The sequence below is a fragment of the Balaenoptera musculus genome, chromosome 4 (assembly GCF_009873245.2).
Source record: "Balaenoptera musculus isolate JJ_BM4_2016_0621 chromosome 4, mBalMus1.pri.v3, whole genome shotgun sequence".
Lineage (NCBI taxonomy): Eukaryota > Metazoa > Chordata > Mammalia > Artiodactyla > Balaenopteridae > Balaenoptera > Balaenoptera musculus.
Genome location: NC_045788.1, coordinates 33,623,408 through 33,767,586, shown reverse-complemented (window position 1 = coordinate 33,767,586; position 144,179 = coordinate 33,623,408).

Sequence of the window (144,179 nt, the reverse complement as noted above, 5' to 3'; positions counted from 1 at the left end):
TGTGCATAGTCAACACTTAGCACATTTGTTGAAAGACAATTTTATGAATTTGAGGTTGCAAGGTGACCGTTGCCTAAAGGCCAAAGCACAGGAGCAGAGTTCCCTCCTTGTTTATATTTGACCTTGAGTCCCTTTACACAAGTTGAAGACATTTCTTAGCAGACTTAAAAGGGACTTTTGGCTTTAAGAATTTGAAATGATGTGAAGAAATGTAGCTTCTTCAGTATTACAATTTATATCCGTAAGAAAAGATTACACACATTTTCAGCCTAGTATGGTTCATTTTATCTAAGTTCTTGCTCTCTTTCAGACAATTTCTTCTTTCCTTTAAGGCATCTTTGCCAAGGACACATCCACACTTAGGAAGCTTTTGTCAAAGAATTACCACTTCTTTTTAAGAAATGTGTCCACATTAGAAAGAGATTTGTCATAAAACGGGTGGCAATTATTCCATGTTTAGAATTAGTATTGCCTTTGGAAGAAGTAATGGCATGTTATTTCGTGCTTTCCCTATGTCAGTTCAGTCTTTACTATGCACCAAATGGCTTGAGTCCGTTTTGACAGCTTTTGCCACTTCTGATGGAAACTTGATAAGCAATTTGACAATATCAATTTTTATCAGTGCTAAGGTAAGCAACTCAACTTTCAATTCTGAAGTAAATATTCTTGTATCACCACACATTCTGGTGGTATTATTTAGGCTTCTCTTTCAATGCTTATATTTTATTTGGGAATTGAGATTAGCATAATCTTTTAGTAATTTTGATAATGATTTAATAACTTTGGATTCACAGAGAGAAAACTTCCTTAAATTATCCCAGGAGCATATATAGGAATACATCTGACATCTTGATTAATTCCTGCATTCTTCCTATTCCTTTGTCCAGCTTGATTGTGTCCCTTCTTTCCAATAGTAATTGAGAACCATTCTTTGACAATATGTTTATAAATGATAACACTTTATTTTCCAGATTGCAGTATTAGAAAATAATTTTTAAAGTATTTCATATTTTAAAAGGTGATGTTAGTTCATTCCACAGAACTAGGAAATTCTCAAAAAGATGTAACATACTATCAATGATAAAATACTCTGAGTATGACTGTCAAATCTATTTAATTATGAGAATCATGTTAGTAGCCTCATAATAGCTTTTATTTGGTAGTTTAGAAAAATGCTATTCATCATCTGGAATCATCAGCTTTTAGAACTTTTTTTCAATGCAGTTTGTTTTCTGCAAGGAATAACTTGTACATGAAATGCATTCCAGAAGAGAGCTTAATTCCCCCCTGAATGGCTTGGTTATGAGTGACTCATTATGGGCTAAGTGACAATTAATTCATTTTCATCATTCATCTATTCATTTCAACTTTGATTAGGCAAATTAACCACCTGAGGTACACCTGTTTGAATGCATGTCTTAGGTCTGCATATAAAGTAACTACAGAAAAAACAAAAAACAAAAAAACCTGTTTCTACATCCTCAGGGACAAGCACAGTGCACTGCAAGTGTTAAATGCTTGATAAACAGTTACTGAAAAAATTAAGATTTGCTCAAATTCTCACTATTACTCATTTTAGGTGAAGTGCATATCTCTACTGTATAGTTTTTAAATTTACTTTTATGCTATCAAAAGATCCACTGACATCACAACAACTACTGCTGAGATATTCTTCCATTAAGCGTCTGTTGTGTATTTAGAGTAGGCATAATATTCAAGTATTTCACCTAACTGCAAGAAATGTGGAACCTATAGCTACAGAGAAAACAGTTTTAAAATTCCAGTGACGTTAGAGCCTAAGACCTTCTTTGATCTGTCCTCAAATTGCTGTGTCTCCCAACGGGCAGAACAGAACAGAGGCCTTGAATCACCTTTATAAAAGATCATCAAAGTAGTTATTGTAGATGCTCCATAGATACAGGATGGGCTCCATCCAGAATTTGGCTTGATGTCAAGACTGATGATGCCACACACACACATGCAATGTATATGAAAAATATATTACTAAGCTCCCAGGCAGGTCTGAAATGACTCAGAGAGCAGGGAAAAGAGTCCTGGAGTCTTTATGGCAGTTAGGAGGTGGGGTCAGGATGAGGGTTCCTGCGTGGTTTGAATCGTCCCACTGGTGCCAAAGGAATGAATATGTGGGCTTTCTTAACTTGCCCAGATTGGGGGCAGAAGGGATGAGGGATGGAGTGAAACTTAAAAGATGTCTGTAATCAAGCATCAAAAATAGAGTCAGGTTCTTTAATACAGAAGCCTTCATGGGAAAAATCAGAATTTTGAGGGGAAAAGTGTAAATTTTCATCTTTGTATTGTTATTTATTTATTTATGGCTGTGTTGGGTCTTCGTTGCTGCGCGTGGGCTTTCTCAAGTTACGGCGAGCAGGGCCTACTCTTCGTTGCAGTGCTCGGGCGTCTCATTGCGGTGGCTTCTCTTGTTGCGGAGCATAGTCTGTAGAAGCACGGACTTCAGTAGTTGTGGCTCATGGGCTCTAGAGCACAGGCTCAGTAGTTGTGGCGCACGGGCTTAGTTGCTCCACGGCCTGTGGGATCTTCCCGGACCAGGGCTCGAACCCGTGTCCCCCTGCATTGGCAGGTGGATTCTTAACCACTGCACCACCAGGGAAGTCCCTTTGTATTGTTTTAAATGATCTGTTTCATGGAGGGTGGAGAATATTTCCTTTTGAGTCTTTAAGGCCTCAAAAGTGGTGTTTGGCCCTGGACCACCACTTACCTTTCTTTTTTTCTACTATTTTCTTTCTTGGAACCAACTGCTGGCCACGTGGAATCATGGGTCAGCTCTCTAACCCTGCATCTTTGCTCACGCTCTTCTGTTCTCCTGGAAGCCTTTCCCACCTCATTAGAAGGTGTGAGTCTTATCCATTCTTCAAGCCCAGTTTAAAAGCTTGAACCTTTTTCTGGTTCTGCCTCTTGGAAGAAATCAATGCTTCTTCTGCAGTCTCAAAGCATATTTTGTTTGCTCTGATAGCACCTGCCGTTTTCTAGCTGGTCTCTGAAAGTGCCTGACAACCGGAATCTAAGAGACTGATTGATTTTTGTATCTTCCACACTGTCTTTCTCAAAGGATGTCAGTTCTAAGAGGGCAGGAATTTTGTTTTGCTCACTGTTTTTCCTTTAACACTTGGAACAGTGCCTGGCACAGAAGAGATGCTCACTCTATACTATTTTGTAAATAAATAATAGACAAATATTTATCAAATAAATAAAAACTAAATTCATAAAGGCTCTCTGACTCAAACTTCTATTAGATTCTTTTTTTTTTCCTTTTATTTATTTTATTATTTATTTTTGGCTGTGTTGGGTCTTCGTTTCTGTGCGAGGGCTTTCTTCAGTTGCGGCGAGCGGGGGTCACTCTTCATCGCGGTGTGCGGGCCTCTCACTATCGCGGCCTCTCTTGTTGGGGAGCACAGGCTCCAGACGCGCAGGTTCAGCAGTTGTGGCTCACGGGCCCAGTTGCTCCGCGGCATGTGGGATCTTCCCAGACCAGGGCTCGAACCTGCGTCCCCTGCATTAGCAGGCAGATTCTCAACCACTGCGCCACCAGGGAAGCCCAAACTTCTATTAGATTCTTAAATTGCTTCTTTATGCATTGCTTAAATAAAAGGAAAATGCATATCTTATTGAGCGTTTAGCGTTTCAACTGGTTGAGTTGGCAGTTGAACGAATTTAAAGGGAAAAATCAATATCGCACCAGACATCCACAACTGGGCATCTCTGATATGATTCTGTAACAGAGAATCTAGCATTTTCAGAAACTGAGACAGACTTGGATTGAAACGGATTGTTAAATAACCTGTGATCACTGTGAAGGTACTTGGCAAGCATAGACGTTTTGCTTTTGCCCTGTTCTCAGAGGCTGATGCTGCATCTGTTCTTTCTGTCACAGCTGTAGGCAAAATTAGCATATGCTGAGAGGCTGGCGTCATCAGGCCGTGCAGAAACTTTCCTTGCCGGTATTTGTAGGTGCAGCATTTATTGGAGGCCAACCTAAGACAGGCTAAAAGACAAGACGTGAGCTCAGTTACTGATCTTGTGGACATTTAACAGTATCAGGTGGGTCATTCTGAGTGAGGGAGGTCTAACGAGGAAGGAGAAATCAGGAGTGAATACTTCCATCTATACTAGTTTTTTAGATTCCACACATATGCGTTAATACATGATATTTGTTTTTCTCCTTCTGGCTTACTTCACTCTATATGACAGTCTCTAGGTCCATCCACATCTCTACAAATGACCCAGTTTTGTTCCTTTTTATGGCTGAATAATATTCCATTGTATATATGTACCACATCTTCTTCATCTATTCCTCTGTTGATGGACATTTAGGTTGCTTCCAAGTCCTGGCTATTATAAATAGTGCTGCAATGAACATTGGGGTGCATGTGTCTTTTTGAATTCTGGTTTTCTCTGGGTATATGCCCAGTAGTGGGATTGCTGGGTCATATGGTAGTTCTATTTTTAGTTTTATAAGGAACCTCCATCCTGTTCTCCACAGTGGTTGTATCAATTTACATTCCCACCAACACTGCAAGAGGGTTCCCTTTTCCCCACACCCTCTCCAGCATTTATGATCTTATTTGCAAAGCAGAAATAGAGACACAGACATAGAAAACAAATGTATGGATACCAAGGGAGAAGGGGGGGGTGGGATGAATTGGGAGATGAGAATTGACATATATATATATATATATATATATATATATATATACTCTTGATACTACGTATAAAATAGATAACTAATGAGAACCTACTGTATAGCACAGGGAAATCTACTCAGTGCTCTGAGGTGACCTAAATGGGAAAGAAATCTAAAAAAGAGGGGATATATGTATATGTATATACATATATACAGATGTAATATATGCTGATTCACTTTGCTGTACAGCAGAAACTAACACAACATTGTAAAGCAACTCTACTCCAATAACAATTTAAAAAATAAATAAATAAGTAAAATGTAAATACACACAAAAAAATAAATAGAAAAACTTTTAAAAGGAGTGAATACTTCCAAAGAAGTTTGGCCTCAGGGCTCAAGGCCTAACTCTTCTCCAGGTGAATATAAACCAAACACAGTTCGCAGAAGGTTACAGTATCTGAACTCAGATATGTACTCCCCAAATTAAGGGTGTCAAATTTCCAACATCCAAAATTCCTTGCTAAACTGAATTTCAACTGATGGTTGTTTGTTTGTTTTAAAGAAGTTTCCTTGCCTTTCTACTTCTCTGTATCTGTTCATATTCAAGAACTTCATGTTCAAGAACATACTCAATGCTCTTCATTCTTAGATTATAGATGCCACAGTGGAAAGGACAAAAGGAAAAAGGGAGGGATACCTGATTACAAAGGGGAGGAGCAAGGGGCTTCCCTGGTGGCGCAGTGGTTGAGGGTCTGCCTGCCAATGCAGGGGACGCGGGTTCGGACCCTGGTCTGGGAGGATCCCACATGCCACGGAGCAACTGGGCCCGTGAGCCACAATTGCTGAGCCTGTGTGTCTGGAGCCTGTGCTCCACAACAAGAGAGGTGGCGATAATGAGAGGCCCGCGCACCGCGATGAAGAGTGGCCCCCACTTGCCGCAACTAGAGAAAGCCCTCGCACAGAAACGAAGACCCAACACAGCCATAAAAAAAAAAAAAAAAAAAAGACAAAACTGTAGTTCCCAGAGGCTCTAAAAAAAAAAAAAGGGGAGGAGCAATAGGACTAGGAGGGCTGGTAAGTTAATTACTAAGGAGCCTGGGGTAGACTGTATTTTCCACTCCTTGAATCTGTGCTTGTGATTTACTTTGAGGAAAGTGGCATTGTATGTAATTCAGAGACCAGGCTTCAAGAGGTCTTGCAACTTCTGCCTTTGCCCTCCTAGGTGCTACCCTGAAATTTCCATGTAAGAAGCCAGTCTAGCTTACTGGAAGGTGAGAGGCCACATGGAGAAGAATTGAGGCACCACAACCAAGAGTCAACCAATCCCTAGAAATTTAGAGAAGTCATCTTAGACCTTTTATTTAAACTGAATCCCCAGCTGAATGCAGCTGTGTGAGTGAGTCCAGGTGAAACCAGCAGAAGAACCACCCAGCCAACTCACAGATTAGTGAGAAATAATAATTCATGCTGTTTTGAGCCACTAAACTTTGCGATGATTTTGTTACATGGCTAAAGATAACTGATGCACAGCCTGTTTGTGAATTTTACATTTATTTAGTCTACATGGCAAGTCTTAATTATTTCTTTCCACTTTCCAACTTCTTAGGTTTTTCAGCATCTTTAAAATGTCGTATATCTCTGAAGGGTCATTAATTTGTTCATTCATTCATTCATTCACTCAGCTTGGTGTTGCTCAAGTATCATATATGTGTTAGGAAGTAGCAAAATGAGACTTTAGAGGTAGGCTGACACTAGAGCCATGCTTTTCAATTCAATATGGGCTGACAATTAAAAATGAAATAGAACAGATAACATCACACACAGTAAAGGCAAGTATGGTTTCAGTTATGAGAACGTATGTGTGTACTGAGTCATAGTATAAATGTTTCTCTTACCTTACTAAAAGAAAAGTTTGAGGGGCTTCCCTGGTGGTGCAGTAGTTAAGAATCCGCCTGCCAATTCAGGGGACACGGGTTCAAGCCCTGGTCTGGGAAGATCCCACATGCCGGGGAGCAATGACACCTGTGTGCCACAACTACTGAGCCCACGCGCCACAACTACTGAAGCCTGCACGCCTACAGCCCATGCTCCACAACAAGAGAAGCCACTGCAATGAGAAGACTGCACACCACAATGAAGAGTAGCCCCTGCTCGCTGCACCTAGAGAAAGCCCGTGCACAGCAATGAAGACCCAATGAGCCAAAAATAAATAAATAAATAAATAAATAAATAAATAAATAAATAAAATTAAAAAAACGTTTGAAAGCCACTGGACAAGATCATGGAAAGCATCACACAGTATCCTAAAAAACTTGGATTTTTTTCCCCATAGTTTGATGCCGCAGACCGGCTGCAGAAAGCTAGAAGTTCCTGGCGGTGAGGGGTAAGGAACTGAAAAGCACCAGTACGGGGTCAGAAGGGCCAAGACAACTGATGGTTGCAAGGCAAGTTTATTCAAAGAGCATGAATGTATATATAGGTTTAGTACGGAACGAATATTAGACAATAAATCAGTAAACCTTGTATTTCCACATAATTCTGTCGCCACTATCTATGCGCCACTATCTATGCGTCAGCATGCCTTATGGGCCATTCTTTGGAGATACAGACTTCCCCCTCAGGGCAGCACGTCCTTCTTCTGGGGAACAACCAGGGGCTCTTAGATCCAGAGCAGGCACCTGGAACGAAACTGGCCGCAAGCCATTTTCCTTTTTTACGCTCAATACCGCAGCGTCAGGAGTACATACCAAGAAAGAGACAAGCAGTTCTCCGGAAAGCAGAAAGTTGAATAAGCTTACAGCTTGGGGGCCACCACAGTTTGAATTGTCACAGAAAGAGTTTTAGGCGGGGTTATATATATGTTTTAGACTGTGCTGGAGGCTGTGTGATAGATCTATTTGAAGGAGGAATGACAGAAGCAGAGAGTGGAGTTAGAAGTCTAGGCTGAAACAGAGATAAGCAGAGAGGCTTTCTTTTAACAAGGGTTTGCTAGGTTTGGAGAGAGAGGAATAGACTTGAGAAATGTTTAGGAATTTAGATCAGAAACACTCTGAGGTCGATTGGATATGGGGGTGCAGGGAAGGAAGGAATCAAGGAAATGATTGATATTAGCAGGTTCTTTTTTTAAAATTAATTAATTTATTTGTGTGTTTTGTTTTTTTTTTTTTGGCTGTGTTGGGTCGTCGTCGTTGCTGTGCGTGGGCTTTCTCTAGTTGCGGCAAGCGGGGGCTACTCTTCGTTGCAGTGCACGGGCTTCTCCTTGTTGTGGCTTCTCTTGTTATGGAACACGGGCTCTAGGCACGCAGGCTTCAGTAGTTGTGGCATATGGGCTCAGTAGTTGTGGCTTGTGGGCTCTTGAGGGCAGGCTCAGTAGTTGTGGCACATGGGCTTTGTTGCTCCGCGGCATAGGGGATGTTCCAGGGCCAGGGCTCGAACCCGTGTCCCCTGCATTGGCAGGTGGATTCTTAACCACTGCACCACCAGGGAAGCCCTGCAGGTTCTGACAGATATGTGGGAAATAACGTTAAGGAAGGCATCAAGGATGACACGAAGTTCTATCTAGTATGAACGGCATGGCCATGAACAGGGATAAATAATGTAGGGATAAGAGCAGCATTTGTATTGGGGGCTTTACTGATTAACTTAGTTTGGGGCATGGTAAGACTGTGCTGTTTGCAGGAAATTCAAATAGCAGGAAGCTAGATGTATGAGTTTGAAGCTGGAGAAACAGATGTGAGCATCATTCAATGGTGATTGAAATCAAGATGGTAGATATGTAAAGACACTATAAAGGGAGAAAAATGGGCCCAAGAAAAGAACTTTTAAATACTGGGGAAACCCTTAAGTGGTGAATGTAAAAGGAGGCCAGAATGATGGCAGAGGAGGAAAGCCAGAATTCGCAGTGTACCAGAAATCAAGGGAAGGGACATTGTCAAGGAAGCTGGGTTTAATAGTGTCAAATGAAGTAGAGAGATCTAGGAGGGTAAAAACTAAAAAGGCAAGTAGGAGGTCATTTGTAAGCATATCAGTGGAGGGGTGGGGGAAGTAGCCAGGTGACAGTTAAATTAGTAGAAAGAGAAAGGATGTTTGGATGAGATTAAAAGGTGAGCGTCTTCCCCAACCTCCCTTGCATGAGTTCCTTCTATTTGTTGCTTCTTCATTAGCATAATTCAGGCCTCCATTGCATTTTGCCTGGACTACTAGCTCCACACTGTTTACTGTACAGACCCTGAGATTTAAAGAATTGTGGCAAGTAGAAAAAACCCAATATATGAGTTGTCCTTACAGCACTGGGTGACAAGAACTCCGCCCACTGTAATACACAACCGATGGTAGCATGGTAGCAGGAGCATTTAACCTTTCCTGGGAGGTTTAGAAAACTTCCCAGAGAATGTGGCATTTGAACTGAATCTTGAAGAATGAGTGGGTTTTTCCCAGAGGATCAGGACATTTGAAGTAGAGGGATGGCGTGTACAGGAGGAACAACAAAGCACACGGCCAGAAGGTAGGTGGGTGTCTTAGTCTACTTGGGCTGCCACAACAAGCACTACAGACTGGGTGGCTCACACAGGAAAAATCTATCTTTCACAGCGCTGGAGGATGGAAGTCTCAGGTCAGGGTGCCAGCACATCAGACTCTGGTGAGTTCTCTTTTCCTGCCTTACAGATGGCTGCCCTCTTGCTGTGCCCTCACTTGGTGGAGAGAAAAACCCTCTCTTCTTATTAGAGCATGAATCCCATCATGAGGGCACTGCCCGCATGACATCTTCCAAACCCAGTTATCTCCCAAAGGCCCCGTCTCCAAATATCATCACATTAGGGCTTCAATACATGACTCCTGGAGGGATGTAATTTAGTCTACAACACTCTGTTTCTAGTCCCCGAAAGTTCATATCCTTGAATGCAAAGTACATTCATTCCATCGCAACAGCCCCCAAAGTCCTAGCTCATTCCAGCTTCAACTCTAAAGTCTAAGGTCTGAAGTCTTATTTAAATATCATCGAAAGCAGGCATGAGTGAGGCTCAAGGCATGATTCAGCCTGAGGCAAAATTTCTCTCCAGCTGTGAACCTGGGTAAACAGGTGTTCTGAGATCCAATTTCCAAAGTGTGTGTGTGTGTGTGTGTGTGTGTGTAGGGGGATAGTTTAAGGGTTCAATCCCCCACCCCGCTTCAGACGCCAGTCACAAGCCCAGGTTGTTACCTGTGATTTTGACTGACTGGCTACAGGTTGGAGGTTCCCATGACCCCCTCCTTGGACTTCAGATGCAGTTGGAAAGTTCAGGTTGTTACCTGTATTTATGACTGACTGGCTATAAATCAGAGGTTCCCACAATTCCCTCTTCTTTGGTTTAATTAATTTGTTATAGGGGCTCACAATACTCAGAAAAAACATTGTACTTACTAGATTACTAGTTTATTATAAAAGGATATAATTTAGGAATAGCCAGATAGGAGTTGTGTAGGGCAAGGTATGTGAGAAAGGGCATCAAAGCTCCAGATGTGTCACTTTCCCCAAGTCTCCACGTGTTCACCAATCCAGGAGCTCTCTGAACTCTGTCCTTTTGGGTTTTTATGGCTTCACTGCATAGGCATGCTTGATTAAATCACTGGCCATTCACAATTGATTTAACTTCTAGCCCCTCTTTCCTCCCTGAAAATCAGGGGAGTGGGACTGAAAGTTCTAACCCTCTACCCCAGGTTGGTTCCCCTGGCAACCAGCCTCAATTCTTAGGTGTGGTCCAAAAGTCACCTCATTAATGTAGCAGGAGACATCTGTCACTCTCATCACAGACAGTTCCAAGGATTTTAGTGGCTCTGTGCCAGAAACAGGGATGAAGACTGCATATATATTTCTTAGTATGAATCACAGTATCACACTGTGGAACTAGACAAGCTTTGTGTTTCCAAAGTATGATGGTGGGACAGGCATAGGGTAAACATTTCCAGTCTGAAAGGGAGAAATCAGAAGGAAGAAAGGGGGATGGGTCCCAAGCAAGTTGAGTACCCAGGAAGCGAATCTCCATCAGATCCCAAGACTAAAGATTTAAGCCCCTTTGGTTCAATTACCAAGTCCACTGGGGCAGCAGTCCCGCTCCCATGGCTCTGCTGGCCAAGGCTTGTGCCCCTAAAGGCTCTGCTGGGCAGGAATATTATCCCTAAAGCTATCCAGGTAGCTCAGCCCTTGGCTCTGGATGACCCCACCCGCATAGTATTGATTAGAAGTCCCTGTCTCTATCCCCTTCAATCCAATCTGGCAATGTCCCTCCTCATATAATCCCTTAATCTCTTGATTGCATGATAATCCAGCCCCTGGTGTTCTTGTCTGAACATGCTTTCTCATTTTTTTGCAATATGGGCAGGATGAAAACTATCTAAATCTTAAAGTTTTGGTTCCTTTTTGCTGAACAGCTCCTTCTTTGTTTCATCTCTCTCTTCCTGCACTTTACAACAATCAGTCAGGAGGAAGCAATGTTAATACTTTGCTTAGAAATCTCCTCAGCTAAATATCCAATTTCAATCATTTGCAAGTTCTGCCTTCCTCACAACACTGTAACATGAACACAATTCAGCCAAGTTCTTTGCCATTTTATAACAAGAATTGTTCTCCCTCCAATTTCCAATAACATGTTTCCATCTGAGACCTTGTTACCAAGTCCAAGCTCGCACTGCTTACTGTACCACAGGACAGTAAATCTAGAGATGAGTTGCTGGGGCAAGGGCTAGCGACTTTATTCAGAAAGTCAGCAGACCGAGAAGATGGTAGACTGGTGTCCCAAAGAACCATCTTCCCCAAGTTAGATTTCAGACTTCTTTTATACTAAAAGGGGAAGGAGTAAAGCCCTGGTTCTGGCCAGACTCTGGAGGGGATGTGCTAATTTCTTCCTGCCTGCACCCATTCACAGGTGGGTCTGGTTGGGATGTTTCCTGTGTGCTAAACAAAGGTATGTTAGCTTAAGGCTCATCACCTGGGAGGCAGGGTTCCCAGAGATGGGCCATTATGTATAATTTAAGCTTATAGGCAACATCCCTTTAGTGATTCACTTGTAATAGAACACAGTTTCTTTCCTATAACAACCTCACCAGAAATGGCCCCTAATGTCCATATTTCTATACCATTCTGTTAATAATTATTTATATATTCTCTAAGAAGATGGAAACTTTCCCTCCAGGTCTCTTCTCTTCTTATGAGCCCTCAAAAAATTACCTTTAAAAGTCCCTTTGAGGCAATGCTGGCTTTTTCTAGCATGCACCCCAAAGCTCTTCCAGGCTGTATTCATTACCCAGTTCCAAAGCCACTACCACATTTGTAGGCATTTCTTATAGCAGCACCCCACTTCTCAGTACCAAAATCTGTCTGAGTCTGGGAACCAATAATATATGAAGAGATTTACTATAAGGAATGGACTCACGCAGTTATCGAGGCTGAGGAGTCCCAGGATCTGCAGTCAGCAAGCTGAAGACCAAGGAGAGCCAATGGTATGGTTCTAGTCCGACTCCAAAGCCTGAGAACAAGGAGAGTCAATGACTTAATTCCAGTCTGAGTCCGAACCCAAAGGCAGGAGGAGAAAGCCGATGTCCCAGCTCAAGGATATTCAAGAAGAGAGAGCACATTCTCTTTTCGTTCTATGCAAGCCTTCAGTGGATTGGCTGCAGCCCACCAAAAAGAGCAATCTGCTTTACTCAGTCTACTGATTCAAATGTTAATCTCATCCAGAAATACCCTCACAAACACACCCAGAATAATGTTTAACCAGATATCTGGGCACCCCATGACCCAGTCAAGCTGACATAAAATTAATCATCACAGTGTGTATGGAGGGGCTTGTGTGGCTGGAGGTTGGATGGGCAGGGCTGGAGCCATTTAAGAGCACACATGGTTAAGCCTTCTGAAGCTTTTTGTTCCCTCTTAGCTAATAAGGAAGCATTTAAAAGTCTTTTAGCAGCAAGGACACAGGATCAGAATTGTGTTTTCATTTCTCATTAACATTAATGGTGGTGATTGAAATTTCTTCAGAAATTCACCCAAAAGACCCAGAAGTCTGGTTAAGACACAACAATATTTAGAGGCACTCCAGTCTAGATTCACATCCCGACTTCAGCACATATTATTTATGTGAATTCGTCAAGTTACTTAACCTCTTTCTAGGTCTCAGTTCTTCCATTAGCAATAGAGAAATTGCAGAGAGTCATGTGGATCAAATGCTATCGTCCCTAAAGTAACTGGAAAAAAGTACCTTTCCCCAAATGTTAGCTCTCTTTCCCTCTCTGTGGACACAGTCAGCCTAGATATGCTGCCTACATCAGCATATTTTCACCAGTATAGGGACCACAGGGTTAAGAAATCATATTTCTGTATTTGGAATTTCATTTTATTATTTATAAAAAAGGGAGTTGATTGATAGAAGCAAGTGGATTGTTTTATGTTTTATTATAAAAAATTTCAAACATGCACGAGAGTATAATTAATGAACTTTCATATACACATCACCCATTATCAAGATTTTGCACACGTGCTTTATTGATGGCTTTCTGTGAAGTATTTTAAAGCACCCAGACATCTCACGCACCCTAGTGTACCCTAAAAATATGGGTATATTGCTATATAACTAAAATGCATTATCACACTTAACAACACTAAGTAAATATTCATGTGTTCTCAACAGTAATGATAGTTCTGTGTGCTCTTAGAACTATTCATATTATAGGGGCTTTGTTAATAAATGCATAGAAATTGATGGATAAAAAATAATTTATCATTTCTAAATATATGCATACTCTTAACAGTCCCCCCAAATGTGTTGTTCAGTTAGGTTGGCATATGATTTGAAATACAGAGTTTAGTGTGAGTTAATAATATTCCCACAAAGACGTGTGCCATTGATGATGACGACAGTTTAAACTTGGCAGATCAATACTAATGCAAAAATAGAAGCCACAAGGGAAGGCTTCAGAACATTACCAACAGGCTAGCTTTCCTTGTATTCTCTGTAAAAACTTGTGTTTTATCTGAATTAAAGAGCCATTGACATTCAATTCAGGGATGTGTGTGACAGAAAAAAGAGAGAATATATATATATATATATATATATATATATATATATATATATATACTTTCTCTGTTTTTAAGTGAAGTTATTGGAAAGCAATGACTTTCTTCATAAAGTAGACACAATAACAAAGCCGTATTGTTGAAATTGTTTTTACACAACTACTCAAGTCAAAAATGTCTTCATCCTTGAAACTGACCTTATCCTAGTCACGGATTGTTGGTGTTTAATATTCAAGCTTCCTAATTCTTTTTTGAAAGGCTGTCGCAGGAGAATTGCATGCAGAATATATAATGATTTATTTAGTCTCACAGTCCCTCATATGTGGGGACCAAAGAAAAGAAAAAGAAGACAAGCTGATTCTCTCATATTAGTAGAAACAATTGTCTATGAATTAATTTAAGCAATTGATAATACAAAATTAAAAATAGTAACATAAGAATCTGATTTTTTTAAAGTGTTTTTGCTATTCATACCATCCATCCATATTTGAAACATCTGTATTTTAAGTGCTTCAAGATAAGATATTTTAGCCTTGTACTGTTTCCATGAAATTCGATTCACCCAATCAGAATACTAAATTCATAAAGTTCATTCATCTCCACAGTGAATTTCCATGAGTTTATTTCAAGAAACAAATATTCACAAACCCAGACGATTGTTGTGAAATAGAAGGATAATGATGACACAGAGCTTGTAGATCATTTTTTCCCATATAAGTCTAACAAAACAAAACAAAACAAAACAGGCTGCATCAGCACATTTAAATGTTTGAAAAAATTTAGCCAGACAACTGATTATCTTTAAAAAAAAAGAAAAACAAAAAAACGTTTAATTCAAGTAGGTTATTAGCTAAATTCTATCTCATTTTCTCCCAATGTTTTGTGTTTGTGGTTAAATAGGCAGTGTATAGGATTGCTCTCTGGTATGGATGGTATAAGCAAAATAGTTGAAAAATGAAGGTCAGCCATATTGCCTTATTTCTGAGTACAAACTTGGTGCCTTGGAAGTACTTTTTGAACTTCTGGGGGTTACATGTAAGCCAGTAATTTGGCAGCAGTGTCCATCAGAAATTTCAGCTACAAGGAGCCAGGCCTGGCTTTAATATGGGTGCAAGATGATTTTGGCTTCAAAAAGACAAGAAGCCACTTGGTATCTCCATTAGGATTTTAATGCTTGTCTCATAGTCAACCAGCCCGAAACTCATCTCCTGTCAAGACTTCCCCTGCCTCAATTGCTCAGGCTAAGAAGCTCTGCTTAGAGTAGTGCTTGACTCTTCTTTCTCTCACAGCCCATTTCCAGTGTTCAGAGAATCCTGCAGGCTCTGCCTTTAAAATATATTCGGAACCCAACCACTTCATCATCACCATCTGGGTCCAGGCCACCCCATGTCTCTCCTGGATTACCGTAGTAGCTGCCTAACTGGTGCCCATTTTCACTCTGGTCTCTCTACAGTTTTGTCTCAACACAGCAGCCAGGATGATTTGTTTTCATTTTTAGAATTCCCTGCTTGAAACTCTCCAAAGACTTCCATCTCTGAGTAAAATGCAAAGTCTGCATTATGGCCTATCAGTTTCTACTTGACCTGATTTACAGGTTACCGTGCTCCCCCTCGTTCATTTATCCTTCAATACACCAGACGCACCCATGTCCCGGGGATTTTGCACTTGTTACTTCCTCTGCCTAGAATATTTTCCCCCCAGATATCCACACAGCTAGCTCTCTCATCTCCTTCAAACTTTGCTTAAATATCTTCTTGGTGAGGCCTTCCTTGGCCTCCTCATTTAAACTTGCAATCACCCCCAATGTTCATTATTCTTTTCCCCAGCTTTCTTTGCCTCTGTAGCATTTATCACCACCTAAGCCATGACTAATTTTATTTATTTATTTACTTTTTATTGTCTGTCTCCTCAACTAGAATATAAGCTCTCTGAGGGCAGAGGGCTTTTTTAATTGCTATATCCCTTGTGATTAGAAGAGTATCTGGCACACAGTAGGTGATAAATACGTGTTGAATAAATGAACAAAGGTACCCACGGAACTATTTAGCAATATTTTACATTATGTGTTTTTAAAACATGCTACCATACTGTATATATAACACTTTCTTTTTACATCCAACAATTTGGCCTAGAATTCTTCCGATGTTAGTATGTGGCTCAACCTCATTTGTTGGAATTGCAGTATGCCTTATATGGATGTAGCTCAGGTATTAAGGGACCTTTAAATTTTTCCAATTTTTAATAAAGACAATGTAACGTGTATATTCTGCACCTGCTTCCTTGGGTGCATGAGAGTGTATTTCTTTGGGGTAAGTAGATTTGTGGTTTTTCACCTTTGCTAAGCTGGAACTATGTTCCTGGCATTCCTTCTCTTACATAGTTCCTACATAGTGTAGCTCGAAGAAGCATTTTTCATGAGATTTGGAAGGTGGAAGTTAGCAGGAGCCATACTGTTTTTATACTTGGAAGGTCGGTCTGGGCACCAGGTGCTGCCTCCGCTCATGGACCTATCGCTTATCTACTGGCTCCCGCGACTGCTCTGGGGTAGCAGCTGGGCCTCGCTTGGCCAGCCAGACCGTGTCTCCTGCTTCAGCTTCTCTGCCTCCCGGGCACGGCGCATGTTTAGTCCATGATGGCACGAGCGGGGTCCTCCTGTTGGACCCCCCCATCACCCAAGTGAGAGGTTTGGTGGTGCTGAGAGTCTAATGCAGATTCCCAACCTTCCTCGGGGCTTCAGCCTCAGCCTCCCAGGTTCCAGTTTATTCTTTCTTCTCCCATTACGTCCTGTTACTTCCATCTTCCCTTCCTGACTGCCTGCTCTGTGGATTTCATGCTCAGCACCAGATACAGAAAGGACAGCCACATATTGACTGTGCAACCATCTCCCACAATTGCTTAAGGTCAAACCAAATATGTGTATTTATATCCTAGTGGTTCTGCTTCTCTGTTGAAATGCTGACTGATGCAGGTAGATATCGAAAAACAAATTTGCCAGGCCATAGGATTTGTGCATTTTTTTCATTTTCATAGACTAAAAGATGGATCTCTCGTCTATGAAACATTGGAAACATTTCCCCCCAGGGATCTATAAATTATGAATCAGTTTCATTTGTTTGCACCTTAACAATCTGAGCAGATAGTAGAGTGTGTTTTCATGCGGAGAGAGTGGCTATGGAGGAAACCAGGGAAGGGAAACAAGAGTAACATGAGACCAAATGATGTCTCATCCTCCTCTGCACAGCTGGCCTCAGTTAACAGGACCACAGTGAATCAATTTACATTTTAAATACTCCCTTTGTAATGCCAGAAATCAGAAACATAATTTCAACATAATAAAAGCTTAGATTTTTTTTTTTTTTTGTCGAACGTCGTTTGAAGGTTTGTTGTTCATGAACAAAAGCAATTTTCCTCAGTGTGTGCATTCTTACCCTTGGCAGATGTTGGACAGATGTTTTTACTATAGACGCATGGGGACTTACAGGAAAAACACCCTTCTAATTACTGAAAGCAGCCAAAAACTGTGTTCCATAACTTAGTGATGGAATTAAAAACCCATCTCATGGCTTAAAACATTCATATTAAGATGCCATAATAGTTTGTTGTTCCTTTGATCACATCTATGTCCTAAGAGTAAGTTCCTTAGGCCTCTGTCTTTACAGAGGCCCAGTGAGACGTTTTAAACTCTTGCCCCCCTTGTTACTACTGATTGAACTAGATTTTTGGAAGACAGAATCCTCTTTAGATTTTCTAGTTTCCCTCTACTATAAAGAGTTTCTGTCAAGCAGTAGTCCCTAAAGATGTCAATAACAAAAGGCCATTTTAAAAAGTGAAGGAGCTTTCCTCTTTGGAAGAATGTGTGGGTGGAGGGATGTGCTTTACAGAGCAGGGCCTGCCTGCCTCAGATATTGTGCCTCATGGGCTTCTGTGGTCGGCCTTGGCAAACCAAGCTTCACCATAGAAAGTGACTGTGGCTCACCCGTAGAGTCCCAGAGGGTCCACATGTGCCTTTAACAGAATCAACATTCCTGGATGACATTAGGTTTGCAACTAGGAAAAGCAAATTCTTGGATGATTTATATTTTATTTTGCAAAACTTAGATGAGCTCAGACACTAAGCCGAAGGTTAATAGTTATCTCTTTCCTGAAAGCTGAACTCCCATTCAGCAAAGACCCACAGCGACTCTGTGGGTCTCTGGGGAGCTCTGCCTCTTATCTCTGGTGGCAGCCAAGGGCCTGGCACAGCTGGGAAAGAGCAAAGAGTTGAAGCTGCTCTGCAATGAGATACTTCACTAACAGTCCTGTTTGTATTCCAGAGGCATCTATTATGTACTCTTAAGTCACTCTCCAGGGAATCTTAAAATGTGTTCTAGCCTCCTCAGGTGAAGGTTAGGGATGTGTTCAAGCTTTGGAACAGCTTTACTGATAATGTATAAAATTTGAACAGAGATGTGGGAGTTCTGCCCCGCTCTGGTGCCTAATAATCAAGTTCTTGGAAATAGGTGTCTTCCCTTCTTAGAAATTCTTTTTTATTTTTAAAACACCATTAAGGTTCATTGAGAAATGCACTTTTTCAGAGCATTTCTGGCCTAGGGTTCTGTGTTTGGTCCTTCTCGTCATCTAAATTTCCTGTGAGCAGGGCACATTCCACACAGTCGTTCCTGGTTGGCCTAGAACACTCTCTGCCTTTGCAGCCCCAGTGGTTTAGTTTTTCTATTCCTGAGGAGAAAATAACTCACTTCCTAACCCTGACTCTGATGTCATTTCCTTTCCTCTTCGTGCCACAGAGGGCTCCCATTCTGGGAAGAAGCATTTAGGCTTCTGGGAGGAGTTCTATGGTAAGGTATGGTGTACACCTTTCATATGTAACTTTGGGCCCAGGGTAGATGATTGGCACATCCGTAACCTCAAATGCCATCTGATACCAACCAGCTCATTCTCACTCATCTCCCCCCTCTACCAGAGAGCACCTCCAACCCTGACAGGCATACCCTGATACACAGAGTTCCATACCCATCTTCCCCCCACCTGCCTAGCTTTCTCCTCTCATTGTTCTAAGAGACACAGCCCCAAGCATGGGTCTCCACAGACCTCATTTCATGCAGTGGTGGTGAAGAGCAGAGATCTCAGAGCCAGGGTGTGTGGGTTCCAGACCGGGCTTTTCATTTACTAGTGGTGTAAACTCAGGCAAATTACTTGATCTCTTTGTGTCTCAGTTTCCTTAGCTGTAAAATGTGGGATTAAAATAGTATATTTACCACATAGTATTGTCAATATTTATTGAATTAATATATGTCTGTTTTCTTGAATAGTGCTGGCCAATAGTAAGTACTATGTAAGGGTTAGCTATTATTTTCTGACATATTTGAAATACTGCAGCTATTTCCAAAGTATGTCTGTTTTTTGTAAAGGATGGTTCTGGATTATTGATCTCTTTTAAGTTGAAAGTATTACCAGATTCTTCAACTCTCTCTTTTCCTTCTCCTTTTTACTTTCCTTTTCATTTTCTCTCTGTACCTGCATAGGGAGGTAAAGCACAAAATGAGTCCACCTTGCTGACTCTAGGTGCAAAGGGTTCCTTGGGTAGCACTTTGGAATCTTTGATGGGCCTAATGGTATGTCTCTTAATGCATCCCAATGTTTGTAACATGACATCAATGGCTTTCTTCATCTAACAGCAACCATACGGAAGTAGTAGTAGCTATTTACCGTGGACTGGATCTTGTGATAGGTACATAAACCTACAGGCTGTCTCTTTACAAACTTAATCTTAACTTTTAGAAACATGGTGGTAAATACCAGATGAAACAGCTAAAAGAGTGGACGTGATTTCCTCTGGGAAGGGGACATGGGGGAAGGAATGGGTAGGCAGGGGATTGCAGTTGTCTTCTTGTACTCACAGAATGATTTGACTTTTACCTATTTCTTCTGGTATTTGTCATCCTTATCAACAAACATGCTTACACTTTCATTTCCTGATTTTTTTTTCAGTATTACATATTATCTCATGGTTTCCTGTTATTGGGAGGTAAGGATTGAGCTCTCTTACAGCCCTTCTCCCAACATCTCAATATATTTTGGTTAGCTCAATACTGTATTTAGACAGTATACTGACTGTAAATATTATTCACAACTGAGCCATGTAGTATATATTTCATTTCTTTTCTCTTATTGTACAATGTTGAGTATCCTCGGAGTTAATAGCTATTTTTTCTATGTGTCAATCACTTATTCAAGCCCTCTTGATATCTTCAAACATAGCAGGTAATTACCAGATTTGGTTTTGTTTGTGCTATCTTTCCTCCAGCCCTCCATCTTTCTTCTCTAACCCAGTAGTTAGCCTGGGTCTCTCCTTACCATCACCAGAAGATAGGGGTGTGATTTCTTCTACTTCTCTCTTTTGTTGGATTCTTGTTTCTTGAATGGCATGTCTTCCTTTTCTTGGTCAAGTGGAGCACATCCTCCACTAGTCTCCTGAGAAAAGGAACAAAGGAGATACATTTGTTGAGGCTTTTCACATGTGCATATCTATTATCACCTATACTCACAACAATCTGCAAGATAGTTTTTATTATACTTATTTTATTGATAAGAAAACTGAAGTTTAAAGAGGCTTAAAACATCTGCCCAAGCACACATACCTATAACGAAGTAGAACTGAGAAAGAAATTGGCAGAGTTGTATACATGCATGCACACACACACACACACACACAATATAGAATTGGCTAGTACCATTTATCATTAATTCATTTCATTTTTACAGAAACAAATTTTAAAGAATTAATTTGAAGAGTATAAATTTTTCTTTCCTTCATTTAATTTTTTCCCTTTTGAGTTTTGCCTAGACAATTAATTCATCACTCTTTTTGAATGATAATCCTAGAAAAAAATTTCATTTTCTGTAATTAGAATATCAGCTTGAATATTAAAAGACAACAATCAATGGAGAAATGTTACAGATATAGCAAATTGAGTTTGACTATATTATATCGTATAAATGTTAGTTTGGACACAATATTTTTTTCATGGACATAATATAAATAGCAATAGGACTACAAGGATTTAAACTGCTGAGTAATTAGAAACTTATAAATTCTGGCTACAGTTTTTATTAGAGAAACAATTCTTCACTCCCAGTTCTTTATTGAATTATGTGACTATGGAACTTGAAGTCTAGGCAATGGCCTAGATGACCTTGAGTTCTCTCCTTTAGCACTAACATGTTAAAATCACTTCATATAAAAAATGAGGAACGAATGTAAAATGATACCAACGTTTAATAACATTGATACCAATGTTTACCTCCACAGCTGTTATGAACTGAAAGTTTGTGTCCCCTCAAAATTCATATGTTGAAGCCCCAACCCTTAATGTGATGGAATTTGGAGATAGGGCCTTTGGGAGGTAACCGGGTTTAGATGAGATCAGGGGGGTGGGGCCCCCATGGTGGAATAGTGTCCATATGAAAAGAGTAAGAGAAACTAGAGTACACTCTTTTTTCCACCATGTGAGGACATTGAGAGAAGACTGATGTTTACAAGCCAGGAAGAGTGTTCTCACCAGGAATCAAATTGGCTAGCACATTGATTTTGGACTTTCCAGCCTGAAGAACTGTGAGAAATAAATGTTTGTTGTTTAAACCACCCAGTCTATGGTATTTTGTTATAGCTGCCAAAGCATATCAAAATAATAGTTCATTTATTAAAATTTGGGATATTTTAAGACCTAGAATATTATAATATGACGAGGAACACTTTCTATTTAGAATGAACACTTTATATATTAGTTTAAGATATCATGTAATTTGGAGGGCTGTAGAGTGTTTTTTTCAAAATCAGAACTCTACAGTTGGAAACACTAGGGTTCAAGTTTCACCCCTGCCACCATTGGCTGTTGGAATCTGAACAACTTTCTGCATTTGTGACATAGCATTAATAAGGCACACCTTGTAGGGTATTGTGAGAGTCAAAAGACTAACGTCAGGTACTTAGCATCATGCCCTGTATGTACTAAGTACACAATATACATTAGATTGCTTTTTTTTAAAATGACTTACATTTATTTTCTCTCTCTCCACCCACTCCCCCCTTCTCCTTCCCTCTCTCTCCCTCTCTGAGGTGGTAAAGAAAGACTCAAAATCAAGAGTAGTTTCCTGACTAAGAGGTCTATATTAGTCAGGATCAAGTCACAAGCCAGAAAGTACAAAGTCTTTTGAACAAGGAAAGTTAAATATAAAGAATTATTAATAGCAGAATGAAGAACAGAGACTTAACTTGTGGGAGGTAAAGAGAGTTGGAAAGGATACAGGGTGAGCAGATATAGGGCGCAGCCACCACCCCTAGCGGGAGATACAGTGTCCGAGGAAGCACCCTCGCCCCACCCAAGCTGAGATCCAGACCTCCTTGCAGGAGCTAGGATGACTACTAGATGGCAGGAGAGTCACTGTGGAGGTGTACTGGTAGGACTTGCCAGAGATCTTCCCTCCGGGTTGTCAGCGAATGCAGTCCACAGAGAATTATCAAGCCTCAGAACTTGCGAGGTGCTGGGGATACCTGCTGACCACTGGACGCTGATGCACCTGGGAGCTGGGGAGGCTGCCCTCTGCAGAAGTCTAGTCCACTGCCCTGTGTGGCTTGGACCAGGGCACTTCCAGGTCATCTGTACAAAATAAAGGTCAGCCCCCCTGGGTTGATAGATGACCAAACTTGCAGGATCCTGGGCATATGTATACACGAAGCTGGGAACAGTTCCCAGGCTGGAGCACTACCTTGTACTGCATGGGGCCCCTGGCTATGCAACTGCTGCTTGAGTTGGAAGCTAAAAAGAGTGTGCTGCAGCCAGATATTAGAGAAAGGTGCATCCTTCTGGAACTCAGCACAAGAGGGCAAGCAATGGAGAAAAAGCATACTCTTCCGGAGCCTGGAAAGAGATCTACCCAACTCTTTTCTCCCCAAGTCTCCCTCTAGCACCCTCTATAGACAAGGCTTAATGTCTTGCTGGGTGGCAAAAGAGAAATATTTGCAAGGTCCAATTCTGTTATCACGAAGCATGCAAAAAGGATGAATTTGCAGCTGACATGTAATACTTCAATAACCTGTACCATGTCACAGTCAGAATCATAATACAGATAAATCATCATATCAGGACAACATTTATAGTATGCCTGACACTGTGTACCCTAGAGAGATCAAGAATATTAATCCTTAATGGGGTGATAAATGTCACATATACCGTTCCAGGTGTCTGACATCCAAGAAAGAAATTTTAAATCTCATCCTCAAAGAACTTAAGGAGGAAGCACAAAACAATTAGAAACAAACAATAATATACTGTCAAGAGTTAAGTAGGGTTATACAAACTTTTTTGCCAAGCAATTATAGAGATGATGGATTTTATTTTTACTATGTTTTTGTGTATTTATGTCTTTTTAATCTTCCACAGACGCACTCAAACTGCTTTCTATTTAAGTATTTATTAAATTCCACAATAAAGTATATTTCTCTACAAGCTTTATAAACCACAAATAAACATTACTTTAAAATCACACAAAATTATATCACAATATTCTGCATGCGCCAGTTCTGAATTTCCCGAAGTCTGAAGATCATTACTTTGTAGATTAGCCAGAACCGTTTTTTTTTTTTTTTTTTGGTTAAATAAATATTCTTTGTCCCACCCCAGTGACGTCTTATTTGTTGCCAATTTGTCACATTTGTTTTTCTTGCTGTTGCTTCCCTTAAGAAATGCATCTTGATAGTTAAAAGAACATGTTGGAATCCAATAGACCTGGTTTAAATCCCAGCTCTTTCACTTTTTAACTTAAACAGTTATATAACTTACATGAAGACATACTTATGTATCTATGGTACTTAGCAGACTGTTGATAACACTGTAAATATTAGTTATCTTTTAAAGTTTAACTAGCCTAAGAAAGGGGGGAACAAAAACTAATTAGTCTATTTTCTGCTTGTTAATATCAGTGATAATGGAAGTAAAGGGAGGAAATTTTGAAACTCATGGATAAATACAGTTCAGCTGTCATCCATCAGTGGACATCAGTTCGATGAACAGTCTCTATAGTGACAGAGGCACAGCACTGGTCCAATCAACCAGAAAGTCTTAACAAATCAAGTTGTGAGTTTGGGGTGATGACAAGTCCATTTATTCATCTCTTTCTTTCTCCTAGGACTATGGCTGCTTTGGTGCCCTCAGGAAATGAAATAACATCAGAGTTAGATTAGATATTCTCTGTAGACTTGGTTCCCGGATATTAACATCCAGAGAGCACACAGAATGTTTACATGTGCTGGATTCATCTGGCTTCCTCATGATGAGCCAAGGCCAACTGGAATAGCCCATGTAGCCGAGATGTTATCATGATAAGCTCACAGTCACCAGATGTTCTATTTTCTACTCTCTCCCACATGGCAAAAAGTGAAACTGTCTGCCAGCCTCTTGATTAAACCAGTCTTCATCTTCTGTCCCATCCAAAATGCCAACTTCATAAATTATCTGTTCCACCCATTCTTTACCCTACAATCCCCTGACTGCATCACATACCTTACACTCCACAAAATACCAGAAAACAAATGTTAAGAAATTCCTAAGAGAAAGCAGAGCTTCTTGAAGAAAACAGAATTCCTTCTGCTTTCATTTTCCTTATTAATTAAAATAATTTAAAAGCTGTACATCATAGGAAAAACAGAACCCATAGAAATGGATTGAGGCCCAAGATGTATAAGGAGAGAGAAATCAAGCAAGTATCTGTGTAGAACAGATATTTCAGATCTCAGCCACAAATCAATTTTTTTTAATGGAAAGCAGGAAGAAGTTAATGGAGGGTCACAAAATTATTTTGAAAAATTATGGAAAACAGTGACTAATGACCCAATTTTTGAAGCAATGAAGAAGTTGGATACCACAAACTTTAGAACAGAAGCTTCACCATGACCATGGGAAAGATGATGCAATGGATTATTAAATAGCAGTTTGTGAGCTCTTAGAAAGGAAGCAAAGCTCGCTGGAGATCAGCATAGTTTTATATGATCAAATAATGTCAGACATCACATTTCCTTTACTGACAAGGGTTTTGAATGGGATAGAGCAACAAAATCCTTTAGAAATGGTATATATTAATTTCAGAAAGACATTTACCAAAATATCCCTTGATGTGCTTTGGGCAATTCATTAATTTATTTAAGACATATTTATTAAACCCATATTATATGCCAAAGGTTATACTAGCAGTATGCAACATAGAAGAATATAGGCTGGATGATGGTAACTGTGGGTAGATTGAATACTTTCTAAAATCTCTACTCCCAAAGTATGTACTATCACGTGAAAGAAGGCTAACAGTGGTAGTCAGCAAGACTATAAGAGTCCTAGCTGTCCTACATTTTTATGAAGATTGTTAACTACCCAGAATTGCTTAAGTTTAAGTGACATATTTGAAAACAGAATCAAGGCTGAGAGATAACTTGATAGGCTAAAGTAATGGGCCAAAAACGACAAGGCAAAATTAATTGGAAATGACACAATATCTTGCACTTCGTTTCAAGAAATCAACTGCACAGGTAAAAAACAGCCTTCATTAAAACAGTTACTCATATGAAAACATCTTAGCCATTGCATTTCACTGGAAGGTGATTTATTAAGTGTGACCTCTCTACCGAAAATTTAATAGAATTTGAGCTACCTGTCAGAGGCTTAGAGTCAGAATAAGAGTCCATCATAAGGACACTACCCCATACTTGTCAGACTATTTCTACCATGTTATGCTCAGCCTTGGGTACTGAATTGTAAGAGGGGCAGTCTATGTCGACCAGCATGCCAAGTTGAAGGCAAGCAGTATTGTGTATATTTTGGCAATCTTGTCATAGAAAGTCAACTGAACTAATCGAAGGATGTCTGCACAGAGAAACGAAAACTCCAGAGGGAGATACAATAATTATCTTCAAATGTTGAAGGGTTTCAATGTGGAAGAGGGATTTAACCAGGTTTGTGAGTTTATGACCTTAGAGCCCTGGGATACACAAGGGACTGAGAGGTCTTATTTGCTGTGCAGGGTATTGGGGATTTGAAGAGAACGGAGAAGAGAGAGTAGAAGGGGTTTGAAAACCAGTATAATAAAGAAGAGGAGTAGAGACTGTCTGGTGAGTAGAGCAAAGCCTTTGAGATCAGATATACCTGGATTCAAGTCCTGGCTTTGAACTAACCGTGTGATCTTGGGAAAGTTGTCTAACCTCTCTAAATTCAGTTTTATCACCTGTGAATTTGGAATAATGATGGTACTTAATTCAGAGGATTGATATGAGAGTGAAAATATGTGATGCATATAAAGAGAGATGTGCACAGCATGTGATCAATTAATATTAGCTTGTCTGCTTTTTCTGTAATGCAATGGAGTAAAGCTAGGATTAGCATCTGGAGGTTAAATTGAGTCAGTTTTTGGCTTTCTAATATAAGAAACTTCTGATCTCTTAGAACTTCCCAATAATACATTTTGAGTAATAATGAGCTCTCCTTCACTGGAATGTTCAAACAGGTTAGGGGAGGAGTTTTACATCATATAAGACATTGTTCTAGAATGACCCTATTAGTTCCTAGCTTTTATAAGTATGAGGATCTGTATTTAGCATCAAATATTTCTCATAATTTTTCATATGATAGTATTTGTATTTTAATTATTCAGTTGAAATAAGCACAACAGAAACTCCTGTAGAAAATATGAGTGGCGGCTACAACATTGAGTTTTTACTGTGTGGTAGGCACTTCACAATAACTCTACAATAAACTTTACAATAAACTCTACAATAAACTCTTTGCAATAAACTCTATGACACAGATGAACAAACTGAGGCTTCTAAGACTTAAAACATCAGACCTAGGCTACAGAATTTATGGAGGACAGTAAAAACTTTAAAATATTTTTAAAAACCCTAATTATCATACAAACAAATAGTAAACATGTGCCAAAATGTTATTTAACTTATCACTGAGAAAATCAAAAAATGACAAAGTTGGTTCAATGGAAGATATCAGAAACTGATTATATTATATAGAGTCCATGAAAGAAAGAATGCTGGGATAAAATTGCTAAATCAGATACAAAAATTTTATTGCCTTAATTCTATGAGGACAATAAAAACATAATCTTTGGAGTTATTTTCTCTCCTGGACAGAAGTGTCTTTTATCATTATTAGACAAAGTCACTGTTAAGTTGTGCAGGGAACAGCCTCCAATACCAAGTTTGATGTGGAGAGTATCTACTGGGAAATGCTCATGGGATCAACACCTAATGAAGAGAGCATAAGAAAGCACGATTGGGCAGAAGGAGAAGCTGCGCTGTGATCCTGCCCCAGGGAGGGCTCAGCTGATCCAGCTCTGTTTTCTTGAGCTGGGAGGAGGGAGTTAGCCTTTTATATCCCTTTCTTTACATGACTTCACCAGTCATGGGAAGTTGGTTACTCTTGGGAGGAGGTGTGACCGTAGGAAAGCCAGTTTTCTTCAATGAGGCAGTTCCCAAAGAGGACTGGTAACTGAAGACTGTCTTTTGGAAGTATTTCCAGTAGCTGGGGAATAAGACCTTCATTTCTGGAGGTAGATCTGGGGAACACCTTATGGGCTCTATCACAAATAAAAATGTTTTGTAACTTATCAGTTTTCTACATATAGAAATCTAACTTTAAAGTATTGTTAAATGTCTGGGCCATAATCGGTAGTAAACAGTAAGTCCAACAAACTTACACTTCCCTAGGTCCTACAGAGTCATAATGGGTTTGCTAGATAATCATTAGCATAATAACCAAGGCTGTGCAGCCATCTTTTGCATCATTTAAAATTTTCCTTAACAATAGTAAGGGGATATGACTCCAAAGAAACTCTCAACAATTAAGACAATATCATGAAGTAGCTAAGAATTTAACATCTTGAAATGGACTCATAATTTTTAAAATATTAGCACAAATGAACTCAAGATGTGTTATTGCTTCAAAATATGGACATTTCTTGGTAAAATATGAATATGAGACACTCCTCCCAGGGATTTGCAACCCACAGATTGCAAATAAAAGCATTAGATAAATTTAGGGCAATTTCTACCTCACAGATTCTGAAGTGCTTGTCTTCCTCAGAGAAAGAACACACCATGGATGTTTACTTTTAAAGAACATCAGGCAAAGTCTCTTTCTTAAACGTGCTTTTTCCTCCTTCCTCACTAGTGACTGAAATTCTTTTAACAGGAACAAAATCTTGCATTTCATCACTAGTGTTATTGCCTAAATTTAAATGACTTTATGAGCAGCAACATTATGCAGTGGACATTATTATTGCTGACCATGATTTTTAGAATTTCTTTCCTTGCAGGCATACTTTGAAGTCAGATGTGGCTTGTGACTTGATTTAGTCAATGAAATATGAGTGTAATTATCATTTCCAGGCAGAAGCATTTATGAGCTGGTGCATGATTTTCTCTGGTCTCTTTTGCTGTTGCAGCAATTGTAGAAGCATGCATTGATGTGGAGGTGCCAACAGTTTGAAGAGGCCTGGAATGCAGAATCACCACATGGAGGCTGGTTGCTATGGAGAGCTGCCCATACTCTCCAGCAGACTTTGTGGGACTGAGAAAGAAACTATGTCAAGCCACTGAGATTTTGTCTTTATTATCTTAGCATAACTGAGGTTAACTTACTAATAGAAATGAAGACTTATGTGTATGCTAAGGTATAACTGACTCAGATTATCTACTTTCCTTTTGGCAGGTTTTAGCAGAAAGGAATGGCAAAGAGAAGTCAGGAAGGCATTTTTAGGACACTCAGTCAGGGGAAAGGAAACCAGTAGGTGGGACAAGGAAATATTTATAACCTTTTCAAGTTTGTCCTGTGACAAACTTTCACTGATGTAGTTTATTAAAAGTATTTTTGTAGTTTATTGAAAATATTAAAAATACTTTTGTAAAAGTATTTTTGTAATATTAAAGGTTTCTTTCCCTCCTTCCCTCTCTTCTTTCCTTCCTTCCTGAGTTGATACCAGAGAAACTGGAGCAGAGAAACCTTGAAGATTTAGTTGAAAGTCTTAAAAAATTATATAAAGACTTTCTTACAGTTTACAGAATATTATGGGATTTCTAATATACATATCATTGTTCAACTTGCAACTATTGAAGTGGTTCACAATTCAGAAGTCCTTCCAAGTACAAATAGCACATATCTAGGCCACTTAAAGGTTTATTTGTTACTAACTCTACTACTGGGAGAGCACACTTAAAATGTGAGTTAAAATCTACATAGCTTCTAAAAATGTAAACCTCATTTTTATTGGAGTCATACAGGCTCATAACAACAAGAACAAAACCATAGTCCTATATTCACTCTACCCTTCCCATCACTATCTTCTACTTTCAAGAGTCAAATACATTTAACTCTCTTAACAGTTCTCTACAATAGTTACCTTCAAATTTCCTTTTAATTGCTTATAGTTCTCTTTCTCCATTTCTGTTTTAGATATTATATATTGACTTACTACTAAGAAGGATGAAGATTTACCTCCATTAAATTGGTAATTACCCCAATTACCATCCTCTTATACACACCACCCTCCCCTAATTTTAAATATTATACTTTGAGTGAAATCAATATTCACTGACAATACTATGACTATACATATTCACAACTGAGCCATGTAGTATATTATGAGACATTTTATTTAATTTATAATTTTTATTTTCTCTTGATGTGATAATTACCATTTTTTAAAGTTTATTTTTCTAATTACTTAACTCTAATTCAGACAGAACTATAATACTATAAACTCCCAGTGATACATTCAAACACATTTTCTGGTTTCATTTTTTTTTTTTTTTTTGACATATTCCTCCTGGAGTCCTCTATCCTCCTGAAATTATTAGGATTGTTTGCTCTCTAGGCCTGCTGCCTAGGTGTCAAAATGGACTCTCCCTTTACCATGAATTTGTGTGCCTTCTGCAATCATGAACACGCTTGAAATGAATGAAAATTGGAAAGCCTCAGCAAAGAAATAGAAACTCTCAACAAAGAAATAGAAGATATAAAGAAGAAATCAATGGAAATTTTGGACTGGAAAAGTGTAGTAACCAAAATAAAAAACTCAGTAGATGGACTGAAGAGCAGAATGGATGGGACAGAGGAAGGAATCAGTGAACCAGAAGATAAAACAATAGAAATTACCCAATTTAAATAATAGAGGAAAAAATGACTGAAAAAAAATATGAACAGAGTCTGCCTTGGGCACCTGTGGAATGATAATAAAGGATCTAACATTCATAGCATCAAATTCCCAGTAGAGAAAAAACAAGGAGGCCCCAAAAGAGTATTCAAAGAAATAATGGCTGAAAACGTCTTAAATTTAGCAAGAGACAAAACCCCACAGATTCAAGAAACTGAGTGACCCTCAAAAAGGATAAATCCAAATTAATCTATGCCAATACACATCACAATTAAACATCTAAAAATTAAAGACAAAAAAAATTGAAAAAATTGCTAAAAGGCAAAAGCAATTCCAGTGACAGTGGATTCTCATCAGAAATCATGGAAGCCAGAGGAACTACTGGCAAAATATTTTTCCATTGCTGAAAGGAATTAACTATCAACCAGAATCCTCTACTCAGTGAACATATTTGTCAGTAATGAAGGGGAAATCAAGACATTCTCAGATGAAAGAAAACTAAGGAATCTGTTATCAGCAGACCTAACCTAAAAGACTGTCTAAAGGAAATTTTTTAAACAGAAATCAATAAAATTGAAAACAGAAAACAATAGCCAAAATCAATGAGACAAAGAGCTGGTCCTTTGAAAAGATCAATAAAATTGACAAACCTCCAGGAAGACTGACAAAGAAAACAATTGAGGACACAAATTACCAATGTCAGGAATGAAACAAGATCAGTGTGGAGACTCTGCAGACATCAAAAGGAAAATAATGAAATGCTACAAACAACTTTATACACATAAATTTGACAATTTAGACAAAATGGGCCAATTCTTTGAAAAACCCAAACTATGACCACTTACTCATTATAAAATAGACAATTTTAATAGTCCTATAAATATTAAGTAAATTGAATTCGTAACAAACGCTTCTCACAGAAATCTCCAAACCTACATCGTTACGCTAGAGAATTTTATCAAATATTTAAAGAATAACTGACAACAATTCCACACAATCTGGGACAGAATATGCCCCAATTCGTTTTGTGAAGCTTTCTATAGAGCTACAGCAACCAAAATTGTGTAATTATAGCATTGGGATAAACATATAGATCAATGGAACAGAATAGAGAACCCAGAAATAGAACTAACATACCCAACTGATTTTTTACAAAGGTACAAAAGCAATTAATTGGAGGAAAGGACCTTTTCAACAAATGCTGCTGGAACAGTTAGACATCCAGAGAGGAAAAAAAACACAAAAACGGAAACTCAACCTAGTTCTCACGACTTATATGAAAATTTAACTGAAAATGGGTCACAGACTTAACTGCAAAGTGTAAAATTATAAAACTTTAAGAAAAAACCGTAAAAGAAACTCTTTCAGATTTAGGGCTAAGTGAATGTTCTTAGACTTAACACCAAAAGAATAATCCATGAAAAGTAATGTTGATAAATTGGACTTCATTAAAGAAAAAAAGCTCTTTGAAAGACCCTGATAAGAGATTGAGAAAAGAAGCTATTGACTGGAAGAAAATATTTATAAACAATCTCTCTGAGAAAGAATTGGTATCTCCACTACATAAAAAACTCTCAAAACTTAAGTGTAAAAGCTTTTAAGTTTCATTAGGTCCCATTTGTTTATTTTTTATTTCCATTACTCTAGGCGGTGGGTCAAAAAAGATCTGCTGTGACTTATGTCAAAGAGTGTTCTGCCTATGTTTTCCTCTAAGAGTTTTATAGCGTCTGGCATTACATTTAGGTCTTTAATCCATTTTGAGTTTATTTTTGTGTATGGTGTTAGGTGGTGTTCTAGTTTCATTCTTTTACATGTAGCTGTCCAGTTTTCCCAGCTCCACTTATTGAAGAGGCTGTCTTTTCTCCATTGTATATTCTTGCCTCCTTTGTCAAAGATAAGGTGGCTCTCTTTCCTGTTCCATTGATCTATATTTCCGTTTTTGTGCCAGTACCATACTGTCTTGATTACTGTAACTTTGTAGTATAGTCTGAAGTCTGGGAGCCTGATTCCTCCAGCTCCGTTTCTCTTTCTCAAGATTGCTTTGGCTATTCAGGGTCTTTTTTGTTACAGATTGCCAACAAACACATGAAAGGATGCTCAATATCACTAATCATTAGAGAAATGCAAATCAAAACCACAATGATGTATCATGTCACACCAGTCAGAATGGCCATCATCAAAAAATCTACAAACAATAAATGCTGGAGAGGGTGTGGAGAAAAGGGAACCCTCCTGCACTGTTGGTAGGAATGTAAATTGGTACAGCCACCATGAAGAACAGTATGGAGTTTCCTTAAAAAACTAAAAATAGAACTACCATATGACCCAGCAATCCCACTACTGGGCATATACCCTGAGAAAACCATAATTCAAAAAGATACATGTACCACAATGTTCATTGCAACACTATTTACAATAAGCAGGACATGGAAGCAACCTAAATGTCCACTGACAGATGAATGGATAAAGAAGATGTGGTACATATATACAGTGGAATATTACTCAGCCATAAAAGGGAAGGAAATTGAGCTATTTGAAATGAGGTGGATGGACCTAGAGTCTGTCATGCAGAGTGAAGTAAGTCAGAAAGAGAAAAACAAATACTGTATGCTAACGCACATATATGGAATCTAAAAAAAAACGGTACTGATGAACCTAGCGGCAGGGCAAGAATAAAGACGCAGACGTAGAGAATGGCCTTGAGGACATGGGGGGGAAGGGGAAACTGGGACGTAGTGAGAGAGTAGCATTGACATATATACACTACCAAATGTAAAATGGATGGCTAGTGGGAAGCTGCTGCATAGCACAGGGAGATCAGCTCAATCCTTTGTGACGACCTAGAGGCGTGGGCTATGGAGGGTGGGAGGGAGGCTCAAGAGGGAGGGGATATGGGGATATATGTATACTTATAGCTGATTTACTTTGTTATACAGCAGAAACTAACACAACATTGTAAAGCAATTATACTCCAATAAAGGTATTTAAAAAAGAAAAAATACTTAAGTGTAAAAATAGATACAATCCAATAGAAAATGAGCAAAGGGATGAACAGACATTCGACTGTAGAAAACATACAGATGCCAAATAAGCACATAAAAAGATATTCAACATCATTAGCCAATGAAGTAGCACCACACACCTAACAGAATGGTTAAAATAAAAAGTAATAACATCACCAAATGCTGGTGAGGATATGGGAACACTGGGTCACTCATACATTGTTGGTCGGATTGTAAAATGTTACAGTCATTCTGGAAATATTTTGGCAGTTTCTTAAAAATTAAACTTGCAATTTTTGATCCAGCAGTTACACTCATGGGTATTTATCATAGAGAAATTATGATTTATATTTATATAAAAACCTAAACATGAATATTTATAGCCCCCAAAAGGAAACAACCCATATGTCTTTCAATGGATGATTAAACAAACAGCCATACATCCATACCATGGAATATTGCTCAACAATAAAATGTAATAAACTATTGATACATGCAATAACCTGTATGGATCTCCAGAAAATTATGGTGAATTAGAAAAGCAAATCCCCAAAGTTTACACGGTATATAATTCCATTTATATAAGATTCTTGAAATAACAAGACCATGGAAATGGAGAACAGATTAGTGCTCACCAGAGATTAAGCAGGTGTTGTGGGTGACAGGGAAGTATGTTCAGCTTTCAAAGTGAAATATGAAGGAGATTTTGGGGATAGAAATTGTTCTCTATCTTGATTGCATCAATGTCAGTATTCTGGTTGTGGTATTGTACTATAGTTTTGCATGATGTTACCACTGGATAAAACTGAGTAAATGGTACAGGGAACACTCCAAATTATTTTTTTACAACTGCATGTGAATCTACAATTATCTCAAAATACAACATTTAACTTAAAACACTATGCCATGAGAAAATAGAATTTTGAAATATTTGGAAATTGACAGATAAACCAATAAATATATATTATACTTGTGTATATATATGTGGTATACATATGTATACATATTGCAGTGTACATATATTTGTGTGTATATGAATAAACCTATGATATTTACTATTTGGCCATTTACAAAAAGCATTTGCCAACCCATGATATACACACGCACACACACACACACACACACAAAATTGATATTAGCAGATTCAACGTTCACAGTTTCCACTAGGACTTAAGAATTCTAGGGCATATAGGAATTTATAATTTTGCTAATTCATGGATTTTATTGGCACATTGTAATTCTGGTGTTTGTTAGCAAGCTGTTTAGCTAACCGGGGAGCAATCACAACACAGTTTTATGCTTTACTTGTCATTCCCTAGTCTTTACATTGTCCTACATGATATAAACATTTTTTTTTCTGAAAACTAGCCATTGATAAGATGCTAATAAAAATGTAGTTAATTTTTAGTGTTAGATATGCAGGGGAAAGACAAAGTGCTAATAAAGGAACACATCAGTTATAACATACTTTTGTGTTTTTAGAATGTGAGGAATTCATCAAGGTATTGACATACATCCCTTGAGAATGTCAATGGTTCAGAAATACATATAAAATACATATTACCATTTTATTGAAGAAATTTAAGTAGAAAGTAAAATAATTTTAATAGCAGAACATAGTACATGAGGATTTTTGGTAAATTCATACGGCTTCTTACAACATAACTAAGGATGAGCCAATGATATTGAAATCATATGAACATAGAGTCAATATTGTTTTAAATACTACATTGCTTGGGAAGATCTGAAATATTATTTCCGTACAGTTTTTTAGCATTTTCTCCTCTCTTCTTACTCCTTTGTGTAGTTTTTGTTTGTTTTTTAGGGTTATAGTTGCTAGTACAGATCAAAGAATTTCTCTTTCAATTGGATCCAAACATCACAATTTTAAACATGTATTTGCTGTTGGAAGCCCTGCCTTCCCTCAGTTCATAGTGAACATTGTTCTAATGCTGTGGTTGCAGTTTGAGGAGGTAGTGTTGATGTATCAATAAATAACACTAGTAAAAATAGTATGCTTTTTTAAAAAATATTATTTTATTTTATTTTTGGCTGCGGCATGTGGGAGATCCCGCTGTGGAGCACGGGGCTCAGTTGCTCCATGGCATGTGGGATCTTAGTTCCCCGACCAGGGGTCGAACCCACGTCCCCTGCATTGGAAGGTGGATTCTTACCCATCGGACCGCCAAGGAAGTCCTCAACATGCTTTTCTGTCCTTCAGGCCCAGACATATATACAGTGTATACAGTGCTTTAAACAATCATACAAATGATAAACGAAGAATACTATACACTATTATATTTTTTTACTTTTTGCTGTATTTTGTACCATTTCCCTCTTCTATAGCTTCCAGTTTCACTGATGTTTGCTATTATAAATAAACGATTTGGAAAATAATTTTTTCAGAATGATTCTTTTTTCTTGCATGGAAGTTTTATACAGTTTTTATTTAAAGTTTAGTCTGCTTTTATCACCTCACAAGAAACTTACAGTTCAATAATTTTGTTTCACATGCGTTTTTTTTTTTTTTAACATCTTTATTGGAGTATAACTGCTTTACAATCGTGTGTTAGTTTCTGCTTTATAACAAAGTGAACCAGCTATACATATACATATATCCCCATATCTCCTCCCTCCTGTGTCTCCCTCCCACCCTCCCTATCCCACCCCTCTAGGTGGTCACAAAGCACTGAGCTGATCTCCCTGTGCTATGTGGCTGCTTCTTACTAGCTATCTATTTTACGTTTGGTAGTATATATAAGTCCATGCCACATGCGTTTTTAATAGCTTACCGTGTTGCTTGAGTGAATGCTGACATCAGCTATAAAATGTTTGTGGGCATAACAACATAGTCTTACAGTCATATATAAATCATGTAAAATGTGTACTTAACCCTGACAGAACTTTGGCATAACTTTTAAATTCTCATTATCTGAGGACATATGAAATTGGGAAAAGCATAAGAATGGTTTCTGGAACTTTACAGTTCCCTCAGGAAGCAATTGAGTGTTGATTTACTTAGGATTCCAGAGTAAATTTCCCGACCACAATCAACTTTTTACAATCTCTATAAGTGGTAATTCCCTTTTCCTCAAAGTTTCTTTATAATTAAGCAGGCAAGGATTACAGTTTTTGAGGAGAGTTAGAGAGAGAAGGGGGGATTAGTTATACAGCCTACAGCATTTTTTTTACATACATTGTTTATGTCTCAGAAAACTGGGCTGAAAATTTTAATCATTCATTTTTGCAGAAACATAGAGATCTTACAAAAACCTTTAAAGTGATACATTTGTGTGCCTTTCTAATATAGACCATATAGTAGAATGGAAAAACTACTGTATTTGGAGTTAAAACACATAGACGCACACACATCCTACATTTAAGTTTTGGCTCTCGTCAGTGTTCTTATGCTCAGACAAAAATGGAAAATCTTGTTAGTTGCAAAGCAGAAAGACACTAATCTTTCCTATATAGCCAAGGGACATGCATGTTTATAAATATTTAATATTGCTGTTATATCAATATAGCTAGGAGATAGCCTTAGTTTCATTCTTTTCTCTTTATAGATGGTCAAAATTTTTAAGTATATTATCCCCAGTTTTACTCTTTTTATCTGCTAAATTTATCAGTTCTTGTGAAAACTATTTGATACTTTTTTCTTTATATATTGGGTTTATATTGTTAGTTGCACATAGGTTCACAATTGTTATATCATCAAGTAATGTACATTTTTATACATAATACTGCTTTTAACACTGAATTCTATTTGCTTTAATGGTACAATTTTTGCTATATATATTTTTTTATTATTTATTTTGGGGGGGCTACTCTATGTTGCAGTGTGTGGGCTTCTCACTGCAGTGGCTTCTCTTGTTGCAGAGCACAGGCTTCAGTAGTTGTAGCACACGGGCTCAGTAGTTGTGGCACACGGGCCCTAGAGCGCATGGGCTTCAGTAGTTGTGGCACGTGGGCTCAGTAGTTGTGGCGCACAGGCTAAGTTGCTCTGCAGCATGTGGGATCTTCCCAGACCAGGGATCGAACCCATGTCCCCTGCATTGGCAGATGGATTCTTAACCACTGTGCCACCAGGGAAGTCCCTACTTTTGCTATATTATCTTTCTCTTGGTTAGTACCATTTTCCATTCCTCCATTTTAAAACTTCCTATGCCATTAAGTTCTAAACATGAATTTGTAAATAGCTGAATTTTCTTTCTTTTTATTCAAGTTGAGAATATCTGCCTTTTAAATAAGTTTATTTTGCTTATATTCATAATGATTACATTTCTATCATTTTATTTCTTTATCATATAAGTCCTTCACTTCTTTGATCTCATTCCTTCTTTACATAACATCCTTATTTTGCTTTTTCTGCTACTGGTTTCAAAGTTATACTTTCTGTTCTATTCATTTGAGTCAGAGTTTCTCAGCAACAGTACAAATGACTTTTGGGGCTGGATAATTCTTTGCTGTGAGAGCCTGTTCTGTGCATTGTAGGATGCTTCTTGACAGCATGCCTGACCTCTACCCTCTCCTAGAGTTATGGCAACCAAAAATGTCTCCAGCCATTGCCAAATATCCCTTGGGGGAAAACTCACTCCCGTTTGAGAACCACTGTTTTAAAGGTTATCTGTAAATTGTTATGTGCACATAAGTTTTAAAAAGCTTAATATCACACTGTATCTTCTGCCCAGAGAAGATGGGGACCTTAAAATACTGTGTTTGAACTCCTTCCTTGTAGATTTAATTTCCTTTCTGGTAAAGTACTTTCTTCTGAAATGGTACTTTCTGTAAGTATAAAGTCTCTTCCTGGGTTTGTATCTGAAAATGTGTTTATTTTATCCTTATTTTTAAATGACAGTTGAGATTGGGTTAGAAGGATGATGTTATTTTTCCTCAGCAATTAGGAGATATTACTCCATTTGGGTTTGGCATGTATCATTGCTCATGAGAAGTCTGCTGATCATTACTTGGAAGTGATTTGTGTTCTCTAAGTTTTTATTATTTTCTCATCATCTTTGATGTTCTGTAGTTTCCTTATGATATGTTATTCTATATGTGGGTTTGTTTTTAAATTAGCCTACTTAGGACTTGAGAAGTGTTTTTAATCTGAGTATTCATGCTTTCTTCAACTCTGGAAAATTCTCCAACATCATCTCTTCAAATATTGCTTTCCTCTCATTTTCTGGATCCTCTCCTAGAACTGCAGTAGAAATAAGCAGGAATATCTCATTCTTTGTTTGTATCTCAACTTTCACGATTCCATCCCTTTATCTGTCTGTGTTTCAGTCTCAGTGATTTCTTTATATTTATCTATCATTTTATCAATTTTCTCTTTAATATTGTCCAAAATAACTGCTTACAAATCTGAGGGGTTTTTTTTTTAATATTTTAATGAGATTCTTGTCTGCTTACATTCTTTTTATTTATGTATGTATCTATGTATGTATGGCTGTGTTGGGTCTTCATTTCTGTGCGAGGGCTTTCTCCAGTTGCGGCAAGTGGGGGCCACTCTTCATCGCGGTGCACGGGCCTCTCACTACCGCGGCCTCTCGTTGAGGAGCACAGGCTCCAGACGCGCAGGCTCAGCAATTGTGGCTCACGGGCCGAGTTGCTCTGTGGCACGTGGGATCTTCCCAGACCAGGGCTCGAACCCGCGTCCCCTGCATTGGCAGGCAGATTCTCAACGACTGCGCCACCAGGGAAGCCCCCATATCTGAGTTTTTAATGTTAATAAACTACATTATTTAATTCTATAATTTACATTTTATTCTTTTTATCTGACTCCTCTATTTTCCCCACAAAGTTTATTCTTGAATTTTGGTTATATTATTTTCATCTCTGAATATTTTAAACCTATTTTATAATATCTCTTTTAGAGTTGTCTAAGGGGATTGATGAGATGTGAATTTTCCCATGTTCATAGCTGCCATTTCTAATTTTGCCAATCTATTTCCTTTATGTATGCTGAAATTTCTACAAATGGGCTCCTTGTCAGTGGGAGTTATTTTTCTTTTGGAGGATTGAGTGACCTAAGTTGTGGGAATGTCCTTTCAGTTATTAAGGAAGTACCTTGGCTCTGTGCTTCCCTCTGCACTGAGTAAATGTGCAAATTCAGAAATCACATCCACAAGTTCATGTTTTCTCTTTCTTTCAGGTTATAATTATTCTTCCAGTGATCCATGGAGATTAGATGACCTCTGCCATATCCTAAGGCCACTGGGTATCCTCTCTGGTCCTTTAGAATAGATAAGACAACTCATGCAGATTCTTCTCTTTACTTAGGAAGCTCAGTTCCATCTCTCAGACACCAAGACCATGGCCATCACAAGCATCTTGGTGAAGCTGTGTTAAAAATCCAGTCATTTAGACAGATGTTCAATCCAGATACTCTGTGGGACACTTTAGTTCTCAGTCACTCTTTGTTTAAGTTTCCTCTTATTTTCTGGCATCAGGGATTGCTCATTTTTACTTTTAAGCTTGGGTTTGAATTTAAATTTTATTGGTTATATTTATCAATGTAATGTTAATATATAATTTCTATGTTGGAAGTTTTCTACTTCAGTTGAGTTTTCTGTATTGACTAGAACTCATTTGATTTTCTAATGTATCAATATTTCTTATTACTGCTTTTGCTTCTGTATCTTTATTTTTTTTTTAAATAAATCATTATTTTATCCAGTTTTACTCAGATCTTAATCTGTTCTCTCCTTTAAGCCTTCTGCATCTGTTTCATAGAGATTGCCTCTTTTCATATCCTACTGAGAACACCAAACCTATTTTTAAAAAACTATGCTAGTTCATAGTTTCATGTAGTTCATACACTTTTCAGATGTCTGCACTTCATTTTTGCTTTAGGATGAAGTTCTTTCCCCCTTCATCTACAGTAAATTTTTCATAAGTTCTACGCTAGGGTCTTTTTCTCATTAAACCTCTAAATCCACCCTCCACTCTCCTTCACCTTCTGGGCACTCACTGTGAAGCTAATATTTATGGACTCCATCAATAGATGGGAGAATCTTCTGGCTTCCCGTTGAGTCCAACCAGTGGGAGCACCTGCAGGAGATTGGAGGACAGAAAGAGAATGAGATTGAAATATTTAGTTCCCTATCTTCATTCCTTCCAGGCTGTTGAGACTTGGCATAGCACCTGTGAGGGACCCTGTCCTTGTAGCTTCCTCTCTAGATTCCAAGATCTGTTCCCTGACTTTGCCCCTTCAGACTTGGGGTAGAAATGGCTCCCTGTGGTTGCTAACCCTGGGGATCTGCACCAGCCTTCCTTGTATTTCTACACCCTGCCCACACTTTGGTAAAACAATCCCTTTATTAAATTCTTTTCTTGTATTAGTTTTTGGTTGTTTGTTTGTTCTTTTCCAAGTCTTGATTAATAAAGGTTTCACTTCAGATTTTATTTTTTGCTATTTTTTCTCATTCTTTATAGGGAGATGATCTATCTAGAGCAGCCAAAGGATATGTGGAGTTTCCTTGGCCATAGTCTTAAAATGTGCTAGTCAGTTCTGTTTTCCTTGTTTATAGCTTGAATTTATTGCTTTCATGTTGTATGGCTTTGTTAGAATCAAATAGGAATATCTCTGGTCCCATTGCCTAGCTCTCCAATATTCTCTGCAATACTCCATGCTAGCTGTGACACACATATTTAGCTAGCCAAGTTGCTTTTTGTGTAGGAAAGGAAGAGAGTATCACTTTCCTGCATACATAGATTAAGAAAAGGCTCTCTCTCTATATATATATAAATTTGTCATGAAAATGATTACTCGAAGGGGTACTTCATCTGACAGAGAGGTTAAAACAAAGAGAAAGACTCAATGCTGAAAAAGTTAGACTATAAAAAGACTTGCAGAAACATTCTTCTTCCACTGGGCCAAGTAGCTCTTATCAGACTAGCCCACTTGGGATTGATAAAAACTATCAACTCTTGAAAAACATATATAAAACAACTACTTGATGGCACTGAAGAATAAATAGAAACAGGTAGAAATTGGAGGAGAGATGATACTTGGAAGAAGGGAAAGGAATCTTGTGAGTTTCCTGTTTATAAAACATTTAGCCTCCACCTCCAGGGATAGCTAAAACTGATGGAAAACCCACAATTTTAGTTGTTTGAAGAGCCAGAAGACAGGGTTCAGTGGGCAACTGCAGCCACTGGAATATGAGGAGGAAAAATACCAGAAAAGGAGAAAGCTAGAAAGAGGGAGCCCCAGATTCTGTGTATAACTCTGCCCAAATCTCTGGCAGTTCAGCTAAGGCTGAAAGAACTGAACTGAGATTTGAGATGCTGCCCACAGCAGGGAAACAGAGTTTGGTACTTTGTCTTCAACTGAACTCAAACTAACTGCTTGCATAAAAAAACAAAAAAACAAAAAAAAAGAGAAAAAAGACACGCAGATATTTCTTTATTGAACTTATCAGTCCGGGGCAAAGCTTATTTGTGTAGGGAGGGTTTCCTTCCCTTCAGTTCTGTTTCTTTTCCATTTTTGTCTCCCCCCTCCCCACACCCCTGCCCTCTGCCAATTCCTTGAGATGTTTTCTTGAACCTCCATTCATCTTTCTACAAACCAGATAGAATCTCTTATCCCTTTTCCTACCTTGTCATTCAGTCATTACTTGCAAGGAACAAAAACACACTGAAAATAGCTCAACAACAAAAAAGAAATGAATGTTATTCAAAGCATAGCAATTCAATACAGGGAAAAGAGGTAGACTTCATAGACAGGAGACTGGGCCTAGTAACAGAAAGTGATCAGATCTAGAAAAAGGAAGATATTTCTCTTTCTAAGGCTACATTACTCTTTTGTCATTGCTTGTTTCTGCATGTAGTCCAATATTGAAACCCTAAGAAGAGACCTCCGCCCTTAAGTCTACACGACTACTTGGCCTCCACTCCCGATGTGACTCATTCTTTGAGTCCAATTTCCAGGAAAAAAACAAAAAACAAAACCAAGAAAGCCACTTTACGTATTGGCCAACTTTGAGTTCTGGTGCTAATGACTGGTCCCATTAGCAGTAGCTGGTGAGATGTATGTGTGGTACATATGTTGAAGGGGAACGGGTAGATGGGTTACATGATCCCCACAGAAGTCCTCTGGGATGCAGAAGGTTTTCTAAGAAGGCATGCAAATTATCTTGTCAAATATACTGCAACCTCTGAAATCAATAATTTGCGATATCTTGGTATAGCACTTAATAACAATAGATAATTATTTTCATGATGGGGACACTGCTAGGACACTTGTTAAGCCACAAGTATTTCTTTTCCTGTCTTCCAAAGCAGAGTTGTACAGATCAAGGAAATGGTCATTGTCAAGGACCTTAGACCATATATTTATTCATCTTCAAAATTCATATAGCATGATTTGATGTGTTATCTAATTTTCTAATGGTGGCAACAGACTGATAGTGGTAGATATTATAGGCGAATACATTCTCTCTTTGTATTATTTTCTATCCAGGACCTCTAAATATTCTTTTGTTAATTATCATATATATAATCCTTTTTCTACTGAAAGGGTAGAGTGTTAACACCCAGCAAAAGACTCTAAGGGAATATAGGGACTACATCAAAATGTTAACAATTGTTATCTTTGGGAGCAAGATTTGTGAGTGATTTTCTTTCATTTAAAATATATGTTAAAATATTCTACAATTAATTGTATTGCTTTAATAATAAAAAAATTAACTTCATAAAAATAATGCATTCTAAGTGCACAGAGGAAAATGTTTTTGTAAATGAGAAGAACTGTGGGTAGAAATACGTGATTAAAGTTTTGTAAGCATCTAAGTATGGCTGAGAAAAGCACAGAAGTAAAAACCAGGACAACTTAGAGAAAAGAGAATGCTAGAAGATAACAAATAAATTTAGAGTTACAATAAAAAAGAAAAAGTAAGAAATAATGGTCAACATAAGAGACAACAAAGGGAAACTAGAAGTAGACTTTGACATTTACCTTTAAATACATGTAGTAGAATCACAAGTAAAAACTGCTTCTGCTACGAGCACATGCAGAAAGACTTCAGTTAAAAATTCTGAGAAAAAGTTTTTTTTGCATTGGTAACTTTTTTCAAAAAAACTCTCAATGGTCTGACTGGGGATGGCGGGTGAAAACGGAGACAAGATCCATGATGAGAATAAGAAAATGTGAAGAAATAATTCAAATTTGGTCACCTAATCTGATCATTTAAATATTTATTTATCTTTTCTCTGCCATAATCTAGAGGCAGGAAGAGGGGAATCAAAGTAATAGTAGAGCAGTGATTTCTAAATGTTAGTCTAGAAGCAATTGGGGCTGCCGTTGATCAAGATTTTATTAGTTATTTTTAGTAAAGGGAGAAAAATTAGAACAATATAGTGAACTTCATATTAAGGTAAATTTATTAAATTTACATGAGATTATGCCCTTAATATACTTTCATTGTTAAAATGTCCTTTCTCTTATGAAATGACATAGATAGTAGATGATGGCTTTTAATGTATTCTCAGCAAAAGGAAGAACTGGGAATGCTATATTCACCCCAAAGTTTATGAATCTGTGAGATCCAAGAGTTAAAGAACTACAGCTTTAAACCATTGTCATTGTACGTATCCTTTAAGGGACAATAGTTCAACTGAGCAAGGAGATACACATCCATAAATAGGAGCAGTGTCAGGCATTATGTGATTGTTTGACACAGTGAGTGGCATAGATGTGGGCTGGCAGGATCAAGAAGGTCTCACAGTGGAGGTGAGACTACCTTGTGTTTTATACCCTGGGTAAGACTTTAAGTGATGATGGCAGAGAACAGGGCACTCTGGGAGAAGACAAATGGGAAGACAAAGTTCAGAATACACATGACATACAAAGGCCTATGAACTGAGTAGATGTACTTGTTGGGCATGGCAAAAAAATAAGTTCAGATAGAGAAGATTGATGCAGGTTGAGAAAAATTACGCACTTCAGGATTGAGTGTTTGGTTTTTACCATTAAGTAATGGCAATTGTTTGTTAGTTTTAAAGCAAGGTGAATGACTGCTTGAAATTATTATCATTTAAGATTTTTCTCTTTGTATTCGGTGCTCTGCTGTTTAAACTATGTATCTAGGTTTGACTTTATGATTATTTATTCAGTTTTTAACATGTTGATCTTCCTGAACCTATGGTTTTATATCTTTAAACAATTTTGGGAAGTTCTCAGTCATTCAAACATTATCTTTTGCCATTGTCTCTATATTTTCAATCTTCAACTCCTAAGAGACGTATGTTAGAACACCTCATTCTGTTTCGTGTCTCTGAATATAACACCTGGCCTGGCCGAAAGGCTCGAGTCAATTCTCAAATGGGTCTTGCTCTTTTTTTTTTTTTTTTATAAGTTTATTTTATTTATTTATTTTTGGCTGCGTTGGGTCTTTGTTGCTGTGCAAGGGCTTTCTCTGGTTGCGGCAAGCGGGGTCTACTCTTTGTTGTGGTGTGCAGGCTTCTCATTGTGGTGGCTTCTCTTGTTGCAGAGCATGGGCTCTAGGGGTGCGGGCTTCAGTAGTTGTGGCATGTGGGCTCAGCAGTTGTGGCACATGGGCTTAGTTGCTCCGTGGCATGTGGGATCTTCCCAGACCAGGGATCGAACCTGTGTCCCCTGCATTGGCAGGTGGATTCTTAACCACTGCGCCACTGGGGAAGTCCCAAATGGGCCTTGCTCTTTGAGAAAACATTGCCCTGCTGAGCAGTCTTGTGTTGATAATACTCAGCCCAAACCTGATGTCTGATGTCCCAGATCTGCTTTGCCTGTGGGCCTGGTGTCACCAACTTTCATGTTCTCTTTGGCTCCCCAGTATTGCTGTTCCATGGACCAGTGGCTTGTTATATGTCCAAGAGCCAAAAGTGAGGCAACAGCTGTGAAGTGGGATGGGAGCACTTGTTTAGAGGGCAGAGGATCATGGCCCAGTCCTGAGTCACTGCAGGCTCTAGGCTCACTCAGAGGATTGCGTTCTTGGTTCTCTCCACCTGTAACATACTTTCTCCACATATCACATGGCTTCATTCTTCACTTCTTTCAAGTCTTTATTCAAATGCCATTCCATGAGATCTTTGATGAATACTCTATTTAGAACGGTAGCAAGTTTTTATGTCAATTTCTTGGTTCGTAGATAGTTTACATTTGACTCTCAAAACTGCATGAAGTACAGCACTCTGGTTATAAGATGTTCGGGAGGCTTTTTCTTCCACCCTCGCTGAGACAAATTTCCCTGTTATCTCCCTTTAATGGTGGTTGAGCTTCTTCTCATCCCTTCTTTTACCTAGGGTAAAACCTTTTAGGAAGAGAGGACTCTAGGCTTTATTGGGAATCTTTTTTTCTAACTCTCTGTCTTGAGTGGACCCTTGGTCTTGTTTCTAACTCTGGCATGGGCTTATAAAGCTCAAAGATTTAACTATGACTAATCAAACTCCCAAAGATACCTGCAACCTCAGCTCACTGCTTATCACTGTGGTTGCAGTTAGCTCTCCATTTTAGGTTTTTGGGGATTTTTCCATTACATTCCTATGATCTCAGCTATATATTTGTAAAGATATTTACTATATTATTTTTTCTCACACTTCTAGGAGGGATAATTAATTTTTATCTAACAGATCTCATTGCTCAAAAATGAAAAACAAAATCAGTGTGTTAAAATATTTTTTTTTTTTTTTTTTTTTAGAGGCTGAATTTGATTTACCCAAGTGTTGGCCTATCTTTTATTTATTTATTTATTTATGGCTGTGTTGGGTCTTCGTTTCTGTGCGAGGGCTTTCTCTAGTTGTGGCAAGCGGGGGCCACTCTTCATCGCGGTGCGCGGGCCTCTCACTATCGCGGCCTCTCTTGTTGCGGAGCACAGGCTCCAGACGCGCAGGCTCAGTAATAGTGGCTCACGGGCCCAGTCGCTCCGCGGCATGTGGGATCTTCCCAGACCAGGGCTCGAACCCGTGTGCCCTGCATTGGCAGGCAGATTCTCAACCACTGCGCCACCAGGGAAGCCCCAGTGTGTTAAAATATTAATTGACAATGGTACAAGGTAAGATTAGAAATATAAAAGCTTAGTAGTATACCAGTTAGAAGGCTAGTACAGTGCACTTTTTTTTCTTTTTTTTTTTAATTGAAGTATAGTTGTTTTACAATGTTGTGTCAATCTCTGCTGTATAGCAAAGAGACTCAGTTATGCATGTATATACATTCTTTTTTTAAATATTCTTTTCCATTATGGTTTATCACAGGATACTAATATAGTTCCCTGTGCTATACAATAGAACCTTGTTGTTTATCCATTCTAAATGTAATAGTTTGCATCTGCCAACTCCAAACTCCCAGTCCATCCCTCTCCCTCCCCCCCTCCCCCTTGGAAACCACAAGTCTGTTCTCTATGAGTCTGTTTCTGTTTTGTAGATAGGTTAATTTGTGCCATATTTTAGATTCCACATATAAGTGATATCATATGGTATTTGTCTTTCTCTTTCTGACTTACTTCACTTAGTATGATAATCTCTAGTTGCATCCACGTTGCTGCAAATGGCATTATTTTGTTCTTTTTTATGGCCGAGTAGTATCCCATTGTATATACGTACCATATCTTCTTTATCCATTCATCTGTTGATGAACATTTAGGTTGTTTCCATGCTTTGGCTATTGGGAACAATGCTGCTATGAACATAGGGGTGCATGTGTCTTTTTGAATCATAGTTTTGTCCAGGTATATTCCCAGGAGTGGGATTGCTGGATCATATGATAATTGTATTTTTAGTTTTCTGAGGAACCTCCATACTGTTTTCCATAGTGGCTCTACCAACTTACATTCCCACCAAAAGTGTAGGAGGGTTCCCTTTTCTTCATACCCTCTCCAGCATTTGTTATTTGTAGACTTTTTAATGATGGTCATTCTCACCAGTGTGAGGTGGTACCTCATTGTAGTTCTGATTTGCATTTCTCTAATAATTAGTGTTATTGAGCATCTTTTCATGTGCCTGTTGGCCATCTGTATGTCTTCTTTGGAGAAATGTCTATTAAGGTCTTCTGCCCATTTTTCGATTGGGTTGTTTGGTTTTTTTTTTATTGAGTTGTATGAGCTGTGGAGATTAAGCTTTTGTGTGTCACATCATTTGCAGATATTTTCTCCCATTCTGTAAGTTGGCTTTTCGTTTTGTTTATGGTTTCCTTTGCTGTGCAAAAGCTTGTAAGTTTGATTAGGTCCCATATTATTTTTGTTTTTATTTCTATTGCCTTTGGAGGCTGACCTAAGAAAACATTGGTACAATTTATGTCAAAGAATGTTTTGCCTATGCTCTCTTCTAGGAGTTTCATGGTGTCATGTCTTATGTTTAAGTCTTTAAGCCATTTTGAGTTTATTTTTGTGCATGGTGTGAGGGTGTCATTGATATACATGCTGCTGTCCAACTTTCCCAGCACTACTTGCTGAAGAGACTGTCTTTTTCCCATTTTATATTCTGCCTCCTTTGTTGAAGATTAATCGACTGTAGGTGTGTGGGTTTATTTCTGTGCTCTCTATTCTGTTCCTTTGATCTGTATGCCTGTTTTTGTACCAATACCACACTGTATTGATTACTGTAGCTTTGTAGTATTGTCTGAAGTCTGGGAGAGTTATGCCTCCTGCTTTGTTTTTTTTTTAGGATTGCTCTAGCAATTCTGGGTCTTTTATGATTCTACATAAATTTTTGGATTATTTGTTCTAGTTCTGTGAAAAATGCCATGGATAATTTGATAGGGATTGCATTAAATCTGTAGATTGCTCTGGGTAGTATTGCCATTTTAACAATATTAATTCTTCCAATCAATCCAAGAGCATGGGATACCTTTCCATTTCTTTCTTTCTTTTTTTTTTAAAGTTTCCTTTTTTTTTCACAACTCACACACACACTGTATTTTATTTTTACAAGAGATAAATAAACTGACACCAAGCATTGTAAATGGATGACCACAACAAAAGCAACAATGATTTCAATTACCAAACACGAAACACACTCATACTATGTCATAATATTGACATTCAGTCCAGTAATTCTCCACTGTAACAGCTCATTTACTTTGCAGTGAAAATTGATTTGTATATTTTTTGCCTCTGAGTCCTTGTGGGATTTTCCTTTCCATTTCTTTGAACCCCTTTTTATTTCCTATATTGATGTTTTATAGTTTTCAACATATAAGTCTTTCACCTCCTTGGTCAGGTTTATTCCTAGGTATTTTATTTTATTTTTATTTTGGTGCAATGAACTTCTTTTAAAGACTTTATTTTTTTAGAGCAGTTTTAGGTTTACAACAAAATCCAGAGGAAGGATTTACCATATACCCGCTGCCACCACACATGCATAGTGCCCCCATTATCAACACCACTAGAATGGTGCATTGTTTTTTTTTACCAAGGATGAACCTATACTGATACATATAACCAATCAAAGTCCATAGTTTACCTTAAGGTTCACTCTTGTTTTTGTATATTCTATGGGTTTGGACAAATGTATAATGACATATATCCATCAGTATAATATCTTCCAAATTATTCTCACTGCCCTAAAACTCCTCTGTGTTCTGCCTATTCATCTTCCCCCTGCCTCCAGCACCCCTGGAAACCACTGGTCTTTTTACTGTCTCCATAGTTTTGCCTTTTCCAGAATGTCATATAATTGGAATCATACAATATGTAGCCTTTTCAGATTGGCTTCTTTCACTTAGTAATATGTATTTAAGGTTCCTCCACGTCCTTCGTGGCTTGATAATTCATTTCTTTTTAACACTGAATATTCCATTGCCTGTATGTACCACAGTTTATTTATCCATTCACCTACTGAAGGATAGGTTGGTTGCTTCCAAGTTTTGGCAATTATGAAAAGAACTGCTATAAACATCTGTGTGTAGTTTCTACATGGACTTAAGTTTTCAACTCCTTTGAAACCCCTAAGTACAAGGGAGTGCAGTTGCTGGACTGTTTGGTAAAAGTGTGTTTCATTTTGAAAGAAACTGCCAAATTGTCTTCCAAAATAGCTGTGCCATTTTGCATTCCCACAAGCAAAGTATGAGAGTTCCTGTTGCTCCACATCCTCACCAGCATTTCATATTGTCAGTGTTCCAGAATTTGGCCATTCTAGTAGGTGTGCAGTGGTTATGATGAATTTTTGACTTGATGAAATAAAATTTATATTTTAAGGCAGGACAAGAAAACTTAAACATAAAATTATCCCTGTGTGTTTGTTTGGGCCTCCTCTCTCCATCCCTAACGTGCAGTGTGCATTTGCACTATGCATTAACCAGAGCTCCTCAAAGATAGGAGTGACTGCCCAACCGTAAAGATCATCTTTACCCCCCTTTTTTTCTGACACTAGCAATGTAAATTCTCAGAAGAATAGCATTCTTTCACAACTCTGTAGGGGGTCATGGTGACTTGCTGCTTGCTTTGCACTTGCTTACCTGGACTATGTATCCTTGGTGAACTTTATGTAAAATATCAATGTCATTTTGATGTACATTCTTTTGTCTTGAAAATGTATATGACTGTGCCTTCGACTTTCATTTCTTCGGCTTTCTGAGAATCTGTCTCCCAGTTTATAATCCTTAATTTGGCTCAAATAAAATCCATTTTTTCCTCTTAACTTGATTATTAATGAATTTTCATCAACAGATTTAACAGTTCTACATGTTTAGTCACAAATTAGGGTAGAGATTTTAATAATACAGAAATGTTGTGTACTTAGTGAGTACAAAGTGGTAGAAGAAACACTTTCTCTTTGTTGAAAAATAAAGCCAAAGCAGGAGCAATTTTGGGGGTGGGGGGGTAAGCAGTTGGGTAGAGAGCATCATTCTATTACCTGAGGAAGCAAACATACGACTCTGACTTTCACAGAAGAGGGCAGGGGAAGATGTCTTAACCAAGCTTAAAACACCAAGACCTGATTTATATCTCCTCTTAAGACTTACTTAGATAGGCGCTTTCTACTTCTATAAACATTAAATAAAAATTATAGGAAAATCCAACAACTTATGGTATCAAGAAACTAAGAAATTATCCCAGTGAGATGCCTCTGCCAGCACATGCTAGTCGAAGGGAAAGGGAGGAACTCTGGGTAGTTGAGTAGGTTACATGCCCTTGAGCAGTGATAGAACTTATTAGGAATTTCATATTTTCACAAATATAATTTCATGTCCATGGTTATAGTTCCATTAACCATTCCATTGACTAGGTGATTGTATGCTTTAGGTTACCAAAGAGTAACACATTACTGAGTGGAATTTGTTTTCAAAGTGTTGAATGCATGCAACAATTCTGAATTTGAGGAAAGCATTATAATTCTGTCACAAAATTGCAAAATGGAAGCAAACTTGTCTTTTTAAAATGTAGCTCTTTTATGCCCACTTATTTGAAAATAAAGTTGCTTTCATGAAAACAATAAATAAACACCCTCATGACATGTCACTTAGAGACAACTTCCTATTGCATGAATAAAGTATTAGGAGTCAAGAAGGCAGGTGGGATTTTTCTCTTGACTTTACTGTTACATGGTTTGATCAACAAGGATTTTAAATTGTTAGCATATGGTGTGTGAATAAACTACTAATGTTCATTAAATAACCATCAATTAGTGAACACATTGCGAAGCTCAAGGGAGTTCAAGAGATTTTCTTGTTCAGGATGTTTAGGCAGATGAATATATAAATCAGAAATACCCAACTAATTGATAGGCTCAACCCATCAATCAAGTAGCTGATATGGCATAATGTGACAGCATCAAAGATTATAACCTTCACCACTGGGTAAGAGGTCTAATTGGAAATTGCTACTATATTTACACCTCTCTTTCCTTTTCACAGTTTTGGGGTAGCCATCCACTTTTTCTCTTGTTTCTGATCTGTGGTACAAGTAACTCCCACAAGTAATTTGGGACGTCAGCTTTTGGCTATGATGGAGGAAATTATGGCAGATGATTACCCCATTGAGAAAAATCAGAAAATGAATACAATGCACACACGTATATCCAAACCACAACCTTTTTGAAGGTGTTGCAGAGCTTCTCAGCATCCAGGACTTGGCCCAAGATCTTTAGAGGTGAAAGGCTTATTGATTTGAGCCCAACATTCTGCATGTGGTGATACTCTTGGTCTGTGTGCCAATTTTTAAGCTTGGTAGAGTGAAAGGCTTAGGGAAAATATTAAGGGGCAGCAAAGCCAGCAGGACTTTCAGCAATCCCATGGGGTTTAGGAAACAAAAGTAGATGTATAGACCTGTGAGGGAGGCCAGGACCTGAGGGTCCAAGATTCTGGAGATAAATGGGGTACAAGGAAGTGTCTTAGAAGTGGTAAAAGAGAAGTGGGCTATTTCTCCTGCAGGTATTTGTTGATGTGTAAGCTACACAGGGCAAGAGATCCAAAATTAAGCAAAAAATAAAAATCAAGCAAAGATTTCAGTAGTCTCACTTCTTTGTTGGGGAGACAAAAATTGGAGTAATGAATATCCCAAATGGAAAAACCTTGTTGAACATCAAAGGCTTTCAGTAAGGAACCTCTGGGGAGAGGGGTGGTTGTTTTACATGCTAGGAGATAGAGTTCAAACCTTACAGTGTCTGAAAAACAGCCTCAAGTCACCTAGATTGAGACAGTCTGTCAGCACTCTGGCTGGCTGCCGGAGAATGAGGGTAAGAGTCTCTGGAGGTACATATCGTCATCCAGAGCCTCTCAAAATTTTCATGCACAATGACTGTATTTCAAAAAACTTACCAAGTGTACCAAGAAACATGTCCAAGAGAAAAAGATAAACAATAGCAATTACCCCTATGGTTAATGCAGGCTCTTGTAATAGAAAACTAAGACTTTAAATTTATGGTAATATGTTCAAGATAATAGAGGGTGAGACAGGCAATTTAACCAGTGATCTGAAATCCACAAAAGGAAATTGTAGAACTAAACATATAATTTAAAATAAAAATGCAATAGATGTGTTTAACAGCAGATTGACACATCTGACAAAAGGATATATGTCTAGAAAGACAAGAAAGACTGAAGCAGAGAAAGTAAAAGAATGGGAAATACAAAAAGATCACAAAAGATACATGAACACAATAAAAAGTTCCTATATATGTAATTTTTATAATAGAAGGAGAAACTGTGAATGGAGCAGAGCAAGATTGGAAGACCAAATGATTGAGAATACTTCAAAAGTGATGAGAGTAATCAGGCTAAAAATTCATGAAGAGCTGTGAACCCAAGCATGGATAAAATGGAAAAATAAACCAACCAGAAACCATGCAGCTGTATCATAGCAAAACTGTTTCAAACCAAAGATAGGGGGAAAATATAAAGAACAGAGAAACCTGAGACAAAATATATATTAGCCTTCACAAGATCAATAATAAAGCTAATGACTGACTTCTCAAGAGGATCAACACAGGTCAGTCAATGGAATGGCATCTTTAAAATGTTGGAAGAAAGAAAACTGCCAACCTAGAATTACTCTTTCCTTAGTGAAAAGTTTTTTTCAAAAATAGAGGTAAAATAAAAATATTTGTAGGCAATGATTCTGAGAATTCTGCCCTGGGAGGCCAGCACTACAAGAAATATTAAAGGGAATGATACTAAAGGGAAATGATTCCAAATAGAAACATGGAAATGAGGAAGGAATGAAAAGCAACAAAATGGTAACTATGAGTAACTCTAAGCAATTACTCACCATGAGAAGCAACAGCAATCCTGATTTCCCAAGAAGATTAACATAATTTTAAATTAATATATAATATATCCTTTTCAAAAGCATATCTTTCCTTTCCAGCTATGGAAAGAATACTTTCTTTCCCCTGAGCTATGGAAAATCTACTTCTAATAGTTGAACAATGAGACGTCATCTAGGCTTATTTTATTTTAATTAATTTATTTTAATCTTATTTTATTTTTGCTAACATGTATGATGACTGCCCCATCCTAGCCCTTTCCCTGTCCCCTTGACTGTTCCCTTTGTCAGATTTAGATTTGGGAAGTGCCATTGTGTGGAGCAGATCTTTGTCTTAATTCTGGTGCCTAGATTATATTTATCTTATTTCGTCTGGCTGTTCTTGTTTTTTATGTTGTTTGTTTGTTTGTTTTCATTTTTTGGTTTTGTTTTGTTTCGTTTTTTTGTATAATTGCTTTATGCATATATCCTCTCTGTCAAGGAAAGCTCCCAGGGCTCTTTTTCTTTCTGCCTTTGCCTATCTACTTTTTTTTTTTTTTAAGTAACTATGTATTGCAAGATAATATTTGTTCACACCTTCATCATTTATGTACCCAGGTGCTTATAGGCTTTGAATGACAAGTTTAAAAACTACTTCCCATGTAGGAAAGAGGAATTAAAAAAAAAATTTTGTGACAGGAACAACCACAGGATTCCTGAACTAGAGACAGACACTGAAAAAAAGACAGGTTCTCAGTGTTTTATTGATTTTAAATGTATATACCTTATTTACAGCTGTAGCTGCTATCCTAGTTCAGAGGTTTGGACATGCTTAGTCAAGGACTACACAGAGTCTGCCTGGAATATGGCACTTCATTGAGCAGGCTAATGATTTATTGTCGTTTCGAATGGATATTCTTTAAATGTTTGTTTAATATTTATTTAGTGCGGACAGGAAGGGACCTAATTTTTAACTTAATGAACTGCTACACTATTTATTTATGTTTAAACTATGTAATTTATTTTATGTACTAAACATGTATTTTACTTGGAATTATCCTTTATTTTACAATCCTTCTGTTACTCGTATCTTATATGGTATTAGTCGCTCAATCACTGACTTTAAAGGTAATCATAAGGTTATAGTTTTACTCAAAATACATTTAAAAATCCTTTCTGCTTATTTTCATGGTGGAAAAACAGTGTTCCCTACTTCTCTCTAGTTATTTCCTCTCCGTTTCCTTCTTTTTCTTTTTATTGAGATATAATTGACATATAGCATTGTATAAGTTTAAGGCATACAACGTGTTGATTTGATACATTTATATATTGCAATATGATTACCATCACAGCGTTCACTAACACCTCTATTAGGTCACGTAATTATCATTTCTTTTCTGTGGTGAGAACAGTTATGATCTAGTCTCTTAGCAACTTTGAAGTTCGTAATACAGTACTGTTGACTATGATTACTATGCTGTGCATAGATATCCAGAACGTATGTATACACTAGTCACAAGTTTGTACCCTTAAACAACATCTCTCCAATTGTCTCGTGAAAGTCCCTGAACCATTTTGCCTTTCTAGAAGGCACATAGAATGTTTAAAACTGAGATGATAAAACCTGCTTCTGGTCATTGCACCGTGCACGTGTGGTTCTGGTTGGAAGTTTCTGCTGACACTGACTACCCCGTGTTGGCGGCCTCTCAGCAGTCTGGTCTCTGAGTTGAGGGTGGGCTTGTCAGCAGTTGCAATGTGTATACAGCAAACTGGCTGTATGAATTGCAGAACCACTCAAGCAAGATAGGGGGGTGGGTGGCGCTACTGAGGCTTGTTCTGAAACCAGTGTCCACTTGAGGGCACTGTCTACTTCAGTGGGAGTGTAACCAAATTACATTCAGGTGGTTATGTCAGGAATTCTGCCTGGAAAGCCCAGTAATTGGCACCAGTGCCTCATTTGTTGCAGTGGATCTGTAGCACTCTTTATTGATGTGGCCTCAGGTAGCTTCCTGGCTTGTGGCTCAGTTGTGTTTTTCAGTCTAACTCTACTGATACTGCACCTAGTGGAATTCCCCACCCCTCCCTCTCAAGGCCATCTTCTCTAAGCTTTATTTTTTGTAATCTTGCACATTTTTTGCCATTTAGCTATCTCTCATAAACATTTTAAATCAGATGATGAGAGAGTTTCAGACCATGCCACCATGTAAAATGGGCCTAATTGGAATTTTTTCCAACACTTATTGGTACTTCTCTAGTACCATTCCTTCAGGAGAAGCAAAACTCAACATACCTTAAGGTTAAATTCCGTAATTGCAATGCAAGTGGAAAAGGCTACACCTGTACAACATTTTACAATTTATAAGAATTTTCCATTGTGGAAACAATCCAGCCTGATGAACGGCAAACAGTAGGGGAAGAAAGAAAGGAGGGCTCTGAATAGGGACATCATCTGGCTTTCTTCTCAGCCTCTAAAATAAAATATACTTTGACAAACAAGGATGACTTTATGTATTTCCTTGTCTACTTTACATGAGAAATTTATGTTCTTCCTAGGGAAGAATGTACTCTGATTCTGTGGGGTGTGTGTGTATGCGTGTGTCAGTGTGTGAAATAATCACCTTAGCTTTAAGTTAAGGATCTATTTTGTTCCCTATTTTCTGGCATTCAATGGTACTGTACCCATAATTTCTTCTTTCTAATTCCTAAGTTGTTTTCTTGACCACATTGATGGTGGCAGGTTGAGATAAGGAGAAATATTGTGGGTTGGAGAAAAAGTTCATTTGGGTTTTTCCGTAACATCTTATGGAAAAACCAGAACGAACTTTTTGGCCAACCCAATAAGCTTCAGTTCACTTTCAATACATTTAACATATTTAAAAATATTTATAGTACATCTTTATCAAATTTACAGCATTTTCATGAAGATGGGATTGTTTTATATTGTTGTTTATTTCTTTTCCCATTATATCTGTCTTGAACACTTAAAAGACTAATTTGAAATATTTCATTTTTGAAAGATTTAAGATATTTCAGGTTCACAGCATGTCACATGAGATTAAAATGTTTCAATATATTTATTCAGTAGAGAAACACTGAGTTAAGAAATACAAGATGATTCATAGGATGACCCATAATTAAACTGTATCAAGATTGCACATCCCATAGATGATTGTATTTAATAGCTTAGTATTATTGCGAAGATTTGATTGCTAACCTTTTTTTAACTGAAAAAGTTTTTTTTTTTTTTCTGACTAACTAGGTGTTAACATATTCAAAAATGAATAATATATTAAATAAAACCTTAAAATATTTCCAGCTTTCCCAAAGTGTTGCATATCTAGTATTTATTAAGTATACAAAATTAAGATAAAAATATTCTAAGAACTAAATAATGAAAATGCTAAAATTTGCCCATAATGTAAAAAGTAAAATTAAATCATTCAAATACACACAAACATATTGAAAAGGGGTTTGAATATTTGGAAAACTCCTTTTAGGCAAAGGGGTTTTAGGTAAAATGGCTTTAGGAAATGTGGTCTATTTTTGTAACTGTATCCTTAAAATTTCTAAATCTATCATAAAATTTATTCATATATATGTAAATGTTGCACATTACTATTCAGAAACATATTTTTACCTTCCAACACATTTCTAGGTATTTATACTACTGTGTATGCATATGTTTATATATGTGCATATATTATGTCTGTACACATATATACCAATTATCTATCATCACAATAATATTGCGTAACAAACAACTATGACATCTTAAAGGAATAAAACAATACACATTTATTTGTCTCACACTAACGTGTTCAGGTGCTCTTGGCTGGGCTGGCTGGTGCACCTGCAGTCAGCTGGAGTGACAAGGCAGCTCTGCTGATCATAGCTGGCTCACTTGCACGTTGGGTATGGACTAGTTTTGACTGATGTAGGATGTCCTTGGCCGAAATGACTAGGGTGATGTGGTCCTGCTACACTTGTCTTTCAACCACCAGCAGACTAGCCTGGCTGTGTTCATAGCTGGTAGAAGTGCGAGAGCAATGACAGACACTTAAGTGCTTTTTTTTTTCAAGCCCTGAGTGCACCATCACTGCTAGCCTCCCACTGAGGTAAACAAAATCACATAGCTGAATCCAAAATCAAGGGAAATATATTCCGTCTTTGTTTGAGGGAAGACATACAAAGTCATATAGCAAGAGTGTGAATGAAGGGAGAGGTAAAAAATTGGAGCCGTTAATGCCATCAATCTATTGAAACTTTTATATTTAGGTTTTTAAATAAGACTCATCTTAATAGAATTAGGAGACAAGGACTATCTATAATAAAAAAAAAAGAAAGGCCTTGAAATTTTCTCCAATATTAAGTGAAAATAACAGTTTCGCTTTGACAGATATTTTAATATTAAATTTTTCTTTTGATTATGAATAAGATTCCATTAGTGAAGGTAGAATTGAGTATGTCCTAAAAGGATTTGAAGGTACATGGTAAGTAGCGGGGAGGAAAATATTGGGCATGATGTGTGTGACTGCATTCTAGAATTCTGTGACATTACTGTTCCCTCTCTGCTTGTAATATGTCTTGTACTTCTCGTCTTCCTTCATGTTCAGACATCATAGAAACACTTAATGGCACTTAAGCTGCATCAGGCCAAAGAAAACAAATGAACAAGCTGAAACAAATGGATTTCACTTCCAAATTCAAAGCATGAGACTGAGGAAAAAAACATTCAAGGGTTTGGAAACTAGTCCTGGCAGTCAGCCACTTAAAGGGGATTTTATGCCCATATAAAATATACCAGAATGGGAGGGAAAGAAATGTAGAGATCAAAGCTGTATAATCTAAATCAAGAAATTGCGAAGATGGAATACAATAGAGTGAAGCTAGTATCACCTTGAGATATAGACTTAGTTTCTCAGAACAAAGGAGACTGAGTCTCATCCTATTTCTTGTTATTTCTAAATATCTGTAGGCTTGACAGGCAATGCTACAATTCTCCCTGCATTAGTAATACTTTTGGAAACCTTATGTGCTAAGTTGCTTCCCCCTGGAAAAGCAAGCTTTTTTTCCCTTAATGCCTGCTTAAGAAAGAATAAGGTTAAGTAGAAAAAAATACCTGAAAGATGAAGTATTCAAAATTTATCTGGAATATGACTTCATTTTAAAGAAGGATGTTTTAGGAGACAAGAGAAAAATAAATTACTATTAAAAACAAAGAAGCAAACTCCTATAAATCTCTTATAAATTGTAAACACGTAAATGTTTGAAAAGCTCTATTTTGACTGCTGGAATATTTTGTACTCAAATTGTAACCATGAGAAACAGTTTCTAATGAATTGGTTTGAATCATTTATGCTTGGGGTTGTTCTTAGGTCCATACAGTTATTTTAGGAAAGAGATAAAAGTCAAGGGACCAATAGACAACGGAGATAACATAAATCTGAATTTGCTAGCACATGCTTTTAAAATCCATAGCTCCTATGATTTAAAACCTCCCTCCAACAACTGCTGAGGTAATTCATTCCACTACCGGTGGTCCTTAACATTTCTGAGATAAAGATCCCTTGAGAGGCTAATCTGAACTCTCCTTCCCTGGAACATTCAGAAACCAGATTTTTAGATGCATTTTATAGAGAGGAACTAGTGATTTGTAGTTCTATTGAAAAATAGTATAACCCTGTTGAGTTTAAAAATATAAAAGCCATGCATAACGTTAGTTATAAATGAGGTGATCAAATGGAGAATTTTTACCACCTAATAACAACAATAATGTTATTGATAAATTGGTATAATGCTTTATAATTAAGGCATTTTTATGAGCATTATGTGCATTGATCCTCAAAACAACACTGTTATTATTTTTATTATCATTATCAATATAATGATCATTATCACTACCTTATGATTAAAGCTACTGAACCTTAGTTTAAACAATTCCTTCAAAATTGTTTTCATATACACTTTTTACACATTATATCACATTTTTCTGTGCAGTGTATTTCATTTTCCTCATCTGTAATATATGCTTAATACTAGTCACCACCTCACAAAGAAGAGAATTAATTGAGATAATGCATATAAACACTTAGAATAATGAATGGCATATAGCAAATGATTGATAAATATAATTCAGTATCTTGATAATGAATATATATTTAATCAGAACTCAGGTGGCAACGGCCAAACAGAAACTTGGTATATAAAAAAGTGCTGAGAATAAATTAATTTTAAAAACCAAGAAAATTCCTAGATAGTCTAGGATCAGCACATATTTATCCTCATGACTTCTATATAAATATAACTTTAAAGATTGGTGAAATTGATGTTTAAACTCATGTGGTTTTAATAGAAGATTCAATTGTATTTACTATGTTAAGTGCTTTTATGAAACTAGTGGTCCACTCAATTTTGGATCCCTAGTAAAGGGAGTATTTTTTCTCTTAATCCCTGGAGACAGTCAATAGGAGAGTATGTTCACAACTAAGCAAGTTGTGTTCTAGAAAATTCCTTTATATGGGGATGCCTTACATCACCAGGCTCAGTTTCTGAGAAAGAGTATACAGGACACACCAACAAATACACAGGCTTTATTTTGGGTAAGAGCTTCCAACCTGAGCCCTACAGGCCTTCTTTACTTTCCTGGTGATCTGAAAAGAATATGACCTCCTTATAATTCTGTCTTAATATATCTCACTGCTTCTTCATCTTTGATGTACAGGATTTCTACAGATGGAAGACATGCTTCTACTTAATACAGAAAGAGAGCAAGCAAGTGAAAGAATCCTGTCAGGATGGATAACTTTCACATTTTGTCTGTAACTATGATCTCTGTAACTATTTAGTCTTAGGCCTAGAGTTGAAGGAAATTAAGATTCATCACCAGTCTTTTTTGCCACTGTGTCTCCATTTATTTCTTGGGTGGCTGAAATTTACTCTTGAGCAGTTTTTCAAAATAACTCAAAGGCACTATATATGCTGAGTTCTTGCAGGTTTAGTTTGTTGCTTTTATTCTTACATGAGAATTTGGGTGGGTTTAAAATTGAGTTATAATCTCAATCTTTGAAAACACTGTAGGCATTACTCCGCTGTCTTCTAGTGTTCCTGTGGAACTTTTGGAGACTAGCCTGATGTTTTACCATTTATCTGTATCTTGATTTTTATACTCGTACATTTAAAGGACTCTTTTATTACCTTTGAAGTCAAGTGATTTTACTACTCTATAATAAAATTGGATATTTTATATCCATTTTTTCCCTGGGATATGCTGTGTTCTTTCTATCTCTGGATTTATTATCTTTTTTTAATTTCTGGAAAGCTTCTTCCCATTATATTTTAAAATAATTTTATGTGTCATATTTTGATTCTCACCTTTAGGGGAACCATTTATGTATATGTTCAATTCCATAGTAATTATTTTTTCTGTAGTCCTCTTTACTCTTTTTTTCCCCCAGTTTTATTGAGAAATAACTGACATATATGAGTGTGTGTTAGGTGTATAGCTTGATGGTTTGGTTTACAAATATTATGAAATGATTATCACAATAAGTTTAGTTAAGATCTATCATCTCATATAGATACAATAAAAAGAAATGAAAGAAGCATTTTTTAAATTTATAAATGCAAGAGACATGAAGATTTAACACCTCCACCTCCCCTTCCTCGTCCTCTCTCCCAAATTTTATCATATTTTAAATTATATCAATAATTAGTGTTTCCATCATTATAACAGTGTAAATATTGTTCTCTGTAAAACCTCTTAGAATATTGTGATTACATATCCTTATTTTCTTAAATGGAAGTATTATTGACCTACTACACTAGTTAGTACCAGGTGCACAAAATAGTGATTTGATATTTCTGTACATTACGAAATGATCATGATAAGTCTAATTACCAACTGTCACCAACAAAGTTATTACAATATTATTGACTATATTCCCCATGCTGTACATTTTATCCCCATGACTCATTTATTTTGTACCTGGAAGTTTGTACCTCTTAATCTCCTCACCTATTTCTCTACTTCTCCAATTCCCCTCCTCCCTGGCAACCACCTATTTGTTCTCAGTATCTGAGTCCCTTTCTGTTTTGTTTTGTTTATTCATTTGTTTTGTTTTTTAGATTCCACATATAAGTGAAATCATATGGCATTTGTCTTTCTCTGTCTGACTTATTTTACTTAGCATAATACCCTCCAGGTCCATCCATGTTGTTGCAAATGGCAGGATTTCATTATCTTTTATGTCTGAGAAATATTCCATTGTATATATGTACTACCACTTCTTTATCCATTCATCTACTGATGGACACTTTGGTCACTTCCATATCTTGGCTATTGTAAATAATGCGGCTATGGACATTGGGGTGCATTTATGTTTTTGAATTAGTGTTTTCATTTTTTTCAGATACCTACCCAGGAGTGGGGGGTCTCAGGCTGGTGCCAATCTGTGGGTGGGAAGAGCCAGGTCCCTGAGCAGCTGGGTGCAAGGCCCAGGGGTTGCCGGGACTGATACTGGCCCACTGGTAGGTGGGTAAGCCTCCAGTGCCAATAGGATACAGGGAAGACTCCAGAATGGCACTTGTCAACACCAGTGTCTTTGTGTTAGAATGAACTCCTCAAAATGGCTGCCACCAGTGTCTTTTTCCCCAGGGGGAGTTCCAGTTGCCTCCTGCCTCTCCAGGAGACTCTCCAAGATCAACAAGTAGGTTGGACCTGAAGTCTTTTCAAATTACTGGCTCTGTGCTGGGACCCAGAGGGTGTGAGATTTTTGCATGCGTCCTTTAAGAGCAGAGTCTCTGTTTCATACAATCCTCTGGCTCTCCAGTATGCAAGCCCTACGGGCCTTCAAAGCCAGACATTATGGGGGCTCATCTTCCTGGTTCAGGACCCATCCAGCGGAGTAGCCTGATGTGGTGCTCAGACCCCTGACTGAGCCTCTGCAGGGCTCAGTCCTGCAGAGGGAAGAACCTCTGCAGTTGCGATTATCCTCCCATTTGTGGGTTGCCTAACTGGGGGTATGGGTCTTGACTCGACTACGTTTCTGCCCTTCCTACGCTTCTCCTTGTGGTTCCTTCCTTATATCTTTAATTGCAGAAAATCGTTTCTGCTAGCCTTCAGATTGTTCTCATTTACAGTTGCTCTGTAAATAGCAGTAATTTTGGTGTGCCCATGGGAGGAGGTGAGCTCAGAGTCTTCCTACTCTGCCATCTTGGCCCAAGCGACTCTTCTTTAACTCTTTATTTCCATTTCCTTTTGCTTGCTGTTCTCAATGTTGCACTCCATGTTCCTTGAGCATTTTGTCCTGTGTGATTCTGCCAACGTAGCCGTCATCTCTGTGATGCTTTTACTTTCTATTCCACTACTTTCCTAAGCTCTTTTGGTTCATATTTCACTCCTTTGTTATATAGTCTCATGTTCTATAATCTTTTGTACCTTTTATTTGAGTAGTTGCTTTATATAGCTACCACTTCTTTAAGTGTTTTTAATTTATAGCAATATTTTTGGTCATCTGCTCTGTGGCAAGATTATTTTGGTGGGTGTTCTTTGCTACTTGCTTTTCCTATTCCTTTCCTCCTTCATGTGATGTCGTGTTTGGTAAGAACCAATGCTGATTAGTTTTTGACGGTGGCTTATTTTGGAGTGTGGTTCTCATTCTGCACCAGTTATTTATAGGGGGTTCATTATAGGACTGGACAGTTCATGGTGCTGTTGGGTAGCTCTTTTCTCCATCCAACGTAAGTTAGTAGATGTGGGGCTGCCTTCATTTATATCATTATCTTTTTGCTCTGCCTCACCAACTAAATGCTTATATGAAAATATGGCATGTCAGTGGAATTCTTTATTCAGTCTTACCCTGATTTTTTGTTGCCATATTAGTTCATGGAAGTTCCCACAGTTAGCCCACACATTCTCATGTTTCAGTTGAGAGATGTTGGCTTGTTACTCACTTTGGTAATTCTGCCAAGTTAGTCTGAGATCTGCAGCCACAGGCATCCATCGTCCCCTGTTTACCTCCCATTTTACCTTCTCTAAATTTGGAAGTCCTAACTCAGATCATTGTTATTCTGATTCACAGACGCATCTCCTCTGTTCATTAAAGTAAATTTTTTTAATGTTTCTTGTTCTCTTTATTTTCTAGGATAGTACCATCTTTTATACTAGAGGCATAAAAATGTGATTTTTAAAAACAACATTAAAGGATTATTCAAAAGCATTGGAAAACTTTTATAAATCTGAATTAGTTTTTCATTGTAAATAACACTATTTCTCCTCTTGAAAACATAAGACTTCTGTGATAGGAAATGCCACAAAGTATACTTATAGAATATAAGCTCCCATGTAATAAACCAAATCCATTTGTTCATTTAATAAAGAAAAATTACATCTAGGAAACTTTGTAGTGATTATGAAATTGAAACAAATTAAGAATCTAATGTAATCTTGACTAAAATGACTAACAATGGGAGAAACTTCTCAGTAATTAACTATGCTGGACTTAGACTTCCACAGTGCTTATAAAGATTCTTAGTTACAAAGGACTTTATTCTCATGTTGTAAAGATGCCCCACAAGTCTTATAACGGGATGGTGATAAATACTTACTTTTTGCAGAAAGTGAAACAAAGTGGATTTTTCCCTACCATCATCAGGGACACGTCCATGAGTAAAATCCTATTAAAAGAGTATTTGAAGCAGAAATATGTGAAGAGAAAAATGGAGAGGTTTTTAGAGATGAGCCTACGTTTTCAGAGGAAGAATTGTCTGCATTACAAGCGCCCTCATTACATTGTGAGGCTAAGCCTGTATGTGGGTTAGAGACTGTGCCTTCCAGGTTCCTGTGGTCAGAGTTCTGGTTTAGTTCAAATTCCTGCTCCTCCTACTGGGAAAGATGGGGCTGCCTACTTAAATGCTTATTGTACATTCAGAGGAGGTCACGAAACTGAAATATATTGTGTACTATGACATTAAAAAAATACCATAAATATGCTTGAAATTATTGTTTGGTTCCACTGTCCTATAATCAGGAACTACAATTTTACTGCACCAGTTTGGGGGTAACTATCTAGTTTTAAAGGGACCAGAAACATATTTGCTGAACTTAAAGTAAATGTTTGTAAAAAAAAAAAAATCAGACACTTTTATAAAAAGAGATTCAATTTGACAGAATTTTCAAAATAAATCTTTGTTAGTTTTTACCCAGCATTCAGTCCTCTTCATGGATATTAACACTTGTTTTGTGATTTTATTTTTTGTCCCTCATAATTTTTATGCCATCTGAAATTTTACCACTCCATATTTTTCAGATTCAATATGTTACTTATGTTTTAGAAAGCTTACTAATATAACTTGCCTCCAATTGTCAGATACCTCTTCATTCTAAAAATACATTTTTTAGGCTATACAGTGGCTCAATAATGCTTTTGATCAGATAGGGATTAAAAGGGACTAAGGGAGTTTCTATATTTAATAACAACAAAAGAGCTCCCAGCTATTTATATGTAAGGTCTATATATTTCAAGAATACTTTACCTTTCCTATCTTTTGAAGTTCATGTTTCCTGACCTTACTGTGACAAGATTTTATTTTCTATTTTTACTCCTTCTTTGTAATCTGCCCTACTTTACCATGTTTTCTGGTCTGTACACTCCTCAGGTCCCTTTAATCATTCTCAGCTATCACCCACAAGCCTAGAGGAGAAAGTACCTGCCATTTATTTATACTTCTGTAGTGCTTAGTATAGTGCTAATTTAAAGAAAGTGCCTTATAGATATATATGTGTTTTTGATCACTTGATCATAGCTTTTCCAGGGATGGAAAGCCCTTAATGGGTTCATACTTATGATAACTTTTCATCTATCTATCTGTCTATCTATCTAGTCTATCAATGATTGCCTTCTCCTTTTTATCCCTCTCTACTTATAATTGTTTATCCATCGTCTACCCAATTCTTTAGATAATTTGACCTCACCACAGCCTCATACACTCTTCTTCTACAATCTCCTGAGACCAATTTTTGTTAAAAAAACTTATTTTTGATATGCTGTTGCTTCTTTTTCTGGTTTTATTCACTTTTTTTTTTTTTTTTTTTTTACACCATAGCAGTCTTAGAGTAAAAATAAGTTTACAAATCCATACTTGTCTCAGAACTCTAGCCCCCTTCAGATTCCTCACATGTGCTCAGTGGATTGTTTTGAATGCCTTCGCATCCCTTTTCTCCTTTTCCTCTTTTTACCTCTACGGGTGGTGGTGATAGCTCCTCTTGCTGCTGACTCCAAAGCAGCAACTTTGCTGACCGTGCCCACTAAAGATTCTGCTGCTGTTCCAGGTCTTTCGTGAGAATACCGAAGCTCCATGCAAAGGATCCTGCTGTGCGTGCTAACTGCACTTTCTTGCATCCCTGAAGAGCAATTTCCTATTGTTGCTGCAGTAATTAGCCTTATCTCCCATTGCTGCAGAAACTAGAACCATTATGGTGAACACCTTGTACTTGCAGTTTGGTTTTTACCCTTTTAGGTTTTACTTTCTCTTTTATTGCAACTCCTTAGCCCTAGAAACCAGGCAATAGCCTGTAGAGTTTGGTCTGGCTTAAAGGACAAATGGAGTAATAATAATCAGGCAATGCTCAGAACCACCCTGATAATTGCCCCATTTCCAGTTTATTTCCTTGTCAGAATGTAAATATACTGAAAGACTAATGGCTTAAATGTAATTCTCTCTTTAAAAAAAAAAACCCTACTATTGAAGCAACAAGAAGTTATAGAAATCAGAAATTTACCATTCAGTTCTCAGAACAAATGATAAAGCACCATTTTCCCCAATTATTTTTCTATATGCACTTCCCTTTTATTTAGAATATAAGAGTCAAAGCATTTACCTCCTTTGAGGTTCATCTGTACTTAATATAGAACTATGAAAATAGGGAATCTGTTACATATGGTGATGATGACCTTTACTCTTAGATGCAGATGCTTATTTGAAAAGCATTAATATGAACAAAGCATTTCCATATGTTTATTGCTTTAGTCTATTAGTTTAAAACAATCATGGTTACTGGAGTGACATAAATGCCTTCACATATGTGAATGAGAAAGTTGAATAACTGTACTCCACTGATTGCAAGGTAGAGGGAAAGGAGAGGGAAACTAACACACCTTTGTAAAGCAATTATACTCCAATGAAGATGTTAAAAATAACAGGAAGAGAATGCTGATCAAGTGGTCATAATACCATAAGTTGGAGAACATAAACCAAATTCCAAAGAAAGACATTTAATTCTCTCTTGCTTACTTTTCTTTAGGAATTAGATCATCATCTGCCTCAGGTTTCAATAAACAGTCACCCCTGGACAAATCAGAGTAAAGAAGAAAGATAATTTTCAGAGATTTTTTGCTTAAAAGCCCTCTAAGGTCACTGGTGCACCCCAACACCTATGGAGACAGGGAATGCTAACTCTCTGAGTAGCGGCTTATGCCAATAGTTGTTACTGGTAGCAATGATTCCTAAGACGTGTAGGATCCAGGGGCAGTTATGGTTATGGACATAGTCTTTTAGATTTTTAACTATGTAATTACAGAATGTTACATTTCTATGCCTTTTGAGATCTCTAGTCAAATGTTTACTAAAAGTGTGGCACTTTACTAAAGTGTGTAGCTTAGGATGCTAATTCATAGGGAAATTATCAGGTATCTTCTGATCAAGATAGTTTGAAAAGTTCTGTGTTAAACAAAGTTAAGTGGATTTCTTTATCATAGGGCTTTTCAGGGTTTTTATTATGCTAATGAATATATGAGTGACCAAGAGAAGGATTTTATGATTTAGGGGTTTGGGTCAGCTGCATGTAACAGAAACCCAATTACGCTGGCTTAACTAAAGGGAGATTTTTTTTTTTTTCCCCCACATGAAAAGAGGCCCAGTGTAGGCAGTCCAGGGCTGTCTCAGTGGCTTCATTAAGTCATCATTTTCTGAGCTCCTTCTATTTTTCTGTTCAACCAATGTTATTGGGTGTTTTTCCACCTAAAGTTTTCAGGAAGAATCTTACATCTCCAGGCATTGAATTACAATCGCTTTCCTAGGTGTCTCACCCAGTAGGTTTTTACATAAATTTCATGCCAGAACTAGATTATATGCTTTCAGGAAGTCTGAAGTCTGTGGAAGTGAGATTTTAAACCAGGAACATTGTCACTCTGCACCAAATCGGGATTCCACTGGTGAGGAAGTTGGGAAGAATGGATATTGGGAGGCAAAAAACAGTGTTTGTCATTAAGCATTCTCTAACTTGTGTTATTGATGTCCCCCTCTTCCAACTCCTTCCTTTTTTTTAACAGAGTAACATATGGGATATACTGATTCTAGTCTCTTTAGATATACATTTTAAAAAACTAAAATGCAAATGTGTAAGAAACTTGCTTAAGTCCACATGCCTCTATTAGTTTCATTTTTAGTACAAATATGGAAAATTTGAAGTGAATGTCCAAGAAAATAGCTAGTAATAAAAATATTTGTCTCAAAAAGTTCTAAAGCATTTCTTTGAGCTGTTACACTGTTAGTCACTTTAGGCCTCTCTTTATCCTGTTTCACAATTCAGAGTTTAAAAATTATCTTAGGATTTATCTTCATTTGCAAATTGAGAGGTTTAGTTATTGAGATCATCATAAAAAGGACCAATTTTAGAAACCCGAGCAGACATTTTTAATGTGGGTCATTTGTCTCTGATATCAATTTTATCTGATTACTTTATTGCATATGCATGCTACAAGTGACAGATAGCTTTAATATCACCATGATTAATAGAATATTTTTCTTAGGTTCTCCTGCAGAGAAAAGTGTCATGATGAAATATTGATAAAGTTCTTCCAAGAACAGCAAAATTATCATGATACTTCACAAAATCTTTAAAACTGAGACTGTACTTTCTCTGACTAAACAGGTAAGGTATTTTACAGCTGCAGGTTGAAATACTATACTTATTTTTTTAATGGAAAAATCATCTCATGAGATTTGTATATTCACCACAAAAGGGTCTTTCCAATGACTTTGGGCTCACGGACTTAGGTTGTCTTTGATTGAAAGAGATTAAATTTGTCAATAATACCAAATTTGAAAGTCAGTAACTTAGAAATATATATTAAAAACCACAATGCCTGGACTAAACTGAAAAAAACTGAATAATTAAAATCTGGAGAACATTCAGTAGAAACAAGTAGGGTATACTTTACATAGGGAAGAGAAAAAAATCTTGATAAAGAACATAAGATGGGTCATTTACAAATGTGTGTAAGTAGTGAAGGAAAAGTTCTTAGATGAAGGGAGATAGGCAGCAGTAATGTAGAAATATAGTACTTGTGTAGTATGTTGTTTTACTCAGTCTCTCCCTGACCTTGCCCTGGATTCCTGTAGGCATTGTATTTTTCTGTTGACATGGGGCACGTCACTAGTTTTGGCTAATGGAATATGAATAGATTTAGTATTGAACATGCTTGTGGGGATTGGCTGTGTTCCTCTGTGAGCATCTGCTTTCTGTCATGAGAACGGCACACCCCAGATAGCGGCTGTCCATTAGCCTGGTACTTAGAATGTGAACACATATAGAGCTAAGTCAAGACCAGCAGATCTGCAGCCGATTGCAGCCTTCATGTAAAGTGAGCAAGAAATAAACATTTGTTACTGTGAACCACTGAGATTTGGGGAATGTTTGTTGCAGCATCATAAGCTGACTAGTAAACCTGTCAGTAATACAGGGCTGGAATACTTTAACATGTAAACAGATGCACAATTGGCTAATTCTCCTGTTGCTCAGAGTTACCTAGATTGCCTCTGATACTGTTTCTTAATTTTTCTATGTAATTTGCCTTTATTCTCACAAGGAAAATATTAAGGAAAGTATACTTAGAAAGTGAAAGAACAAGTATTCTATAGAATCGTACACTCATATATTAAAAAAATATGTATTTATTGAGAGACAACTATTGCCAAGCTCTGTTCCACACACCAGAGAAGATAGCAGTGAACAAAAGTTGTTAAGTCCATGCTTTTTGGAAAGTTAAGTTCTAGTCAGTGGAGACAAATAATAAGTAAATTAATTTATCAGTGATCAGTGCTATGAAGAAAAACAAGGCAGGATATAGGAACCACAAGTGACCGGGGGCAAGGAGGACTCACTGAAGATGTAGCATTTGTACCAAGTGTCTAATGCAATGGATGAACCTGGGTTTTGTCATCAGTCAGAGCTGAGGCTGACCCACAGTTCCTGCACTAATTAGCTAAGTCACTGACTATAGCTAAGTTACCTTACCCTTCTGATCTTGGTTTTTTTGATAGTAAAATGGGAATTATAATATAAATGCCTTAGGCATATAGTAGAATTAATACAGATTTAAAGCGATCAACACAATATTTAACACACAGTAAGTCTTCAATAATTGGCAGTTATCATTATAGGCATTAATAGCAAGGAATGGCCTAGGGGCATGGGAACAAGTATTACTCTTACTGTGAGGTGGGATTGGGGGTGGCTTTAGTCACGTAGGGCCCACAAAAGGAGTTGCATAAGGTCTTAAAAAGAGTTTTTATGAGGTAACAGGGAAGGCAATCAAAAACCCAAGTCTTCATGTCATGGAGTGGAGAACAGGGCACAGTAGTCAAGATCTGGGGCATATGAATCCAGAAGTCATGTCGCTCCAGGAGCCTGAGGAAGCATCCAGTACAAAGAGGGAGGAAACCCCATTTGGGGTTTAGCTGATGAGATGCTGCTTCCACTGACTTTAGCTGCCTTTATTGGCCTAATCTACATGGATCATTTAATAAACGTCCTCCTTCTCTAGCTTAGGACATCACTGTTCTAATTTATCTCTTTTCTCCTAAGACATAGAATAAGAGAGTAAAAATGGCCACTAATTGGATTCAGAAGATCTGGATTCACATCTTGACTTTACAATTATCTTAGTTTTTTTTTTTTCCCTCTAAAATTACTTCATGTAATTCTATCAAGAATTAAGTAATAATAATGTATATTTTAAAACTTGTAAACTGAAAAAGCCCTATTCAAACATCTTTACTACCCAAGAATGAAAGTTCATTCACTTTTTCATTCAATCACTCACATCCTCACTCACTAAACACTGATGAACTGGGATAAAACATGATTCCTACTTTTAAAGATCTTTTAAGTGTGTGTTGGGGGGAACCCTGCCTAACATCTTTTATTATGAGCGAAAAAGAAAGCATGCTATGAGTGTAGCATGAAAGGATTAAGAATATTCCCTCCTCATTTTCTCCTTCATTGGTACACAAAGTTTGGTTCCTTCTCCCCCTACACCCCTCCTCCCATTCCAAAGCAAGAGTAAATTTTAAACGGTAGAAGAAGATACTTGTGTGCAAACTTGAGGAACCAGTTTTTCTTCTTTCAGAGACTAGGTAGATGGAGACTGGAGAAGTGGAAAGAGAAGAGTGGCAATGCACAAAGGAGAGGAGGATGGACAAGGGGAACCTCTTGTTCTTGTAATCCCCATGGAAGTGCCAGCACGCAATAGTTCTAGGCATTTGTAAGATTCCTGAAGAGATGGCGGGGATTTGGACACTGTATGTAGGAATAGAGGCAAGAAAGGAGAACAAGACTCCTTGAGTAAAAGTAGAACTGAACAGCCACTGAACAAACCATCACTTTTACACAAAATTCACTATCTTTTCTTTGAGAAGTATTTGCAAAGGCTTTTCTGTTACTCCTATCTAAATGTGTGTGTGTCTACATATACATTATTTTAAATGTGGGTATGCTAAAAATAAAAGTAAGTTTTAAATTTTGGTTTCTTTTCAAGAATCCTTTCACCAACCTGAGAGACTTAGTGTAAAGAGGAATGATTACTTAAACTTTTTGCTTTAAGTATTTCCCAAGATTGTTACAATTTATATAAACATCTTCTTTCCAAGACACAAGTTTAGACAACAGAGTATCAGTTATATAATATTAACAACTAGAAAATACATTTTCTAAAAAGGAGCTTGGTTAATAAATCATAAACATAATTGCCTCTGTGTGGATTAAACCCAAGTAATAACTCTTCCTCCAATCTATCTTCTGGACATCTCCCACACTTCCAGCTGCTTGCAGGGAATTCACATTCAGGGATCCCACTAGGTAGCAAACATTTAATTTGTTTTAAGCTGAATTCATTTCTCTTCCAAAACTTGATCCTTATTCTGGGCTTTCTCAGAAACTTATACTCAAAACCTTAGAATTATTTTTAATTAGCGTCTTTCTCTTTTGACTCATGACTAGTATCCTCATCTCATTCTACTTGGAGTACGCGGTGTTACGGAGTCCCTCCCTAGGTTCTGATAACATAATGCTATGGCATTTCTCATCTCTCTTGGGAAGAATATGGTATTAATAAGTTATGACTAATAACCAAGTTGCAAAACGACCTGTGCCCTTTTCCCATTCGTTTCCCACAAGATAAGTTATACATACTGTAACAAGAATAGAAGATAAATTACACATATTGCAAATTCCTGTGAGAAATATCTCTTCGTCTAGTCAATTATATATATTTGCTACTTGAAGTTTATTTTAGAGAATAGAAAAGAAAAACCTCCTTTTTTGGAATGCAAATGAGGTTAAGGATGTTGCAATTTGATCTCATCATTGAACCTGCCTCAGATGGACTAAGAACTGAAACTGGATGTCACTTGAGGTCCTTGGTTTCTGCTCCAGGGAAGGTAATAGAACAAGTGAGAACATATCTCCCTATTGAAATAATTGCTTGGTAATTCCACTGAAGCCTGTCTGTGGGATGTAGGCAAAGCTTTCTCTCTGTATTTGCTCAAAGACCAAGCCAGCCAGATGAGGTCAGGTATCCAGGCTGCTTGGAGTTGGAAGAAATAGCACATTTGCTGGAGGAATGTAAGCAGTGCATGTAATATCTGGTAATTGCTTAAGATTTCCTTGATTAGATAATAAAGAATAGTATAATATTTTGAATGGTCTCAGTGTCTCAATGTCATAAAACTTTTGTCCTATTGTAATGGAACTAAACAGAGTGAAGCCTGGCCAGAGAAATGTTAGACTAATTTTTGTAAGTCCTCAGACACTAAAAGTGTTCATAACCTTACCGTCTAAAAGCATCTATGACCATGGAAGCATTATATGTAGAGGAAATGTCATGGAGTTGCAGTTCTGAGCCCTGGGCTGCCTACCCAATGTCTCCATGTGGAGACATCTCAATCTTAACATAGATAATATAAAGATTTTTGATAGTGTTATTAATTAATAATTGGCATTCTTTATTTATCTTCCAGATATGATAGATGATGTAGAGGTATATTAAAATCTCCCAGCATAAAGGTATTTAATCATTATCTCTTAAGAGATATTTCTAAAAGTTTTTAAAAAATATGAGTATAGTTGCTATGTGTTGGCTTATGACAGCTATATTTGCTGCATAATTATGCCTTCTATCATAACTTATCCTAATTAGTTGCTTATCCTTATATTTCACCTGACTAACATTATCTGCAACTACTGATATTTTTTGCATTTATTATTTATTTATTTATTTATTATACTAGGTCCTTCTTGATTGTATATTTTAAATATATTAGTGTGTACATGTCAATCCCAAACTCCCAAGCATCTCTTTGACCATCCACATCTTTTCTAACTCTATCTATCACATTACATATATTTGTTGTAATAACAGATAACTTTTTTTTAACACAATTTGACATCTTGTCCTTCTGTAAGAGACTTGAATTAATTTACATATACAGTAATACACTTGATGTTACTTCTTTAATCTTTTTTCGTGTACTACTTATTTTCTTTATTTTATTTTTTAACATCTTTATTGGAGTATAATTGCTTTACATTGTTGTGTTAGTTTCTGCTATTTAACAGGGTGAATCAGCCATGTATACATATATCCCCACATCCCCTCCCTCTTGAGTCTCCCCACCACCCTCCCTATCCCACCCCTCTAGGTGGTCACAAAGCACCAAGCTGATCTCCCTGTGCTATGCGGCTGCTTCCCACTAGCTGTCTATTTTACATTTGGTAGTGTATATATGTCCATGCCACTCTCTCACTTCGTCCCAATTACACTCCCCCCTCCCCGTGTCCTCAAGTCCATTCTATACGTCTGCATCTTTATTCCTGTCCTGCCCCTAGGTTTTTCAGAACCTTTTTTTTTTTAAGATTCCATTTATATGTGTTAGCATACAGTATTTGTTTTTCTCTTTCTGACTTAACTTCACTCTGTATGACAGACTCTAGGTCCATCCACCTCACTACAAATAACTCAATTTTGTTTCCTTTTATGGCTGAGTAATATTCCATTGTATATATGTGCCACATCTTTATCCATTCCTCTGTCGATGTACACTTAGGTTGCTTCCATGTCCTGGCTATTGTAGATAGTGCTGCAATGAACATTGTGGTACATGTCTCTTTTTGAATTATGGTTGTCTCAGGGTATATGCCCAGTAGTGGGATTGCTGGGTCATATGGTAGTTCTATTTTTAGTTTTTTAAGGAAACTCCATACTGCTCTCCATAGTGGCTGTATCAGTTTACATTCCCACCAACAGTGCAAGAGGGTTCCCTTCTCTCCACACCCTCTCCAGCATTTATTGTTTGTAGATTTTTGGATGATGGCCATTCTAACCAGGGTGAGGTGATACCTCATTGTAGTTTTGATTTGCATTTCTCTAAGGATTAGTGATGTTGACCATCCTTTCATGTGTTTGTTGGCAATCTATGTATCTTCTTTGGAGAAATGTCTATTTAGGTCTTCTGCCCATTTTTGGATAGGGTTGTTTGTTCTTTCGATATTGAGCTGCATGAGCTGCTTGTAAATTTTGGAGATTAACCCTTTGTCAGTTGCTTCATTTGCAAATATTTTCTCCCATTCTGAGGGTTGTCTTTTCGTCTTGTTTATGGTTTCCTTTGCTGTGCAAAAGCTTTTAAGTTTCATTAGGTCCCATTTGTTTATTTTTGTTTTCATTTCCATTCCTCTATGAGGTGCGTCAAAAAGGACCTTGCTGTGATTTATGTCATAGAGTGTTCTGCCTATGCTTTCGTCTAAGAGTTTGATAGTGTCTGGCCTTCCATTTAGGTCTTTAATCCATTTTGAATTTATTTTTGTGTATGGTGTTAGGAAGTGTTCTAATTTCATTCTTTTACATGTAGCTGTCCAGTTTTCCCAGCACCACTTATTGAAGAGGCTGTCTATTCTCCATTGTATACTCTTGTGTCCTTTATCAAAGGTAAGGTGACCATATGTGTATGGGTTTATCTCTTGGCTTTCTATCCTATTCCATTGATCTATATTTCTGTTTTTGTGCCAGTACCATACTGTGTTGATTACTGTAGCTTTGTAGTATAGCCTAAAGTCAGGGAGCCTGATTCCTCCAGCTCCAGTTTTCTTTCTCAAGATCGCTTTGGCTATTCGGGGTCTTTTGTGTTTCCATACAAATTGTGAAATTTTTTGTTCTAGTTCTGTGAAAAATGCCAGTGGTAGTTTGATAGGGATTGCATTGAATGTGTAGATTGCTTTGGGTAGTATAGTCATTTTCACAATGTTGATTCTTCCAGTCCAAGAACATGGTATAGCTCTCCATCTGTTTGTATCATATTTAATTTCTTTCATCAGTGTCTTATAGTTTTCTGCATATAGGTCTTTTGTCTCCTTAGGTAGGTTTATTCCGAGGTATTTTATTCATTTTGTTGCAGTGGTAAATGGGAGTGTTCCCTTAATTTCACTTTCAGATTTTTCATCATTAGTGTACAGGAATGCAAGAGATTTCTGTGCATTAATTTTGTATCCTGCTACTTTACCAAATTCATTGATTAGCTCTAGTAGTTTTCTGGTAGCATCTTTAGGATTCTCTATGTATAGTATCATGTCATCTGCAAACAGTGACAGTTTTACTTCTTTTCTGATTTGGATTCTTTTATTTCTTTTTCTTCTCTGATTGCTGTGGCTAAAACTTCCAAAACAATGTTGAATAATAGTGGTGAGAGTGGGCAACCTTGTCTTGCTCCTGATCTTAGTAGAAATGCTTTCAGTGTTTCATCATTGAGAACGATGTTGGCTGTGGGTTTGTCATATATGGCCTTTATTATGTTGAGGTAAGTTCCCTCTATGCCTACTTTCTGGAGAGTTTTTATCATAAATGGGTGTTGAATTTTGTCAAAAGGTTTTTCTGCATCTATTGAGATGATCATATGGTTTTTCTCCTTCAATTTGTTAATATGGTTTATCACATTGATTGATTTGCGTATATTGAAGAATCCTTGCATTCCTGAGATAAACCACACTTGGTCACGCTGTGTGATCCGTTTAATGTGCTGTTGGATTCTGTTTGCTAGTATTTTGTTGAGGATTTTTGCATCTATGTTCATTAGTGATATTGGCCTGTAGTTTTCTTTTTTTGTGACATCTTTGTCTGGTTTTGGTATCAGGGTGACGGGGGCCTCGTAGAATGAATTTGGGAGTGTTCCTCTTTCTGCTACATTTTGGAAGAGTTTGAGAAGGATAGGTGTTAGCTCTTCTCTAAATGTTTGACAGAATTTGCCTGTGAAGCCATCTGGTCCTGGGTTTTTTTTTTTTTTTTTTTTTTATGAGGTCTTTCTGACACTTTATTTATTATTTTTTTAATTTTTTTTTTTAAATTTTATTTATTTATTTATGGCTGTGTTGGGTCTTCGTTTCTGTGCGAGGGCTTTCTCCAGTTGCGGCAAGCGGGGGCCACTCTTCATCGCGGTGTGCGGGCCTCTCACTATCGTGGCCTCTCTTGTTGCGGAGCACAAGCTCCAGACGCGCAGGCTCAGTAATTGTGGCTCATGGGCCTAGTTGCTCCGTGGCATGTGGGATCTTCCCAGACCGGGGCTCGAACCCGTGTCCCCTGCATTGGCAGGCAGATTCTCAACCACTGCGCCACCAGGGAAGCCCCAAGGTCCTGGGCTTTTGATTGTTGGAAGATTATTAATCACAGTTTCAATTTTAGTGCTTGTGATTGGTCTGTTTATATTTTCTATTTCTTCCTGGTTCAGTCCTGGAAGGTTGTGTTTTTCTAAGGATTTGTCCATTTCTTCCACGTTGTCCATTTTATTGGCATATAGTTGCTTGTAGTAATCTCTCATGATCCTTTGTATTTCTGCAGTGTCAGTTGTTACTTCTCCTTTTTCATTTCTAATTCTGTTGATTTGAGTCTTCTCCCTTTTTTTCTTGATAAGTCTGGCTAATGGTTTATCAATTTTGTTTATCTTCTCAAAGACCAGCTTTTAGTTTTATTGATCTTTGCTATCATTTCCTTAATTTTTTTTTCATTTATTTCTGATCTGTTCTTTATGATTTCTTTCCTTCTACTAACTTCAGGGTTTTTTTGTTCTTGTTTCTCTAATTGCTTTAGGTGTAAGGTTAGGTTGTTTATTTGAGATGTTTCTTGTTTCTTGAGGTAGGATTGTATTGCTATCAACTTCCCTCTTAGAACTGCTTTTGCTGCATCCCATAGGTTTTGGGTCATCGTGTTTTCATTGTCATTTGTTTCTAGGCAGTTTTTGATTTCCTCTTTGATTTCTTCAGTGATCTCTTGGTTATTTAGTAGCATATTGTTTAGCCTCCCCGTCTTTGTACTTTTTACAGATTTTTTCCTGTAATTGATATCTAGTGTCATAGTGTTGCAGTCGGAAAAGATACTTGATATGATTTCAATTTTCTTAAATTTACCAGCGCTTGATTTGTGACCCAAGATATGGTCTTATCCTGGAGAATGTACCATGAGCACTTGAGAAGAAAGTGTATTCTGTTGTTTTTGGATGGAATCTCCTATAAATATCAGTTAAGTCCATCTTGTTTACTGTGTCATTTAGGGTTGTGTTTCCTTATTTATTAAAGTCCCTACTATGATTGTGTTACTGTTGATTTCCCCTTTTATGGCTATTAGCATTTGCCTTATGTATTGAGGTGCTCCTATGTTGAGTGCATAAATATTTACAATTGTTATATTTTCTTCTTGGATTGATCCCTTGATCATTATGTAGTGTCCTTCTTTGTCTCTTGTAATAGTCTTTGTTTTAAAGTCTATTTTGTCTGATATGAGAATTGCTACTCCAGCTTTCTTTGGATTTCCATTTGCATGGAATATCTTTTCCCAACCCCTCACTTTCAGTCTGTATGTGTCCCTAGGTCTGAAATGGTTCTCTTGTAGACAGCATATGTACAGGTCTTGATTTTGTATCCCTTCAGCCAGTCTATCTCTTTTGGCTGGAGCATTCAATCCATTTACATTTAAGGTAATTATTGATATGTATTTTCCTATTACCATTTTCTTAATTGTTTTGGGTTTGTTATTGTAGGTCTTTATTTCTCTTGTGTTTCCTACCTTTAGATGTTCCTTTAGCATATGTTGTAAAGATGGTTTGGTGGTACTGAATTCTCTTAGCTTTTGCTTGTCTGTAAAAGTTTTAATTTCTCCGTCAAATCTGAGTGAGATCCTTGCTGAGTAGAGTAATCTTAGTTGTAGGTTTTTCCCTTTCATCACTTTAAATATGTCCTGCCACTCCTTTCTGGCTGGCAGAGTTTCTGCTGAAAGATCAGCTGTTATCCTTATGAGGATTCCCTTGTATGTTATTTGTTTCTTTTCCCTTGCTGCTTTTAATATTTTTTCTTTGTATTTAATTGTTGATAGTTTGATTAATACGTGTCTTGGTGTGTTTCTCCTTGCATTCATCCTGTATGGGACTCTCTGAGCTTCCTGGAGTTGATTGAGTATTTCCTTTCCCATATTAGGAAAGTTTTCAACTATAATCTCTTCAAATATTTTCTCAGTCCCTTTCTTTTTCTGTTCTTCCAGGACCCCTATAATTCAATGTCAGTGTGTTTAATGTTGTCCCAGAGGTCTCTGAGACTGTCCTCAATTCTTTTCATTCTTTTTTCTTTATTCTGCTCTGCAGTAGTTATTTCTACTATTTTATCTTCCAGGTCACTTATCCATTCTTTTGCCTCAGTTATTCTGCTATTGATTCCTTCTAGAGAATTTTTAATTTCATTTATTTTGTTGTTCATCATTGTTTGTTCGCTCTTTAGTTCTTCTAGGTCCTTGTTAAACGTTTCTTGTATTTTCTCCATTCTATTTCCAAGATTTTGGCTTATCTTTACTATCATTACTCTGAATTCTTTTTCTGGTAGATTGCCTATTTCCTCTTCATTTGTTTGGCCTGGTGGGTTTTTACCTTGCTCCTTCATCTGCTGCATATTTCTTTGTCTTATCATTTTGCTTAACTTACTGTGTTTGTGGTCTCCTTTTCACAGGCTGCAGGTTTGTAGCTCCCGTTGATTTTGGTGTCTTCCCCAATGAGTAAGGTTGGTTTAGTGGGTTGTGTCAGCTTCATGGTGGAGGGGACTGGTGCCTGTGTTCTGGTGTATGAGGCTGCATCTTGTCTTTCTGGTGGGCAGGACCACATCTGGTGGTGTGTTTTGGGTGTCTGTGAACTTATTATGATTTTAGGCAACCTCTCTGCTAATGGGTGTGGTTGTGTTCCTGTCTTGCTAGTTGTTTGGCCTGGGGTGTCCAGCACTGGAGCTTGTTGGTCGTTGAAAGGAGCTGGGTCTTAGCATTGAGACTGAGATCTCTGGGAGAGCTCTCGCTGATTGATATTACATGAGGCCAGGAGGTCTCTGGTGGTCCAGTGTCCTGAACTCAGCTCTCCCACCTCAGAGGCTCAGGCCTGACAGCTGGCTGGAGCACCAACACCCTGCCAGCCACACGGCTCAGAAGAAAAGAGAGAAAAGAAAGAGAAAGCAAGAAAGGCAATAAAATAAAATAAAGTTATTAAAATAAAAACAATTTTTTAAATATTATTAAAATAAAAAATAATAATAATAAAAATAAAAGGAGAAGGGAGCAACCAAACCAATAAACAAATCCACCAATGATAACAAGTGCTAAAACACTAAGCTAAGATAAACATAAAAATCAGAAACTAGTCAGTCTCATACAGCAAACCCCAAGTCTATAGTTGCCCCCGAAGTCCACCGCCTCAATTTTGGGATGATTTGTTGTCTATTCAGGTATTCCACAGATGCAGGGTACATCATGTTGATTGTGGAGATTTAATCCACTGCTCCTGTAGCTGCATGGAGAAATTTCCCTTTCTTTTCTTTGTTCGCACAGCTCCAGGGGTTCAGCTTTGGATTTGGCCCCGCCTCTGTGTGTAGGTCGCCTGAGGGTGTCTGTTCCTCGGCCAGACAGGACAGGGTTAAAGTAGCAGCTGATTAGGGGACTCTGGCTCACTCAGGCTGGAGTGAGGGAGGGGTATGGAATGCAGGCGAACCTGCGGCGGCAGAGGCCTGCGTGACATTGCACCAGCCTGAGGTGCGCCGTGTGTTCTCCTGGGGAAGTTGTCCCTGGATCATGGGACCCTGGCAGTGGTGGGCTGCACAGGCTCCCGGGAGGGGAGGTGTGGATAGTGACCTGTGCTCGCACACAGGCTTCCTAGTGGCTGCAGTAGCAGCCTTCGCGTCTCATGCCCATCTCTGGTGTCTGTGCTGATAGCCGCGGCTCGCGCCCTTCTCTGGATCTCGTTTAGGCAGTGCTCTGAATCCCCTCTCCTCGCTCATCCTGAAACAGTGGTCTCTTGCCTCTTAGGCAGGTCCAGACTTTTTCCTGGACTCCCTCCCAGCTAGCTGTGGAGCACTAGCCCCCTTCAGGCTGTGTTCACGCAGCCAACCCCAGTCCTCTCCCTGGGATCTGACCTCCGAAGCCCGAGGCTCAGCTCTCAGCCCCAACCCACCCTGGCGCGTGAGCAGACAAGCCTCTTGGACTGGTGAGTACTGGTCGGCACCGATCCTCTGTGCAGGAATCTCTCCGCTTTGCCCTCTGCACCCCTGTTGTTGCGCTTTCCTCTGTGGCTCCAAAGCGTCCCCCACCACCCACCCCCATCTCCACCAGTGAAGGGCCTTCCTAATGTGTGGAAGCTTTTCCTCCTTCACAGCTCCCTCCCAGAGATGCAGGTCCCGTCCCTATTCTTTTGTCCCTGTTTTTTCTTTTTTCTTTTGCCCTACCCAGGTACGTGGGGATTTTCTTTCCTTTTGGGAAGTCTGAGGTCTTCTGCCAGCGTTCAGTAGGTGTTCTGTAGGAGTTGTTCCACACGTAGATGTACTTTTGATGTATTTGTGGGGAGGAAGGTGATCTCCATGTCTTACTCCTCCACCATCTTGAAGGTCCTCTACTATTTATTTTAGTTTGGTTTTTCCTTATACTTTTCCTATTAGGAGTGTGATCAGCTTTTCTTTTCTTCTTTTTCTTCCTCTTTTTCTCCTTGTTCTTCTATGCAATACTTCACTAATGTGTGAATCATCCATGTGAAGGGGTCATCCCAATGTTTGCATTATTCCAATTTTGATTTATTTATTCAATTATAAATTTATTTATCCAATTTATTCCAATTTTGAAGTTACAAGAGGTTGCATGGATCAAGTGTGTTTTCATTCCCTTTTTCAAAATTAAATTCTTCATCTCTCTTTCCAGAGCTGTTTTTCTGATCTTCTCAAGCTGGAATCCTGGTAGTCAACTCTCATTCCTGTCTCTTTCTCGTAGCCACTTCTGATCTTTTAACAAATCCTGTCAATTGTGTCTCCAAAATATCTATTCACTTCACATATTCACAGCTACTATTCTAGTCCAAGCAACCCTCACTTTTCACCTAGATAACTGTAGTAATCTCAATCGATATCTCTATTCCCAATAAGAAAAGAGAATAAGTAATATTTGCAAAATTCTTGTGAGAAATTTCTCTTTGTATTTGTCTTGTTCCCCCACCAATACATTTTCCACACAAATGTATTAAAAAATATTAAAAAATAAAACCTGAGCAAATTTTTTACCTTGCCCAAAGTTCTTCAGTAGCTTCCCATTCCACATGAGATGAAACTTCAGATCCTTATCATGACAACATGAATTCATATGATCTGATCCTCAGCCTTATTCTTTAACCTCACGTCATATATTCATATTCTTTTTGCTCAAAATGTTCCAGACAACATGGGCCTTCTCTCTGCTTCTTAAATGTACTAGTCTCATTCACACTTCTGGAGCCTCTCATGCCATGTTCCATTTGCCAGGAATGATACTTCTCCATAAAGTTTGCATCACTTGCATCACTTTTAACTTCTTGTTGGTCAGCTGTCTTCTTAAACATCGCCACCTCAAAGAGACTTTAACTTGTTAACTCAGTCAGCAGTAGGGTGTCATTCTCCATCATGCTTACTTATTACAGTTGAAAGTAAATCTCTCTTTGTGTGCTTACGAGTCTATTGTCTTTTGTCTATCATCTTTCTCATGAGCCTATACAGGCCATGGTAACAGAGACCATGTCTGTCTGGTTCATCCATGTACACAGTACCCTAGTCCTCAGCAGTTTCAGGCACATCAGACAGTGTCCAGTAAATACATAAATACATATGAGTAAACAGGTGACAATATATCTACAGCGTTATAAAAAATGCAATTATGCTGCAGGAAGTACATTTTTAGATCCTCAGATCAATAAGGAATATTGAGGCACAGACTGAAAGTCCTTCTATATAACTTTCTTCTCAAGTTATTTAGAAATTAATAGGAGATGTGCAACTGTGGTAATAATAAGTACATATGTTAATATTTCAGTTGTATTATGTTAGGAGAGTTGTTCATGCAGCAAATATTCATTAAGCAACTGCTTAATGCCAAGTATCTTTCCAGATACTGGGAACACACAAGTGAACAGCACAGAAGAGGTCCTTTTGCTGGGAGCTTACAATCTAATGGGGTAATTCTATTTTGTTAGAGCGTTTCTTAGAGTGTTAATTCTATTTTAAGTGAATCCTTAATTCACTTAAAAATACATAATTTCTCTCTGAAGCATATTTCTACAAAGAGTCCTTCTGGATTTTTTTATGAGTAGCTTTTTAAAACAACTTTTTATTTCAAAATAACAAAGATGTGTTTTGTTTTTGAGGCAGAGTTGACCATACTATTGTTGAAAAATAAATAAATAAAAATATAGATAGGAAAAAGAGGAAAAGTTTAGATTAAAGAAAACCTCATAATCCCAGAATTACCTATGGATGATATTTTGGCATATTTTCCAGACATTTTCCCATACACATAAACACAAATTTTAAAAAACAAAATCATATTTCTATGAAGTAGGTTAAGACATTTATAATTTAAAATATACAGTCAGTAATCCAGTTGTGCTATTTTGGTACAAACAAAGCATATTACAAATACTATTTTTTAAAAATCTCTGGGCTTCCCTGGTGGCACAGTGGTTGAGAATCTGCCTGCCAATGCAGGGGACGCGGGTTCGAGCCCTGGTCTGGGAAGATCCCACATGCCGCGGAGCAACTAGGCCCGTGAGCCACAACTACTGAGCCGGCGTGTCTGGAGCCTGTGCTCTGCAACAAGAGAGGCCGCGACGGTGAGAGGCCCGCGCACCACGATGAAGAGTGGCCCCCACTCGCCAGAACTAGAGAAAGCCTTCGCACAGAAACGAAGACCCAACACAGCCAAAAATAAATAAATAAATATATTTTAAAAAAACCAAAAATCTCTAAGGCAATATCCTTATCAGAAGGGACAGAAATTGACCCAGGTTACTTTCAAAACTGAGAATTTATTTTAAGAATTCTTCTTAGCAATGAGGGAGCTGGAAATCCTTCCAGAACATAGAACAGCCAGACCTCTTGGTGATGGTGCTAATGTTTAGGAATTGAAAAGATCTTTCAGGTTTCAGACTAACTTTAATGATCAGGTAATTCTGACACTTCTTCAGCTTCAGGTTCTCTTCTTTTGGATCTCTCCTCACTGCTCCACTAATGTGACTCAGCTTCACCTGTTTCCCCATTGTGTGTCTTCTTATATCACTAGCCACTTCCAACTCAACTATTATTTCCCCAACCATATACCTACTTTAACAACACCATGAAACTGACTTGCTATAATGTTACTAATATCAAATTATTCCTGAGACTCACGCATAGACACACACACACACACACACACGTAGGTATGTGTGTATAAATCCCAATGAAAACATTCTGACACAACAGATTGACTATATGTTCATTTGAGCACATTCACATCTATTTATAATTCCTCATGATTTGACTACTCATGTGTTTTCAGCCAATGAAAGCTAGTTCTACAGAGGGTATTGTACACTCTTGGCCAATGAGCTTTCTTCATCACACTCCCCTCACCATCAGAGATGAGTGGATTCTGCGACAAGTAGTTTCCAACTCTTGGTCTTTATTTTTGTTATATATTTTGGCCCTTAATGGCTGAGAAGATGTATAAAAATGATAGTGCTGGATCTGTTACAAAAACTAAAGCAAAAAAAAAGTGAGGGTGTAGAGAAAGTATGCTGAAAGATAAAATGAAAGTTTGGTGACTACTTGAGATGCTTTCAAGAAAATGATCAAGGAATTAGAAAGTAGAGATAACCTGGCATTAGGAATGGGTGGGTAGAAGTCCTTTTATTTTAGCAACTACATCTTATCATAGCAACTCAAGGTAACCATGGCTGGAGGCAAGTCATGGTGTCAGGTGATTGTCGATGTTTTATATAAGGGACACCCCTAAAATAGACTGTCCCAGCAGTCTTCAAACTGAAGAGTACTTATGTCTGGAGGGTATCCGGAGACTTGACAGGGACACAGATAGTTTTAAGGGAATTCAGTTTCCAGAGTCTTAACTTCCATGGATACACTTCCCTGAAACTGATCTGCCTGAGTGATGTCAAGGTGTTCTCCTTTCTCTTTCATAAGTGTCCTTGTCCTACTTTACTCCCACCCAGACTGAATCTTCTTATGGGTTACAAAAGCCTCCAGGTTTCAAATAACAGGGACACTTAAAAGAATGGTATCTTTAAGTCTTCTTATTTAAGACACCATGAGATAAGTGTTATCTTTTCCTTTTTTTATTCAGTCATTGTGGTAAGGAGAATTCTAGGATGGTCCCCAAGATTCTCAACCCCTGAACTACACCACTCTGTATAATTCTCTCCCCTGGAGAATGGGTGGGCTATTATGGGATAGCCACTGCCAAGATTACATTACAGTGTATAAAACTATCTTAACACACCAGAGGGAGAGATTTTTCTGTTCGTCTTGAGGAAGTAAGTTGCCATGCCCTGAGAGGGCTTGTGAGAGCAACGTGCGCCAAGGGACTGTGGGTGTCTCTAGAAGCTGAGAGCCAGCAACCAAGTACTAAAGCTGCAAGGAGCTGAATTCTGCCAATGACCACCTTGGAAGAGAACCATCGGACTCAGGAAATAATACTACCCCGCTGACATCTAATGAGATTCCTGCAGTCTGGCAAGACCTTGAGCAGAGGCCCCAGTTAAGCCAGCCGGGACTCCTGACCCAAGGAAACTGAATTGATAAAATGCATATTGTTCATAGTTGCTACTTTTGTAGTAATTTGTTATGCAGTATAGAATACCAATGCAATCATTCAAAAAGTATTTACTGAGCACATACTATATTCCAGACATGGAGCGATAGTCTTTAATGACACTCCAAAATCTCTACCCTCATAAGACTTATTTTTTGGTGGGTAGAATAAACCATAAACAAGTTTAAAATATAAAATATCTAGCATGTTAGTGATAGTTGCTAGAGAAAAAAAATTCAAGTAGGAAAATGGGAGATGACTAGTGGGAAGGACAGGGATGGAAGGAGAGAGGTATTGAAAGTTTAGCTTCACCTAGAAGGAGTAGGTCTTATATGAAGGAAGGTAACTGACAATGTTGAGGGAAGAGAGAAAACTGGTGTCCAGGCTCTCCGAGACCAGGTAGAGGGTTGGGGGGCATGTGGACCATGCAGTGCACTGGATGAGGATGGAGAATAGGAGATAAGGTTAGAGAGGAGAAAGGAGATCAGATCATGCAGATCTTTGAAGGCTTTTTTTGGCTTTTATTCTGAGTGACATGGTGAGCCAAGGGAGATTTTAAGCAGGGGAGTGGTATGATCTGACTTTTCTTTTAACAGACTCACTGTAGCTGTTATAATACAATGTGATATAGATGATAATAATGTGGTATAGATTGACAGGGGACAAGAATGGAAGCAGGGACACCTGTTAAGGTCCTGTTGTAATAATCCAGGCAAGAGGGGATTCATGGCTGGATCAATGTGGTGGCAGTGGAAAGTTGTTAAGTTTGAATCCTTTCTTTTCAAGAAAATTGAAGGCAGATATGGTTGATAGAGAATTAAAATCCCCTTCTCGTCCCTCTACTTATTTATGTAAAGAAGGTTTCTCAGAACTTATAGCTCTAAAAAATGAACACGTAGAGTAGAATGGGTGCTAAAACCTAAAAACAAGTAATATGCATACATGGATACATGAACTAATTAAAACTTCCCCAGCTATCTCATTAAGTGATACATTTTTTGTGTCCAATATTTTTATCAAAACTTTTGATATATTTTCATCATTTGTATATTAATATTGCTAGTAATAATACTCAGTTCACAAATGTGCTTTTAACCTGTGAAGCCTTATAGCCACAAGAATAAAAAAATTAATTTCAATTTATATAATTTTTTTGCAGAAAAGATTGATAGAGTGGTTAATAACAGGCCTTTGAGTATAAATATATTTACTAGGAGTACTGCATTACGATAAACAACTGTTGGGAAGTGAAATGGAAATTTGAGTACAAAGAAAGGAACAATGACATTTTTTCACTCTTTAAGAAAAATGTGATGATTAATTTTTTAAATGGGTAAAGGTGAGCATCAAATCACTATGGTAGGGACATTCTATTAGATACATTCAAGCTGGGCTGCCCCAAACATTAGTGGTGCCTGGACCATGAGAACAAATGGAGGCCCACCTACTACATGCTTAAATATTTAAGAGTTACAAGTCAAGCAATTATAAAGGAAAATATGCTTTATTTCATCTTGAAAAATGTATTGTCAATGTGACAGAAAATCAAATGTGTAAAATTTTGTTTTTTATAGATCTCAGAGTTGGCAAAATGTTAATGAGGACTGAATTTATTTATTATTGTGTATGTTTGGGTGTTGTGTTGGGGAACCAGCTGTGTTTGGATACATAAAAAATATAAAGATATACATATTATATAAATTGCTATATATTCTTCCATAAATTTCATTTTTGTCCCTATTTTATGCATAACTTATATTGTCTTAATCAAATTTTTCACATAATTTGCATTTTATTGATGGTAAAAACCTAAAGATTAAAAATAAAATGTAATTATAATCAAAGAGCACAAAACTTAAAAGCAATTCCCTGGGGCTTGAATGGTGTTCATATTGAGAACAGATATATCTAGAGTTACAGGCCTTTCTGTGTGCATGTTAAATACCAGCTCCGGAGTAATACAGAGTCCTAGGAGTTTTTTAATGAATTTGTATGTTTTGTGACTTTGTGGTATGCAGGGTTCCTTTTGCTCACGTCTAAGATTCTACTTCATTTTAATAGGTACTGTGCTGCTATCATCTTTAATTGGGCAGGGACAAATCCCAGAAGGCACATATAAGAAAAGGAATGAGTGCTATACTAGAAAAAGAGCAAAAAAGATTAATGCTTAATAGATATCACTATTTGATGAATGTGATATCAACTGCAGAGCAATAAAGTAGCTGCATAAACCCTATGGCTATATTGCAAACGTTCTTCAGAAATGAGAGTATTTCAACTAATTTTTTCAGCAGAATTCTTTCTGATGGGTGCAAAACAATGAATTGTTAAGTGTGTGGTCTCTGGAATCAGATTGCCTGGGTTCTCAGCTAGCTCTACCACTTACTAGCTGTGTGACCCTGGGTAAGTTACTTAGCCAGTCTGTCTCAGAATACACATCCATACAACAGGAATAATAACAGTAACCTCCTAATAGGATTATGAAGATTAAATGAGATAATCATTGTTAGTTACTGTGAATAGTGCCTGACACATATTAAAAACTTAAGAAACGTTAGCTAGTATTATGAATAAAAAAGTTCATTGAAGTCAATTCAAATTTTAACATATATTTTTGAAAGTAACATATGAGATAGTGTAATTAGCCTGCATTAATGGAGGGAAGGAAAGGTGTTGATAATATACACAACCAGAAATTGGGTAAAAGATGCATTAACTCATCTTTCCATCATTTCTGGAAATGATCGTCTACTTTTAAAAAATAACTTTGGTTTGTACTGTTTCACCTTTTTTATGAATATCACTTTTATTACAAACACAGAAAAGCGATAAATATAAAAAGCAATTCATTCCTAAAATTGAAACAATTCCACCCTCATTTGCCAAAACTACCACTAACTCTTTCATACTCCCATGAATCTGCTGAAATTATATACATTTAGAAATGAATGGTGGATTCATTCCTGCTCCATGGTTGCTTAATATTCATATGGATGTCCTATTGAAGAGGAAAACAGTGAGAGATCTATAAAATACAATCAAGCAAGTCTAGCATTTACATCCAAAATGAAAAGACATGCATGTTGTAGCAAAGTAATACTAAAAACAACATGAATTCATTTATTAGCAATAATTTCCGTGTGCTTTTGTAGAATTATTACTCAATAGTCTTGTTTTATGATCCAAAACTTATGTTCCTGCTAAGTTGTTATTTTAATTTTAGAAAAACAAAATTCCTCACATTTCCAAACCACAGAAGACATCACATATGTGTGTGCATGTACACACACACACAAACACACACACACACACACACTTTTAAAAGCCAGGTCACAAATTACTTTCAATCATAAATTTACAGGTATAATAATTTACTAAAAAAAGTTGGTAAAATGGCATTTTACATTGTATTACTTTGTTAAAACTCAAGAAAAAACCACTATACCTTTTAAAAATATCCATACAAGTAAGATAGAAGAAACATTAGATTTGAATTTTAGCTACTTTAGAGGCACTATCATCCCTTGTTAGGCACTTGTTTTATAAATGTAATTATCTAGTATAATTATAATATCTTCATGGAAAAAAATTTCAGTCAGATTTTTATATTTCAGATAGATATCATAATCTAATTTTTAGTTAAAAGTCATTTTTAAGGTAGATGAATAGTTATTCCCATTTAACAATTGCTCAGAAAGACATGAGAGAGAATTAAAATGCTCCAACATGCTGTAGCACGGTGTATGAAAATATTATGTTAGAATTTAAGACGACTAGATATGGCCCTGATCTTTGAACAAAAGGGGGTTTACTTCTTACTCTGCAGCTGATTATCCTGAGCCTCTTAAAATGTACCTGATGCCAGAGCTGGAAAGCTGTGTTTTCACAGCAATTGGAAACAGAGTCCTACAATGTCTATCAGTGGCAGACTCCTAACATAAGGTGGAACCCAGGCTGCCGGCGTTCAAATCCTGACTGTGCACGTTCTAGATAAGCGAGGTATTTAAACACTCCCTACTCCAAGATCCTCATCTATAAATTAAGGGTAACATTATATCTACCACTCAGTGTTGGGGTGAGGATTAAGAGTTAACATATACACTTAGAACTGAACCTGGGTATATAGTAAGCATTTAATTAATGTTATATTACTACTGTTATAATTTTATTATTGTTGTTGTTAGCCTTAATTCTAAGATTAGGATTGGGTTTATGCACATATAATATGAAGAGTTGCATCTATGAATCCTGGCTGCTAAGATGAGCTTTTACCCTGCCAATTAAACTTCTTTTATGGATGTCTGAAATTACACATCAACAACTTGTTCCTGTTAGGACTATGGAGCTGGGAGCACAGCCACAGAGGGCTTTGAGTGGCCAGAAATCATGCCAATTTTACATTGTCCTTGGATCATACAATTAAGGCCATCCAGCCTGGTGACCAATTACCCCAGTAGGTGGACAGACTATAGGTGAGGGGATTTGGTCATCTGTAGATCCCTGTGAGCAAGCAACTCATGTCAGGGAGGTTTGGCAGTAGATATCAATGTCCTAGTCATGGAGACTAAGGTCAAGAGCGGCAGTCCCACCTGTAGAGAGTTTGGAGAGGCAAACCGACTGTAATGAACAATGGTACAAAGGACAGGGGTAGGATATTAGTGATGGACTGTGTACAAGTCAGTATCCTAGTCACCTAGAAGAAGGCAATGATCCATCCCAGTAGAATGACAAAACAACTGCTCCAAAGGCTCTTTGCCCACTCTAAATTTTTATTTTGTGATGGACACTGGTTGTTTTGGCCACACAGCATCCATATGTTATGATAATAGTACCCAATTTTTCTTTGTGGAAATCAGCCCTCTCCACTCAGCCCATGTGCTTTAGGTGAAGCTTTCCTCAATTCCCCGGATTGGAGAAGCTGACCTAAACTAAATCACTCAGCATATTCCATCCCCACATCTACAGTGATTGGCTTAGGTTGGGCACATGACTCAAATCATCTTATGAGACCCAAGAAGACATAAACCCAGAACTTTATGTTATCATGAAGCCAGATTATTTCTTCTGGTATGAAGTGTGGTGTTGGTATGACCTTGAATCTTCATGAGATCCCACATGGAGCCCGAGGATGGAGTCCACTCAAGAAAAGCAGAGATAACAGATGGGCCCTGGTTAGGTCCCTTTCTCTAATGTCTCCTGAACTTTAGCTTACACGAACCAATATACTATCTTTTGCTTAAACCATTTGGGTAAAGTTTGCTGGCCACTTGCAACAACAAGAACAAATCTAAAGTGACACACGGGGGCTTCCCTGGTGGCGCAGTGGTTGAGAATCTGCCTGCCAATGCAGGGGACACGGGTTTGAGCCCTGGTCTGGGAGGATCCCACATGCCGCGGAGCAGCTGGGCCCGTGAGCCACAACTACTGAGCCTGCGCGTCTGGAGCCTGTGCTCCGCAACAAGAGAGGCCGCGACAGTGAGAGGCCCGCGCACCGCAATGAAGAGTGGCCCCCGCTCGCCGCAACTGGAGAAAGCCCTCGCACAGAAACAAAGACCCAACACAGCTAAAAATAATAAATAAATAAATAAATTTATTAAAAAAAATAATAATAAAGTGACACACACCTTATCAACTTAATGATTTTTTTTTTTTGACGAATCTATCTTTCTCTTGAACTCTGAGCTCATACAGGGAAAAACTGTCTCAGTCATCTTTGTACCAATATGTAATAAGCCTTGTCAAGTAACTGACACATAGTAGGGGCTCTATAATTCTTTATTAAATGAGGAAGTGAGTGAGTGAGTGAATGAGCACAGCTAATTGGCTATATCACTAAGGCTCTAGGGAAGATGTTGGCCGACTATGACTTATGGGTCATATTAGGCCCACAGTCTGTTTTTGTTAATAAAGCTTTATTGGAACACAGCCATTCCCGTTCATTTACATGTTGTCTATGTGGAGGGGGAGCGCATAGGTGGGCAAGTGTGTGTGTTGGGGGAAGAGGGGTTGAGAGGAATGCTTAGGAGAAGAAAGAGTGGAGATAAGGGAGATAAGTTTGCTGGAGACAAACTTCTCCTCCTCCATAATATTGTTTCAGGCCTAAAAGTCAAACATAGTTTGGTTTTGGAGGCTATTGATATTCTATCCTCTTAGCATTCCGCCTGAACTTTTCTATGAGGCATACGGGACTAATAAGCAAAAATTCAGAGACCAGCTCTTATAATTAATTAGGTCAATGGACAGTTTGTACTGATAAAATGGAAGGAGTATTTTGTGCCAATTTTGTAAAAATAAGAGTATGATAAAAAATGTACTCAGAAGAAAAAAAAGAACACACAGTTCTAAAATCAAGTGTTTCTATTAAAAATTTTTAAAATACTATCTCTAGAACTCTAGGAATACAAATTTATAAAAATCTTTATTTGAATTCTGAATGTCTTCCCATCTCAAGTAATAGAGATCTTATAAAATGAACAAGCTTTAGCATCATCAGGATACTAGAGGTGAGCAAAAAACTGAACAAATGACAAATATTTAGAAATCAACATCTACAAAAAATACAAGGCTACTTCTACACTGAAAGAACAAGCTGCCAAACATTTTTGTTCTCTTTGGATTCGCCAGAGAAATTAAGTTGAAATAGCTTGGGGGACTAGTTTCATTCTAACAGTTTAAATTTGTTTAACCTTTTAGTCTGTTAGCAAAACGTACACAGTGTGCTAAATCCATAGAGTTGCTTTTGCTACCAAAATTAGCAACAAGAGGGTTTGATTTTTCAGCACTATTTTTTTGGTATATTTTGTATGTTAATGTGCTCTTTATTCTTCCCAATTTTAATTGACAGAAGAATATATTTGTTTTAGAAGCGACTTAACATAACTTGAAATCTCTCTGAAATAATTTTCCCAAATAAGCTAATTTACGGAGAGATGTGAAGGGTACTATTACATTAACTTCTAAGATGATTACTTTAGCAAAAAGCAAATTAAAGCTGATCAAGTGTAAGTTTATTGCTTAAATTTTTTTTTTTTTACTTATGTTTGTTCCATTTTATATATAATAAAGGGTGAAAATTCTGCCTTAGGCTTTAAATCATCTCAAGTCAGATGACTTTGCTTATAAAGAGGGAAAAAAAACCCTAATTGTAGGGTTACCTGCAGCAGCTTTTCAGACAATCTCAACCGTCAGGAATACACTTGAAAACTAAGAATAGTAATAAAAATTATAATAGCAAAGTGCATTATCTGCAATGTGTATAAGGGGGTTAGTATCCAGAATTTATAAAGAAATCCTACTCCATTATCACTCAGCTGGGTGACGTGCATTATCACATGATACTAATTCTTACCTAGTCACTAATTACGGCCAGCATAATACAGAGTGGAGGTATACTAATTGGGAAAATTTTATGTGAACAGATCTCTGTTCTTTCTGAGATCTTCAGCTATATGAATTAGATTTCCATTATCAGGTAACAAGTTGATTGTCTTCATTGTTCTTCACTGTTAAACTTTAGCATATAATTCATTAAGTGTGTGTATACTTTTTTTTTCAGTACTGCTATAAACTAAAAATAAAAACAATATTGAATCACAAGTGTGTGGCAGTCCTGAGATACCTTTATGTAGATCAGTTTGGAAGGCACTGGCCTGGGCCATGTAACATAAGGCTGGCAATATGGGCTCAGAGTTAACTTGAGAGTGACACTTCCTCTAAAATTTTGGGGGGCTTTTCTTTTTAGCCAGACATTTCTTTCTTTTTTTTTTTTTTTAATGTGTTGCTCATGATTGTGCATATCTAAGTTTTTATCCATACCCTCATGCTGGCACTGGTTTGATGAATATCTGGGATAGCCTTCATAGAAGTCCAAACTTGCTCCAATATAGTATGATATTTGGCCAACTTTCAGAACCTCCGTCATGACCTTGTCACAGGTCTGGTTTTCAGTCACACACTCCTATGACTCATGGTACTAAAGCCCTTCCATCCAGACAAGACACACTCATATCAACAGAGAAAGCCAAATAGCAAACTTTTAATTAATCTTATTTGCAATATTCTAAAATTGAGCTTAACTCAGTATAACTTACTAGACTTAAAGGGAATAAGGACTTGAGTGTGATTTCTCTTTATTATACTCACTTTTATATAGAGCTATCTGGTTTCCTGGACCATTTCCAACTGATAAAGAGAAAAGCAGCCCCCGACCTTCAGGATCTGGCCTGGCGTAATCAGCCAGGCCTTGGACCTGGAGCCCAAAGCTAGGTCTTGGTGTCCTCTTGTTGAACATAAGTAATTCCAGAGAACATCAACATCAGACTAGGCTACTCTAAGACTATGATGGATGAAGATAAAAAACAAGATTGCTCTCTAATCATGTTTAAATGCAGGCAAAATGTGAACACTGTCCTAACCACAAAAATTACCAAACACCCCCTTCTGGCTAACATGAATGATTGCTGCTTCTTTACCAATTACAACTTTAGCCTCACTTTAGTTTTCCCTCCCTGTAGGTAAGACTTATGAGATATGTAATTGTAAAAGTGTTCCCACTTTTCGGAAAACCCAGTCAATAGTGAATATTCATTATCTTGAATTATTCCCCAAATTACCCAACCAAAGCCGAAGTATAATAGGTTATTTCTAATGCACTCTTCCTTAGATGCCCCAGTGTTTTTCACAATGAGCATTCTCTCTTGTTGCAACAAGTAACACACTCACTTGTTTAACTACAGGCCTCTTGCTGGAGTCTGACTGGAGGACATTGACACAATGCTAAGTTTCTCTAGCCTAGTGACCCAGAACCTTTACTCACTATGCCTGATCTCTTTCTTGCCCTGCTGATTTTATCTATACCTGATTCTACCATTACCTTAGGCCTAGATCATCTCTTAAATCTGCCATCTGCTTTGGTTTGTCTCCAAGCTGCCTCTACCTATATCCAACTCTTGCTGGTTCTTTCACTAAGACCCTAGACTATCAGCTTGATTCCCTGTTTGCTTTTCTATATATGTCAGATATATCATTCCTTAATAAAGTTGGTTAAATAAACATTATTTTCATGAATAGTAAAGTTAGACTAGGCAACTTCTACACTCTTTCCCAACTCTCAGATTGAATAGGTCTCTGAGCCTCATTTAATTGTACCCACAAAGATACATACTCTCATGGTAAAAACTAATCAAAATAAAGAAGGCCAAATTGTATTTACTCTTTCAAGTAGTGAAGATGAAGAAAACTACACTAATTTCATTTGGAACTCACATAGCTAGCTATGTAAAAAGAGCATGATCTTATTATTTAAGTACAAACTCTCCACTCACAATGATTGAGATTTAATTCATCCTATTTGACTGGCTCATATTTATTTACAAATTTTCATTAACTCGATACTCTTATCTTAAAATTTGATGTTCCAGTAAGAATTGTTGCAAAAGAAAGGGATATATGTCATGCATGAATGCATTATACAATTATTGTTCTCAGTAATATGTAAGCTGTTGTTTGCAGATTGCTAAATTAAAGAAAATGGGGATACAATAGAAAGAGGGCTGGAAAAGTTCTAGGAGACATGTCTTCTTGACCCCACTCTATCACTGAGTTGATTAAATGGCTCCAATCTTTGGATTTCTTATCTTTCAAATGAGATAATTTGGCAAAATTTCTAAAATGCTATAATCTTATTTAACAAACATTTCAAAACATGAAGTGGGCTACTCTTAGCCATGTATAAGTGTCCCAAAAATCATACAACTAACTACTAGGAAGAACTAGGTTAACTAGTGGCATACATCTCTTTCAACTTACTTCTATATGACTCAATGTCTGGTAAGTGTTCTTTTGGTAATTACTCTCCCCAAGGTTGAGGGCTGCAGAAAAATATATGCATCTGGCAAACAGGAAACTGGGACATTTTAAGGATTTGCTTAAAGTCCAAATGATAGAATAGTGTTTATATTTAGGTCTCTTGTTTCCCAATCTATTTATTTTTTATCACCCATACATCAATACTCTGCCATCCTTAAAATTTGTATTTTAAGTGTGTGTGTGAGTTCCTTCCCGTGATGTATTTCTGTGGAAAATAGTGTTATGCTTCTGGGAAACAGAATCATATCCTGCAGAACAGTCTGGTCTGCCAACATCTGTTTATAAAGAGGAGAGTGAAGGAATTGTTCAGAGGACTGGGACAACTCAGTTGCCTTGCAAAGCTCTCAAGAAAGGTCAGATAGGCCTCTCAGATGATTTAGGATTAAGTTGAGGCACTATGTATTCCCACAGAATTTTTCTCACTTCAATTAGGGTATAAATGACAGAAGTTAAGTCACAGCAAAAATCCCGTCATGTGTTCTGTGCCCTTTTCTCTAGGATCCCCTAAAGGCCCAGCTGAGACAGAAGAAAAGTAAATTAGATAGTTAAAGTTTAAAAGCTTAGGGCATTTTGATAAGTTTATCCTTGTTTTCAACAAGAGTAACTGCCCAGTTCCTATTGTTTATATTTTAAAAGTTAGCTGATAGCTGAATGAAATATTGTACATTCTGTAGTTTTCCTGCTTTCCTCTGAAACTAATGTTGAATTTTTTTATAACAGCATCCTTTTAGCGGTGCGCACAGGTAGGAGAGGCAAAAGTAAAAGGGACAGAAAGAGACAAGGTATAACTTAACAATTCAGGAATTAAACACGAAATAATCGGATAATAAGAGAATTCTACAAGCAACACTATATACTTGAATTTGACAACTTAGATGAAAATGGACCAAGTCCTCAAAAAACACAAACTACCACAACTTACTCAATATAAAATAGACAATTTGTATAACTCCATAAGTAATAGGAAAGTTGAGTTCATAACTTAAAAACTTCCCATAACAAAATCTCTAGGCCCGTATGGTTTCTGGGGAGAATGGTACCAAATGTTTAATGAATGATTAACATTAATTCTACCCAATCTTTATAAAAATTATAACAAGACGGAGCACTCTTCAAATCGATTTATAAAGCTAGATTACCCTGATAACAAAACTAGATGAAGATAGTACAAAAAGAAAACTATAGACTGAATATTCTCTTGAATATAGGTGTAAAAATCTCTAACAAAATATTAGCAAATAGAATTTAGCAATATATAAAAAAGAATTATACATTGTAACCAGGTGGAGCTAAATACAGGGATGCAAGGTTGTTTCAATATTTGAAAATCAAATAATGTGCTCTATCATATTAACAGACTAAAGAAGAAAAAATACATGATCATATCAATCGATGCAGAAAATGCATATGGCAAAATTCAACATCCATTCATGGTAAAAACATGTAATACATGTAATAGATAGGCACACATAAGATCACAAAGGAAATGTGTAAAAATGTTCATAGCAGTACTATTTGCAATATCCCCAAAGCGGAAACTACTGCTTTTCAATAGTCAAATAAATAAATTGTGCTACATTCACATAACACAGGGGTTGGTCAGCTTTTTCTATAAAGTGTCAGATAGTAAATATTTTAGGTTTTGTTGTCAACACTGTCTCTGTCACAACTTCTCAACTCTGCCAGTGGAGCTTGAAAACAACCATAGATAATACATAAACAAATGAATGTGCAATAAAACTTTAATTGGCACTAAAACTTAAATTTCACAAAAACTTTCATGTATCCTGAAATAATGTTCTTCTTTTGATTTTTTTTCAATCATTTAAAAATATAAAAACCATTTTTATCTTGTAGGTCATACAAGCAGGTGGTAAGTCGGATTTGGCTCATGGCCCATATTACAGCCAACCTTTGATTTTGATGTAGAAGAATATATACAGAAATGAGAATGAAGAAAACTACAATGACATGCAAAAATATGGAAGACTATCATAAACACAATGTTGAGTGAATGAAGTTGGACACAAAAGAATGCATATCATATGATTCTATTTATATAAAGTTCAAAAATAGGCAAAATTAATTTATGATGTCAGAAGTTAGAAAAGTGGTTACTTTTGACTGAGATGATTCAAAGGGGGTATGAGTGGGGCTTTGGGGGTGCTGGTGATATGTCTTGGTATGAGTGCTAGTTATAAGGGTGTGATTGCTTTTTAAAACTTTATTGAACTGTGCCTTGTGATTTGTGTAATATTCTGTTCATTATACTTTAATTAAAGGTCAAAAATGCTCATAATTTAAAATTTCCCACTGTCACTTTAAATTTTTTTATCTAGGGAAAATGTTTTCCCCTTTCACTGGATAAAAACTCTGATGGCCCTGTGATTTTCTAGTCTCCCTCAGGTAACAGATGGTCCTGTGCAAATTATAGCTTTGATTTGGGAATTGTGATATATTAATCACACATCCATATTTGTTCAAGCTTCTCTCATCACTGCCCACAAGTGTAGTCTGTAGAGAATCACTACCTGCTTTTAGGCAGTAGAGTGTTTCGTTTCTCTCCTTTATTTATTCCCTTTCTCTTCACTTGCCAGTAATTCTTAAAGACCACATAGATTGGCACAAAGAAGGAAGAGAGAATGAACAGAAAGTTCTGATTTGATTGGTATTGTTGAAATATAATTTTTGGCTTTGTGGAATTGTCAGAAAAACTGACCTTTCTCTCATATGTACCTTTCACGGGGTGTTAAAATCTCTCCTACTAGGACACTCCAACTGCAACTCAGTTGATCTTGATGTATTCTATTTCTTTGACAGATGCTTTACCTTCAGTCTTTGGTTCTCCTGTCATCCTTTCCATGTAAACTTTCTCTGTTGGAGTCCTACAGGACATGTAGGTAGTCTTCTTAGGAAGAAGTCAAATAGCTCCAGGCTGGCTCTCTCTCCAACTTGGCCTACATATGGTTCACAATAAACACTAGTGAATATTTTGTTCAAATCCATCCTGGAAGCACAGGCAAACCCAAAATATCACCTCTCCTTCACTTTGCACTCTGCTTGGCAGTCCATCTATCTCACTCTCCTATCTAGCAGAAGTCAGATACCAGTCCCCTATCCTTCTCAAATTCTAGAAGAGATGTCAAACTCATGTAGTGGTTCTGTTACCACCAGATCTCCAGGCTTGAGGAAAGGAGAGCTCTACCCATCCCTAACCCCTGTGTGTGTGCGTGATTGTGTGTATGTGGGGTCAGTGGAGAACTCAAATATGGCGACAGTTTTCTTCGAAGAAATCTCTTTACAGATCCTCACGACTATCCAATTCCTGACCCTTTTTATATCTTCTTGATGGTAAGGAATTTTTTAAGTGGTGTAACCAGTTCCGAGATATCCCCTTTGAAAATCTGTGTTTTGGGTTATCTCATAACGCATTTGGTGCCACATTTGAAACTAACAATTTAATTTACAATTACATTAAACTTTCTGTTATGAGAGGAAAGCGGAACCCAGAGAGTGTAGTCATTTCTAATTTTAGAAAGGATTTAAGATAATTCAATTCTTAAATTGATTTCTAGAAATATATCAAATTAAATTTTCAAGAATATTTGAGAATTCCCAACTCACTCAAGACAACTATTATTTTTAACACTCTAAATACTTATTTCAGGAAAACTATTACACATTGCATACATTTTTTTATATTGCTAATAATCTTCTTAACATCATACTCATTAAATAATCTTAGGCTCTATTACTATTATCCATTTAACCATATCTGTTATCTTTCTCAAATGGAATCACTGTCATTTCATTTGCCATGACTGTCACTATCTTGACCCTTCCCTCCATGCTTCCAGTTAGGTTTTAGCCCAATGTGTTGTTTCTTGTTCTTCTAATTTGTATTAGTTTTGAGGACTGGTAGTGTTTTATCCTTAATTTACTGACTTAGCTCTGCATTATTAATCATATTCTGTTGGTGTAATGTCTCATTTTGTTTCACTCATTTCATTTTCTTTTAAATTTTTTCTATATACAAAACAAATGCTATGGAATATTTTCTTCTCTTTCCTATACTGGATTTTTTCTCTGTCTCACATAATTGAGATTCTTCTTTCGACTTTTCTTCTTCTGAATTTCTACCTACTTATCATGCTATTTCTTTTCATCTTATTATACAGGATCAACTCTATCCAAACCTTCCATTTGCCGAGGTATAAAAGGGTAACTTGTTCTAGACTCCCTTTTCTTTATCTGGGATCTATTGGTATTCCCCTCAAAGCACATGGTGTTGGTATGTTCTCCCAGCTTGTCTGTTACATGAGAGAGGATTCAACTAGGGATGTGGGCAACTGTTGGTAGAACAGGTCTCTAATATCTTTGATAATTGTGTTAAAACTCTTGTTTTGGCATTTATTCTACTATTCAAATGCCTCTCTTATTTCTGAAAGGTCACTGTATCATTCAGGGTTCAACCAGAGAAGTATAAACACTAGGATATATATATATAATATACACTTGGGATTTGGCCCTATGTAACTGGTTAGTCTCTGCAGGGCTGTTTACATCTGATGCTGGAGTTTAGAGTCTTCAGAGCAAGCAGTTGGGAAGGGAAGATAAATGTAAAGCGGGGGAGACCAAGAGCAAACTGGAACTCAAAAGCATAGCCTGGAACTCCACAGGAAAGGACTGAAACCCATGCCAATTTTTATTGCCTCTAGTGTGGGTCACGTGGGTGCCTTGAAGAAGCCAGGTAGTATCTCACAGAACTAAACACACACACATGGCCCAGGAGTCAGAGAAACTGAAGGAGAACGCGTGGGAAGATAGAACTGTTGCCGGCTCAGCTGTGTTTCACAATAACAAGACGGGTCAGCAAATCAGCAACAACACATTTGAGCTACAAAATGGCTGGTGCTTCCTTTCTGCCCTCTAAGTCCCCCAAGAATCTCTCTCATGGACTATCCTAACTGGAAACTTAAATAAGGGCATTCTAGGAAATGTAGTTCAATCTAGCCAAGTGGAGAAAGTACAAAGGTACCTTTTTTTATTATTATCCTCAAATAAAGCAGAGCCTTGCCTTTAGGCCTTTATTTCTGATAGACACAATAAGATCAAAGTTTTATTTCCTATTTCATTCATTTCTCCCCTGAAGCCACCCAAGAAAGTGACAAAATCTAAGCAATCATGTTGTAAATTAAAGTCATATTTGCAGTGTCACGAGAAAATAGAGAATAATAATAGTCCTTATGATGTATCATACTCTGTATTTCGATTTGATATTCAAACTCATGCAAATTCACTCCAATAACAATTATTTTTTTCCAGGCTATCTATGAAGCTGGCCTTACTACAACTGTATTTTCCATGTGCAGAGAGAAGCAAAAGGGAAGATTTTAGCCAAACTTACCTTCACTAAGCCTTTTTTTTCCGTAGAAACTTTGTGTAATCCTAAACTTTGTATAATCCTAAACAGCACTCATCAAAGCGCTTCCCTGAAATTACCTTGGCTACCAGAAGCATTTTTACTCAATGAAAAAGCTTTAAAATTACTCAGCCTCATTAGACAATTATTTCAAAAGCCACAATTAACATCCAACTGTGAAAAACACAATAGTGACTTAAAAAAAATCAACTGGTGATGTGAAAACATCAGCAAACCCTCATATTGAAAAAAAAGTATTACTGCCAAATGGCCAAACTATAAAGAAATCCATGCACCTAATTAAGCCTATAGCTGAAGAACATTGATACTTCTGTCAAAAGCCAAGAACTTGCTCCATGGCATATCTACAAATTAAAAATTTAAACACAAAAACTAAGCATCTCAAATCACCCAGTGTTTTCTCTGCTTGCCAGATTTGGTAATTATGAGTTGTTAGCTGAATATGCACAGAAAATAAAACAATTTAAGAACCTAACTTTAGCTTCAATCTTGGTCTTGTGATTTTGACACTTGTGATTTTGATTTTGTTTGCATACTTTTTAACTTAGTGCTATAAAACTATTTTCTATTCATTTAAAGCAGGCTGTATCTGTTTTCCATATTTTACAGAGAATGCCACAGCCAAGCCATTTCATAATTGCCTAGTAGAACATGTGAAATTTCCCAAGGCCCTGGGCCTTTGTTTTCTCATCTGTAAAATGAGGATAAGAAGACCTATATTTGATTATCTCAAAAGACATTTTTTAGTTCTCCAAAGCGATATTTTTTTAAACTGTTCTGTAAAAACGAAAAGTAAATCTTTATGGCTAAGCCTGGACTAAAAGAGTTTTTTGGACCTTTGTATAAGAGAACAACAAAGCTCTTTGAGTAGTAGTTATCTCTTTTCAGAGAAATGAAGATTTGAATTTACATTTTCAGAGGCTCAACTGAACTAGTAAATGAAATCCTCAGAAATCGATGGGAACATACTGAAAAACGGTAATTTCCTGGCAATCAGCTATACATTAAAAGGGAATGAGACCTGAATCAGTAAAGTCAGGTTGGTGAGTTTAGGTTATTCAATTGTTTATCAGTATGGGAATTGTATATTATTTCACCTACTCTTAACCTTTGGTTAAGATGAATTGTTACAGCCGTAAGCTTTTAGATTGTCCTCCTAAAACAGGCCACCTTGAGCTAGCACTCTGTGTTTGTTCCAGTGACAGTGAAAATGGAGTTCTTCCTTAACATAGTAGAATAATGGGTCAACAATTCCTGAGAAAGGCAATTGACGTCAACTGTTAGAGTATAATTTTTAAAAAATTAAAAATCATGGCTGTTATAAAGACATAAAATAAGCATGTCAAAAATTTTATTTGTCATTAATTGGATTTCATTCATCATTTAATGAGGGAACCAATAAGAGATTAAAATCAGTTCACCTGGCTTTCCAGGAAACAAACAAACAAGCATGCAAAAGCCCTGATTTGGATTGTCTGCCAATTTTGTAGTCCAAGAACTCCAAGCATGGCTGATTTTAAGTCACCAATGAGAAGCCAATGAGCTTTCAAAATTCTTGAAAATTAAATAATTGGTTCTCATGAGCCAGTCTGAGCTGGGTCCAGCACACCACTGTCATAGATATATGTATAATTTAATAAAAGAATGTTAAGGTAAGGTATACAGGCTATGAAACCGGTTGATGTCTCAAGGAGAAATAAACTTTTAGAGTTATTTTTCTGCCAGACAGGAAGTATTTGCATCTCTATTGAACAATATCTGTAAGTTAAACTCTGCCCTAACAGAGTTGCAAAATAGTCCAGACAGTAGAGTCAAGCCCAGTATTTCACTGAAAGAACACCTAATAATTTCTTTTTTCTTTTCCAACTTATGAATAATATTTTCTCACAGAACAGATTGTTAAATATATAATGAATTAATGTTCCTCTGACTCAGTCTAAAAATATGAAGTTTCCTTAGTAGGCTATGAGGTACTTGAAGGTAGGAAATCTTTTTTTAGTCTTTGTTTTTCAGCCCTCAGCAAGTACCCAGGACTCTGTAGGTTCTCAATAAATGTGTGATAAATTGATGAGCATAATTTTATATGGGAAAAGTAGAAGCTAATTTCTCAAAATGGACAATCTCTTCTTCATTCTTCTCCTTCCTTTTTAGATTCCTGCCAAGAAATACGACTGGGGACAGTTCAGGGCAATAAATGTTCTCTGCCCTCAAGGGAAACTTTTAAAGGCAATGAAAACAAACATTTTAAAGGCATTAAAAAAAATGGGTTAAATGGTGGAAATAAGGAGGTCATAAAATGATGCAGCAATTTAAACTTATCATTAAAACAGTTCTTTGAATTTTGACCTTCATTCTTCTTGAGAGTATAGAGTTAGATTAAAATAGAAATGATCATTTCTAATGAGACAAGGTACTTAAGGATTAAATGAACAAGATTAGACAATTTCTTGGGCCAAAGTTGAAACACAGTGGCCACTAGGCTTATTATAACTAAAAACTAAACAAACAAAAGATCAAAACTGAGCTGATCACAACTTGTTACATTAGGTGATCACTGATAAATCTAAAGAAGTAATGAGTAAAGATATTGTCACAATAGTTTGTATTGTGGTCTATTCATTCATGCATCAAAATTTTATTAAATGCCTACCATGTGTCAGGCATTGTTCTAAATGCTAGAAATATAATAGTGAAGAAAAAAGATAAGGTTCCTATTTATGTGGAATTTACTCCCTAGTGTGAGTGTATGTATACCTTGCCAAATGATCACCACAGTAAGTTTAGTTACCATCTGTCACCATACAAATTTAATACAATATTATGACTATAGTCTCTGTACTGTACATTACATCCCCATGACTTATTTTATAAATGGAAGCTTTTACCTCTTGATCCCCTTCACCCATTTCACCAGCCCCCCAATCCCTTTACCCTCCGGCAGCCACCATTATGTTCTCTGTATTTATGAGCCTGGGTTAGGTATGGTTTTGTTTTGTTTTTCAGATTCCATGTATAAGTGAGATTATACAGAATTTGTCTTTCTCTGTCTGATTTGTTTCACCAAACATAATACCCTCTAGGTCCATCCCTGTTGCCTTGAATGGCAAGATTTCATTCTTTTTCATGGCTGAGTAGTATTTCATTATAAATATATATATACATTTATATATATATCACATCTTCTTTATCTGTTCATCTACTGTTGGGCACTTAAGTTTTTTCCAAATCTTGGCTATCGCAAACAGTGCTGCAATGAACATAGGTTTGCATATATCTTTTCAAATTAGTGTTTTCATTTTCTTCAGATAGATACCCAGAAGTGGAATTGCTGGGCCATATGGTAATTCTATTTTTATTTTTTTGAGGAACCTCCATACTGCTTTCCATAGTAACTGCACCAATTTACACTCCCACCAGTGTGCATGAGGGTTTCCTTTTCTCTGCATCCTCACCAACACTTATTAGTTTTCATTTTTTTTTTTTTATGATAACCATTCTGACAGGTGTGAGGTAACATCTCCTGGGTTTGATTTGCGTTTCCCTGATGATTTGTGATGCTGAACATTTTTTTGTATGACTGTGGGCCATCTGTATGTCTCCTTTGGAAAAAAGTCTATCCAGGTCTTCTGCCCATTTTTCAATCAGATTTTTTACTTTTTTTGTTATTGAGTTGTATGAGCTCTTTATATATTTTGAATATTAACCCCTTACTGGATATATGATTTGCAAATATCTTCTACATTCAGTAGGTTGCCTTTTCATTTTGCTGATGGTTTCCTTTGCTGCACAGAAGCTTTTTAGTTTGATGCAGTTTTATTTATTTGCTTATTTTTTTCTTTTGTTGCCCTTGCCTTTGGAGTTATATACAAAAACCATTTCTAAGAGCAATGTCAAGGAGCTTACTGCCTATGTTTTTTTCTAGGATTTTTATGTTTTCAGGTCTTATATTCAAGTATTTAATCTATTTTGAGTTAATTTTTGTATATGGTGCCAGGTAGTGGTCCAGTTCTATTCTTTTGCATGTAGCTGTCCAGTTTTCCCAACACCTTTTATTGAAGAGACTGTCCTTTTCCCATTATATATTCTTGCCTCCTTTGTCATGAATTAATTGACCATATAAATCTGGGTTTATTTCTGGATTCTCTCTTATGTTCCATTGATCTATGTGTTTGTTTTTATACCAATACCACACTGTTTTGATTACTATAGCTTTGAGTATAGTTTGAAATCAGGGCGTGTGATACTCCCAGCTTTGTTCTTCTTTCTCAAGATTGCTTTGGCTATGCAGGTTCCTTTGTGGTCCTTTAGAATTATTTGTTCTAGTTCTGTGAAAAATAGCATTGATATTTTGATAGGAAATCATTGAATCTGTAGATTGCTTTGGGTAGTATGGACATTTTAACAATATTAATTCTTCCAATACACGAGCATGAGATATCTTTCCATGTATTTGTGTCTTCAATTTCTTTCATGATTTTCTTGTAGTTTTCAGTGTACAAATCTTTCACTTCTTTGGTTAAATTTATTCCTAGTTAATTTATTCTTTTTGATGCAATTATAAGTGGGATTGTTTCCTTGATTTCTCTTTCTGAGAGCTTGTTGTTAGTGTATAGAAATACAACAGATTTTTGTATATTAATTTTGTATCCTGCAAGTTTACTGAATTCATTTATTAGTTCTAACAGGTTTTTGGTGGAGGCTTTAGGGTTTTCTATATATAGTATCATGTCATCCACAAATAGTGACAATTTTAATTCTTCCTTTCCTGTTTTTTTCTATTTTAAGAATGTCTTGATTATTCTTTACTTTATATTTATGTATTTAAATACTCTATTTTTTACTAATAAAGAATGTCTAATTCTTCACTATTCTGACTGTTCATTAATAATTCCAAACATTTAAGCATATATATCCATGTCAGCTTTTCTAGTTATCAACAGAAGGATTGGTCCTATTCCACCAATGTCAAAAGTGCAGAAATATATGTATGTATGTATGTATCTATCTATATATATGGGTATTTATTTCTGTCATGTATATATGGCAGAATTTTCAATATTCAGAACACTTAATAAAAACTATAATTTTTAAAAAACTATAAAAATAAAATAAATAAAAACTATAATTTTTAAAAATCTCAAATTTTGTTTTTGACACATAGAAATTTAAGATCTTTTTTCTTGTGTCAGTTTCCTACCATTTCCCTGTCCATAAAAAGGGTTTTTACTTTTTTAAGGAAAAAAGTCTGATTAGTGACTTATCTTAAGGGCTAGAACCTAGTGCTGATAATATTTGTCTAGAAATGAAGAAAAGGAAGGATAAATACAATGTCTGAATATACCTCTTTCAATTTAATGTCAGGGTGTTGTGTGCTTCCTGTCTTGATTTAGAAAATTGTGATGAGGGCAAAAAAGGCTCTTTCATAAACTAAGCTATGAATTGTTGATCTTTTGAAGGTTTTGTTCTGTTATAAAGAGAACACATATAGTCTAGAAGAAAAAAATTGTGAGTTTGGTGATTTGACTTCAGTGTTATGCTCTATGATTTCTATTTCAGCCCTCTGATGCTTGTTCCCCTCATTCATCCCAATGCATCCTGTAAGCCCCAGTGTTTATCTAAATGCCTGATCCGTGTTTATTCACCTCTACCCCTTTCCCTAGCACCACACTGGTACTAAAGTATACTTGCTATGATAAGAACGTCCTGGCAATACTCACCCTTTATATCAGATACAAGTGTCAACCTTTGGCCTTGACTCTTACTCTGGCTACAATTATATGTGTAGCAACTAAAAGTATATATATAAAAGAAGTGGAACCTACCAGCCTCTAAACTCTCCTCTCTTTAAAAATTTCTGGGCTTCCCTGGTGGTGCAGTGGTTAAGAATCTGTCTGCCAATGCAGGGGACATGGGTTCGAGCCCTGGTCTGGGAAGATCCCACATGCCGTGGAGCAACTAAGCCCGTGTGCCACAACTACTGAGCCTGCGCTGTAAAGCCCGCAAGCCACAACTACTGAAGCCCATTCACCTAGACCCCGTGCTCTGCAGTGTGAGAAGCCCGCGCACTGCAACGAAGAGTAGCCCCTGCTCACGGCAACTAGAGAAAGCCCGCATGCAGCAACGAAGACCTAACACAGCCAAAAATAAATAAATAAAATAAATAAATTTCTAAAAAAAAAAATTCCAACCTCCATCTTATTGAGTTAGTAACTCACACAGTAAAATTCTGTCTAAAATATGAACAAAGAGGCTCTGAGCATGTCCCAAATTAGACCCTCCTTAAATAAATGAATATGTTTTGTGTTATATAGTTTAGCTGGTCTGGGATCTTTCTGTTTCTTGGGGCTCTGGATGATTGATGTTACTAAGTAGTTGATCTCTGGATAAGTGGAATATTAACATGTTAGACCTTGAACATCCATCTCAGGGCTCTGGAAACAATATGATTCCTAAGCCCAGTAAACAAAACACGGATGAACAAACATTCCTAGTTGTGAATCTGTTTCAAGGAGAAACATTTTAGATTCAAAATATGTTAAAAAAATAAATTTCTTAACAATTCTTTGTATCAGTGTTTTGAAGTGATTTACGTATCATTATAAATTCTGCTCCTAACAATCATTTCAAAACACAACTTAATGTTTAAAGAATTACTCGAAGTAAGTAGAGTATAATAGCTCAGGCATAAACCTGTCAAAATTAAAATGATAAATATTTTCTTTTATTATAGGAAAAGTTCTGAGTTTATCTGAATGTAACATATCTCAAACAATGGTCCTATTTAGCATGCCATTGAATTTTTATTTCCCATATTTTAGCTAGATTATCCTGTAGGTTCCAAAGGATAAGCTTAAGGGGAAATCACATTTCCTTGGTATATCTACATGAAGAAACTTGAAAATGACTAGACTCAGAGTTTTCCATTGTGGTCTTGGGTAAGTAAGAACATTATACACCAAAATATGTACTGGCTTATATTAAAGAAGTCTGTAAATTTCTACTAATGACCTAGAATAATGTAAGGACCATCTACTTCACATCATCTTTTGACTAAAGCTCAGTTTATTATATGAGATGTTATTTGTTCCTAGAATCATGATAGATTGATAGTCTCCTTTCAGAGTTTGAAAAGAGATCAGTTATTAGAATGCTGCTACAGCTGAGATCTGGTAGTTGCTTTAATTTGGGAAGGAACTGGTGCTTGGAAAAAAAAAAATCTGTTCTTATCTCCTTCAAAGCTGCATAAATCTAAGTCTGTGACATGAAGGAAGCCCATTTTAGTTGACACAAATTGTCTCATATTCAGACAGGCCCATTTTGAAATCACAGTTTTACCACTTACTAGATTTGTTGCTTTAGGATGTTTACTTGATCTCTAAAAGTCCCAGTTTTCTACATTGTTTTGTGGTTATTACAACCTGTGCCATAGAAAAACCATGCAGGTTATGGCACTGTAAATTGCCTTAAATAAGGTAGAAGCAAGGATGTGCCATTCACAAGTGAATTTAGTAAACATGGTTAAGAATGACCTGTGCTGATAGTAGTGACTCTAAAGAACAAGTGTGGTTTTACTGGGCTCTTAAAAGCTGGCTAGTTAGACACAGTTGAGACTTAAATGGTTCCTGTTTGTGGTAACAACAATAAACTTCACCAAGCAACTCATTTACTTCCATGTATTTCCTGGCATCCTTGCAGTTAAGTAGAGTCTTATGATTAGCTCTGTCCAGAGAAACGTTTGTTGGGTGGCCCCTGTGACTTCATGGGCTGAAGCAGTGAAAAAACTATAAAAGATTCAAGATTCTCCAGCTCCTCTTTGCCATGCCACAGTAACCAAGATTACTTCGTTTTAGATGGTACAGCTATACAATGTTAGAACCTCCATCAATTTGGGTCCCTGCCTGACAATGTGGAGTATAGCCCCCCTCAAGCTGCGATGAACATGTAGTATGAGCAGAAATAAACCTTTGTTTTGTTAATGCCTTGGAACTTAGGGCTTAATTAATTACCATGGCATAAAGTAGCCTATTATGATCAATACCCTGGTTTAGAGTGGCCACATTTTCAAATATATTTTCCCTTATGAATTGCTAAATTTAATTAATAGATTCCGTTAAGAATTAGAATTAAATGCAATGAGATTCCCAAATCAAAAAAAAAAAAAACGAACTATGGAATAGTTATTGAGGATTATGCTATATATAACTTTCACATAATATTAACATGCTCAAGATCAGTAAAAATGAGAGATAAAATCAGGAAGGTCCATGAGTATAGAAATGAAAAACACTAACACTGCTAAAATAGGCTGATTGCTAAAATTAATAATGATTATATTTTCAGCTTGCATAGCATTTTGTAAAGTACTCAATTCACTACTTATCTTCAGATAAAATTCTGGATCCAAGTGATATTGAACTTAGTAGGAGATATATCGAAGAATAGCATATTGAACTATAAGTGGACTTGAAGTTCAATTGTAAGCAGTTAAAATCCTCTTCATGGAAGCAAAAAGGACCCTCAAACTATCCGTCTTATTCATAGGATAAAATCTCCATTAATACCTAAAGAAGGCTTCAAAGCAGCCCAGAAACATTAATTAACTGAGCATCAGAACATGGCTAAGAAGTAGGAAAGAACTACTGTAGTTATCCCCATTTTTCAGGCCAACAAGAGGCAGTGGGTAATAACTAGTTCAACTGGAGATAATTAATTTAGTAGTAAGATGAACAGGCTTTTGATTTCTAGATATTAGACCCAGTGGGGTCTTATAGCTGTGACTACAAATACTTATAGTACCGAAGATTGCTGACTGCATCAGAGAAATCTGATCTCAAGTCCCAGCTCTGCCCCACTTATTTTCAATGTGATCTTAGACAAATTTACTTCCATGTAGATGGGAATAATCATGTCTCAAAAGGTAACATAAGACTTAAATGACAATGTAGGCAAAGGGTTTAACATAGTGACTGACCCAGTGTAGGCATTTTAAAAATGGAGTTTTTCATCCTTTATTTATTTACCATTTATTTTATTAAGAGAGCTAACAAGTTCACTTCTGAGGAGGCCCCCCCCCCCCAAAAAAATCAAAACTGATGTCATTACAGCCATTACGTAACCCTCAATTGACACTACTCTGAATGTACGTGTAACTGTTTATCTAACAAACTGCACTATTTTAGGGTCCATCAGGTTTTACCATTCTTGTATCTGACTCAAAGTCTCTGAACCAAAAGGAATCATTTCTAATTTATTGAGGATTAAGACAGACTCCTGATTTGAAAGCAATGGTGTATCTGCAAAGATGCTTTAAAAATTGGCACCACAAATGTCTTTGTACAATTTTCCTTCTTTAGAAATATTACATTGTAAACTAAGGATCCCCATACAAAGAATCTTCAGAAGTCCAAGTTCTTATTTGGTACACTGCTATTCTAGAGATACAAGCTAAATAACACCCATTCATGAAGTTACATTTTCAGGACTGCTTAGTTTAGGCACAAGGCTGGGATGAGGAAGGAAAAACTTTTTTTTCTTTTTTAACCTAGCCATCTACTGTAAGTAACTATATATTAGGTAAAATAATTTAGGGGCATTTTGTTTCAAGCTCTAGGAATGTTTGAACTTTATGTATATTGTAATCGAACTGTAATTTTTATTTGAAAGGAAATTAATTTGTTGTTTGTCTGGGATTCTTCCTGCCTGTTTCTTTTGTCTGTTGTCCCTGTGCATATTCTTGTGAAAACTTGTTTTAGCTTTGTTTCTCCCATCCAAGTACTAACCAGGCCCGACCCTCCTTGGTTTCCGAGATCAGACGAGATCGGGTGTGTTCATAAAATCCCACATTATAGACAAAGATCACAGCGTTATGTTAAAGAAGAGTTGTAATTTATGTCTCTTGTTTCCTTTGTGGCCCCTGTCTAATCAAACATACTCTTTGGCTGACCTCAAACTCTTCTTTCTGTCAATACACTGTAATTCTCTACTATAGCTCTTTACTTTCTTTATAAATAGAAAGCAAAGCTCTTGCCAAACAATACAGACTATGCTGTGGTTATGAAATCTGTGGAAGTCATCTATTCAGACACTTATTTCACACATATGAAATTAAGACACTGACCATAATTATATCCAAAGACCAGCAGCCAGTGAGGGGCAAAGCTAAAATTTGAACTATTGATATTTTCACTTTTGGAGAAAGAAATAAAATAGCATTTACCTACAACTGTACTATTATTAATAAGTCTATATATTGTTGGAAAGATTTAGTTGGTAAATTATGACATCAAAAATATAAGTTATGGTGGGGAAATAGAAGGGTAAAGCTTTTGTATGCAATCAACTTTAAGTTATTAGCATAAAACAGATTGTTATATCTATATGATGTTTTATGTAAGCAAAAATTCTTAACAAATACTAGTAAACAAAATTCAGCAGTATATTAGAAGAATCACACACCATGATCAAGTGTGATTCATTCCTGGGATATAAGAATGGTTTGAAATTTGCAAACCAATAAATGTGATACACTAGATTAATAGAATAAAAGCTTAAAATCTTATGATCGTCTTAATAGGTACAGAAAATGCACTTGACTAAATTCAACATCTATTAAAGATGTTAAAACGCTTAACAAATTGGGTACAGAAGCAAAGTACCTCATCATAATGCAGGTCATATATAAGAAACCCACAACAAATATCATACTCAACAGTGAAAGATTGAAAGCTTTCCCACTGAGATCAGGAACAAGACAAAGGTGCCTACTCTCACTATGCTTATTCAACATAGTACTGGAAGTCCTAGTCAGAGCAATTAGGCAAGAAAAAGAAAGAAAAGGCATCCAAATCATAAAAAAAGAAGTAAAACTGTGTTTGCAGATGATATCATCTTACATAGACAGAACCCTAAAAATTCTACAAAAAAACTATTAGAACTAATCAACAAATTCAGTAAAATTCAGAAAAAGCAGGATACAAAATTAACATACAAAAATCAGTTGCATTTCTATACGCTAAAAAGGACTTATCTGAAAAAGAAATAAAGAAAATATTCCTATTTATAATAGCAACAAAAATATAAAATACTTAGGAATAAATTTAACCCAGGAGGTGAAAGTTCTGTACATAAAAATTACAGGGCTTCCCTGGTGGCGCAGTGGTTGAGAGTCTGCCTGCCGATGCAGGGTACGCGGGTTCGGGCCCTGGTCTGGGAAGGTCCCACATGCCGCGGAGCAGCTGAGCCCGTGAGCACAACTGCTGAGCCTGCGCGCCTGGAGCCTGTGCTCCGCAACAAGAGAGGCCGCGATAGTGAGAGGCCCGCGCACCGCGATGAGGAGTGGCCCCCGCTTGCCACGACTGGAGAAAGCCCTCCACAGAAATGAAGACCCAACACAGCCAAAAATAAATAAATAAATAAATTAAAAAAAATTACAAGACATTTATGAAAGAAACTGAAGAAGATAGAAATAAATGGAAAGCTATCTCATGTTCATGGATCAGAAGAATTTATATTGTTAAAATGTCCAAAGCAATCTACAGATTCAATGCAATCCCTATAAAAATTCCAATGACATTTTTTTTACAGAAATAGAAAAAGCAATCCTAAAATTAATATGGAATCACAAGAGACCCCATATAGCCAAAGCAATCCTGAAAAGAAGTACAGTGGAGCCTTGATTAACGCAAGGGGTTAATCCACATTTGACTTACAATTGGCCCTCCTTAGCTGAGGTTCCTCTGCATCTGTGGATCCAACCAAACATGGACCATGTAGTACTGTAGCATTTACTATTGAAAAATATCTGCATATAAGTGGACCTGCATGGTTCAGATCTGCGCTGTTCAAGGGTCAACTGTACAAAGCTGGAGACATCACAATTTCTGATTTCAAACTTTTTTACAAAGCTACGGTAACCAAATCAGTATGGTAATGGCATAAAAATAGACATATAGACCTGTGGAACTGAATAAAGATCTCAGAATTAAACCCATACATATATGGTCAACTGATATTTGACAAGGGAGCCAAGAACACTCAATAGGGAGAGGACAGTCTCTCCAGTAAATGGTGGTGGACAACTACATGCATAAGAATGAAACTGGATCCCCATCTTACACCACTCACAAAAATTAACTTGAAATAAATGAAAGACTTAAGTGTGAGATCTGAAACTGCAAAACTCCTAAAAGAAAACAAGGGGAACATCTCCTTGACATTGATCTTGGCAAAACTTTTTGGATATGACACCACGAGTGCAAGAAACAAGAGCAAAAATAAACAAATTGAACTATATAATATTAAAAAGCTTCTGCACAGCAAAAGAAACAATGAGCAAAATAAAAGGGCAACATACAGAGTGGAAAAAAATAATTGCAAACTATCTGATAAGGGGTTAATATCCAAAATATATAAATAACTCATACAACTCAATACCAAACAAAACAATCTGATTTTAAAATGGGCAAATGACCTGAGTAGACATTTTCCCAAAGAAGACATATAGATGGCTAACAGGTATATGAAAAGATGCTTGACATCACCAATCATTAGGGAAATGCAAATAAAAACTACAATGACATATCACCTCACACCTGTTAGAATAGCTATTAACAAAAAGACAAGAGAGAACAAGCATTGGCAAGGCTGTGGAGAAAGGAGAACACTTGTGCAACTGTGGGAAAGTAATTTTGTACAGCCACTATGGAAAATATCATGGAGGTTTCTCAGAATATTGAAAATAGAACTACAATATGATCTAACAATTCCACTTCTAGGTATGTATCTGAAGGAAATGGAAACACTGTCACAAAGGATATCTGCACCCCCATGTTCATAGCAGCATTATTCACAATAGCCAAGACACGGAAACAAGCTAGGTATCCATCAACACATGGATAAAGAAAATGTGATACACACACACACACACACACACACACACTGGAATAGCATTCAACTAAAAAGGAAGGAAATTCTGCCTTTTGCGACAGCATGGATGGACCTTGAGGGCATTACGATAAGCGAAATAAGTCAGATAGAGAAAGTCAAATACTGTATATTTTTACTTGTATGTGGAATCTAAAAAAGCTGAATTCATGGACATAGAGGGTTGCTAGGAGCTGGGAATTGGAGGGGACAGGGGAGAGGAAATGATGAGATGTCAGTCAAAAGGTACAAACTCCCAGCTATAAGATGAAAAAGTTCTGAGGTTCTAATATATAGTACAGTGAACATAATTAACAATACTGTATTATATACTTGAAAATTGTTGAGAGTGGATTTTAAAAGTTAACACCACCAAAAAACAAAAAAGGTAATTATGTGTTGGGATGAAGGGGGTTAACTAACTTTATGGTGGTACTCATTTTGCAATATATACATGTATCAAATCATCACCTTGTACATCTAAACTTACATATAAGTTAATAATATCTCAAAAAAACTAGAGGAGAAAAAAGGAGACTTGATTTGTTGGGAATGATCATTAAGCACTCAAATGTGCTGAATAGGTAGTAAATGCGATACTGGGTCTCTCTCACATTTACTGTACTTTGCCTTACACGCAGGCCGTGGTTAGGAATACCAAAGAAAGGGGATGGTAAATACCACATGCTCTTATATAATGTCATTTAACATTCAGGAAGATCCTTGATCTTGTATACTTTCAGTTGTACTTAGCAGAAAATTCAGTATTGGGCAAAGTCAACAGCAATGGTTTATACAGTATAGTATGGGTCAAACTGATAACAGAAGATTTCTAATCTGCTTCATGTAAAATTTTGTGTGCAATTAGCTAAGCACAGAAAAGTGTCTTGTTCAACCAGCTGCTCCCATATCCTTCTTATCTCCCAAGAAAACTGCTTGAATATTCAAAGTCTCAAGACTGAATGCATCTTGAAGACTTTGTGTCCAACATTTGGCAAATTTTATGAGACACTAATTTGGAGAGAAGTCCCTAATTTAGTCCTCAGATCTCAAGGCTACTTGCAGTTCTATTGCTCTGATACGCAAAGCCAAACTCACAAAGTAGAATTTTGAACATTTGGGAAATGTTCCTGACAGGAGACAATCTTCTTACTTGAAAGTGGTACTGAATCTATATTTATTACATGAAATAACATGAAATGTTAATGTCACTTTTTATAATAGGTTGTAAAGATAAATAAATAGCGCTTGGTTTGTATTTTAAAATATTTGAAAAGCCTCTCTCACTCAAATAAAATATTTCCCAATGTTAAACAAAAAATCAGATATTCATTAGTGATAAAGCAAGCTACATAAATGAATTCAATGTTGGCGGTGGAAGGCTTTCTTTAAATCTGATAACGTACTGTGACTATCTCAAACAGAAATAGTACATACAGCAAAATATTCCTTTTCCTGCGCTGAGGACATTTTTGTAATAAAATATGTTTCTTCACTGTCTTGTCACTTCCATTTACCACTCTAACCAACATAATCAGGAAAAATTTTTATATAACTTTAAAATGTCAGGTAAACAGATAAATGTAAAGTCAATTATGTCTCTTAGATTATCCTCGTTTTATCAATTGCAAATCAAGCTTCTGAGTTCTAGTAAACATTATCACTTCTCTGCCTTATTTGCTGTGGTTCTATGGCGCAGCTAGGAATCTGGCATGTTTATTGTAGTTAAGCCCTTACTTCAGACGCAGCTCCAGAAAATGTGACTTTTTCTTGTTTCCTTTGTGTCCCAAGATCTTCATTTGGGCCGCTTAGGGACTGAAGTCTTAACTACTTCCAGTAATAACCGATGTATTTGCTCTGAGCCTCAGTTCCAAAATCTGGGTCCCCTGCTCTGTTTGTCACCGCCTGGGACCGCCCCGCTGCCTCGCCGCCATCATCTACTCTCGCTTAATACCGGCTTCCCGCCCAGAGGGTCTGCGCACGCGCGGTTTTGCGCAGCGCGGCGCTCGCTCTTTCTGCGCAGGTCAACCCTTCAACCCTCTACTCCGTGGTAAACTGCACAAAGGTTTTGGCACGGTGAGATTTCTGACGTGTGAACCGCTGATTTTCGACAGTGAACTCTGTGCTGGAAATGAAGTGATCCATTACTTTCTTTTTACTATTTCCAAGGAGGATTAAGAAAAGGTAGGACTCGCAAGCTTTTTAGAACGGGCACCACCTCGCCCTCCGGGGTACCCGATGAAGGTGGGGCAGGATGGGGAAGGTCCCTTCTCTCCGTAGGCGTGTCCTGTTTTCCTCGTCCGTTGATCCCTTTCTCTCACGTACCCATGAACTGCCCCTACCCCACACCCCCAGTGTCAAGCAAATATGTAGATATTACTCACACTGCTCCTGCACTATTTGATAAAAAAGAGTTCCTTTTCTTACTATGAAATATTTTATGCAGATATGATGGCCAGTGTGGGAGGTATAATAAATCATAGTGAAGTGACCACCTGTCTGTACACCACACTGCTTTTAATAATAAATATTTCATTATCTGGTAATAAAATGCATACCAAACTTACCTATGCACAATTTTAAAAGATGAATGTAATGAAATAACGGTAATATAAAGAGAAATAGAAAGAAAACAGAATAGAGTAAAATAAAATGTATTTCAATCTGTAAATGTTTGGACACATGTACACTAGAGATCTCATACGCTAGAGCAGTTACATTTCTTACATGCTTACAATGAATCTGTTTTGATATAGGATATATAAGATCAAGATCCATTCCATATGGGAACAGAGTCAAGGATGGACACTCAAATTAAATAAATAAATCAAGCCTAAAGTTTGGGTGAGTAATTACGGACCAGACTTACTAGTATAATGGATAGGAAAAGCCAAAAAAACATGCAGGGATAACAGGCCGAGGCAAATTACAGACTGCTTAAGTGAAGAAAATGAGGTCAACCTCATCTCTCAAGTGACCTTCAGAGCTGTATTTGGAGCTGTAGTGTTAAAATTATTTGCTTTGTTATAGCCCGGGATGCTGCCATAAGAGCACTATATCCCGAAAACCTTCTCAATTACAAATGTAGCTGGAAATGCTAGAATATATTGAGTGAGAAGAAGTGCAGAATAAAACATTGAATAGTTTCAAGATGATGTCTTGATTCTATTTAAGCTTCGCTCTGGATAAGGTCTGTTACAGTACTGAGCTTTTAGAGTAATTTCTTGTAAAAAATGTCTTAGTATTATCACATATTAAAATACTTCCAATTTATATTTGTAAGAGTTTAATTCAACAAGACATTCAGAAGTCCAGTACACTACACTCCTAATCATGAGTTTCTGCAGTGCCCCCAAATGGGGCGTTACTACCCATGTCAAGAACTCTGAAGTCCCTGGTGTTCCTTTCCCCATCATACGCCCCTGCATCCCTGCGACCCTGGATTTTGCATTTGTAATTCCCTTGGTTTTCATTCAGTTTTAATATGCAGTCATCATTCCTAAGAATATAATTAGTTTGGGATATTTATGAAATTTACATATATGTAGTATACTGCAGATTATATTCTCCCATCTTGCTTTATGTAACAAGTCATGTTTGCGAGAATCATCCATGTTGATGCATGCTGCTCTAGTTAATTCATTTTGAATGGCAGTGTTCTGTGGAATGAATGTAACGTGTACTTATTCTCTGATCAATGGGTGTTTGGGTTATTTTGGTTTTTTTTTTGTTTGTTTTTTGATGTTGTGAAAATATTGCTATTAACATTCTTTTACATGTCTTCTCATACCCATACGTGAGAGTATCTCTAGGGTCATACATAGGAATAAAATGCATAGGTTTTGGAGTAGGCTCACGTCTAACTTAGAAGGTAATGCCAAGTGACTTTTTCAAAGTGATTGTACTAATTTACAGTCTCACCAGATGTTTATATGTGTTCCTATTGCTATACATCTCACCAGCACTTGGTATTACAAGACTTTTATTTTTGATAATATATGGGTGTGAAATGGTATCTTGTAGTTTCAGTATTCATTTCACCAAGTACTAATGATATTGTCTTTTAAAATGAATATCAGCTATTTGAGTTTTGCCCTTTTGTGAAAGGCTTGTTTATGTCTTTTGCTTATTTTTCTGTTGAATTTCTTACTGCTTTTGAGTTCTTTGTATGTTCTGAATATGCATCCTTTGTTGTTTATGTGTTGTAAATACCTTCTCCCAGTGTTTGGCTTATCTTTTCATTTACCTAATGATGTCTTTTGATGGGCAGTAATTCCAATTTTATCTAGTAAAGTAGATCAAACTTTAAAAAAATGATTATAATGTTTGTGTCTTGTTTAAGAAATCATTCCCTTCTGCAAGGTGATAAATTCTTCCTCCAATTTTTATTATAGTTTCAATTTTTTGGCTTTCCTATTTAAATAATGAACTCTTCAAGAATTGGTTTTTATGCAGTTATAAAATAATCAATTGTGCCCTCAATATTTACCGAATATCATTCTTTCCTCTCTGATGTGCAGTTCATCACTGTCATATTAAGATATTACATATGAGTATATCTGTGTTTCTGCTTTCTATTCAACTGCATTAGTCTGTAGTAGCTCTGTAGCAATGACACACCTTTTAAATACTAGAGCTTTTTAATATACCTTGACATTTCTAAGTTTCTTAAATATTCTACTTGAGAAGTATGTTAGCAAATTTTGGACCTTTGCTCTTCTCTATGCATTTTAGAATCCATTTATCAAGTTCCATGCTAATATATCTTGTTTATAGAAGTTCTATTTGGCTCTTTTTCAGATTTGTTGTCATATCTGATGGTCTCTTGTTCCTAATTCAAACTGAGAATTATTTCTTTTATCTCTTTAAATATATTAAACATATTTCTATTTTTTCGGTTGATATCAATATCTAAAGTCTCTGTAGATCTGATTCTTTGTTTCCACGGACTCACCCTGTTCATGTTCCTTTTTTTCCTTACTATATTTTGCGTAGATCTGAGATGGGCCACAGCCTGGTCCCAGGACAAAGTTGGGGAAGCAAGATGTACTGATTCTCTACAACTTCTCAGCTCCTGGGCTTGGATTTCAATGTGTGTTTTCTAGGTTTTGTTTTGGATATTCTTTGTTCAAATTTCAATGTGCTGATATAATTTCAAAATTATACACTATTAGATGTTTTGTTTTTCTCTTCTTTACTGTGAAATAGTACAAAGTAGTGATTAAGACTCTATTATCATACCATCTGAATTCAGATCTGGACTTTACCAATTACTAGCTCTGCAAAATAAAATTTACCTATATGAGCCCAAGTTTCTCACATTATGTTAGTATAAATATGGTTTAGTGGTATATTGGGCTATTGGTAGTGGTGAATGAGCAAATGCATGTGAAGAATGAATAGTGCTTAGTACATAGTAATAGCTCAATAAATATTCATTATCATTAGTTGTGTTGTTCCTCCTTTAAGCCCAGCACTGAATCTTTCATATACTTGATATCAATAAGGAAGTGGATTGATTGGCAGGCGCTGAATATCGGACTGTTGGACTACTTACCAGTAGCTGTAAATCCACTTCAGAAAGTGAAAATGAAGTACTGGCGTGGGGAATGTTCAGTATACACTGTACCGACAGAAGAGGGCTTCCTGTAGGCAGCACAGATATATACACTTGAGTGTGGTGGCTGTCTCAGGGAGGTCCTGCCCACGTGGTGGTGCTTTTCTCCTGCATTCCCAGGAGGTCTGAGGTATCAGGGCAGTGTGGAATGCAGCAGGGAGAAAGAATCATTTGGTCCTTGGTCCTCTGGAAAGTACATATGTTGTTACAGTTATTTCTCCTGGGTATTGCTCTTAAATTCAATCTCAAAAGAACATATGAATCATCTTAGTCATCGTTTCCTACTTTTACATCCACAGAGATAAATTTACTCAAAGCATTTCCAGTGATTGATCCGGAAAGGGGTCTTTTGGAAATGTGAGCACATAGATAAACAAACCCTGGTCTTAGGCTATATTGTTTAGAAGAGTGAGAGATAGTGTGTGTGATTTAAGAAATGTGCAATGAAGAAACGCCCATTTTTTTCTTAGCCTAAATTTAAACATTTTAGATCAAGTTAAACTTGAAAATGTGATTTAAAAAAATCTTTTTTGTTTCTAAGAGAAACTTTTTCCTGATATTTCCTTTCTGTTGGTTCTGCAGGAGCTACTTGCCATGTCACTACTCATTTCCTATAGTGTTTTGAAACTATAGGTCCTCACTAAAGCAAAAGGGATTTCATAGCTCCCATTTTCTTTTTAACATCTTTATTGGAGTATAATTGCTTTACAATGGTGTGTTAGTTTCTGCTTCATAAGAAAGTGAATCAGCTATACATATACATATATCCCCATATCTCCTCCCTCTTGCATCTCCCTCCCTTCGTCCCTATCCCACCCCTCTAGGTGGTCACAAAGCACCGAGCTGATCTCCCTGTGCTATGTAGCTGCTTCACACTAGCTATCTATTTTACATTTGGTAGTGTATATATGTCCATGCCACTCTCTCACTTCATCCCAGCTTACCTTTCCCCCTCCCCATGTCCTCAAGTCCATTCTCTACGTCTGCATCTTTATTCCTGTCCTGCCCCTAGGTTCTTCAGAACCACTTTTTTTTTTTTTTTTAGATTCCATATATATGTGTTAGCATACGGTATTTGGTTTTCTCTTTCTGACTTACTTCACTCTGTACGACAGATTCTAGGTCCATCCACCTCGCTAAAAATAACTCAATTTCATTTCTTTTTATGGCTGAGTAATATTCCATTGTATATATGTGCCACATCATCTTTATCCATTCATCTGTCAGTGGACACTTTGGTTGCATCCATGTCCTGGCTATTGTAAATAGAGCTGCACTGAACATTGTGGTTCATGACTGTTTTTGAATTATGGTTTTCTCAGGGTATATGCCCAGGAGTGGGATTGCTGGGTCGTATGGTAGTTCTATTTTTAGTTTTTTCAGGAACCTCCATGCTGTTCTCCATAGTGGCTGTATCAATTTACATTCCCACCAACAGTGCAAGAGGGTTCCCTTTTTTCCACACCCTCTCCAGCATTTATTGTTTGTAGATTTTTTGATGACGGCCATTCTGACTGGTGTGAGGTGATACCTCATTGTAGTTTTGATTTGCATTTCTCTAATGATTAGTGATGTTGAGCATCCTTTCCTGTATTTGTTGGCAATCTGTATATCTTCTTGGGAGAAATGTCTATTTAGGTCTTCTGCCCATTTTTGGATTGGGTTGTTTGTTTTTCTGATATTGAGCTGCGTGAGCTGCTTGTAAATTTTGAAGATTAATCCTTTGTCAGTTGCTTCATTTGCAAATATTTTCTCCCATTCTGAGGGTTGTCTTTTTGTCTTGTTTATGGTTTCCTTTGTTGTGCAAAAGCTTTTAAGTTTCATTATGTCCCATTTGTTTATTTTTGTTTTCATTTCCATTCCTCTATGAGGTGGGTCAAAAAGGACCTTGCTGTGATTTATGTCATAGAGTGTTCTGCCTATGCTTTCCTCTAAGAGTTTGATGGTGTCTGGCCTTACATTTAGGTCTTTAATCCATTTTGAGTTTATTTTTGTGTATGGTGTCAGGGAGTGTTCTAATTTCATTCTTTTCCATGTAGCTGTCCAGTTTTCGCAGCACCACTTATTGAAGAGGCTGTCTTTTCTCCACTGTATATGCTTGCCTCCTTTATCAAAGATAAGGTGACCATATGCACGTGGGGTTTATCTCTGGGCTTTCTATCCTGTTCCATTGATCCATGTTTCTGTTTTTGTGCCAGTACCATACTGTCTTGATTACTGTAGCTTTGTAGTATAGTCTGAAGTCCAGGAGCCTGATTCCTCCAGCTCCGTTTTTCTTTCTCAAGATTGGTTTGGCTATTCGGGGTCCTTTGTGTTTCCATACAAATTGCGAAATTTTTTGTTCTAGTTCTGTGAAAAATGCCATTGGTAGTTTGATAGGGATTGCATTGAATGTGTAGATTGCTTTGGGTAGTATAGTCATTTTCACAGTGTTGATTCTTTCAGTCCAAGAACATCGTATATCTCTCCATCTGTTTGTATCATCTTTAATTTCTTTCATCAGTGTCTTATAGTTTTCTGCATATAGGTCTTTTGTCTCCTTAGGTAGGTTTATTTCTAGATATTTTATTTTTTTTGTTGCAATGGAAAATGGGAGTGTTTCCTTAATTTCTCTTTCAGATTTTTCATCATTAGTGTATAGGAATGCAAGAGATTGCTGTGCATTAATTTTGTATCCTGCTACTTTTCCAAATTCATTGATTAGCTCTAGGAGTTTTCTGGTGGCATCTTTAGGATTCTCTGTGTATAGTGTCATGTCATCTGCAAACAGTGACAGCTTTACTTCTTCTTTTCTGATTTGGATTCCTTTTATTTCTTTTTCTTCTCTGATTGATGTGGCTAAAACTTCCAAAACTGTGTTGAATAATAGTGGTGAGAGTGGACAACCTTGTCTTGTTCCTGATCTTAGAGGAAATGGTTTCAGTTTTTCACCATTGAGAATGATGTTTGGTGTGGGTTTGTCATATATGGCCTTTATTATGTTGAGGTAAGTTCCCTCTATGCCTACTTTCTGGAGGGTTTTTATCATAAATCGGTGTTGAATTTTGTCAAAAGCTTTTTCTGCATCTATTGAGGTGATCATATGGTTTTTCTCCTTCAATTTGTTAATATGGTTTATCACATTGATTGATTTGCATATATTGAAGAATCCTTGCATTCCTGGGATAAACTCCACTCGATCATGGTGTATGATCCTTTTAATGTGCTGTTGGATTCTGTTTGCTAGTATTTTGTTGAGGATTTTTGCATCTATGTTCATCAGTGGTATTGGCCTGTAGTTTTCTTTCTTTGTGACATCTTTGTCTGGTGTTGGTATCAGGGTGATGGTGGCTCGTAGAATGAGTCTGGGAGTGTTCCTCCCTCTGCTGTATTTTGGAAGAGTTTGAGAAGGATGGGTGTTAGCTCTTCTCTAAATGTTTGATAGAATTTGCCTGTGAAGTCATCTGGTCCTGGGCTTTTGTTTGTTGCAAGAATATTAATCACAGTCTCAATTTCAGTGATAGCTCCCATTTTTTTTCAGCACTCAGCTCAACTGGTAATTTTCTTCAGGTTTATCATATACTACTACTGTTAAAGTATTCATTAACACATTGAATCAGGCCTCTTCGTATAAAATTATTACGAATCTACTAATTAGACATTTAGCACATTAAATGACTTTTACTTGGTTTTATTCCTATTAATGACTCAGCTTATTATACCTGAACAATTTTTAAATCCTTTTTAAAAAAAGTCTCTGCAGTTTCTTAAAAATCTACTTAAATTTCCAATATTTAAGCATACCGTTCTGGTTCATCCTTAACTTATACATGTCACACACATTGCAAAGACATTTGCAAGATAAGATTTTTCTAGAGATATTTTGTTTGTGAAAACAGCATTAGAGAAGGCTAATCTTGGAGTAGTAAATTGCCAAATAGTGTGTGCCAGAGTCAGTGTCTCACTTTCTCCCCCATTAATTTGACTGGTTTGATTGTGCTGATGTATTCCTATCCCCTCAAGTAGTGGGAAAAGTCTTTTTAGTTCTTCTCCCAGGACAAAGACTGGATTTGAGATTTATACCTGAGTCTGGGCTTACATTCCAAGAGGGCTGGAACCTAGCGATGAAGGGGTGACATCCTGAAACTCACTTCTCTGTTAAAAACTTCTTAGATTTGAAGGAAGAAAGAAATGACTTTTACAGGAATTTTATATATATATATATATATATATATATATATATGTTTTTTCTTTTTTTTTTGGCTGCGTTCGGTCTTCATTGCTGTGCATGGGCTTTCTCTAGTTGCAGCGAGCAGGGGCTACTCTTCGTTGCAGTGTGCAGGCTTCTCATTGCAGTGGCTTCTCTTGTTGCAGAGCTTAGGCTCTAGGTGCACAGGCTTCAGTAGTTGCAGCATGTGGGCTCAGTAGTTGTGGCATGCGGGCCCTAGAGCACGTGGGCTTCAGCAGTTGTGGCCTGTGGGCTCAGTAGTTGCAGCATGCAGGCTCTAGAGCACAGGCTCAGTCATTGTGGCTCACGGGCTTAGTTGCTCCATGGCATGTGGGATCTTACCAGGGAAGTCCCAGCAATGATATATTTTGATTGAATTCTTAAAACTGCATTGATTTTCAATCACAAGAGAGCTTACCATTCATTTAAATTTATCATTTTTGTTAAATGATGACTAAATATGTTGTTCTTATTAAAGTAAATATTTGCATTATGAGTTAGTCTTGAAAGTGAGAAAAGATTGAGAAAATAGACTGGCAATAGGACACAGAAATGTATTAGAGTGATTCTATAATTGATCACAGTGTATTCTAGTGACCTCTCTGCAGTGTTGCCTGCAGTTTTCTTGCCATACTTAGGTTGGAATTTTTCTAAGATCAGTCATGTTTATCCATTTTCAGCTCATGACCCTCACTCATCCCTCCTGCAGTCTACCTCAGGACTCACCTATACAAAGAGGATGCCATTGTAATTATTTTTCCCAGGTACCCCAGTGTGGTAAAGTAGTATATTTAAACATTGACTGCAATCTGCAGTAGGAAATGTATTTTATTTCACAACGGCATATACACATATATGTGTACTCACCTACTGCAACTGAAACAGAATGTCAAGAAACAGTGGACACTTTTACTACTTAAACATTTCTAGATATTTGTATTTAATTAAAAATGTAAGTTGGGACACAATAACTTAATGATCCATAGTTTGAAAAATACTATTCTAAAAGATGTCTACATAAGAAAAATATACATGTAAGTACTATTTTTCCCCTTTCTTAATTAATGAAAACTTACATTGTTGCCAATCAGAGCATAGGATAGTCAGTTTTTCCACACTAAGGTGATAAATCTCATCCCCAAACAAAGAAAGCTCTCATTTTCATTTCTGTTATGCTCTGTGGAATAAGAAAGTCATCCTGTTGACCCAGTACTTTCTCTCCAGACTCCAGGTTTGAACTATTTTCCTATAGGTTGTGGGTGAAGTATCTCTTGGGTCTTTTTATAGTTGGAAAAAATACATTCACTCGACATTTATAGTTTACTTATTGCTTTATAGGCCTTGTGTGAAAATTTTCTGCATTCAGCTACAAGACACACAAGGAGAAATAGAAGTCTGCAGAGGAAAAGTCGTAAAGAAAAAGATAAGCTCCTTACATTTATATTGTGTGTATCAGTTTTTTTTGGTTGTAATGAAGAAGAAAATACAAATCCTTCTCCTGTGTGTTTTTGAAAGCTAACTCTCTGATGATTTGAGAATGCTGCAGGGGCTATTACCAGCCAGTCAGACCCAGTTATTGGCTGTTTCATTCAAGTTTTGCTATTTCATGAGATGAAATTGACCCCAGGGATAGGAAGTGCTTTTCACAGTTAGGTCACTGGGTTGGCAAAAAGAGCATGAGACCATTGTATAACTTCCCATCTCATGGCTCATCCAAGTATGCTTAGAATTTAAGGCAGGGGTTCTCTCTCACTTTTCTCCTTTTTGGTTTTTAACTTTTTCAGCACAAGAGAAAAAAATAGTAGGTTTAAATGCCTAAGAGATGAAAAGCTTAAAACCAAAGTTATATTAGGTAAGTTCGTACAGCATCATGGCTCTGTACCATTTTGAATGAAAAATCAAAGCAAAAGATTTAGAAATTTACCCTTGACCAGAAGTGAGAAGGGAAAGAAGTGATGCCACCTGGAGTCTTTAACTATTCAAGTCCCCAGTAACAACCAGCATCAGCTCTTCCATTGTTATACCTAGGATCAATTTGTCTGAAGACATTCAATTTTGAGAGTGGAAATAAAGATAATAAGAATAATATTTAAACTTTATTGAAATAGCTTGCAAATTATGAACAGCATTTGGTTAGGAACCAGAAAACCCAGGAATTTTGCAGGATATTATACAAATGGATTTTCTTTTTTTTGGACTTTCTTGCAAAAATACCACTTAAGGTAGACATAATTTATACTGACCTTCTCATTCTGTTCATCTTGGGACTGTGCAATAGCTATCATGTAATATTTGAAATACAGACAATTTTCCTTTCACTGTAATGGAAGTTTTCAGAGTTTCAGAATTGACTCTAAATTTATACATTTTCAAGAAAATAGGAGCATTCAGTGTTTCAATTTGATAAAGCTTGTCATAAAATGGAATGTCCTTTCTTATAAATGAGAAGACAGTGCAAACATGAAAAAAAAGCACAGTAATCCTTTCTGAACCATTTCAGATTTATCTTACTGATTTAAATAAGTAGCATAAATCCCAGTCACTTTACCTGGGAGCTTTCATCACAGACTCTTCATGCTGAATCTTCCGGCACTCTGTACTGTGATGGGACTCAACCTTGACATCAGAGATCTGCTTCAACCTTAAGCCCAGATAATTCCACCTTACTGCCAGTATTTAATTAGTACTCCTCTCCTGTCTTCTGTTCTCTCCCATCCTAGCAACCTCTTGAGACTCTTGCTTAATCACCTGCTCACGACTTACTCCCTTCTCTACCAAACCTTTTAGCTCTAGCTTCTGCAACCCCTATGGCACACTAAAAGTACCCTAGTTACTAAACCTTTTCACACAATACGACTTTAATTTTTGTTGCCCTAGGTAAACCCTGTCCTTCCTTGTGAATACAGATGCACCTGGAGCATTTCAGGTAGAAGTATTCATTCTCTCAATACATCATTTGTGGTGGGTTGAATGATGCCCTCCACCCTACCCCCTGAAGATGTCCAAATCCTAATACCCAGTACTTGGGGATTATGTTATTCTACATGGTAAAAGAGACTTTGAAGATGTATTAAGTTATGGATCTTGAGCTGGAGATATAATCTTAGATTATCTGGGTGTGTCTAATATAACTACAGGGGTCCTTATAAGAGGGGGCAGGAAGATAAGTGTCAGATAGAAAGAAGTTATAAGAAATGAAGCAGAGATGAGAGAGGAGAGAAGATGCTCTGCTTTTGGCTTTGAATATAGAGGAAAGGGCCATGAGTCAAGAAATGCTGGTGGTCTCTACAAACTAGAAAGAACAAGGGAACAGGTTCTTCCTAGATCTTTGAGAAAAATTACAGGCCTTCCAACATCTTGATTTGAGCCCAGTGAAACTGATTTCAAATGTCTGACTTTAAGAACTGCAAGACAATAAGTTTGTGTTGTGTTATGACACTAAATTTCTGTGTTTTGTTATAGAATCGGTAGGAAACTAAAACACTGTCATTCATCAACTTTTGTGGCAAAAAGCTCCCCCCTATGAGGTTTATGACTTCTGTTTATAAATCCTTAAACTCCCAATTTCTTGTCACAATTATAGAAGACGCTGACACCTTGCTCTTCTCCATCTCTTGCTCTCCCATCCTCCCAGAAGTCCACCATCTTTGTTCTGCTCTGGATTTTGTCTCCAAGAACTACTATTTTACTTCTCTTACCTAACTTCAGTATTCATTCAGGAACCCATGCTTGATCACCTAACCTCTCTTAATTCCCTTGGATCCTCATCTTTCTTCTACATCTATCTTGTAAATCCTCAGCCTAGAATTAATCTCACTGTCTGCGTTTTATAGCTGAGCTGTTGAGGATTGCTAGAATAAAATTCTTCAAATATATAGACGCTTCGATACAAATTCATGGTCTCCATGGTTAACCAGGTCCTTAAAAACTGGTTATGACTCACTTTATGTGGCCACAAACAGCTGTCTCTCATTATCATTAATGATTGTGCTAAATCGTCATAACTCTTTTCAAACCTCTACAAACTATCTTTTTCACTTGTGACAGGTGACCTTAACTTTTACCTTATAGATAAAAGTGAGGTCAGCAAATGTGAATTATCTCCACTTAGTGCTACCTATAAGGTATGTAGGGCCCAGGAAAAATAATATTTTGTAAGATTCATATTGTTAGAAATTCATTGGATTTTTTTTTTTTTTTTTTTTTTTATGGCTGTGTTGGGTCTTCGTTTCTATGCGAGGGCTTTCTCTAGTTGCGGCAAGTGGGGGCCACTCTTCATCGCGGTGCGCGGGCCTCTCATCATCGCGGCCTCTCTTGTTGCGGAGCACAGGCTCCAGACGCGCAGGCTCAGTAGTTGTGGCTCACGGACCTAGTTGCTCCGCGGCATGTGGAATCTTCCCAGACCAGGGCTCGAATCCGTGTCCCCTGCATTGGCAGGCAGATTCCCAACCGCTGCGCCACCAGGGAAGCCTCTCGTTGGATTTGTTTTAAAAAAATTACAACGTTAATGGAGCCATGTGAGGTTTAGTGATTATCAATGAAGATTTAGAATAGTGAGTAGAGTCATCTGTGTATTTGCTTATTGTCCAATCAATGCATGAGAAAATTCTTCATAAATTCTTCATAGTGTCTGATACCATCTCTTCCTGTTCAAGTCCAGGAACCATAGCTTCATAGTCTTTATTTCAAATGAGCCATTTCTGTTTAAGTTTATATTTCCCACCATTAGTAAAAGATAGCAGTAGTGTTATTACTTACAGTGTTGATATTAAAACAATATATATCTTCTTGCCTCTGCAGTTCCCAAGATATCATTTATTTAATGCTAGGTACCTGATTACTCATGATACGGTGTCATCCATTGTGCTACCCATGAATACAAGCTTCTAATGACTCCCTTGAAGGTTGTTATTGTGCTTAGAATTCTGCCTACCATGCTGCTCTTCTACATCTATGTGTTTTTCTTGAGATGGTTTCAATAACCACCTGTAAATAAGTGATTCTCAAATCCATATCTTCAGTCCCAATCTCCCTATTGATCTTTTCCAGGCCTCCAAATACCAGCAGACCTGCTATTTCTATTTGCAAATCTTATAGCCATTTCAAATTTAACATGTTCTAAAATGATTGCATTCTGTTTCTCCTTTATCATCTACTCCTGCTATATTCCTTGTCTCATTTAATTGATCAAATCACTGAAGGCAGAAATCTTAGTGTTATGGATATTTTTTGCTTCCATTTATCCCACATATTTATATATCCACATACATATATATTTTAATATATATATTTTAGTATATGTATTAATATATACATTATTTTAATATATATAAAACCAATTTAATTTAACTTTTGTAACATTTCTTCAATTTCTTCAACCTCTTTTTTATATCTACAACCATTGCTCTGGTTTAGGTTCTCATTTCCTCTTACCTTGAATTTATAATACCTTTTCACTGAAGTCTAACATACAGACAGAAAAATACACATATCATTAGTATATGCATAATTAATTTTACAAAGTGAACACACTCATGTAACCAGTGCTTATGAATATGCAGCTGTACAATGGGTATAGGAGAAACTCTGTCTGGATCCCAAAGGATTCTCTGGGATGCTGCCTAGTAGTTCTAACTCCATCGTAAAATTACAGCAACCAAAGAAATGCAGAATCACTGAGAATTCAGACACTTTAGATCTTTCAGGAATAAAGATTTGTGTCAACTTACCAATGTGCAAACACTGGCCATCTGAGGCCTTGGTTGTATGTGTGTGTGTATGTGTGTCTTAACTAATTTTTTTTCTCTTCATCACCCCTTACTATTTTATATAACATTGTTGATGGTATTTAACTTTAAAATTTAGTTGTTAAGTAACAGAATATTCAGAGAAAACTGTAACTAAATTTGAGGTGCAATTAACAACACCCAGAAACAGATACTGCAACTACTTTAGGGCCATAGATACAATGACTATTGAGATGTCATGTGTCTTCACTTCTGGGAGAGGGTGGGAGTGTCTTTCTAAGCAGGATAGTTGTCAAACTTGTTTTGTTATTGATAGATGTTTAAATGTATGTTAAAAGGTGTGTAAAAGGGATACTGAGTAGTCAAAAGGGTAGACCATGCTGGTTCTTACGCTGTTGCATCTCACTGTCAAACCCATCTTTCTGTACTCAGTCTTGTGATGCTACAAGGGGGACCCTGCAAACCACATTTCCTCTTTGTCAGTGGCTCCTCAGGAGACTGCAAATAGGGAGCATGAGAGGGAGACTGAAAAGTTGGAGGAAGGAGAAGGGACCTGCTTCTTCTGTTTGCTTTCTTTTTCTGTCAGCATCACTCCAACAATGGCCCCTTAGTCTGGGAATGACAGTTCCATTGTAGTTTTGCCTATACTTCCTAAAAACAGACTCATTGTGCTCTCCTCTTACCCGATATGTACATATTTCCTTAGCCAACTGGCACTATTTCCTCTGCATGAGCTTCACAAGGTCTCTTCTTTCAAACCTGTAAGTTTTATGTTGCAGTGATTTTAACCTCTTCCCTTTCTCCTCTGGATTTTTGAGGTTAAAAACTCCTTTCAGCAGTTATTGCATTTGTAATCCGTCCATCCTTCTTTCCTTTTGTTTTTCCTTTTTTTTTTTTTTTTTTTACTGTTTTTCAAATTTCTATTAAAAATTTTTTTAATCCATTTTATTTAGGTGTTATTTGCATTTAATAAAATTCGTGCACTTTTACTGTGCAGGTCAGTTATAGCTCACTAGTGAATTTACCTGTGTAACTACCATTGCAATCAAGATATAGAATATTTCCAACACCCCCACAGCTCCTCTCTTCCCTGGCAGTAAATTGTCATCCACTGTGAGCTTTAGGCAGCCTTTGATCTTTTTCCACTATATAGTTACTTTTTCTGTTCTGCAACTTCATGTGAATGGAGTCATACAGTATATGTTTGTGTCTGGATTCTTTTGCTCCTAATAAAGCTTTGGCAATTTATACATATTTTGTACTTACTAATAGTCAATTCCTTTTTATTGTCAAGTAGTATTCCATTGAGTGAATATACCAACATTTGTTTATTCATTTACTTGTTGATAGTAATAATTTGAATTATTTCCAGTTTGGTGTGACTATGATTAAAATTACTTTAAGCATTCATATTCAAATCTTTCTATATGCATATATTTTCATTTGTCTTGGGTAATTCCTAGGAATGGATTGCTATATCACATGGTAAATATATGTTTAATTTTATAAGAAACTGATCAACTATTTTCCAAAGTAAAAAACAAAATGGATTTACACTCCCAGAATTCTGGCTGTTACACATCTTCATCAACCATTGATCTTGTCAGTTTTTAAAAATTAATCATTCAATGAGTGTGTAGTGGCTTATCATTGTGGTTTCACTTTTTTATTTCCCTAATGACTAACGATGCTGAGCCTGTTTTTGGTCACTGTTAGCCACTTCTGCATCTTATTTTGTGAAGTACTCCTTAAAACCATTTGGCCATTTAAAAAATTGAGTTGTCTTCTTCTTATTGAGTTGTGAAAATTCTTTCTAGATATTAGTACTCTGTCAGATATACTCATTATGAATATTTTATTCCCTGTCTGAGGCTTGCCTTTTTAATATTCTAAGTGACATCTTTCCAGGAGCAGATGTTTCTAATTTGAATGAAATACAGTTTATCAAAAATATTTTTTTCGTTTTATGGTTAGTGCTTTCTATATTCTAGAAATCGTTGTCTAATTAATGTAATGAAGATTTTTTATCTTTTGGGGTTTTTTTCCAGAAGATTTTAGTTTTAGATCTATGATTCATTTTGAGTTTTTTTTTTTTTTTCTTTGTGGTGTTGTGACGGTTGAGTTTATTTTCCTAATGAATATTCAATTGTCCCTATACCATTTGTTAAAAAGGCTGTCCTTTCCTACTGATTTTCCTTGGTATCTTTGTTGAAAATTAATTGATTGTGTATGTGTGGGTCTATTTCTGGACTGTTTATTACTTTCCACTGATCTATGTGTCTATCCTTACACCAATACTGTACTGTCTTGGTTACTACAGCTTTATAGTAAACCTTTGAATCAAGTAAGTGTCAGTCCTCCAACTTTGTTCTTTTTTCTCAAAATTGTTTTGGCTATTCTAGATTTTTTGCATTTCCATATAAATTTTAGATCTAATATGTCAATTTCTATAAGAAAAAAAAACCTGTTGGGGCTTTGTTTGCGATTGCATTAAATCTATAGACTAATTTGGGGAAAATTGGCATTCCTAACAATATTGACTCTTCCAATCCTTGGAGGTAATATATTTGTCCATTTCTTTAGTTCCGATTGAATATTTCTTAGAAACGTTTAGTAGTTTACCTTGTACAGGTTCTGCACACATTTTATTAAAAATTCCTAGGTATTTCATGTTTCTGATGCTTGTATCATACAACTTATCAAACCCACTTTTAAATTTAGTAGCATTTTTTCCCCCAATTCCCCAGGCTTTTCTACATACATGAACATGCTGGCTGCAATTAAAGATTATTATATACTTTACATGTTCCAATTTGTACACATTCATTGTTTTTCTTGCCTTATTACACTGGATAGAACCTCAAGTACAATATTAAATAAAGTGATTAAAACAGACATCCTTGGCTATTTCCCAGTCTTAGAGAAAAGGTGTTTATATTTTAACCATTAAGTATGATGTCACCTGTAGGTTTTTCATAGGTGCTGTATTAGTTTTCTAGAGCTGCCAGAATAAATTATCACAAATTTGGTGCTTAAAACAACAGCAGTTATTCTCTCAAAATCTGAAGGCCAAAAGTCTGAAATCAAGATGTCATCAGGGTCATGTTCTCTTCCTAATTCAGTATGACCTCATTTTAATTAATTACATCTATTGATACAAATACTCTGTTTTCAAATAAGGTCACATTCACAGGTGGTAGGGATAAGGAGTTCAGCATATCTTTTGTGGGAGGGGTTCACAATCCAGTGCACAATAAGTTTCTTTTATTAGCTGAGGAAGTTCCCTTCCATTCCTAGTTTTCTGAGGGCTTGTATTATGAATGGGTATGGCCTTTTGTCAAATGCTTTATCTGAATCTATTGAGATGATCATATCAATTTTCCTTTATTTTTAACACAGTGGAATACATTGATAAATATTTTATAACATATTATGGACATTTTCAAATATTCAGCAAAGTTGAAATATAATTTTACAGTGAATATTGGTATACCCACTATCTATAGTCTATCATTAGTATTTTAGTATATTTGCTTTATCATATATATATCTTACTACCTGTACTTCTACTTTTCATTAACCCATCATTTTTGGTGCGTTGAAAGTAAATTGCAGACACCAGTATACTTTTTCCTAAATGATCTGGCATGAATATCATTACAAGTTCAATATTTGTTTAATCTTTTTACTTTTGAGAGAGAGTTTACATACTTTAAAAATCAATTCCTAGCAGGTTGTAGATCTAAAGATGAGAGGCAAATAAAATAATATTTCTGTTAGAAATAAGGAGAATACCTTCATATAAGTCAGACAGAAAAAGACAAATACTGAATGTTTCACTTATATGTGGAATCTAAAAAATAAAACGAAGAAATATGACAAAACAGAAACAGATTCACAGATATGGAGCACAAACTAGTGGTTACCAGAGGGGAGTGGGTTGGGAGAAGGACTGAATAGGTTAAGGGGATTAAGAGGCACAAACTACTAGGTATAAAATAAATGAGTTACAGGGATGTAATGTACAGCACAGGGAATATAGCCAATAGTTTATGATAACTTTGTATGGAGTGTAATCTATAAAAATATCGAATTACTATGTTGCACATCTGAAACTAATATAATATTGTAAGTCAGCTATACTTCAATTAAAAAAAAGAGAATATCTTCATGACATTGGGGTAAAGAATCATGTCTTTAACAGTATACAAAATACCCTAATTATGATGGAAAAATATTGTAGTTAATTAGTAAACATTTCTTTCTATACTTTGAAAAATGCTATTTAAAGAATAAAGAGATAAGCAAGAGAGTGGAAGGAGATATGTGCAATATATATTCTCAAGAAAGAGTATATTTCACGGTAATATAAGAATTCTTAACGGTCAATAAATAAAAGACAGACAATGCAGTATAAAACAAACAAACAAACATAAGTCTGAAACAGGCCCTCCAAAAATAGGATATCCAATGACAAATGAAGACATTAAAATATATCCAATGTCATTAATCCTTAAAAGCACAAGGAGAAACTTCTAAAACCCACCAAAATAACAAAAATTTAAAATGACTGCATTAAATGTTGGTAAAGATGTAGAACGAGAATTCTAATACACTGCTAATCAAAGTATAATTACTTTTTTACCTTGTAAAACTGCCATTATCTAATAACATTGAACATATGCATACTTTATGACACAGAAGTTTTACTACTAGGTATGTATCCAACAGAAATATGTGCAAATATGCACCAAACGTTATATTTAAGATGTTTATATCAGCACTCTTTGTAGCAGCCCCAAATTTGAGAAACCCAAATGTTCATCAGTAATGGATTAAATAAACTGCATATTTTCATACAATGGAATACGAAACATCAGTGAAAGTGAAGTAATTGTAGCTACAGGAAACAACATAGATAAACAATGCTTAGTGGAAGAAGACATTCAAAAGAATACATACTGTATGATTTCTTTCATAGAAAAACAAGCAGAGGTAATCAATAGTGTTTGAGAAGTAGGAGAGGTAGGGGTTGGGAGGGGGCATAAGAGAGGTTTCAGGCAGTGGCGGTGGGACTGGTAATGTTATGTGCTTTAATCTGGTGGTGGTTACATTATTCACATTGCAATGATTCATTGAACTCTTCTGATACAATTTATGCAGTTTTCTAGAGCTATTTTATTCTTCAAAAAAGAATTTAAAAAAATAACTGGCTATGTCATGCCTTATTCCTCCTCTCTACCACCCTTGTTCATCAGGATGTCTCACAATGTGGCCCCTACTTTTCAACACTTCTCTCTTCGTCCTTTATGCTCCAGCCACACTGGGAAACCTCTCTGCCTTGAACCCATGCAGAATTTTTCCCACTTCTCTACCTTTGCTCATTTTCCCCCCTGTTCTTCAAATCCTCCCCAAACTGCATCCAACCATTTTTCAAGTCCCACCCCAAATGCCACTTCTTATTCAAAACTTTCTTGATCCTTCCATTTCAACGTGATCTCTTATTTCTCTGAAATCCCATGCTATTTTCCACTTCTGTTTTGATCATTATATTTCATTTTTAATGGTAGTAATTTTAGTACTTGCTCTGTCCTATCTCCCATCCACACCCCAATTAAGGGAGAAAGTATGGAAAATTAATGTATGAAATAAAAAAAATGTATGGACTTGGGATTTAGACTAAATTTAATGGAAATTTATTATGGAATATTTCAAACATAGAATAAAGTATAGAGAATAGTATAGTAAATTCTTATGTACCCATCACCCAGCTTCAACAATGATCATAATTCTGGCTTAATTCAGTTTTGAATCCCTTATTAACTGAGTGATAATGGTCAATTGAGATGGAAATTAAGCTACTGCCTGTAGGATAGATATAAAATGCATAGAAACACGTGTAAATTTGGACCTGGGCATGGTTACATGTTCAATAACATCTTATTTGCATATGTGAACTTTCCATTTGACATGTTTTAACTTTAATATTATTGTGTTAACAGTTTGATTTTAAAGTTTCCTATCTTCCTTATGTATGTGTGTCCCAGTAATCTAACCAAGTTTCATAACGGGATGAACAAATAACTTTGGTTTTTATTTCAATATACTGTAATTTTCATCCTCTCCTTTCCTCTTCCTCTCATCACGCCTTCACTCCTTCCTTCCTTCTGACATGTTTTCTGGGGGTAAATCTTCAGAGCACTCAACTCTGAAGAATAGAACTCCTAGGGACTTCTGGAATGTTAAAGGTAATTAGACTTCAGAACAATAAAGTGATTTCCTCACTTCCATCCCTTCAAATTATTTGTGTGTGTGTGTGTGTGTGTGTCTTTATATAATGAACAGCAAGTGCAAAATATAAAAGTGGAAGAGAGCCATGGGTTATTATGCACTAAAAAACAAATTCTTAAAGGTCTAAAAAAGGTGATTTTTCTTCATTACCACATCGAAGAGTACTTCTAGTGAAGGAAGACAAATTAAAATCCACATTATTTTAAAACTGAGGCGTTTGGAATGGACAGAGAATGCTGAGTCTTTGTGGGGTCCTTTAAATCAGTTTTTCAAAATATACTTTTAGGAAGTAAGAATGCAGTATGGGAAATACAAATAAGACTTTTGATAAATTAAAGATGTAGGATCTTAGTTTTCCTATCTAGAAAATAAAAAGACTATTTTTACTTCTAAAAGTGAAAAACATGAAAAATAAATATGAATCTAATAGACATCCGTCATCCTTAATTACATCTATTATTGAATAAGTGCGCAAAGACACACTCTTCTTGCTTTTCTTACAGTAAGAGCTTTTCCATTAAATGATAACAGCCACACCCGCACACAAACACAAGCTATGTGAACAGTATTGGTCAGCAGCCAGTTATATAATGAACTTCGTGGGGTAATAAATAGGTTTAATTTTAAGTGATTAGTTTTTTAGAATACTTGAATATTAGAGTGAATCTTTTGGGGTTTTGTGGGTGGAGAGTAAAGGGAGCATCAGAATTACGAATAAGTAGTTAATAACGTATTTTCCATGGATCTGTCCAATGCCCAGCAGAATGGTGGTCATTGAAAGTGTTAAATTACAATCCATGCAAGTTGGTTTGGATGCTGGGTGAGCGCGGAAATGTACATGGGTAACTATGTTTCTTGTTGGCATTCCTGAGATGCTTCTTTCGTTAATACTCAATTCACACAGAAAAGCCTGTTGTTTCAAAGGCTTTTCAGCACAACATATATATTTTTTTCCTTCAAATTATTTTCATTTTCTGCCAAGCCTTGCTGAGGAAGTTGACATTTTGAGCTACCCAGTCAGTGACTCACTCACACATTTTGTTTTGTCCACAGTGGTTCAGTGACTTTTGCCATCCTTACTAACACAGTAATTATTCTGGCTTGCAGTTATATTGAACAATTGATTAATGCCTGCCCCTTTCCGTCTGCAGTAAAACAAAAGCATTTGCACAATCATTTTAACAACCATATTGCAGCTCATAAAGATAAACTACAAATATTAAGGCAATATTTGTTCCAGAGCAGCAAAGGATTTTAACGTTGTATTGTTGCTAGGTAAAGGAGAAATAGGGGAGAAATTGGAGGTGAGAACTCGAGGATGTTTCAGTAAAGACTTTTTAAAGAGCATCTCCGAAAACATTAGATGTAATCATTTTGCATTTAGTGCATTTCAGTTTCAGCTTATAGTTTGTTATGTCCTGTTCCAGTTTTATCTACTGTATTGCAGGTTAATTAAATGAAAATGCTTTTTACTCTCATTAGTGAAAAATTAAACTATTGTTTTAAATGACATCAAAACAAGAAAAAAACCTTATCTTTTAATATCGCCTTAAGAGGCATATACATGCTTTACCTATAGATTTATATTCAATGTATAGTTTCTCCTCAATCTTTTTTTTCTGTGAAGATAGGCTTAGCCCATTGTTTTTGCTACTCTTTAACAGTACCATGGTTATTTAAATGAACTTTGAACTTTTTGAATCAGGAACTCATGATTATTTGATTCCTAGCCTCCCTTGTCTAATAAAGCAAGGATGCCCTCTTTGCCTTCATTCTCAATCTGACCTTTACTCCTCCTCCTTCTCTTCCTCATCGTTAGCAAGCTCTTAAAACACATTGTGTTAACAGTAGCTTAGTATGTAAACTATCCGTTATAACCACTCTAATCCGTGTCTGCTTTATTTTATGGCTTTATTGAATGCAACCAGTAGGGTCAATTTATAGCCTGTTCATTTTATTATAATACCCATTATTTAGTATGCATGGGCCCCATCTCCTCTCAGGTATTCATAGCATTTTAACCAAACATTACCATTAGCAGGTCCTTAAATAAGTAATAATGGCAATACTTTGTATAAGATTATAGAGAACATTTTTTTCAGGGCTTATTTATTTTCAAAGAACAGCAAAATGCTGGCACTTCCCAAATGAGAAAATTCAACCATCCTCCACATCTTTTCTGAAATATTTGATATTTTTAGCAACTTAATTTCTCCCCAAGTAAGTTAACATAAAATTATACTTAACTAGTATTCATTGTTATTCATCAGTACAGTTAGGTAACATTATTTGATAGTCTGTAATCGAGAGGACAGATTTACTTAATATATTCATTACTCCTTGCCTTTTCTAAACAGAGGGAAAGAAAACTTTCAACTGAAAGAAGTTCCTTGCGTTCACATCACAACTCAAAGTTAAATCTTCTATTCAAATTAAGCATGAACAACTGTGGTGCAGAAGGTAAAATGAGAAGGTTCGACAACATATGAAACAGCCCCAGATTATCAATAATACAAGGGCATGAGAATAAAATTTAGGCCATTCAAAGTGTAATAAAATTAACCTGGAAGTAGCCTGTCTGTAAAAAACAAATGATGATAAGAGAGAAAAAAAAGTGGTTGGAAAATTGCCCAGTGAGAAACGAATATGCAATTGGGACTCAGTTTGTGTTTTCAAACAGATTCATATTAGGCTAGGTCGGCATTCTCCAGTTAGCCTTTATCACATGTTATCATTTCTTCATTCTGCATAATCAGTTTATATAATTTTCAATATATTGGTTTATGTTCTAATCCAAATAAAAAGTGCTGTTCATTATTGCGGCCATGCCAAGAGTTTATTATCCAGTTAACCAGCTATCTATGTATTTCAGTTATACTTTGAAAGTTCTGCTTCTTGCTTCATAAGAGTTTTCTGTTGAAGTGAAAGGTACATCACAAGTTCAGCCCCACATAGGGACCTGTTCTGAATGTTCTGTACCATATTCTGGCAGTTGTATTTCATAATTCAGTAGACAAGAACTAAAGTTGCAGCTATTAGTGGAATATTTTGGCTGGTGGATATGCTTTGCAGGACTAGCAAGTGAAGAGAACAGCAAATGAATGGAAGCTACCTCTCTCAGAAGACAATGAAAGTCAATGAAAATAGTGTGAGTGGGCAAGGGGCACTCCACACTTCTAAAACTGTATTTGCAAATATTGTGTATTATATTTCCCTCTTGAAGATATTCAGTATGCCTTAGAATATTAAAGGCTCTGATACTAAACTTCGGCCTAGAACTTCCCAGATTTATTTGGCCATGTATGCTTTCTTTCATCATGAACTTATTACTATATCTAGGACCTTTTGTTTGTTCCACACACATTTTGGGAAAGAGTATATATTATCGCTTCTGGGAAACAATAACAAGAAGGATAGCCAGAACGGAAGTAGAGGAAAGTAGCTAGGTGGCTGAGAGACTACGCCACATGCAGGGTGTGAATAAGAGTGATGGAACAGGAAGCTCTGATCCAGGCAGAATAGGAGATAGCTAGCTATTCAAGCTACATTATTTGACTTTTGCTTATGCCCTGGATGGAGAAATGCAGTGCCTGTAGAGGAGAGGCGTGGGAGCAGAGGAATGGGAGTCCGCTGCAGAAATTTGTTTCTAATCAGAATTTAAGAGGGCTATTTTATTGCTCATAAAATTGTCCCAACTTTGACCCTTCTTTATTAAAAAAAAAAAAACAAAAAAACTTAGCAGTAGAACATCTGTCATCCAGACCACCTCTAAGATAAGTAAGCATCTTGGAGAATCTGTTCACAGTGTTATGGGCTCTCCCACTGAAAGAACTTACATGGGAAGAATAGGAGCTTCAGGATCAGGCTGAATCAGGTTCAAATTCTGGATCACAGCTTAACTAAATGCATAATCTTGGGCAAGATATTTCATTTCTTTAATACATTTTCCCTCAAGTGTGGGTAATACTGTACACCTCATGGCACTATCTTTTGCCTATATTTTCTCCATGCCCCCGATCAAAGCAATAGGATATTTATGCAGGCATTATGCTGAATGTTTTGCATGTATTATGTCATTTATTTCTTGTAATAACCCTATGATAAATAGGTTCCATCATTATCTCCATTTTACAGAGGAAAAAACTGATACACAGAGAAATGTCACAAGGTCCCCTAGATATTAAGCGGTGGAGTTGGGATTTTAGTCTGATTCTGAGTGTACTCTTAAGACTGCTCTTCTGCCTAGATATGCAGTTGCAGGAGGAAGGTGATAAAATGTAAATTACCTGTATGTCCCCAAATGTCTAGTATTAACATATTGATAGTTAAACCAGGATTCTGGTGACTCTAGATCTCTAAATCTCCAACTACTTACTCTGGAACTCCAGTGTCTACCAAAGACCTCTGAGTATTCTTAGCCTCTTCCAGAGACCACTGTGATAATCATCTCTTTTCACAGTACCTCTCTCAAAACCAAAGAGGATGGATTCTCCCCTGACTTACATAGTAGAGCCTGCAGCATATTTGATACTGAGTTTAGTGATGCAAACCATTTAACTTACTGATACTATCCTTTTCTTTCCCCTGGCACAAATTAGCTGCATCTAAATAACCTTCCATATCTACTGTCATTATGAACTTGACTAACAATATCAACTCCTCTCTGACCCTTAGGGTTTATTGCTGAATTCAGCTCATCATAGAAACCTTTCCTGTTGATTGTTCCTCGCTTAATGTCACTAAAATCTCTACCCTTTTCCCTCTGAGTTACACAGACATATCTGTATGTTTCTGAACCCCAATTGCGGATAAAACATAGTTCAAAAATATCCCCATCTGGGGAAAGTTCCTCAAGTCCCCTGTAAGTCAGAAATTTGAAATCAGTGTCTGTAGGGAGATATGTCAAGTAATATGCTGGATATAACTAAATCTCAGTTCTTACCAGTCCAGAACTCTGATACACAAACATGTTAATAATTTCACAGTGGAGTGCTGGAACTGGCTCATACTGGCTCAGAAGATTGTTAAGTTTTCCAAAAATTTGCGAGCCAGTTGGTAGCTTGTAATCGGCCATGGTGGGAATATATACACCAGGGAAATCAACAAATGCTACAAATCAATGCTTCCTCCATCTTCCCTGTTCCACCCTCAGAGAGCTACTTGTTAACCTTTTCCCAGGCACAATTGCTTCGCCATCTTCTTTTGTTGAGTGCTAATAAAAGTTGGGGGTGGGGGCAGGGTCTTAGCAAAGAGGAATGTTGAAAGTAGGACAAATAAAGTCATCCATTTGTAAATCTAGCTGAGAAATTTTTGAGGAGCTGCAGTTCCCTTCTAGCAAGTCTAGTCTGTCTTTTGATACTGATCATTACAGGCTAAGAATTCAGGTGAATGTTTTCTGATTCAATTAATATGGCACTTAGCAAAAAAGTCTGAAATTAAGTATATTTTATTTTTGTGGCCATGATTTTAGTGAACTAAATCTTTAAAAGCTTGTTTCCTAAGTAAAAAATAACATGTGATAGAGAAATTAAGAACCCAAGACTTTTTACTTTAGTTTGAATCAATTTTAGGTTTAAAACAGTGGCTCTCAACCCTGTCTGCATATTAGAATCACCTGGGTGCTTTGAAAGCACTTTGATGCCAGGGACCCCACCCCTCCCCAGATCAGTTAATTCAGATCAGTTGATTCTGGAGGTGAATCACTGGCTATCCTGTTATCCTGTTTCTCAGGTTCTCCAGGTGATTCCAGTGTTCATCTAGGATTGAAAACTGCTGTGTGGTCTCTGGAATCTTCCCTCTTGATTGAAGGCGATGCGTACTTAAGGCAGGACTTGGGCTGGTTTTCTAAAGTGTTGTTGTTTCCTCAGAGACTGGAGATGAACACAGAACTGTAAGTGGTTTGAATTTAATTTTTGTTGTTCTTGCATGCTTTTAATAATGTACTGTTTACTGCCAGCACATCTTGAAGCTGTAGTAAAGGCATTTATGTAAAAACACTGGGCAGTAACTAGAAAGTTTGGAAAATCAGTTGCAGACAAAATTTACTTTTCTTGTTGACTGTAGAAATAAATCCCAAGTGAGGAAGGGGCAGAATTTCTCCAAAAGCATGTCTTGGATATTTCTCCACTTATCTCCATGATATTCTTTTATTTAGAGAGATTGTTGGGTAGAGACTGAAGTAGTCACGTCCAGATTTGTATTTTCCTTGTTGCAAAGTTTTTATTTGTCACTTTTCTTCTCTGGTTGTGTTGCAAAACCACATAACCCTTATCTAGTAGTGTATTAAAGGAGGCCCCGACTAATCCCTTTTGTGGCCCTAAGTGGTGGGGGAAAAAAGATAATGGTGTTCCCACCTCAAATGTGTTTAAATTAAAAAAACCCCAAAAACTAAGCTTTAAAAGGAGTATGAAGAAACCCAAAGAAGTTCTGACTTTTTCCAAAATATGTTGACTCCCTTTTAAAAACTAAAACTAAAACACTCTCAAAAAATTGGGGGGCCTTAATCTTCTTCACAGGCTGCCTGTTAGGCTGAGTAGCCCAGCACTGGAATCAAAATGATTCTTCTGTTTTTGCTGACTTCTTTCCCAGAGATTTATTAACTGTGAATTTCCAATTCTTGACTTGACACAGTGACTGAGACTACAGTCTGCAGATGATTAATTATCACAAAAAATGATAGATTTTGAAAGAAAAAGTGACAAGTCAGAGTAATATTAGAAATCTGGTCTAGATGACAAATGCTGAAATAAGATGCAGCTTTGTCAGTTAATCATATTTATTTGAAAAGCCATAGAAAGGTTTAAACTCATTTCTTTATAAAAATAGTTCCAGATTAAAAAAAAATCTTACTATATGAATTTAATTTATGTAAGATCGTAATTCAAGAGTAAGTTGAACTTGTATTTGATAGGCTTTCTCTGGAACTGACCTTTGTTTTCACTTTATCCCTATATACGGGAGAAAGTCACTTAATCGGCAAAAAAGAAGGTTCTCACTATAAGTTATACAAGCAAATATATTTAAGTGCAATTATCATGTTAATTTCATACATATTAAAGAAGTTAAAGTCAATCTAGCTTTTTAGCTTCTAATATTAAGTGGATGTCTATGAAGAAATTAGAAACTCACATTTAAATTCAATCACACTGAAAAGCGAAAAGGGTCAAGAGTAGTTTTTAGAAAAGGCATAAAAGTATTTCTGTGTCTTAGAATATGATTTTCAAACTTCCTCATGAAGAATATGAAAAATGTAAATGGCATGTGTTGAAAATGACATGGTGGATAGCTTTAATATTGCAGATTTCTTTTGGACTTTTCTTGAATTCATCTTGAATATGAATAGTTACGACTTTTATAAAGTTATATAGTGAGGTTGATAATCATGTGATGATTATGTGTCTAAGGGTTCCTTCTTCTAGAAGGACAAATCTCTTGAATAATGACAAGAGGACTTCGCAGAATTGTTAGAAAGTTATGGTTCTGTTGGTTATAAGAGAGCATGGGGACACATTTAGATGTTTGAAATATCTGAAGATGGGCTCCAGGAATTTTTTAAGTGTTTTAATTAAAATATAACACATACATAAAGGGTAAACAAATTGTATATTTATATAGCTGGTATACTATTTTATGAAATGGACACACCTGTGTAGCCGCCAATCAGATTAAGATGTGGAATGCTATCAGCACCCCAGAAGTATCACACATCACCCCCTTAAGGTAATTGCTATTATGACTTATTTCAGCAGAGATTTGATTTGTTTGGGATCTTTATATAAAATCATACTGGATGATATCGTTTATTTACTTTTGCTCAACATTTTGTCTGAGATGCAACCAGGTTGATGCATGTAGTATTTCTTTTTCAATACTACATAGCATTTCATGGGAAGAATATACTACAAACTTATTTATCTCTTCTACTGATAGACTTTTGGGTTGTTTCCAGTTTGTTGCTATAATGACTAGTGTTGCTGTAAATATTCTTGTACATGTCTCTTGGTGCACATATACATATACTTCTATGGGGAATATGTCTAGAAGTAGATTCCTGAGCTGTAAGAGAGGTATATGTTCAGGTTTTTAGAATGCTGACAAACATTTTCCAAAGGGGCTGTACTAATTTACACTCACACCAACAGTGTGTATAAACTTCAGTAATGAAGTCTGGAGGAAATTTGTGTATGGACAACCAGAGTCAGAGTCAACCCTATATGTTTTACCAAAATAAATGTGAGGTAATGGAGACAGTGTTAGGTCTGGAAACATGGATTTGGGGCCTGGATTCTCCTGTGGATGGCTGGAAAACTAGGAAAGAAAGAAAACCTGAGAGTAGAATTTTAGGAAATGCCTACTTTTAGGGAAAAATGAAAGAGGGGCAGGAAAGACAGACATATCAGACTTGGAGCAAAGAAAGTTCAGTGTTAATGTAAATGAGGGAGTAAGTTAAACAGGTAAAAGGAGGAGCCAAATCTATTATGGCATATAGCAAAATGTTTGAAGTTGCTGTACTTCAAAGAGTATGCTGGTATACTTCAAAGAATACTGATAAGTTGCTATTGGATTTGGAAATCAGAGTGTCCTGGTTGGCATTAGGAGAAACATTTTTTTAAAAAGGAAAGGGAGTAGAAGCCTAGTAACAGTGGAATAAAGAGTGAGAAGGAGGAGGGGAATTGATGAATCTAGGTAACTTTTCCAAGCTCGCAGTGCCAGAGAGATTGAGAGGCTAAAGGAATGAGGAGAGGGCACTGGATAACTTAACCTGATGAAATGGAAGGTGCATTAAGGAGAGTTACATGAGACAGGCTTGGAAAACTACAATGAGCAGATTCCGGAGAGATGGGATTGGCTCATTAGTGTGTCTATTTTTTATCTTTTGGCCAGAGTGGTCTCTGATGGGGTGGAAGAAAAGAGAAAATATTACTCTTTGAAGAATTTACTAATGTCCCTCTCTGCTGTTAGGGGTATTTCAATGAAATATTCTTGGACGAACTGGAATATATTTGAAATTCAATGAAAATATGGATTGATTAGTAAGGAAGCAGAAAAGTGATTCAAATCTTGCCAGATCCCTTCTTTTTTAGAAGCCTCATTTCGTAGTACTCTTCACACTCTATTGTTTTAAGCCAGGGATTCTCAACAGTATTAGTACAGTTTGCTCTCCATACCCTTGGGTTCCACATCCGAGGATTCAACCAACTGTGTATTGAAAATACTTGGGGTGGGGGGATTCCAGAATTTTCCAAAAAGTAAAACTTGAATTTGCCACACCCTAGCAGTATAATGTTCTGAAGTTTATGCAGAAACTTCAGAGGATGGAACAAATATTTCATTTTGCAATCTCCAGGCCTCTGAAGACTGTACATATGCAGCCTGACTACACAGTGTCTCCCAAGTTTGCTTGTGCTACATTTTATTTTATTTTTTATTTTTTTATTTTTTTAATTTTATTTTTTTTGTGCTATATTTTAAATGAACATAAGTTTGATGTTAATGACCTCTTTAAACTGTTGGGTTACCCAATATATAAAAATATTATAGAATTACTGTTAACATCTTACCTCTTTGATCTGTATGCAAAACCCATTCTTAATTCTAATTGAAGTCAGGATTATATGAGGCAAGGCATTTGAATTAAAATAATTTTCTTATGTTGACTGTTTTATCATATGACATGTCTAGTGTATTAAAATAATCAGATGGAAAGAATGTTTCTTGTTTCCCACTCTTTGACTTATCTTTGGGCAACATTGCATTTTAATGATAAAGATTATTTTTATTTTTTTAGGGAGAGGGCTGCTAATGGTACAGATGGCAGATAGTGGTCTGTTAAACTCTGAGTAATAAGAGGCAATTAGACATACTTGTTAACACAGATTTTTCTCATGTAAAAGTAAGGAAGAGTTCTGTCCTTAGACTAGCATTTCTCAAATTGTGATCCTTGAACCAGCTGCTTTAGCATCATCTGAGAACTTCTTAGAAGCGTGAATTCTTGGTTTGCCCACTCCATGCCTCCTTTCACCCAGCTGAGTCAGAAATCCCACATCCAAATTCTGATGCATGCTAAAGTTTGCAT